Source organism: Myotis myotis, unplaced genomic scaffold (assembly GCF_014108235.1).
Source record: "Myotis myotis isolate mMyoMyo1 unplaced genomic scaffold, mMyoMyo1.p scaffold_m19_p_14, whole genome shotgun sequence".
Classification (NCBI taxonomy): Eukaryota; Metazoa; Chordata; class Mammalia; order Chiroptera; family Vespertilionidae; genus Myotis; species Myotis myotis.
Genome location: NW_023416318.1, coordinates 40,692,894 through 40,811,133, shown reverse-complemented (window position 1 = coordinate 40,811,133; position 118,240 = coordinate 40,692,894). Strand labels below are relative to the sequence as shown.

Sequence of the window (118,240 nt, the reverse complement as noted above, 5' to 3'; positions counted from 1 at the left end):
ACCTGTGCTCAGCACTTTACAGGCATCAGCCCATGGGGCCCTCATCACTCCACAAGGGAGTGTGCATTAGTGCCCCCATTTTTCAGACGAGGAGTCTGAGACTCAGAGTTTAAGGGACCTTCCAAAGTCCCAGAGGTCACACATGATGGAGAAGGATTCAGAGCCAGGGCCTCGCTCTTCCTTCTGCCTCAAAGATCTCAGCATTGCTAGCCCACGACCAGCCACAGAGAGCGAGCTCAGCTTGCAGGCCCCTCCGCTTCCCAGAGCCGGCTGGAGAGCGGGAAGGGCCAGCAGCCCTTGGTGGGCCATCAGTCTGGCCATCTGTCACATCACAGAAGCAAACCGTGCCTTCTGGCTCTGTGCCCCATGTTCCTAAAATTGCCGCAGTCCCACAGCGTCAGCAGGAGAGTGGGCCTGCCTGCTGGATGCTGCTGCCGCCTGTCCCTGCTCCACCTCCCACCAGAGCTGAGTCACTGACTCTGTGATGTGGGACCTCATGCTGACTCTCAGAAGGACAGCTCAGAGGTCTGAGGTGTCCCTGGCAGGACCGCCAGCAACTGCAGTGTCCTCGACACATCCCCACCATTCTCCATGCCCTGCTCCCGCCTCCATGGTCTCTCCCCTGATTTGCTTCACGGCCACTGAACCAGTCACTTTGTATGCTATGCTCCTACTGTGATGGAAAACAAAAGCAAGTATAACTTATTTTATATCTATGTTCAGACTATAGAGAGAATATTCTATGTATCTATGATGTGCCCACTACTGTAGTGCGTTTGTCATTAGTGTTCATGTTAATACAGCACATGTATATCCTTTGGTACCCAATTGGCCACAGAGCATCATTCCATGGAGGGCCAGGGGGAGGGGCTGGGTTCTTTCCTGAGATCCCTGGTAGTACCTTTGGCAGGGGATTGGGCTGCCATGGCAGCATCCACACACATCGTTCCACTGGCCTGATGACTGCCCAGTGGTTACCTAGGCTGCCCTTGTGAAACCACCTCTCCCTGCCACTCTGCAGTGGAGTTGGCCCCCAAACCTCTGGGCTTCCTTCTGCATTCACACATTCCTCTGTCTCATGAAGTGAAGGGCAAAGGAAAGTGAAGGCTAAGAGGTCTAGCCTCCTCTCGCAGAGACCATTGGTCAGCTCTGTGCCTCTCTTTGAGCTGAAGGAAAATGGGAAGGAGACAGCAGAGGGGGGTGAAGTTTCTGTCTTTTTATTTTAGAAGGAAGGGGGTGTCAGTCCCCTCGCCCCACAGCCACTTGGACATTTGCACCACCTTCTTGCCCTGCCTCTCTTCCCTCCCTTCTCCAAGACTCCACCCGGGAGAGATCTAGGAGGCCTGAGATTTCTGTGTTGGCACTTTTCCCATCTCCCGAGAAAAAGGAAATGGTGCTTGAGGCTCCTCTCAACAGCTGAGGGGCAGCTGAGGGTCACTTTCTCTGGGGCTGTCCCTCTGGCTCTTGCTGCCTTGACTTTCTGACCTCTTGCTGGCTCCGGGGGCCTGGGGAGAGCATGTGCCTCAGCTGGGAAACATTTAATAGCAAGCAGATGCATGCCATAGCGGTCTCACAGGCAAGAATCCCTACAGACCCCGCTGTGCTGTGGCTCCGTCCCCATGCACCACTCAGCCGGGGTCATAGAAGTCGTCAGATATGAGGAGCACACCCTGCACCATTGCCCCAGAAAAGCCTGCTCCTGGCACCGAGGGCTACCTCCTGACCTGACCAGAGTCTAGTTGTGTTCAGGGACACTGCTGGTCATGGCAGGGCCTGGGCCTCAGAGTGCAGAGGGGCAAGAGATTGCCCTAAGACATCCCCACTTCCATCTGTCCCCTCATTCCAAGAGCTTGTGTTTGTGTGTTAGCTCATCAGAATTGGCAGAGCTTTCTGGGGAGAATAGGCTTGTTTCCTTTCCCCAGGAGACATTAACTGGTCTCTGTACATATTTATTTCTTTACTCTTTAATTTTCTCATCCATAAATCCGTCTATCCATCCATCCATTCTTTCACTCGGAAGACCCTGAGAGCCTCGCCCAGAAGAGGCCCTAAGGTCAAGATAGAGATTCCTTCTCAGAGCCATTGAAAAATAATAAATGCCATCTGTGCAGTAGGGACAATTCCAGATGGGTCAGACCAAGTTCTTGCTCTCAAAGAGCTCACAGCCTTCCAGTTAGGGAAATATTTCTACAAACATTGATAATACAAGGAGGGACAAGGACAGAACCTGGGGTGGGGATACAGGAAAAGGGGATGGGGGGCACATGAGAGTCAGAAATGGCTTCAAACTTACTTAGGAGGAGATGGTCAGAGAAAGCCTGGGGTAAGGGCGGGGCACATGAGAGGAACCTAAGAAACCTGGGGTCTCCCTCTGGTGCCTACTGGCTTCCTTCTCTAACCAAGGAAGATAGGATTTTATACAAAAGTAAACACACAGTGTTCCCAGCCCACCAAATCCTGCCAGACTCAGCACCACTGATGTGCTTGAGGAAAAGCAGGATTCGAATTTTGTCTCTGGAGACTGCTGGTGTTTCACAGGCTGTTTTCAAGTAAAAATGTTATCAGTGTCTTTAAAGTTGAAATTTTCAGTGCCCGGAGGAAAAGAAAAATGGTGATGGGGGAATGTCAGCTATTCCCGCTGGAGCATGAGGGGGAAGGGAGGATAGAAGGGGCACCACTCTCCCCTCGACCTCCCACTGGGGTAATCAGTGCTGCTCCTATGTGGGTTCTCGGGTCCTCCTGACAACGGGAAGACTCCACTTTCTACCCCTTGAGGTGAGGGAGGCTGTGCGACTTGCTTTGGCCAGTGGAATATGGGTGGAGCAACATGCCCCTTCTTTGCAGAAATGAGTATGCAGTTTGCCTGGGCCAGCTCAAGTCCCTGAGTCACTCTGAAATCCCTGACCAGCCTGCACTGAACGGATGGCACAAATAAGATGGAAACCCTAGTCATTTTGATGTTAAGCCACTGATAGCCATAGGCTGTTTATCACCCAGCATCACCTAGACTATCATGACAAAGAGACCAGGCCAATTCTTCCAATAGCAAGTGTAGAGGAGAGAAAGTCTAGGAGACTGAGTTCCTGCCTTCCTAAAGACTGAGGCCACCGAAGCTGAAGTCACAGGTGATTCACACAAAGTCCTTTTGCATCTGAGCCACATTCTGCAATGTCCCAGACCTGGCCCCTCAACATCACTGCATAGCTTTGCACTGCTGGAATCAAACACTGCTGGGCCTTGTCTTCTTCTGGCAGTGATATAGATTGGGCATTTGTCTATCTAGACCTGAAATAGAGATGTGTACAGGTCAGAAAGAGAAAAACTACAATTCCCAAACTCCCTTGCAGCCAGGTTCAGGATGTGATTCCGGGCCCTGCCAATCACATGCACAGAGGAAGAAGAGATGGAAGAGGGGATGTGGAGGGCCTGGCAGAGCAGTTTTTACACTGCCTGAACACCTGAAAGGGGAGAGGGAGGCCTGGAGACCACCTGTGGGTCCCTGCAGGCCCTAGCCCACCGTGGCCCCTGCCACCTGTGTGAATGCACAGCCCTGAGTCCCCGACTGGCCTCCAAGCCATCCTCATCTGGTGCTGACAGTGGGCTATGAATACTCAAAGTGCACTCATCACAGTGGGTTTGGGGGCGGGGGGAGAGTGGTGACATGGTTGCCTGGCTCCGATGCAGACCACCTAAGAAGTTCACAGGTAATAGCAGACCCTCCAATATATTGAATGCACAACCCAAATGGCAAATGTTTCTCTTCATTCACGCAGTTTCAGAATATGACACTGTTGTGTAAGGTGAAGTCTCCTTTTCTGCTAGCCAGCGTCTTTTCATAGCATTTTTAAATCCTTGTTTTAAGACAAGGAGCTAAGGAAGCAGCAAATGCCAGCTCAGTGTAGAGAGGAAATAAGCCTCAATGCATCTCAGTCTCATCTTGGGAAGGAGCTAGGGTTTGGTTCACTTCTGAGAGGATCCCCCACTGGTTGGCATAATGATGACAATGGTGAAATCTGACTTCAGTCCGGGTTCACTATTTTCACAGGCCACTTCCTCTCCCATCCCTCTTTCTCCTGTCTTCTCCCTACCTCCATCCCAGGATGCAGAGGGTCACCCCTCCCCTGACTGGGCATTCTGTCCTCTCCAGGCCAGCAATCCAGCAATGTGCGCACACACAGGAGCGCGCGCATGTGTGAACACACACACACACACACACACACACACACACACACCAATCCCATCATCCAAGTCTGCTCCATCCCATGGCGCTGGGTCTTGCTATGGGGCCATTGGCTGATCTGAAGAACCAAGAGTCTGCATGTCTGACCATGGGGTCAGAGGCCGTTGCCATGGCTCTGGTCACAGGTCTGAGACTAGCAGGAGCCCAGTGAGAGAGATTCCTATCAGCCCAGTAGAGAAAAAGGTGAGAGGTTCAGGGGCAGGCAGGTGTAGGGACACGCCACCATGCGGGCACTGCTCATACACAGGCTTCCCCACTGGTTCTGACCTGCTGTCTTCACACCTTCCTTGGCAGTACAGGGCTATTTGCCTCATTCCAGAAACTTCTGTTCCTCAGGAGCATGCCATGGAATGAAAAGACAAGGCTCCCTGCAGGGACGTCAGCTAGTGCTTCTTGCCCCGAGCAGAGTAACGGTCCGGGCCCGAGCACATGCAGCCTGTCCCTTTGATACCCTGGCATGTCCAGCGGCCACAGGAAGTGAGGCCTGAGATTAGCGGTAGCCCTGACTTTTCAGTGACATTTCCTGGAACTTCTTGAGATGAAGATAAAACAAGCAAACCACGCGGAGCTGCAGGGCATGGCCAGATGTCACTCCTTAGCCCCGGGAGTGACTGAACGTCTAGGTTGGCATCCAGGTCTACCGGTCCCTGTAAAACACGCCCCATTTTGTGCCTACATATTTCAGTTGGGCTACCTTGACTGGTAATGACAAAAATCCTCAAGCCAGGATTTTCCAAGACCCAGTTCAAATGCTCCCCCTAAGCCAATATGACACCTCCCCCACCACCACCCCCTCCATCTGCACATGCCCAGAGTTTTGGCTCTCCATCTGCCTGCTGCCACTGTCATTCACATGCTTGTTTAACTTCACCATCCAGATAACAAGCTCCTTAAAGGCATAGAATGAGCTTAACACGGTGTGAGAAAGGCCTTGCTGTGCCACCCAGATGGTCCTTGAGTGCTTATAACCCAGCTACAGGCGGTGCTATCACTGTCCCCAGAAATTGCCCTCCACTGCAAAGATCTGCCTGGCCTATTGCCACACCTTCTTCCCAGGGCAGCTGCACCCAGTGAGTAGTCAGTGAAGGAATAGAAGGCTTGTCCCCCACTGCCTGAGCCTGAAATAGTCCTGGAGGGTCGTTCCAGCTTCAGAACTCGCCACTGGGTCAGCGGAGCCCTGTGCCTGCACTGCAGCCCACTGCTCCCTCTGCCCACTCCTGCCTCCTTCCCTTCCCCTTTCCAGTGTTCAACCCAAGAGCACTCACTAATAAACTTCCTGCAGCTAAACTCCGTCTCAGAGTCTGCTTCCCAGGGACCCAGCCTGCAGAGAGGGTCTGGCAAAGAGGAGTTGCTCAGTAAATGCTGGTTGGCACAACTGAGCAGCCAATGGCTCAGCGATGGGTCCAATCACCGGACGGCTGCATGGGGAAGAGTTAGTTGACCACGCAAATAGGAGCAGTAGCCTTGCCAGAAAGTGAGTGCCACGTGGCACCAGTCCCTACTTGGCAGCCACTTTGAATCATCGGGAGAAGCTGGAGCCATGGAACAACACAAAATGGGAAAAGCCAAAAATGGTCTCATAGTTATACCTCAGACAGCTGCAGTCAGGCTGTTCGTTAGTGAATAAGGAGAAGGGCCATAGGACTCTTATTCTGTGCAAAACGAGGCCATTATTAAAACCACAAGTTCTTCCTTTGTTACTAAGAACAAACCCTTCCCATTCTGGGACTGGCACCCCTCCAGGAGAGACAGAGATCAATAGATGCGGGAGAAAGTATCCTTCCCTGGGTTGCAGCTCCAGCCACAGCTTTTCAAAAGGTAAATACTAGCCCGGCGTGTGGCTCAGTGGTTGAGCATCAACCTGGGAACCAGGAGGTCACGGTTCCATTCCTGGTCAGGGCACATGCCTGGGTTTCGAGCTTGATTTCTGGTGGGGGGCGTGCAGGAGGCAGCTGATCAATGATTATCTCTCACTCAGCTGATGAATGATTATCTCTCACTCTTGATGTTTCTATCTCCCTCTCCCTTCCCCTCTGAAATCAATTTTTAAAAAATCAAAAGGTAAATGGTAGAGGGAAGGACACTTCCTCAGGAATGAAACTGGGCAGAAGGTGATGACAAAGGTGCTGTCCTTAAAGCAGCAGCCCAGAGCCACTGCACAAGCGACGGAGACGTTCCTGCCTTTGATAGAAAGCCCTGGGGATCAGGACGAGATTTGTTTTTCGTTGCAGACATGTAGGATATAAAAGATCAGTGGGTGATAAACAAATGGGGAACCAAAAGCAGATTGATGGGGTTCAGGGTACTCCCCTCTGCTTTCCACATCCCAGTGGCCTGACAGGTGGCACCTGCCCAGAACACGGATGAGAGGAGTCTGAGACCCCGTGTGGACTCCTGACCAGTCAGCAATGGCTCTGCTGGCCCAGAAATGGGGAACCGTGGCACACTCATCCCAGACTCAAATGTCACCAGCTCCTCAGTAAAGAGGAATCAAATCAGCACCACAGTCATATTGTATGTTACAGATAGTTTGTTATATCAATAATGGTATACATAGTTAATAGTTCAATAACAAACCATGCAGACCTTATACCATATTTTCAATCTTTTTATCATCTTTGAAAAGTCGGGGGTGGAGGGACATATTCAACAAATATGGACACAGTGAATCCCGAGATCATGTGTAAGGATCCTGTTGGCAGAGTGGGTAGAATGGGCCACCCTAATGGCGATGCCTTCACAAGGCCTGTCCTGATTGTGTCTGGCCCAGGTTACACAACCACAGGCCGTGGAGACGAATGGGACCTTGGAAACCATCATGTCCACCCGGACTCAGACACCCACCAATGGAATTCTGTCTCCTTATGACTGTCCCTGGCCACCCACATGTCTGGGCCGGTTTCTTCAGGACGCGGTATCTTCCGGCAGTCACTATCTAGCTACTACAACACTGTGCCTCATAAACATGCGCACGGAACTGCATCTGAAAAGAAAGTAGGATCCATGGGTATTTGTCAGAACCCATAGAACATCCCCCCACCAAGAGTGAACCCTAAGGAAATTATGGGCTTTGGGTGATAACGACATGTCGATGTGGGCTCACTGATTGAGACAAATGTGCCACTCTGGGGCGAGATGGGGATAGTGGGGGAGTCTATGCATGTGTGGGAGCAGGGGGCGTATGGGAATTCTCCATACTTTCCACCCAGTTTTGCTATGCACCTAAAAGTGCTCTAAAAATGAAGCTTATTAAATACAAACAAATAAATAAATCGGGGCCCTCTCTGCGGAGCTCAGTATCTGTGCAGCAGGAGGGGAAATGCTGTCGGGCATGAGCTCTGGGGTGAACAGGCATGAGTCCTTCCCCATCTCACTTAGACAAATTAAACCAATGACTGCTGTGCACCCTGAGGAGGTGACTGAGCTTTAGGCTGGGGGAATTTGGGTCTAGAAAAGAAAGAAGATTTTAAAAGATCCCCATTTAATTAATTGCCAGCAATGTCCTGGTCTTTGCAACCTCACCTTATCTTGAGGACACTTGGTTTCCCTTGTCCCTGTTCCCCGCTTCTAGGCACCCCACTCAGCTCTCTTCGTGAGGGCCTGCCTCCACCACGGCCCTGCTTCCAGATCATCGTGTCCCATCACTTCCCTTTGTTACTGGTCTCCTTTGATTCATGCATGGAAAATAATAACCCAAGATGACTTATTGTTGAAAGAAAAGGAGATAAGTCACGAGAAGGGAAATACTTTTTTTACTTTGCTATTCAGGAAATGCAACTCTCTAGATAAGTTTGAGGGGAAAATGGACTCTTTAAGTTTCTTCCAATGCAACAATAAAAATTTCCCTCAAAACCAAATGTGTCGTTCATGTGTCCCGAACCACAGTCATTGTTTTTTAAAATAAAACAGGCAGATTTGAGGCGGGGGGAGGGGTAAGAGATAAATTTCAGCCCACCCCCTTTCTCTGTGAGCATTAATTAAACAAGGATGAAAAGTAAAATAATCCTTCAATGACCTTCCCCTGACTCTTCCCACTGCCACAGAGGTTTCACACAAAGTATTCCAGCTATTATAGCTTCTGGCCCCAATCCAGCATTTTTGGGAAAGCATGTATTAGGACACTGCAGTGTCTCCAGGCTTCAGCATGTGTGTGCACACGCTTGTGTGTGTTAGTTACTTGTATGTGTGTGCTTGTGTTTGTGTTATAATTGTTTTTGTCCCATTCCTCTAGTAGTACAATGGTTTTAGAGAGTTCCTGAGAACCACTTTGTACACCTTCCAGAACCTTCCCATCCTGCTTCCATTCAGCAAATCCAGCTCTGGAAAAGGAACCAAAAGTGCCTCCAGCTGAGCCATTTGAAGATTCAGGACAATGTTTATGTAGCATTGAAGAGCCAGCTCTCAAGGCCACCGCGTCCATTACCAGCGCCTCACCGGGGCAGGTAACGGAACCTTCTTTGAACCCCATCTGTCACACACAGGTAATGAAGCCCCTGTCCCAGGGTTCCCATGGGAATGAAAGAAGACATGTCTGTAAGGGACCGAGCACAGCAGAGGAGTACAGTCAGCAACAACTGCCTTCCTCTCACTCACCCCTCCGTGGCGCTCAGGCAAGGGCCTGGCTCTGCACCCCGTCCTCCTGGTGTTGCCTGCCAATGTGCAGCTAGGAAATGACCCCACTCTGATGTTCACCACTCCCCCCGTTTCAGCCTTGGTCATAAGTCCACAGTGACCTCTTCCTTTCCCGCCCTGATTGCATCACGAAGTCAGCACCTAGCAACACAAGACTGAGTGGCTTCTTAAGGGTTTCAGGTGTCATTATTTTGTCGCTAACCAGACTGTAAGCTACCAAAGGGCAGGCTCGAGTTTCCTATTCCTGCTGTTTCCTCTCACACTGCCTAGAGCAGTGGTTGGCAAACTGCGGCTCGCGAGCCACATGCGGCTCTTTGGCCCCTTGAGTGTGGCTCTTCCTAAACCTTAGGAGGACCCTAATTAAGTTAATAACAATGTGCCTACCTATATAGTTTAAGTTTAAAAAATTTGGCTCTCAATAGAAATTTCAATCATTGTACTGTTGATATTTGGCTCTGTTGACTAATGAGTTTGCCGACCACTGGCCTAGAGCAACCTCAGCGACCTATTGGCATATGGTGGTGAACAAATTGGCACAGGGAATAGAGTCCCGTGAGGGCCTCAGCCAGAGGAGCTGCACTGCAGCCTTGCACGGACGTGTGTCACACACCAGCAGCGGGGAACCCAGGTCCAGTCTGGCCATCAGAGCCTTTAAAAACACCCCCCAAAAAAATGAAGGATTTTTTTTTTAATTATAGAGCACAAACCCTTTAGGAAAATAAAAAGAATTAGAATATAAGAAATTTTAGATTATTTGCATACAGCCCCACTAGAGACCTGAGGAATAGACAACTTATTCTTCAAAGTTCTTTCTAGACTTATAACACTAGGTACTAAAAATAGCTTAAATATTCAAGCTGTTGACCTTGTTCATGTCGGTAATTTCTTGTGGCCTGTCTGTTCATTGGTGGCTGACCATCTTGTTGTCACTATGTTGCCACACTCTGCCTGTTAATTTCAATGGAAAGATGAAATGAGCCAGTGATGAGTGGAAAGACTTTTATCAGCTGGGAGAATCTTTCCACACTAATAACGTTCCCAGGTCTTGACTAGCGGGTTCTCACTCGTCCCCTTCAAGGTCCTGACTGCCCTGTGAGAGCCTGGTGATCAGGGACGTGTTGATTACCTGTGTGGGAAGAGAGAGGGTAGAATGTCAGGTGAGGGGAGCCAAGAACTCCCCTCTCAAGTCAAGGATGGAATATTTCCAAAAACTCTGAGAAATGAATTCTTTAGGTGAAAATATTCCATTTCCAGGTTGGATCATGTGACCTACTATAAATTTACTTCATGGAACAGCTGGGCTCCAAAAGTGCACACAAACCAAGGTACCCAACTCTTTTGAAAACCTGCCGAAGTAAAAAAAAAAAAAAAAAAAAAAAAAAAAACCGCTCTAGATGGAGCACATACACTCTGGTTCTCGCCGTCCTGATTAAGTCTGCCTGTCCTGTTGTATTGCCTGTCTCACTCTTGTCGGCATTTGTGCAGATGGGTGAGGGCACAGGACCTAGCCCTGAGCTTTGAGGGGTGTCAAATGGGCACAGAGAGCAGAGGGAGCACTCACTTCCTAGATCTGAGACAGAGAAGCTGCAGCTCAGAGCTGGAAAGAGAAAATGCGATCCCAGAATCCAGTGGCTATCAAGAAGTAGGGCTGGTGAAGCTTGAAAGGGGACGGTCCAGGAGTCACCTGGAAGGTGAGGGGACTTAGTAAGATGATGGACTACATGCCGAAGAAGTGTAGCCGTCCACGGATGAAAAAGATGGACTGGGAGCTCAAGGGGAAGCAGAGCTGAGTAACAAGGAAGAATCACAAAATTTCCTCAGGTTGGGAAGGACTCGGTGGAGAGAAAGATCTTTAAGGGGGCCTGCCGTCCTGGTTTGCCCTCAATGAAGAGATTTACTGGCATGTGGAACTTTGGAGCTAAAACTGATCAAGTCCCAGGCAAAACCGGAGTTGGTCATCCTACAAAATGAGAAGATAACACTGTAGGGATGGAGTGAGGTGATAATGACCCTAGAGGAGGTGGAGAGGCTCACTTGGAAAGGGGGACGGATGCATTCTAGACACCGTTGTATTGGTGCATTGTATTCCCCTGTCTTGGTTCGCAAAGAACATTTCGGTTTATGAATGAAAGAAACACACTCTCGGTTGCCCAGTGGGCTTGGCACAGGGCTAATGTCTTGGTGTCTCCTTCATTTCATGCTCCTAGTTAGCTCACTCCAGGTACCAAGAGCCTTCTGGTCACTGACCTTCCAGCTCTCAGCTCTCCAACTCCAGGTCCAGCTTTCACTCTCTTAGTCCTCAGCCTCTGACAAATAAAGCCCCATAACCAAGGCCCCAGACCTGGTCTCCGTTTTGGATCAAAACATTCTCCCAAATGCTGCCTGGGAAGGAAATGCTCAGTATGTGCTTGTGTTTGCTAGAATGTCCCCCAACCTTTTCCCGCTCCCATCTGGCCACATCCTCAAATCCCTCTGACACTTCACCTTACCCAGCCTCCCCCATCCTGGGTCCACTTCTTTTAACAGTGGTTTCACAGGACCACGGTGCAGACACATAATTCCTTTTTAGTGCATCTTAGAATTTAGGAAATTCTCCAAAGCTGACGAACCTCTCCCCTTAGAAGCAAACAGGGTGTCTTGAAAAGACAGAACCATTCTCTCATCTGTAAAATGGGTATATGATGGCTACCTCCCTGTGTCACCCTACTTAAATTAGAAGGATAAAGAAAAACAGTTTGTAAATTTTTAGATACACTATAAATAAGCTAGCAGCACCAGAAGGAACAAGTTAAAAGGACATCCTGGAGCCCCACCAGTGTGGCTCAGTGGTTGAGCATGGACCTATGAACCAGGAGGTCACAGTTCAATTCCCAGTCAGGGTCGGCGTTGGTGGTATAGTGGTGAGCATAGCTGCCTTCCAATTCCCAGTCAGGGCACATGCCCAGGTTGGGGGTTTGAGCCCCGGTAGGGGGCATGCAGGAGGCAACCAATCAATGATGTTTCATCATTGATGTTTCTATCTCTCTCTCTCTCCTTCCCTTCCTCTCTGAAATCAATAAAAATATATATTTTTTAAAAGATGTACTGGAAAGCCAGCAATATTTATTAGATGAATGAATAAATGAGTGGGTGAATATGGAAATGCTAAGGTCAGTGAGAACTGTGGAGACCCAAAAACCCAGTCAATGCCAACCTCGGCATAAAAACAAGGGTGAGCAGTTCCAAGTTCATGGAGGTGGAAGTTTGAAGTGAGTTGGAGGTGTGAGTGGGAGCTGGCAGGACACCAGGTGCAAACCCAGCCGCAAACCACCAGCCGCAAAGGAAGCCTCACAGAGGAGGAGAAGGCCCTGGCTGGGAGAAGCGTCATAAACACAAGGCCAAGCGCAGGGCACGCAGCAGGCTGAACTGTGTTGGAATCACACGCACAGAGGCTGCTGGAGCCGGGACAGGTTCAGACCTGAATGTGAACAAGCGAAGCAGGCAGGTGTAAGACAATAGGTGAGCTGGCTGCTGCTGATGTGAGAACACATGTCCTTTGAAATGGCAGCATTTAAAAGTCAGTTAAAAACAAAACCTTTGCCAGCTAAACAAACACAGATGAAGAAACGTCTCAGAGAGTGGGAGAGCCTGCCAATTTATGACAGCCCTGTTACTGCAACCACATCTGGCCAAAGCGGATTACCTCTTCTTATAAGGACACCAGTTATATTGAACAAGGTTCACCCTGAGGACCTCCTGCGAGCAATACCTCGTCAGGACTTTAGGGGAGAGAAGAGAGTCTGTTCGAACACAGATCTTCTGCTCATGGTCCTCAGCTCCAGGTGAGCTCCACACCATAGCAGTGGCCTTGTCCCGATGCAGATTCAGAGGTGAAAGCGCCGTAAGGGAAGTGCGAGGAGCCACATGAGGATGTGATGCTCAGTAGGGAATGAGCCACAGAGAGGCCAGCAGTTTAATTTGCTGGGGTGGTCATAGTAAAGTACCATGGACTGGGCAGCCCACGCAACTGAAATGTATACCCTCACAGTCCTGGAGGTTAGAAGTCCAAGAACAAGGGGACAGCAGGGTTCGTTTCTCCCAGGGCATCTTTCTCTGGCTCAGCCTCTCCATGCATCCTCACATGGTCTTCCCTCCCTCTGTCTCGTTACCTACTGCATGTGTCTGTGTCCTTACTGCCTCTTCTTTTTTTTAATTTTTTTATTAATCTTCACCCACGGATATTTTTTCTATTGAATATTTTTTCCATTGATTTTTAGAGAGAGAGAGAGAGTGGAAGGGAGGGAGGAGAAAGAGAGAGAAACATCAACTTAAAAGAGACACATCAAATGGTTGCCTCCCACATGTACCCAGGCTGGGGCAGGGGATCGAACCTGCAACCCAGGTATATGCCCTTGGCCAGGAATCGTACCCCCAGTCTTTTGGTCCACAGGCCAACACTCTAATCACTGAGCCAAACTGGCCAAGGCCGATTACCTCTTCTTATAAGGACACCAGTCATATGAATAAGGCTCACCCTAATGGCCTCCCTCTTTAAAATGGTATCTCCAATATTCTGAAGTACCAGGGGTTAGATAAGACATCAAAATAACAATCTTGGGGTCAGGACACCATTAAGCCCATAACACGAGCTCTTGGTAAAAATTAACAATCCTTCAACGTCTTCCTGAGATTTATCCTCTTTGGCCCTGTGTGTACTAGAAATAATCGAAAAACCCTTATTGGAACAGAACAAGGGGCCTAGTCATGTGAGGTGGCAGCAAATCTCACATGATCAGTCTCCCCATCCCCCACACACCTTAATTCTTTTACTCAAGAACTGGTTTGGGGTTGAAGTTAATATATTTCAGGCACTCTGCCCCGTGCTGGGGACACAGTGGTGAGCAAAGCGGACCTGGCCTGGGCTCTCAGGTAACGCAGAGACTATTGAAAACATTATTTCTTCTGGTTCCAGCCTTTATTCTCTATGAGGTTGCTTCCCTCAGTGAGCCTCAGTTTTCGCATCCATGAGATGAAGAAAGTGATACCCCTCATGAGAGAAGTTAACATGGCACATAAAGGGTGTCTCAGAATTTATGGAACGCATGCATCCTCAGTCAACATAAATCTTTTCCCTAAGTCTTACTACCTAAGATTCCACATAAAATAATACATGGTAAAAAAAATAAAATAAAATAAGCTTTTCAAATTTAAAATGGAGCATCTTTATTTTGCTTAAATATGCTACTTCCTATTCCAGGGAAGACAAAAACAGTGCCATAACTTATTAGTGGAGACAATGAATATGTTATCAACAGAAATGCACATTCCAAGATAGCACAGGTCCTGCTTCCCAGGGCTCAGGGCATCCCACCCTCTCTGACGCGGTGGGTTAAGGAAGGACTGGCGCCATCTTGGATCATAAATCATTTCCAGACAGTTCCTGGAGGGCACAGACCCCAGAGCGGTACCTTCCACACGGCTCAAGAATTTCCTGACCAAACGGATAAGAATTTCCTGTTTTGCTTTTCATTATTACTTTAAATAATCATATTCAGAGGCTTGGAGGATCGTAAGCAGCAGGGCTGGGAGGGTGCGTCCACATCTTCTCTAGATTAGCTCAAAATGATTGCAGACGCTTTAAAAATGCAAGTTCAGCCTGGCCGGCATGGCTCAGTGGTTGAGTGTCAACCTATGAACCAGGAGGTCACAGTTCAATTCCCGGTCAGGGCACATGTCCAGGTTGTGGGCTCGATCCCCAATGTGGGGCATGCAGGAGGCAGCTGATCAATGATTCTCTTTCATCATTGATGCTTCTATCTCTCTCCCTCTCCCTTCTTCTCTAAAGTAAAATTAAAAAAATATTTTTTTTAAAATGCTATTTCAGATCTGGACAAAATGACCCGTCGGGAATGAGAACAAGGACAGCTGACACATGGGGACCCCTGTTATTTGGCATTGAATGTTACCTGCACCTTGGACCATGACCTCAGACTAGGCAGGAGTGTCCTCCCTGTCACTGGGCCTGATGCTCACCTTGGAGTTCGGGAGGGAGCACCACAAGCCCTCCTGGTTACCAGCTTTCTCTCCCAAGAAGGTCCCAGGTGTCCTTCAAAGCATGGACCTCAGGGGCATCTCCAGCAACTGCCAACCAAATCGCCCCTGCCCCTCGGGCACCTGCACATGCTCAGAGAACACAGGCGGGACAGCTCGATGGTCTTCTCTGGGAGTCCTGGGTCACTGACTTGAAATCTCACACAGGAGGACTGCTTCCCCGAACTGCACATCCACAACCATTCTCCCCTCCCTAGATGCTCCCTCGCCCTTATCTCTAGAACTGAGCGCACCTCACACCTCCCTCATTCCAAACTAACGATGCATCCTGACTCCCTCTTTCTGTAGATGCCACACTGTCCAGGCATCTGAACTCAAAACTTCCTGCTTATCTTTATTTCTCCCTCTTCCTCCTTATACATCACCAACCGTCACCAAATGTAAGCCACTTGGGTAGGGTGCCAAGGCCTGTGCTAGCTTCTTTCACATGTAGTCTCCCTTGCATTTGTCCTATTTCTTCTGCTGTTCCCACCCTGAATTCAGCCTCAGGGCATTAAGGCCTCGTCACCTCCAGCCCCAAGGAGAGCAGAGGCCTCCACCTCATGTCCCCCACTCCCATGCTATTCTAATCACCCCTTCTCTAGAGCTGCATCCACACACGGCTTCATGGGTTCCCAAACCTGCTCAGAAAGGCCAGGGCCCAGCAAATAAGGCACAGGCCCCCCTCTCCTGGCACTCACAGCCCTGCATGGTCTGCTCTCAGACTTCTCTCCTTATTCCTCCCCTCGTGCACCCACACTTTAGTCAAATAGGCAGTTCTCCACTTAGCACTTCTCGTCCTTTGCCGTTCCCCTGGTTCTGCTCCTGCCAGGCCTTTCCAGACACAGTGTTTTCTACTCTCTGCCTCTGAGTGCAGCCTTCTCCATGAAGTCTTCCCATCAAGTCCACTCAGGGCGGGTGCTCCCAGCCACCACCTCCCCCTCCCCGCGCCCCACACAGCTCTGTACTGTTTTGTCACCATGTGACACCATATGGGTGGAAAGACTGTTGTCAAATATTTTGAGTCTCTCCTTCTGGCCATATGGTGGATGACCTTGTCACTTGCTTTGGGCAGTAAAATGTAAGTGAAAGTGACATGTGCCATTGTGTGCCAGAAGCTTTAAAAGCCAGAATATGCTTTGCCACATTTTCTTCCCCATGAAACGTGGGTTGAGGTGGAGCCTCCATCAGCCAGAATCCCTGCTATGATCACATGGTGTGAGTGAGAAACAAGTCTTTGCTTCTTCAGTCATTGAGATGTGGGGGTTATTTGTTAACACGGCCACGTCTAGCTTATCCTGACTACTTGAATAAGAGACCTCAGAGACCATGTAGTCACCCCCTTTATGGATGAGGAAACTAAGGCTTAGGGAAGTGAAATGACTTGTCCAAGGTCATATCATTAGTAGTGACTCAAGTAGAACCAGGTCCCCTAAGGTCTGGTCCAATATTTCTTCCATGACACCCTCTTCAGGATCCTTGAGACAAAGACGTAACATCAGGAGTCTGAGGTCTTCGCCCTGCCTTTCACTACTTAGCTATGTAATCCTGGATCATCGCTCCAACTCACAGGCCTCAGTTTCCTGTCTTCAAGAATGAGACTATGGAATAAACAAAAACCCCCTCTGTCCTGTCTTTCTACGTTCCCCTCCATGTGCATTATCTTCCTCACAGTGCTCACTACATGCCTTTCGAGTGGGGATTCAGGTACTGAGGCTCGCCTAGCAGTCCCATGGGCATATCCCATCTTCCCTGCAGGAATAAGCCACACTGCCTTCTCCAGGCGGCAAAGGCCAGACTAAGTGCACTGACCCACCCTTGGTTCACCCTTCACATCTCCCAGTTCCCAATACAATTGCCCAACAGGTGCAAGTTTATGCTTGACTCTTATCTACTTCGTTCCGCCTTTAACTGTTAGTCACTGAATTAACATTCACAGTCCTTAACTGACTCCACGCAAGTACCTGGCTTTTGGCAATAGAGTACACCCCTACAAAGAGAGGTGTAGTGTGTGTTTGTTTGTTTTGTTGTATCTTATCATACCCCAATCCTTGAGTATTCTAAAAGCTGTCAGCCCTTTTACCAGGTCACTGGGTTTCTGTCCAGGACACGCTTTAATTCCCTTTCCTTTGACTTTTTATTTCCTTTCCTTAGGCTACCTGTGTGAAAAGAACAAATTCTTTGGAATTTAGGATATGTATCAAGGTTTTAAAATGCACCAGACCATCTCTTACTCCCGGACATAGTGTCAAAAGTTGAAGCTGCCCCTCAGCCATTAGCCACAGGCTTGGCTTTCATGAGGGGGCATCAGCTGCAGAGAAAGAAGGATCTCGGAGTCTGGGTGACCTCTTCCTCACACTGTGGCAGAGAGGACAGGCCATGACCTGGCGCAGCTCCTCCCAGAGCACGCACATCGCCACATTCACTGGGTCACAAGGTCACTGACAGCTATGGACTTCCCCTCCCGCTTTGGGACAGCTCTGTGAGGGACATTGGAGAAAATGGATGAGGAGTAGCCAGAGGCGAGGGTCCCTGCAGCCACCAAATGAGTCTTCCCTGGACAAGTGAACTGGCCAGACCTAAAACGAGAGGGACCCAGAATGACTAGGCCAACCTGTCCATGGGAAACAATACAAATCACATATATGTTTAAATGTTCTAATAACCGCCTTAGTATAAAGAAATAGGCAGGTAAATGTAAATTTACTAATTTATCTTATTTAACCCAATATATCCAAAATATTATCATTTCAGCATAGAAGCAACATAATTATTATTGATGAGAAGGTTTCATTCTGTTTTCTGATCCGTCTTTGAAACCCAGTGCATATGTTACACTTACAGCACATCCCAATGTGGGCCAGTCTCTTACAAGTGCTCAACAGCCACCTGTGACCAGCAGCCTCTGCACTGAAAACACAGGTCTAGTTAAGCCCCTTGATGCTATAGATGAGGAGACTGAGGCCCTGGGATGAGGAGCAAATTACATCGAGATCCCACGTTCAGAGGCAGGGGGAGAGACCAAGTATTTTTTATTGTACCACTAAAAAAAAAAAAAAAAAAAAAAACAAAAATACCACCCAGCAAGTAAATCAGGTATTCATTTATACTATCGATTTTCAACTGGTGTGTCCCAAGGATTTTTAAAACACGCCGTACCTGACTATTTAGTCAGGGCACTGGCCTCTTTTCCTTTAGATCGTCAACTTAAAAAACAACAAGAGCCAACACAACAATAGCCGCCCAGTGTAAATGAATCAAAACTATACCTATTTTTGTCAGATCAGCAAGAAACACATTTTTTGGTGTGCCGCAAATTTTAGTAATTAATTTATGTGTGCCGTGAGATGGAAAAGGTTGAAAATCGCTGGTTTATATGAATCCCAGAAAAAAAGCTAAGGGTGCATTCACAGGGTTACGAGAAGGAGTCGTGTGACCTTCAAGGTCAGGCCAGCCGGGCACTGCAGGAAAGGCTTATGGCCCTCTGAGGGAAGTGGGTACTTGTGCTACAGTTAACGCCGGGCAAAGGCAGCTGCCCTGCTAAACAGACATGTTCCTTCCCAGAGAAAAGCTGCCACTCACCCATCTGGCAGCGCCCACACAAGTGGCCACTGGATCCATTTGCTTGGCTTATGACCTGCAGCAAAATGTTGAACAAAACAGTGAAGGAAAAAAGACAAGAGCATGGGTTCGGAATTAGGTTGACTCTGATTCCATTCCCTAACAGCCTCTCTGAGCCCCTGCTCTCTCCTCTGTGAAATGGGGCGGCTGCTGATGGAGCCGACACTCCCGCTGGTGGCAGTGGACAGATCCAGGCCCTGCTGGTAAGCACTGGCACCAGGCAAGCCTCAGTAAACCCTGACTTTCCTTCCCTGATGCTCCTGAGCCTGCTTTCTCACAGCACATCAATGCCATTCTCCTACCTGCTTTGGGAAAAGGGGGTCCTCTGGCTTAAGGGTCACTCTTGGCCAGGGCCACTTGGTTAACGGGAGGGGATGTTCGCTGTAATGAACATCCCTGGAGCAGCTTTCCAGACCCACCAGCACATGCATGGGACATTGTCCTCATCCAGCCATCAGTCTCCGAAATCCAGTGTGTACGTTACACTTACAGCACATCCCAATGTGGACGAGTCTCATGGCAAGTGCTCAACAGCCACCTGTGACCAGCGGCCTCTGCACTGAAAACACAGGTCCAGTTAAGTCTCTTGTTACTGGAGATGAGGAAACTGAGGCTCTGTGATCCTCCTGGCAAAGTTGCTGCCCGAGTGAGAAAGAAAACCCACGTGGGGATGCACAGCGCTCTGTCACCGTGCCATCAGGGCCAGTCTCCGAGGGAGCAAGCCCTGAGCGCAGCCGTTTTGGAAGAGAGCGCCTCAGTGGGGGATAAATTTAGTGCCCGGCGTGAACATGGAAGTTCCTCTCTGGTATTTTTAATTCTAACATCAAGTAAAAATAGAATTTCCTGTTGATCTGATAAGAAATTCCTGTTTTTCCAAGGAGCGTGGCAGCCTATATTGGGGGTACGGACAGCAGGGGTTGCCAACCACTTCCGAGATGGATGATTAAAGAAAGGAGGGGCCCAGTGGGCCTCGGTGCACATTCATTTCTTTTTAAAGTGTGGAGACAGCTCATGCCCAGAAGAATGGCAATGAACAATTTCCCATGTACACAGAGGACCTGGCTGGCTTTGGGAAAGCCCCGTCGCTGGTCCCCTGGAACCTGGATGTTTTCTGTTGCCAGTTGGCTCCAGACTTCTCGCTGGGCTGTTGCACCTGACCCAAGTAGCATGGCATTTAAGGGCACACCCTGCAGGGGCTGTGCAGGTGACAGGTCCCAACATTTACCCCAAATCCCTAGTCACCCCAAACTGTGCTCTGCTGCGAGGGTAGCCCCACAGCCCATGGCTCAGCAGGGCCTGCTGGGCTTGCTTCTGCATAATCAGGTCAAGGAGTTTGGCTCTAGTTGACATTTGAGGCTTTGGGGCCTCCCAGCCTCCACTTCTTCCTTCTGTTAACAAGTCCTCCATTTCCATCTGGGGAATCACCTCTCCCCCTGCCTCCCACCAGAGTACAGGCCTGGTGGAACTGTCAATCAAGGATTCTTGTCTGCCCCTAGGGCCTCATCAATCAGACCCTCTCTTGGAATTTGGAACCCTGCTCCAGGGTCCCCCAGGCCTTGTCTGGCCCCTGCCCTTTTGAGCCTGATTATTCATTTATCTGATTCTGTGGGCTACCCAGTAGCCTTCTAAAGATCTCTATGTTTGAATACTTGCAAATAAATAATAATAAATAATGCAGTGACGAACACAAACCCATACTGATGGTGAGTCAGAATTGTCACCTTGCATGTCTTCTACTTGAGAAATAATTATCATGGCACAAATGTGTGATCCATGATGACTTGAGAAGCACCCCACCTGGGACAGCTCCGTCATCCTTCCAACAGCTCTGTGAGAAAGGTGAGCAGCAATCATGGCGCCTTTTGAGAAATGGGAGCCCGAGGCTCCAAGACCTACCCAGCTCCTCCGCTGCCTGGAAGCAGCAGAGCCATTACTTCAACAGGGATCGGTCTTCTGACTCAACCCAGGATGGTCTCTTCCAGCCTCCTGAGCGGGACTGGCGCTGTTTCTCCAGGATGGGGGCTACCAGGTGCTGGCTCCCCAGGGACTGAAATTGGGAGCCTCACCTTGGAAATACATTTCATGAAGTCCTGCCACAGCATCAAAGCAGAGGACACATGAAGACACAGCTTCAAAGTCATCCTTAAAATGGCATCAGGACTGTGTGTGCATGTTTCTATTGACTGCTCACAACAGCCCAGTGCTCATGAATGAATGAATGGATGGATTAAAAATGTTGGTTATATCCATACACTGGAATATTATTCAGCCATCAGAATGAATAAAGTACTAATGGTGCATGAAGTACTACAATGTGGATGAATCTCAAAAACCTGCTCAGTGAAATTAGCCAGACAAAAAGGGTCACCTGTATAATCCTATTTGTGTGCAGTATCCAGAAGGGATAAACCCACAGAGTCAGAAGAGAGCTTGGTGGTCACCAGGGGCTGGAGGGAGAGGGAATGGGAGAAACTGACTAATAGGTCCAGGATTTACTTTGGAGCAGTAGAAATATTTTTGGTAACTAGATACAGGTGGTGGTTGCACAACATTTTGAATGTACTAAATGTCACTGGATCACTCACTTCAAAATGGTTAAATTGATGTTGGGTATAGTTCATCTCAATAAATTATAAAAAACCTTAAGTTGATAAATAATAATTAAACTAATTTGAACAAAATAAAACAAAAATGTCATCGTGACCTATCCTTTTTGTTACTGTTGTTCATATTAGTCTCCCTGACTCATTTTCCCTTCTCCAGCGAAGCATTCAGACCCACCTGTCACCCCTGGGCTCCCTTCACACCACTTTTAATCGCGATGCTTGCTCTCTCAACAATGATCAATGACAGCCCAGGGACTGCAGGTGACGGCTCAGTCTCTACATCTAAACTGCCACGCATCCCTCTGCTTGACCTGTGCGCCTCCTGACCCATCTCTCCTAACCTCACAGGAGAAAAGATCTCCATGAACCTTCATCTTTTCTAAAGATGGGTGATGATGCCCCCTAGCCCAGTGGTCGGCAAACTGCGGCTTGGCAAACTGCGGCTCGCGAGCCACATGCGGCTCTTTGGCTCCTTGAGTGTGGCTCTTCCACAAAATATCGACTTCTGCACCTGGGCCACAAAGTTTCAATCGTACTGTATGTGCGCACCCGCATGTGGTATTTTGTGGAAGAGCCACACTCAAGGGGCCAAAGAGCCGCATGTGGCTTTGCGAGCCGGTTTGCTGACCACAGCCCTAGCCGGTTTGGCTCAGTGGATGGAGCATCAGCCTGCGGACTGAAGGGTCCCCAGGTCGATTCTGGTCAAGGACACATGCCTGGGTTGCAGGCTCAATCCCGGGGGGGGGTGGGGGGGGGGAGGGCAAGAGGCAGCCGTTCAATGTTTCTTTCTCGCCATTGATGTTTCTCTCTCTCCCTCTCCCTTCCTCTCTGAGATCAATAAAAATATATTTAATAAATAAATAAATAAAGGTGGGTGATGATGATGATGTTGGTGGTGGTGGCAATGGTGGCTATGGTGTTAGTAAAGCACGGCTGCTGCTAATAAAGCTTCCATTTGTTCAAAACTGTGTATGCCCAGCTCTCCCAGCTGTTTCATAGCAGGAGGGGATGCTTCCCGGAAGAACAGAGACAGTGTTCGGAACTAGCGTCCTGCTCGCGGCGGGCTCTGCTATTAATGGTATTAACTCTGCTCCAGTGACTACTTCACCCCCTTCCCTTCTGCACTGGACAGGGTGCAGCCTTCTCCGACCCCGCATTTCTACCGTGATAACCTCTACTCTCTTTTGTTTCCCATTTCCCCTTACCCTCTCCCCTAGTGGATATGTAGGATTTATGTGGTTGGGTATTTGTGTGACCTACTGAGGCTGGACAATGGCACTGGAGCCAAGAGATCAGGACAGTCGCCTCTGTCAGGAACCTTCCTGTGAGGTGCGTGCAAACAGGCCACGAGGTCCAGAGAAGAAGATTAAGTGAGGTCTCCTGAGAACAAACATCTGACTTGAGGGCAAAGGACCCCCGGGTGGGCTGGCCTCCCCTGTCCACTGCTGGGTGGAGAATGGGGCTTAATTAGAGAGGAGCTTAATCAATGTTGGTTGAGTGAATACATGAAAAGGACAAGCACCTTGGGGACATGGCAGTGTCGCTGCCCCGTGCCACCCCATCCGGGCTGCAGGCTCCTGCTGGCAGCACCGAGCTTGTCTGAGCACAACGCCCAGGCCTAGGGCAACACTGAGCCGGCGGAGTCGCAGGAGTCGCCCCAACTGGCTGGCCTGGCATTACTGCTCGTATTAGCGGTGGCCTGTCAACCCTCTACTTAAGGCGCACATGTTTGCTCTTGTACCACAGACAGACCTGCCATTAGGAACTCTCTAGACCCAACCCCGGCCGCTCTGAAAAGCAGTAATTAAATCAGCAGACCGAGATGTCTGCTTTCTGTTCTTTTCACACCTGTCTGCCAACGGCAAGATGACTGTGTAAAAGATCTTGGCTGTGCCCAGACAGGTGAGCACCCTGTGAAAATATCCAGGAGGGCTGGGGCCAGCTAGGGGGGAGGTGGTGGTCAGTCACGTGCAGACCAGTGTCTAAGACCCACACCGCAACCCCGCAACCCGTGGACATTACTTTGGGGGCTGCCTTGAGGCCTGGGGGAGCTGGAGGTGGGGCTGGAATGACCGTTCACACTCAGAGCCTGCAATAGGCTGTTGACCTCAGCCTGATACCTGTGCACTTCATGAGCAGTTATTGGGGCTCCCATGTGCCAGGGCTGTGTGGCACCCCTGCCTCTTGGTACACTTCTTGCACTGCCAGAGGTTAGCCATTGCCCAGGGTGCAGACAGCACAGTGTGCCCACAGAGACATTCTGGAAAGACCTGCAGGCTGGGCAGGGGTAGGGGTGGGTGACAGCTGAGACAGGAAGCCAGGGCTGCAACAGGCTTGGCTGCTGAGTTCCCTCCCCTCCTTGCACAGCTCAGGGACCTCCCTGGACAATGTCCTGAGTTTGAGGCAACGGGCTCTGAGGATGGAGAGGAGCTGCCTCCAGGCTCCCAGGGGCCCCTGAGAATGCAGGTCGTCATGTCACTTTCCTCTCCCAGGACCCCCCATGGCTTCCATAAACACACACAGCCTGGAATTCCTGACAATCCCAGCTGACTGTACAGGAAAAAGAAGAAAACAATCACGGAGCCCTGCCCCCTTCCAGGTTCCACAAAGACTCAATGTTTAAAAATACATAAAGCCCTTAAAGGGACGCCTTACTCACCAGAGCCCGAGGATGGGGTCACAGGCCCTGGGCAGCAGGCGCAGCCCCTCGCAGAGACCGCCGAGCTGTGTGCCTCTGTGCTGGGGGTTTGGCTCAAGAAAGCGGAAGAGGAAGTATCCTCGACCCCGGAGGGCCTAGAGAAAAAGTCTGCGAGAGGCCTGCTGGTTCTCAGAGAACCAACTGAGGCCTGTGTGTTTTTCTTGCTGCTGAAAGGAATAATGCAATCAACTGCAAGACACTCTGTCGTGATCACCAAGTGGGAAAAGCTGCTGCACTTTCTTCTCCGATGGCCCCTGCATGACTCTAGCTTCCAGGCCGTCCCTGCCTCCTCGGCCCCAGAGGAAAGACCTGGGGGTGTGCGCTAGGTGGCGATGCCCTCGAGGGGACTGAGGTTCAGAGGAAGGTTTCTACCTGAGGGAGCAGCCTGAGCTCCAAGTCTGCCCCCCACGTCTGCCCCCCACTGCTGGTGTGTGTGTGTGTGTGTGTGTGTGTGTGTGTGTGTGTGTGTGTGTTGTGTAGAATGTGTATATGTGTAAGTATGTTTTGTTTTGTTTTGTGAAGGTCAATGAGAATATGTATGTGGTAGCATTTGGGAATGGATAGAGGCCAAGAGACTTATAAAGTTTTAACCTCTTGTAACTGGAGAACTTGGATTGAATCCAGGACCATGACTCCAAAGCTCAGCCTCTTTCCACACTGAGTCAAGCCAGTAGTATCTAGGAGTAAGAATAACCACAGTGATGCTGATTACAGCGATCACCCATGGCCTTCAAACTAGCTCAGGTCGCTCTAGCTGGTTGGCTCAGTTGGTTGGAGCATCATCCCATACACCAAAAGGTTGCAGGTTCTATTCCTGGTTAGGTCACATACCCAGGTTATGGGTTTGATTCCTGGTCAGAGCATGTATGAAAGGCAACAGATCAATGTTTCTCTCTCACATTGATCTTTCTCTCTCTCTCTCTCTCTCTCTCTCTCTCTCTCTCTCTCTCTTTCTCTCTCTCTCTCTCTCAAATCAATAACATATCCTTGGGTGAGGATTTTTAAAAAGTAACTCATGCCACGTGGCACTTCTGTGCTCATTAGAGATGTCCCTTTGCATAAGGGGACACAGCTTGGTGAGAAGAACAAGGTCTCTATTTCAGACCCCACTCACTCCTCTGCCAGGCTCCCTTGGGCAGTGCCCGACCTGCCCAACTCCACATTGTCAGCCCCCATGGTTATCACCTTCAGTTTATAGTTGTTTCTCTGTAGCAGGGTGCTGTGTGGTCAACCTTTTACCAACTCCCAGGTTGGTTCCTCACAGAACAGCGAAAGCAGTGAGCCAGAGTGTAGACTTTGGCCAAGAAAGAGAAGTGCCAATCTAACAGACAGACAGACAGACAGACAGACAGGGAGGGGCAGCACCCTCCATTTCCTCCTTTCCTAGAGACTAGGGAAGAAAGTATGGCCTAAAAGCAAAGGGAAGAAAGGGTATTGGAAGGAGAGGGGAGACAAGCATGTGAGCAGGATTTCGGTCAGGCAAGTTCTCAGCTCAGAGGGGAGAGGGCGGCATTGTCACACTTGCCTTTAGAGAAAGGACACAGACTGAAGGGAGTGTTGAATGTTCCCAGTATTCCCAGAGGGTCTCCTCCATTGCTGATGCAAGCTTTCCCTCCACAACTGGGAGGCCTGGCCACCCAGGTAGCAGCCCAGACTCCCATGGCCTTAGCGAGGAGAAGAGCTGAGCCTTCTTGGGTTGGACTTGCATCTCAATTCCCCAGCACACTAGCCCAGTTTCTTCCCTGGCCCCTTCTCTCTCCATGAATCTCTCCACACTCATTAATTCTGGGTATGGACCAACGGCAAAGCTTGTTTTCATGCATCTTGCCTTGGTGGAGACATGACCCACATCCTTGGGTACACAGGACTCCATCCACTGCTAGCAGCTGATGGACTAACTCAACATCTAGTGGAAGTCACATAGCAGCTGGTAGGTGAAGGCAGTCAGCTGGACAATACTCTGTGTGTGTTTCTGGGTCAGATGCATTTCTGCATCAGAGAAGTCAGTGGGTTACCTGATAAAAGCACAGTTTCAAGTCAACTGACCTAGATTCAAGTTCTGACTCAGTTACTCACCCACCCAGTTCATGGCCTGAGTGAGTTAGCTAACCTTTCTGAACCGATTTCCTTATCAGAAAATAGAATTAATGCCCAGGTCATGTTATCACTATGAATTAAAGCCATACATTTTTTTAAGGTATGTGACTGATGAAAGACTACAGTGAGGTGTGAAATAAAGGACACACCTCACTGGAATTAAGAAGCCCTGCATTTGGGTTCCAGTTCCACTGTTTACTGTGCTGGGACCTTGGACAGGTACTGAAACTTTAAAAAAAAAAACATGAACTTTATCTTTTACATCAGTCCTCATTTCACAACAACATTGGGCAGAAATTATAGAAACTTCCATATACTCCACCTCCCCACCTCCACAGCCTTCCCTACCAATGACACCTTGCCCAAGAGTTACATTTGTTATAACCGATAAACCTACATTGTCACCCCAAATCTCTATCGCCCAAAATCTATAGTTGACATTAGGGTTCACTCTTGGTGTTGTACATTCTGTGTGTTGTGACAAATGTATAATGACCTGTATCCGTCATAGCATCAGACAGAGCTGTTTCATTGCCCTAAAAATCCTCTGTGCTCCACTTATTCACCCATCCCCCCACCCCCACACACCACCACCACCACCAACCCTGGCAACCACTGAACTTTTTACTATCTTCATAATTTTGTCCTTTCCAGAATGTCATACAGTTGGAATCAGACAGTATGTATCCTTTTCAGATTGGCTTCTTTCACTTCATATAAGCATTTAAGGTTCCTCCATGTCTCCTAATGGTTTGAATAACTCATTTCTTTTTAGCACTGAGTAATATTCCATTGTATGGATGTATATAGGAGTTTATTTACCCATTACCTTACTAAAGGGCATCTTGGTTGCTTCCAAGTTTGGGCAGTTATAAATAAATCTGCTATAAACATCCATACTCAGGTTTCTGTATGGACATAAGTTTTCAATTCATTTGAGGAAATACCAAAGAGCACGATTCTGAATCACCTGGTTACTATTGTTTTTCTGAGCCTCAGCTTCTTCATTGGTAAACTGGAGACACATAATCCTATAGGGGTTGTGATGTTTAATTGGGCTAATGCACATGAAGCTCTCAGCACAAGGTCCAGTGCACAGGCAGAGGTAGCTCTGCTTGTCACCTCCTCAAACATTAGTGACAACACTAATGTGAAGGATGTGAGTCCCAACATAGACTGAGGAAGGTGACAAATGAGTCTGTCGTGGTCATGGATCATCTGTCCATGAAGGTGCAAGGCAACAAGAAAGTCTGGAAGGCTATCAGAGTACCACTGCCTGCATGGAAGAGGAATGTGGTGGTCTACCCAGCATCCTGAGCTGAGCGAGGGCAGCTGGAGATGAACCCATAGTCCCATAGTAGAGTTTGTCCCAGGTTCAGCAAGTCAGGGCCTTGGGAGGATCATGTGCCCTTAGGCATTTGTTGTCCTCTCCTTCCCAAGCCAGCTCCTTAGGCAGCTTCCCCAGTCCCCTTCCCCACCTGACTCATCTGAAGCTAAGCCGCACCCATAACCAGAAGCTCGGAGGTGACAAAAACAAGGCTTTTTTCTGTTTTCACCTACTTCCTGTGAACTCACTTCATTGTTCCCAGAATTACTAGGTCACCAGGAAGCATGGCTAGCTCAGGGTTTTCTTTTGTTTATTTGTTTTCCTTTCTACTTCTCTGGAATCAGGGCCTACTTGGGATCTGGATATGTGTGTAACGTGTGAGCCCGCGGTGTTTCTTCAGAACCCACTTCCTCTGTGTGTCTTTGGAGGGGCTGATGAGGGCATGTGACTGAGTGACAAAATGAGGCCCCCTGCGTGGGGGTTGTTTTCAGAAGGCAGTGTGTTCTTTCCTGCAGAAGCGACTGAAGACCCGTACTCTGAGCCTCCAGCGCTGGGCCATGTTAGCTGCAAACAATGGTGGTTGTTTTTGTTTATACCCCACCCTTCCTTCTCTGGGCTGCAGTGGAATTATGGAGTGGTCTGAGTCAGAATCGGGCCACCTCTTCCCGGAGCCTTTGCTTACTCAGTCACTGCCAGTAGCTCCTTAGTTTAGCCTTCTGTTAAATGGGGTCATCACACCTTCCATGTGGCCTTCACCTCTCCCATCCCGCTCCCTCATGGACAAAAGCTTGGGGAGAAGCAAGAACAGCTCTACCCTTTCCTTCTGGAAGCAAAGCCCTAGGAAAGCTGGTGTTTCTGCCAATGACGCTTACAAAGTGTGTCCAGGCTGCCGGCAGAGAACCTGGCATAGGTCCCACTCCCGGGACATCACTTGAGCATCCTCCAGCACGTCACCTCTAAAGTGAGGGTGTTGGACTTGAGAGCTCTTTGATCTCTTCTATACCCATTTTACAATACCTTTCCAAGAGATCTTAGGACTAGCCAGTAGAAGTTTCTGTGATGAGGAAAATATTCACTAAAGCTAGGCTACCAAAAACTGGCAGCCACTAGCCCATGTGGCCATTGAGCACTTGAATGTGCCCATTGTGGACAAACATTTTCTAATTCATTTCCATTTAAATAGCCACAAGAGGCTAGTGGCTACCATATTAGACAACAGGTCTAGGGAGCAGAATCCCATCTTTAAAAACATATGTTCTCTCGCCGAGGCCGGTTTGGCTCAGTGGATAGAGCGTCGTCCTGCGGACTCAAGGGTCCCGGGTTCGATTCCGGTCAAGGGCATGTGCCTGGGTTGTGGGCACATCCCCAGTGGGGGATGTGCAGGAGGCAGCTGATTGATGTTTCTAGCTCTCTATCTCTCTCCCTTCCTCTCTGTAGAAAATCAATAAAATATATTTTTAAAAAAATAAATAAATAAATAAAAACATATGTTCTCTCGATTCTACCTGAAAATGCTGTCACAAGTCTGTCCCCTTCTCATTGCCATGGTGAGAGCCACCACCATCTCTTCTCTCCTGGTTTCTCTTCTCACACCTTCACCCCTATGGTCCTTTTCCCACAGCACAGAGTGATCTTCTTAAAGCATAAAATTAACCAAGCTGCTCCTCTTCCCAAAACCCTTCCCACAGGACCAAGCCCTCCTGTGGACTTCCAGGGGCGTGTCCACAAGCATCACTGAAAGTCCTCACAGACATGCAGAAGGACTCACTGTCATCAGAGCATCACCATTGTTATCTTGGGTTGGTCATGATTTTATTTTACTTTTCTTTCTTTCTTTCTTTCTTTCTTTCTTTCTTTCTTTCTTTCTCTCTTTCTTTCTTCCTTTCTTTCTTCATGATTTTAAGTGGCTGACCTTTATGGTCCTGAATGAAAACTTGTAGTTGGTTCATCATTGTCTATTTAGGTTATTACAGGTAGTACCCTTATAGTATATATGGATGCAGACTGGCATTTACACAAGTGGGACCTATACATTCCTAATACTTGCTATTCAAATATGAATAATCTTAAAGCTAAAGCATATACATATACATCCTCCAAAATTTGCTTTAGAATGATATTTTATTGTAATCAAGTTCATTTTCTACATGATGGAATGGGCTACAGGCAGAGTCATTTAACCAGCCCTGCTATTGTTACTCTTCTGTTTTAATGGGAAGGAAAAAACCAATCTTTGCACCAAGGCCCACCTTCCTCAGTCAGAACTGCCATGTCTTCAGGCACTGCCTCGCCATCTTGCAGAGTTTTTCTCCACTTACCGCTTTCCCCAGGCCCATCCTGGCAAGGCACACTGCCAGCCCTGGGTTGGGTTTCTCTGGCCTTCAGAAGTAGCAGCTAGAAGCACCCCCGGCCCCTATCTTCTTTTCCCTCTTCCCAGGGCTCCTTGATGCTTCAGCACCTCACACGGAAAATCACAGAGCCCAGCAGCAGCCCAGAGCCGGCTGCAGATCACCCTGGGAACGGTCCCCTGGGTGCAGGAATGTGTCAGACACGATGCTGGGCTGTTACATACAAGACCTTTACCCTTTACCATGGCACACATTTGCAAGGTCAGGTTAATGTCTGTCTGTTTTGTGCAGATGAGAGAACTGGGGTGGGAGCTGAGCCTCCCACTGAGGACCCCTCCTTCACGACCCCTCACGGGAGGTCAGCAGCTGGACAGCCCTTCCTATGCTTTACCCCATTGATGTTAGCTTCAAAAGCAGCAAGATTCTGCTGATTTGCAATGTAGAATACAGACTTTTTTAAATATTGAGGATCATTTATCTATAAGTGGGTTTTGATAGATGCTTCACCCACACCCCATTCAACAAACAGAATGCTTCCACCTTCCAGAAAGGCTCTCCTGTCCTTTCCCAGTCAGTCCCCACCCTCCAGAGGAAACCACCGAGGGACATGTTTAGTTTTAAGATCTTCCAGTTTGTTAAAGCAACGGGAAGCAGCGGAGGGAGCACCGGGGAGAGAGCAGAGAAGCAGCCCAAATGTTGTCACCGTTCTGGCCGCAGCCTGTAGCAGTAGTGCCCATTCTCCCTTCCTCCCGTGGAAGCAGCATGTCCTTAACTGTTTCCTCCGCTTTCCTTCCAAAGGAAAAGCTTCCAAGAGTGGGTCCCAGGAAGCTCATGCTTGTTCCCCGGTGGCTGCGCCCTGGTAGGACTAGGAGCCTACACAGCCCCCACCCTGAGGCTGAGCCTCAGCTGAGCCCCCACGGTCCTCCCTGGCTCTCAGCCACTGCTCCTCTGCCCCCTGCCATGCTGCAGCTCCAGGGTCCCAACTGGGGCGCAGCAAGATCAAGTTAGCAACAGAGCAATCCACAGGGGTACAGCCGAGGGGCCCGGATGAAGAAACTGCGCAAGGGGCCAGTCCCCCTAACAGCTGTGACTGCACCCGGGCCCCCCTCTGCATTCCTGCTGCGACTTGGATGACATCCTGTTCAACATGTCTGTAAAAACAACCCTTGTTATGTTCATCTCGGCACTGTTTACGGTAGTAAAACAGCTTGGGAACAGGCCAGATGTCAACACGGGCAGATGCGTTCAAGAAAACATGGTGCCATCCATACAATAGAGAAGTACGTATCCATTAAAAATAACACTGAGGAAGAGCATTAATAGACACGGAAAGCTGGGTGGCTATATTGGTAGGTTTTAAAGGCATCTCACAAAACAACAAAGCCTTCACCGCTGCTCTGTGTCAGGGTTATGGGTGATCATTACATTCCTCTGATTTGCCAGCGCTTTGTGCAATGAATATGCACTGTTACATAAAAGTTATTTGTTGAAGGTTCTCAGAATGACACTGTTAAATCCAGAGGAAGACAGCATGCAAGGAAGCGCAGAAATGTTAGCCATTTCACTTGCAGAACTGAGGCAAGTGGCACCTCACTTCCCCCGCCCCTCATGTCTGGAGCCTGTGGCTGCCTCACTCCTATCCAAAGGATGTCCTCTACCCAAGAGTTTGCACACACATCTCATCATTCAGAAGAAACTTGTCCGGTCACACCCTGAGAAAAGCTGGCTGTTCTCACTGCTCCTTGCATGAGGTGTCCTGCCTCTGGTTTGTCCTTCCCATTCTCTCTTCCTGAAGAGCTCTGGCCTGGCTCAGTATATGTAAATGCTCCCCATCGGTGGTAGGCATGGTACTGGCTCTCCCAAGATGTTCACGTCCTCATCCCTGGATCCTGTCCATTTGTTAGCGTGCATGGCAAAAGGGACTTTGCAGATGTAATTTACGTTATAGACATGGAAATAAGGAGGTGAGCCTGGATTATCGGCGGGAGAGAGGGGGCGGGGGGATGCGCAGTCTAATCACATGAGCCCTTAAAAAGCAGAGAACTTTCTCCAGCTGGGGTCAGAGAGGTGGCAGGAGGACAAGTCAGAGAGACTCAAAGAAGAGGGGCTCCACCCCTACTGCTGCAGGGGCAACATGGAAAGCACGAGGAGGAATGTGGGTGGCCTCTCAGAACAAAGACTGGCCCCAGCTGAGAGCCGCACAGAACAGGGCCTCAGTCCTGCCACCGCAAGGAACCGAGTCCAGCTAACAGCCTGACTAAGCGCAGAAGCAGATCCATCGCCAGAGCCTCCGGAAGGAACGCCGCTCTGCCTTGATTTTGACCTTGTGGAACTAAACCAAAGACCCAGCAGAGCCACACTGACTGGCAGCACCGAGGGACAGTAACTCTCTTAACCATTTTCAAGTACGCAAAAACAGTATCACTAACTGTAGGTACCCGGGTGTCCATTACAAAGTGTTATTTCAATGCACTAACCTGTGGTGCTTTGTTAAGGCAACAACAGGAAACTAACACACCACCCTTGAGCACCAGAACAGAATGCCCGTTCCGTGAAGCCTTCTCTAGCTCCTCCATCTGTAGTTGCGTGTCCCCTCCGAATTCCCAAAGCTTTCTGCCCCTGGGTCTCTTCAGCCATTACACCTGGCATTAGGGTTATTACTATACCCATCATATCACTCCTTTTAGACTCTGTGCTACTCAAGGACGTATCAGAGGCTCAACAAAGAACTGTTAAGTAAACAGGCTTTTCTAAACTAAGTGTGCACGTTAGAAATTTAAAGATTGCCTCTAAAAGAGCAGAAATAGAAAATAAAACTTCCAAACTAGTGGAGAGAACAGGGTGGGGCAGGAAAGAAAAAGCTTGATTAAATCATTGGAAGACAATGAGAATAAGAGAAATAAAGAATATCGTCTGTAGAAAAATACCCAATTAGATGACATAAGTCAAAATATCTTGTTAGTCACAATGGCTGTAAACATATTATTTTGCCAGTTAAAAGAAAAACGTCCCCAAATTGCACTTAAACACATGCATAGACACACATACTATGTATAAGAGACCCAACTAACACATGACATGGACAGTTGAAAAGAAAGGAGCAGAAAAGACATGCCCAGAAATGCCAGTTTAGGGTCTGAGCCTTAGGCAAAAATTCTCAGACATTGCAGAAGCAGGGGTGCTTGAGGATATGATAATAATAATGAAAGATTGGAAACAGCATAAACATCCATTAGTATGGGGATGAAAAAATAAAGTTTGGCCTATACATATAATAAAATGATATAATAGTTGTGGCTGGTGTGGCTTAGTTAGTTGAGCATCATCCTATGCTCTGAAAGGTTGCTGGTTCAATTCCCGGTCAGGGCACATGCCTGGTTGCAGTTCAATCCCTGGTAGGGGTATTCCGGAGGCAGTTGGTCAATGTTTTGCTCTCATGCCAATGTTTCTCTCTCGCGCTCCCTCTCCCTTCCTCTCTCTCTTAAAAAAATCAGTGAAAAAGTATTAAAAACAATAACAAAAACCAACAATGATATAACAGATAAATGAACTAGATCAAATGAGCTAAGGTAGATACATATTAAAAGCATACTGTTGGATGGAAAAACAACTTGTAGAAGGATATCATCACATGATATCATGGATGTAGGTTTTTTGCAAAGGAAACTTTCTATTGCAGAATAATGTAAACACATAAAAACATACAAATCATAAACACCAGCTCAATAAATTGTCACAAAGTGACGTGTCCTTGAAACCAGCACCCTGATAACGAGATCAAACCTTACCAAGCATCCCAGAAGGCCTCTTTAATCTCTTTACTACATCCCTCCAGAGGTAACAATTATTGTAACCTCTAACCCTATAGATTGGTTCTACCTATTGTTGAAATGTACGTACATGGGATAAAAGTGTGTCCTCATTTATTGTCTGTCTTCTTTGGTTTCTTGTTATGCTTTTGATATGTGTAATGTTCCTATTGAAGCATGTAGCTGTGTTTGTCCATTCCCTTTGCTCTGCTGGGTCCCATTGTATGAATCTGCCATGACTCATTTATGCACTCTATGGGTCATCTGCATTTGGGATTTTTTTTAGTTCAGGGCTATTACAAGCAGTGCTGCTATGATCCATTTTGAACTTTTCTTTTGGTGCATCTGTGCATGCATTTCCCTTGGGTATACTCTCTAGTAGTCGCTGGGTCAGAAGTATGCATACTCTCAGTAGAGACTCCCAACTAGTTCTCCAAATTGGTTTTACCAATTTGCTTCCCTAGAAGTGTCTGAGAACTCCAGTTACCCTGTGTCTTATTAACACTTGTTTTTTCAGTCTTTCTAATTTCAGTCATTCTCATGGTTGATGGGAGTGAATTTTAAAACACACTCACACACAAGTAGCATATATCCTGTGGTTATATACATAGTAAAGATATGAAAACATGAATGGAGAGGATATAAACCAACCTTGGATTACTGATTACCTCAAGGCCTAGTGGGGAACTTCAGGGTGGAAGGATAAAATGGAAGGCTTCAACTATACTTTTAACATTCATTTTTAAACTAGGGAAACAAATATGGCCAAACAAATGTTTTTAGAACTGGGTGGAGAGCACATATGTGTTTTTTCTTTTTCTCCAAATTACTTATGTTTCATACATAGTGTAATTAATACGTTTTAGCTAAGGAAAAGTTCTTAAGGGAAAATATATACCCTCCACAGGGAAGCAAAGAAAATTATAATGCATCTGATTATAAACAATATTCAAAACATGACTCATAGAACAGACATCCCACTTCTGGGTATAATCTCAATACATAGGAATGTTTTAAGAAACTGTACTACAAAATAAATAATTATGTGGGTCTGATAAAGGATTCAAAGTAAATGTCAAAGTTGAGTATCACCACTGATAATTTTTCTGCAGGGGGGCTAATTTACTATGCAGGGGTGGCTATGAGCATCCATTTAGAAATAAGAAATGTTAGATATATACCTAATCTAGGAGAGATTTCTATTTTACAGAGAGATGGTTATTATACACTTGCTGCGTAGGACTGATACCATGATGACATAGTGAGACAGCAAGATTAGGAGAAAGAACCAGACAGGTTTTAATTCTGCCCCAGCCACCCTCAGAGTCCTCCGTCGCTTCCCTGACGTCAGGATGGTAGGAGAGACCAGGGTTTCTCAACCTCAGCACTGTTGACGTTGGGCTGACTAATTCTTTGCTTCATAGGCCCTTTCATTTCACATTACAACATGACTTTCTTCTTTTTATAAATGAGGAAACCGGGGTTCATAAGGCAGGTAATTTGCCCGAAGGAAGAGAGCTCATACCTGTCTGAGAGAGCAGAGCATTCACTTACAGTCCATGCTCTTTCCAGTACATCCCTGAGCAGAGTCTGGTGCCTGCCCTTCAGGAGCACATGGCATGTGAACTTGAGGAAGGAGAGAGCCTGACTGTGGGACTTAGGGACCTTAGGGCTGAGCCACTTGAGAGCCAGGGTCCTCATCAGCTGAGGTTCACAAATGACCAGCAACTGTGCACAGCCACCTCTGGCCTCGGGGACAAAGTAGAGGTCTGGGATGGGAAAGGGAGGCTGTTGTCAGGTTAGGATAGCTCATAGGAAAGCCTAGGCCCACCCCAGAGCACCAGCTACCATGGGGCCAGTGCCACCAATCCCAAAGGGTCTGTGAAGTACACAGGGTTCTTGCAAGAAGCCCTGAGCCCATGCCTAAGAGCACAGAGATCACTTCCATGTGACTTTTCCTGAGACCCCTGGGTGTCCAGGAGGAAGAAGAAATGGAGCAAGACCCCATACATATGCTCTGTCATACAAACAACCTAACTGGGCCTCCCTCCTAAGATTAAGGGCCCCCAGTGGATGTGGAGGAAGTGACCACAGGGCAATTATCACTGGTGCTTTCCTCTCTCCCCACTGAGGCCACTCAACATGCCTCTGGCCCTGAAGGGGCTCTTCTGGGTTTGGAAAGAGAGGAACAGGTATCTTCCTTCTGGCAACAAGCCAGGCCCCCTCTTGGCCTTGGATTCATAGCTGGTATAGAGGACAGTAAGAAGAGGGGTGTGTGTGTGTGTGTGCATTTTCTGATGCTTGCCATTCTCCCCACAACTCGATGGAAGAACCATCATTATCCGCATTTCACACTTGAGAAAGTAGAAGTACAAAGATTTAAGTAATTTGCCCAACAGCTAAGTGAGAGACCCAAGACTGGAACTCATGACTTGGTTTCACAGTTAGTGCTCTTGATTCACCATCATCTTCTGTCCCAGAGCCTCTGTTTGCTCATTCATAAAATGGGTGTGATTGCAAAACATACCTCATAGGTTTATTGCAAGTTATGTGAAACAATGCAAAGTAAAGTGCCTTGTGTGAGACTGTCAGTTGCTGTCATTCCCAGACAAGATTAAACGTCGCGGGTAACAAAAGGGAGGGGCCATCTCCTTCCAGGCTTTTTGATAAAGGCCAGGAAGACAGCTGGGTGAGATTGGGTTCTGTTCCCCAATCTCACTTAGTCAGCCACGGGGAGCTGAGAGCCAGCCCTCCTCCCTACCCAGAGTGCTGGGAAAATCACATTTGTGTGAGAAAGCTGAAACATGCTAATCCATCACTTTTGTCATTTGTGCTAAAATATAATAAGATGAGCTGGTCTTACCTGGTTTAAGACCACAGCTCTGTGTGTGCTGCCAGTTGGCTCATTCTTGCATCTTCCTTCACGCCTGTGTTTTGATCAAAGACCTGGAAATGACAGCGGTGCACTCTTCGAAGTGCTTTTAAACCTCTCTCTCTCTCTCTCTCTCTCTCTCCCTCCCTCCCTCTCCTCACAGCAGGTGGGTATGATTATCCAGGCCTATTTTACAGATGAAAAGACTGAGGTTCAGAGAAGCTAAGCGACTTGCCCAAGAGAGAAGAGAAAAGAGGAGCAGAGGGCTTGGCCAGCCCCTCCCTGGCACACTGAGTGCCTGAATAACTAGGCATGGGCTGGGTGGGTTGCCTGCCACTGCCCCCGGGCAGGAACTCAGGCCAGCCTTGGTGGGAAGCAGGGAAAGCCTTCCTCCTGGGTTGGGGGAAGGGTGGGCAGGGAGGCTGGAACAGAGGACGCAGGGCAAGGATGTGTGAGTGCTTCTCATGGGCCACACCGAGAAAGCTGACCTAAGGCTATTTTGATCCCTGGGCACAAGATGGCCCTCTCTCTGTCGGGGTTACATGACCACCCGCCCCGCTCCAGGCAGTCCTCCTGGGTGGCTTCCTCTAGTATAGCCACACTGGTATCCTTGCCCTGACACTGTCCTTCCCTGTCCTGCTACCTCAGGCTGAACCAACCACAGCTTCTCAAGCTGCTCTCATGGTTTGGGCTTCTGAGCGGCCCACTCGAAGCTCTCTCTCTTTACCCCCTCCCCCACCCTTTTGGTAAGGAGGATGTACAGCTTGCTATTTTCAAAGAAATCCTCTCTCCAATCTCCCAACCTCTATATTTCAATCCCTTATTCCCTGAGGTAGGGGATGAGCTAAAGGTGGCAAAAGCATTTCCAGCCAACCCCTCCACAAGCCTTGCATAGCTGACTTAGCACCTCAATCTGGAAAGAGGGGATGTTTTGCACTTACGGTTTCATGCCCACCTGTGGGGCTTAAGAAAGAATCCCACTTGAGCTTCCTGTCCTAGGAGCTTAGGCAGCTGTAAGGCCTCTGGCGCTCCTGCCATGGTGTTCATCTTGGGCCCCAAGCTCTCCATGTCTTCTTCCCGGCCAGTGTAACTCGATTTCTATGCTGTCCCCCGGCCATCCAACCCAAATGCATAAGAGAAGGTTCGAGTTGATATATTGATCTAGTTTTTTAAAGAGTCTGGACCAGCAGTCAGACAGCCTTGCTGTAGTCCTGTCTCTCTCACTAAAGGGCTGTGCAACCCTAAACAAGTCCGTTACCCTCTCTGGGCTTACATTTTGCAGCTCTAAAACAAAGAGGTTGAACTTGATGGTCCCTGAGGTCCTTCCAACACTGGGATGCTGAGTGGTCTGGGGAATGTACAAGGCCAGGGCCAGGCCAGTTCAAGGGCAGAGATGACGCCAAAACCCTTCTGGCAGTGCCTGACATTTCCATTCCTGTCAGCGGGCTACTTTGTTTCAGGTGACAAGGTTGTCACGGGATCTGTCTCCTGCCTTAGGGAACAAGTAGGCCCCCAGTTCAGGATAGAGACACAACAAAAGGGCAGGCCCCTGAGCCTGGGGGGCCCTGGGTGATGTCAACCTCAGCAGGTTCAGGAAGCGGCATGCCCCAAATAGCCTTATCCCAGCATCTAAAATAGGCAGCAAATGGAATGGTTTCCAGGCTCTCCTTCAGCAAAAGATAAAAATATAATGGGCTCAGGGATGTCCCGTCATAAATCAATCAGCTGGGACTATTTCTGTCCTTATCCCTTGTTGGGGTCCCTCCTATGACCTCCATCCATTCTGTCCTCTCGTTCTGGTCTCCCAGCCACCTTAGCTCTGAAGTAGGAGGCCGCTCACCCTCTGCCTTGGGATGGAGGTGCAGCAGCCTGGGCTGCCAGTGTGAGGATGCTACCCCTGCCTACAGGTGCACAGATAGGCATTCAGGTGCCTCCACCAGCCTCTGTGAGCTGCCCCGCATGAGTCCACCCCGACAGGCCGATCAAGTCCCATACACGCCAGTATTTGGGCCGCATGGCCGTCTGTGGGCTGGGGTGGTTTCCCAGGAGTAAACACCCCCGAGGAAGCCCTCTGCCTGGCTGTGGGTCGGGATTCTCCTCCATGTCATTACAGAGGTGAAAGGCCCACCTCTTAAGGGCACTGGGAGGAATAAAGGAGACTCCGTGAGTAAAGCACTATACTCAGCACCTGGCAAGTTGCCTACCCAGAAAATAAGACTGGCCCCGCATCTCCCATTGTCAGAAGCCCAGACTTTCAGGACTGACCCATGTCCTCAGAGAGGTCCTTTGAGGACATTTTTGCCCATCTGAAACCCTAAGTCAGCTGCAAATCCGGCTCTTGGGGAGACTTTTGAAGGCACGTGGTCTGTTCTGAGAGACAAGTCAGTTCCCTAGTAACTAACCATGCAAGCAATGCTGTGGGGCCTGCACACTACATTCTCATATGCTGTCCTCCACCGACCTCTGCAGGTTCGTGTGCGAAACTGCAGGCACCGTTGGCTGCATCCTGGAGGCCAAGGATCCTCACTTTGTAGACAGACTTGAGGCAGTTTACTGACCAAGACAGCAGGGCAAGGCCAGGTGTCTCGGGAAGACAGCACCTCAAGTCACAAAACACTTGCTCGTTTGGTTTTCATGACCCCTCTGCCTTGCCTCTGTTCCGAAGCTCCGAAGGGAATTCACAGTCATTGTTCAGCCCTTCCGGCCGCACTAATAGCAGCGGACACATCAAAGTCTGGGGTATGCCCTAGAGTATTCCGGGAAATCATTTGAAACAGACAAATACTGGTTGCATTTCTAAAGCTCTTTAGTTTGAATCACACTGTCTAGAATACTCTGAGGAAGGGAAGTGTGTAGGAAAAGTGTGTGTGTGAGAGAGAAAGAGAGAGAGAGAGAGAGAGCATTCTCCAGAAACGAAGGCTGGCTAAGATATGGCAGACACTAGCAGTTGGTGCGGTTATGACGATTACTAAGCATTTCTCATATGCCAGTCAGCTAACAGTCTCGTTTATTAGTGACATCAAGCTCAAGACTCAACTGCATGGTTCCACTATCTTTCCATGGCCAGAAACTTGAACCCTGTCTGGCAGAAAGTGGGTATTTTATACAATGAAGGCACGTGACAATGTCACATCGTCCACCTAGTGCCACAGGGTGATGAACTCACCAGTGAGAGAAACCACAGGGATGCCTGCCTTTCTCTTGTTCTCTTTACCAGCCTTAGGTAGGGTCTTAGCAGAGTTCATTGCACCCATAGAAAGGGACCCAAGTCGTTGGCACCTGCAGGTTCCTTATATCAGTGAAGTTTCCAGGGCACATATTTTGAGACGGTTAAAGCTGGAGAAGACCTTGGAGATTATTCCAGTCCAGTCCTTAAATGAAGTGCAGAAAATGGAAGTGACATTCCAAGGTAAAGACAGAGACACAGCTGGGATGAGAACCCCAGCTCCTTGACTGCTTTTCTTCTGACTGATCTTGACTTTTTTATATCATTTCTGGATGGAAAGTACTCTGGCTTCATGGGAAGATTTTTATAACTGATCTTTTTAATACACAAAGGGGAAGAGAAGAAATTCACCACATAGGAGGCACTCAGTAATTGGGCTTGTTGGTTTGGGTGTTATGGAGTAATCTTACTTTATGCAACTTAACAAAATTAGACCAAATTAACCTTGAATTTGTTTCATTCTTTATTCTCTCCGATGGCCCAAAGGTGGTTAGAGGCTTGAATCTCACCACATTGTCCCATTAAAATTTTTTAGGTATGGATCTGAGGTGATAATATGATGTTCATTGGCTCGAAGGAAAGGCTGCCTGAGGAAGGCACGTGGATTTAAAGTAGCTTTCGTTCAAGCTTCTGGAGGTTTGTGGGATTCCAGAAAGACAGACACTATCGGCACCTGAGGTTATATAGTCTGTCCAATGAGTTGGGACATAGCACACACACTTCCTGAATCTATTTAATCATATACATGATTAAAACAGACCTGAAAGGACCCTTCATTGCCTAATAACCACTTGGGCCTTGAGCCTAATAGGTCTGAATTTGCTTATCATTATGTTTACAAATCACATTTTTATCAGAATCTTCCCATGCATTCAGTGTTCTGTGTTGTCATCCTGCAGTTTTCATAGATTCGTGTTCTTCAGGGCATGTTCCATGCTTCACATGAGAAGAGTCCCCTGGGGGCTTTCTCTTCAGACCCTCCGAGACCAGGGTTTACAGTTTCCTGGTACATCAGTGACACTCTAGAAAGGAACGACAGAGAACTCACTGCCAGGGTCTTCCCATAGCGCATGCCCCCCTCACCCTCTGTACATGCCACCTCCCATCACTGCCAGCCACCATGCTAAGCCCAAACACCACTCTGCAGTCCCAGCTGTTGGCGATGCCCCCCAGCAGGACCCCTTAACTTCCTAGTCATTCATTTATTTCTACTGAGCACTTTTCATGTGGCAGGCACTCTAGGAGGCTCTGGAAGTACAGGGATGACCAAATTCAGAAGTAGTCCCTTCTAGGAAACATTCTCAGTTCTTCAAAAGCATAGAACCAGCTGCTCGGTCAAGTCCCCTGCAGGGACTTTAAATCACTGGTGTGTTTTAACACAGCAAAGGGGCTCATTAAGTCATGGAGTTGTGCATCAGATTGCTTACAAGGAGCTAACTTAGCAACCTGTGCAGTTTATAGAGAGCCATGCAGCACTTCCCCTCTTGGGGAATGGGGTTTGGAGACCTGTCAGCACTGGGCCATGGTGGAAGGTACTGGGCTGTGCGAAGGTTGCTGCACAGCTGTGGGCATCCTCCCTGCCTGGTAGCTCCCGCCCCACAGCTAACGCTATTGGCAGACCTGAAGGATGACCGGACTAGAGACGCATCCGCCTCCCTTCCTCTCAGTGCTGAGATCTGGGATGGCAGAGGTGCCTGCCCGAGGGGCTCTCCAGTCCCCTCCCCATCCCTGGAACACTTTGGCTCCATAAGTACCTACTTCACCTCTAAACCCAAAGGGCCTATCAAATTTCCCACCAAATAGCCCAGGAATACAACTTGGGGATTGGGAAGAACCTGGTTCTGCTACCTCAACAGAGGCTGCCATTGCAAACTCAGAGCCCAGGCTGCTTCGGAGGGTCTAACAGTAGAAGACACTATCCTAGCTTAGCCTCCTGTTACCAGGCCCTGTCCACTATGATTACCACATAGGGCCTTCCCCAAATGATCCCAACGTCCACGGAATTCCTGTTCTATTCTGCTACAAACATCTCCAAGGTGGAAACCCACATAATGAGATCACGTGGCTTCCTGAAAAGCTGCAAAGTCTTCAAGGGCACCCGTGTGTCCCCAGTATCTGCATGGCACATGGTAATCACAGAACAACTGTGGGTCATCTGATTATTTAACTCGTTCTTCTTTTTCTCTCCATCTCCTTTGTACCTCACACAGTGTTTTTAACAAAGAAGGGTCTCAAAAAACATGCTAGTGGTGGACACTAACAATTAGGCTCTTCCGGAGCTTTAGCTATCACCCTCACCTTCATGGAAAATAATGAAATCCATGGGTGTATAGACTGCCCTCCTTTTTCTAAGGAGGCCCCACTACAAGCTGCAGCTTTAATGGGAGTTACTGTTCTTTTCTTGCAAGTTCAAGGGCGTGCCTCAACCAGAGAGTGGAGGGTGGCCTTAACCGGTGTGCGGTTGTGTGGTTGAAAGAGAGCCTAATACCTCTGTCCCCTGGCAGAACTCGCCCCTGCAGTTCACGGGCCTGTGCCCTGGCCTCCCCCAGACTGAGTGGGTGCTCCAGAGCCATCATACCAGGGTGGTGAACTTGTCCACGCAGGCATTGCGGATCTTCTCCGGGGTGGCAGGGCTGTCTAGCTGGAAGAGCGCCTTTGTATTATTGTCTGCATGCTGAGCTCGGGCTGCACGGATGGCATCCTTGATGGCAAAGAAGATGGAGGCGGCCAAGAAGAGAGGCGGCTCCCCGACAGCCTAGGGGGGGACAGCGTGGGGGACAGGAACTCAGGTCAAGAAGCCCCAGCCTCCACAGCAGGAGGGCCAGTGATGCTGGAACACCAGCTGCCAGCACTGACAGGCCTCAATCAATCAGGGGCCCAGAACAATGACTCTAGTAAATGACTCAACCTTGTCAGCGTATTTCTTTGAATTCTTACTGTGTGATTCCTGATGACACCATGCAAATATAATGTACCATGAAATGTAATATTAAATAGTCACAGTGTATAAACAAACAAAATCTGGCATGAGTTTTTAACCCTTTCCTTGCGGTGATGAGCCTAGCGAAATAATCTACCTGCAACTCCGACCCCAACATGTACTGGCATCATAATTATACGCACAGCATCTACAGGAATATAGGCCCCATGACAAACATGAATTAAAACACTTTCTAGCAGAGGTGGTTTTGTCCCCCAAAGCACAGATCAGAGACTGTGCATCAGAATTACTAGGGACACTTATTAAAAATGCATGTTCCAGGGCCTGAGCCCAGATCGACAGAATCAAAATTTCTAGGGGTGGGCCACCCAGAACTGCTTTTTAAAAATATTTTTTATTGATTTCAGAGAGGAAGAAAGAGGGAGAGAGAAATAGAAATATGAATGATGAGATACATTGATCATCTGCCTCCTGCACACCCCACAATGGGGATCAAGCCCACAACCCCAGGCATGTGCCCTGACCAGGAATCATACTGTGACCTCCTGGCTCATAGGTCAGTGCTCAGCCACTGAGCCACACCAGCTAGGCCAGAACTGCATTTTTATCATGAGCCAGTGGCAGGGGTTGCAAAGTGTCTCAGATGCTCCCATGATGATGTAGCCATGAGATGAGCAAATGGGTGGGTTTCATTGCTTTCAAATGATCAACTGTCTTCCTTAGACCTAGGATTAGATCAATCAGCTTGATCTATTTTCAACCATTTTTCCATACGTATTGGGGACAGGGAAGAAACAGAGGATGGTTATCATCCTTCAGGCATGCTGATCAAGTCTTAAGGTCAGGGGGCAGCCCCTGAAGGAGGTGATGGGGTGCACAGAGGCACTGCCCCATCTTCAGTGAATGTGCTGGTTCTTATAGGAGACAGTGGTACTGGATCTGTGAGATCATGTCTAGGACCGAACCTCAAGGATGGACACCTGAGATGGGGGTGTAGGTCAGGGTTTGGCCTATAGGATTGAGTTAAGGAACTCCTTGCTACACGGAGGAGCTGTCATGTTCAATCCAGTTCCCTGGTTCTCAGGCAGGACTGCCCGCCCCTCCACCACCAAAGCCGGTGTCAAGCCCTCTTCTCAGATGAGCCACCTGCAGACCCACATGGGGGTGGAGGGGTCTGTCACCACCCGGGGCCTCCCACAGTGCAGACAGGAAAGCAGCCCACAGGGCGCCAGTACCTTGGATGCGTAGATGGCCTTCTTGTTGGGAGAGTCACGGAGCAGGGACACCCTGAACTCAGTGGGGATGTTGCCAAACGCCGGGATCTTGTAGGTGCTGGGGCCGCGGGTGAGCAGGTTGCCCTCGGGCGAGTAGTGCAGCTCCTCCAGTGTGAAGAGGCCCAGACCCTGGACAAATGCGCCTTCCACCTGCAGGGCAGACAGACACATGGACACACTGCCTCCCCATTCCCCAGGGACAGGTACTGCTTCCACCATGGGCACCAGGCCACCCAGAGCGGGGCCTGGAATGAAGCTGGAAACAGCTCTGCCCTGCTTACCTGGCCCCTCACCACCGGGGACAACCTCTCCAGGCCTTCGCCAGGCATTGGCACTGAAGTTCTGTTTTAGAACTCGTCAGCGATTCCGGAGGCCCATGCGGTGGTAGCATAATTTCCCATTAAAACCTGCCGCAGGGCAGTGCACATGTTCCTCCCGTGTCACCACTGGGGAGACAGTCACTCCGCACTGAGGCAAGAGCTCACAGGCTAATGGGTGCTGAGTGTCCCCAGGGGCCCGCGCTCCTTCTGTGGGACCCTGCACTTCTGAGCAGCCCCAGGAGAGAGAAGAAGCTTTTTGATAGTAGATTGCAGGCTTTCTGAACCCCCAGCCCTGCCTGCCCTCTGGGAAAAGGAGTGCCTCTGAACTAGCTTATAGGTCTGTTTGGGGGCACCTGCCTCGCTCTCATAATCGGATAGGTGGTGCCATGTAGCCAAACAAGAGTGTTTAGGGGAGACGAGGTGCTAATCATCTTTGTGTCTGCAGTGCCCAGCTCAGCGCCTGCGCACGGTTGTTCAATGAATGAAAGAACTGATTGGATGGACTAGTGATAACGTTTCTGTATACTCAGTAATTGTCCATTCTAGAGAGATATTCATCACATTTTCTACCAGGTGCTCAGTACTTCCGGTCCTGATTCCGCCTTCAGTCTCCTCCTGTTCCACCTGCTCTGTCCAATACTCTCATATTTTCTGAAAGTGCTTTTCTTTGGCCAGCCCTTTACCCCTCTTGCTCGAACCCAGGCTTCGGCACATTGTTGTCCTGGGTGGGAGAGAAAGAAGGAGGGGAAAGCTCGCTGACCTCAGACCTCACTGCCTGCACGTTGATTCCAAACTCCATCTCTATCCAACTGTGCTCCCTCTCAAACTGTGCGTGTGTGTGTGTGTGTGACTGTGTGTGCATGTGTGTGCGGGCCTGTGTGTGTGCATGCATCTGCATGCCCAGTGTTTTCCCCATTCATCTTGTTCTCCGAGGCGTGAGAGCCCTTTCTAGATCAATCCACTAATTTGCCTTCTGCCTCAAAAGTTGGTTGGTCTCTCATCCATCTAAGCATCACTCTGCAGAAGACCCTCTTGGTAACATGTTCAGACCCACATAAAAACAACATTGGACAAGATGCTGCGGCTGGTGGCCCTGGGAAGGGGATGGGGCACATCAGTAGCCGAGTCCATCACCACCCAGGTTCCCTGTGAGCCTTACCTGCCCAATGTCGATAGCAGGGTTCAGACTGGAGCCAACATCCATGACGATGTCTGTGCGAAGGTTCTACGGTGGACAGGGAAGTAAAAACAGCTTGAGAAGGGGAAGTGTGGAATGATAGGTGGGTCTCGGTAAACCTAGACCAGTAATAGCGAACCTATGACACGCGTGTCAGAGGTGACACGCGAACTCATTTTTTTGGTTGATTTTTCTTTGTTAAATGGCATTTAAATATATAAAATAAATATAAAAAATATAAGCCTTTGTTTTACTATGGTTGCAAATATCAAAAAATTTCCATATGTGACACAGCACCAGAGTTAAGTTAGGGTTTTTCAAAATGCTGACACGCCGAGCTCAAAAGGTTCGCCATCACTGCCCTAGTCTATATGAAGTGCCAGCCCGGATGGTACTTCCGCAAGCGGAGTGCTCTGGGCATGCTCAGGCAGTCCCCAGTCTCCACTGCCACCGTCACTGCTGAGGTTTGAGTTCTTAGAGCAGCTGGGGAAGGGGTGGGAGTGACCAGGGTCTCAGTAATCCAAAATAGCTACACACACCCCCACGTGTGAGTGCGAGGGACAGGCTTGCAGTCCCTGGGGCTTTGAACCTGAGTCTGGGAAGCTCATGTAAGGAAGGAGTCAACACACTACGTTCCATGGGCTGAATCCAGCCGGTGCCCTGTCTTTGTACAGCCTGTGAGCTACTAATGGCTTTTACATCATTAAATAACACACAGAAATAAGAAGAGTATGTGGTGGCGTGAGCACTGCGTGAAATCCACAGTGCGTCAGTAGCGCTTTAGGGGCGCACCGCCACGCTCATTTGTTTCCATAGGTCTTGGCTGTTTCGTGCTGCGAAGATAGCGTTGAGGCAGTGTCTTCGTGGCCCCAAAAGCCTAAAGTTTTTACTCTCTGGTCCTTTAAAGGAAGTTTCCCAAGCCGTGATATAAGGCATTATTTTCCCAACCAGAGTTTGTCTTTGGTTTGCATTATAATTGAGTTGTTTCTCTCCTTTTTCCCCGCTTAGCACTGAAGTTTTGCAAACATCTTACCTTATGGTCCCCTGTTAAGCAGTCAATTTCCACTTCCGAGCAAGCCACCCCGTAGGTGAAGTAGTGGAAGGGTTTCCCTGAGTGGGTCTCAAAGCTGTAGCCAACGTTGGGTGTTCTGGGGGAGAAAAGAGAAGATACTGCATGTGTATTAAAATGAATATGCCCCCCCCAAAAAAAAAAACACACACACACACACAAATGGCTTGTCCCACAAACTCTTAAGACCCAAAGGCTTTATTTTTTTCATTCAGCTGTTCTTCCCAGTAGCCCATGTGCTTTGGACATTTTAACCTGTGAATGAAACCCAGGAATTCCAGAGCACTGATTTGTTTTGCCAATGACCCTCGGGTGAATCATTCCGTACAGCTGAGCGGTGTTTAGAGTCAGCGTGCTGGCCTCTACGTGGTGGAAACTGACAGAGTCCTCCCAGCTCACGAAGGACGTGAAAGTCACACCCCAGAGGGTCTATGAGCTAGAATTCAAGATCTCAGAACCGAAGGCTCCTGCGCTGGCTCCTGGGCTGTTCCCACAGGCTCACCTGCCCTTCCTCCTCAAGGTGGAAATTAACAAGATCAGTGTCTCAGGCCAGCCTGGGTGCCCTTTTAAGTAGCCTCTTGCCTGTGTTACTCTTCTTCTATTGGTCCCTTCTAAATTTCAACAAATGATTTGAGGAAAGTGTTATTAATAAAAGCAGATGGCCTCTTACATTTTTTCTTCTTCAATCCTATCTTCTATAATTCTAATTTTGCGTGAGTCCCATATGTGTGTGTGTGTGTGTGTGTGTGTACATGTGTGTGTATATTCTCACACTAGAGTTTATAGTAGTATCTATGGTATTCTATACATTACACAGAAATTATGTGAGCTAATGTGACCAGAATCTGCATGAGAAGAACACCAGTGCAGGGTTGAGGGAGAAGGCTTCTCCCAGGGGAAACCACCACTGTCTTTGACCTCTGGCTTCCCCACCTTCATCTGGGTGTTTCTGTATATAACCCCAGTTTATCAACTCCAAAACTGGAATGTGAATTTGTGAGAAAACCTGTACTAGCTTATGTTTGTGTACGCCAAATGTTATATAGCCCAGGGAGCACTGACAAACCATTACTTTGCCTACAAAATAAAAATATATATTTACAAAAAAGACCTTTTGAAGTAAACATTGAACTGTTTGCCAAATCTATTGCTCTATGAAAGAAAAGGTCCTCGTTAAACTTCCCAGAGAAAGCTAAAACGTTGTGGCTGACAAGGCGATATGATCCTGTCTTTTTACAGCTTCTAAGTCAGATGGGCCGGGTCTCTAATTCTTCATGCAGCTACTGAATTTTAAAGTTACACAAGGTACGTGCTCTTTTCTAAATCTCACTTTAAGTTCTGTTGAATTCCACATCTTGTAACAAGACCGTATGCTCTAAATCTTCCCCTCATTCTCTTTTTTATGTTTTTGATGATTTTTTAGAGAGAGAGGGAGGGAGAGAAATAGAGAGATGGAAACATTGATGAGAAACATCAATCTGCTGCCTCCTGCATGCCTCCTACTGGGTATTTAGTCCGCAACCTGGGCATGTTTCTTAACCAGGAATCAAACTGGTGACTTCTTGATTCATGGGTTGATGCTCAACCATTGAACCATGCCAGCTAGGCTTCCTCTCATTCTTTTGAAGTAAAATCTCCAGAAAAAAAGTCCAATGCATGATAAAAGGAAGAAAGGAAGAAAGAAAGAAAGAAAGAAAGAAAGAAAGAAAGAAAGAAAGAAAGAAAGATTAAAGAAAATGGAAGAAAAGAAAAGAAAGAAAAGAAAAGAAAAGAAAAGAAAAGAAAAGAAAAGAAAAGAAAAGAAAAGGAAAGGAAAGAAAAGAAAAATGCATAGTACAAAGTAGCATGCGTAGGTAACTCAGAACATAGGACGCCCTGGTTGTCACAGGGGAGTGCTGACAGAGGAGTGGTTGGTAACTGTCCCATTCCGTCATAAATGAGGTTACAGGTTCAGAGGGAATCACTGATTTCCCCAAGGGCAATAGTCCACTAAGACCAGAACTAGAATGGGGGTCTCTGAGATGGCAGCTCATGCTTTTGCCTCCTGGGCACGTAGCTTGGTAACCCCACGTATTTTAGAGCATCTTTACGTTGAAATGAGTGGAAGTACGCTGAAGAGGTCAGAGTTTTGATGGAACTGTTCTCTCCTGACCACAGGCTGATAGAATTCAGGATTAGGAAGGACCTGAGAGGCCAGAATGACAGCACGTTGTGAGATGGGTGAGATCACCACCGTACGTACTTGTAAAACCCAGTAGCAGACAAGCTCACTGCATCCTGGTAGGCAGCCGTGACCTGAGGAAAAGAAATGGCCATTAGGAAGGGGTAAGCATGGTTTCCAGTAACCATGACCCAGCACTAAGCCTTTGTATGCTCATCCTTCTCATCTGGAAGTTGATCAACCCTTGACTGGTGCTCTCACCTCACACCCTCACCACCACCCCCTGCATCAGGTCCTTGACATCAAAGCCTGGAGCACTACAATGGTCTCCTAACTGGTCTTCTTGCCTCAAGTTGCCTCCCCCAACTGCTGTGTAACCCAACCCAGCCGAGTGATCATCTTAACATACTGCACTGCCCATGTCACTCTCCTACTCTAGAGCTTTCAATGACTCCCCATTGCCTACAGAGCAAATACCTGATGTTAAGGACTCCAGTCTTCTCTGGTGTAACACACACACCATTGCCACTCTTCCATTGCCTCGGTCTTTATAACAGCAACTCTCAACATTGTTTATTTGATGCCTGTGTTCTTATTGGTACTTTCCTATTAATAAAGCTATCCATCTACCTATTCATCCACCCTCTCTCCTAAACTACATACATTCTCTAGGGCAGTGGTTCTCAACCTTCCTAATGCCGTGACCCTTTAATACAGTTCCTCATGTTGTGGTGACCCCCAATTTCATTGTTAAAAATTGAACATAATTAAAGCATAGTGATTAATCACAAAAACAATATGTAATTACAAATGTGTTTTCCGATGGTCTTAGGCGACCCCTGTGAAAGGGTCGCAACCCACAGGTTGAGAACCGCTGCTCTAGGGTATCCCTAGCACTGGCACAGCACTAAGATTTAATTTATTGTTGCTATAGTTTGCATCATGATTATTGTCAATAATAAAGCTCTTTACTATGTACCAGATGCTATTGAATAATTTGCACACATCATTTGACTTAATATGCAGCACAACCCTGTAAAATCAGTATTCTTATTATCTTCATTTTATAGATGAGAAAACAGAGGTTTAGAAAAGTTTCTTTAAGATCCTTACCATATGTATATGGAATCAAATATATGCCTATATAGTGGTAGCGGTAGTAATGGCTTATTTTCAATACATTGCAGACTCAGTAGGAGATTTGGTGCCTATCATTCCTGATCATGTCTTTTTGATCGTGGCCTTTTTTGAGGTTATCTGCTTATAAAGAACACTGGACATACAGCTCAGGATTGAGGACAAAGCTCAGGTCAACAGATTGTAAAGGCTATTGTTGAAAACGTTAACATCACCTTCCAAATCTACACTAAAACCTAAACTACCCAAATCAACCTCCCTCCGTGAGGTATTTATGTGTGTGGTGTTATGAGTATGGGAAGGGAAGGAGAGGTTATGGGAGGCTGAGAAGGTGAGAAACATCCATCAGCTGCCTCCTGCATGCCCCCAAAAGAGTTCATTTTTTTGAACCTATTGTACTATCTGAGCTGGTTCATATGCAGTCACATATTATGTGTCACTGTTGTGCCCAGTTCTCTCATTCTGATACAGGGGATGGTGAAGCAGGGCCACCATTAATAGTTCTGCATCTTGGAGAAGCTAAAGTCTCCCACCTGAGAGCCTTCCTGCAGCTTCCCTCCCAGGGTTTCTCACATGCAGGCCTCCCAACCAGAAATCAGAGAATCGGGTTCATTCTTATTAGGAGTGCTTGTTGTGTGACTCCCTAAACCACAGGAATGATATAACCCTTGTACAATGTCTTCCTCCCGCTTCCTCACAGATGGAATCTCAGTGGACCTGGACTCAAAAGCTGGGTAAGGGGAGAGGCTGGTAGGGGCAGACCTCTGAGAAAAGGAGTTTGAAGAAAACCCAGCTGATCAAGCCTGTAGACAAATGAGGTGTGGGACTAGGCCGAGGGAAGAATTCACAGTGAGGTGTGCTTGCTGAGCTTGTCTTCTGGGGCTCAGAGTAGCCAAACCCCTAATTCCCACAGAGCTATCAAAATCCTGGATCAAACATTTTTCTCAGTGACTTCCCTCAACTGTGAACACCACTGAGAAATGGGGTCCAGCAAGAGTGAGCATCTACTTGTCCTGTGAAAGCATGCAGACTCCCTCAACTTCTCCCCGCTGTGTGACTAGATCAACACCTCCTATTCCTGATCTTCATTTCACTCTCATCTGCAAAAACGACTTGGAGAAGCTCAGACTTACCCAGTCTTCCCAGGAGCCACTGGGGTTCTTCCTCTTGAAGGGCTCCAGCCTCTTCAGGATGGTCTGACAAGCTTCCTAAAGAACACATCCACCACACACCAGACCCGTCATCCCCTGCATACCCCAGCACAGGGAAAACCTGAGAGCCTCCACCGACCACCTCCCAGGGATGCTGTGCCCAGGGCGCCATTCAAACAGTCTTGTCACCCTCTAAGACAGCGGTCACCAACCGGTGGTTCGTGGACCACTGGTGGCCCATGAGGTCCGAAAGGTTGGCGACCGCTGGTTTAAGGAAACCTTTGGAGCAGCAGTCGCCAAACAGTGGTCTGTGAGGTCCAAAAGGTTGGTGACCGCTGCTCTAAGACATCACCGAGGCTAGGGTGGAAACCACTAGACCCTTCCCAAGGGATCACCACTGTCCTGTGCTTGGAGAGCACTTCCTAAGCCAGTTCTCACACTGACAACAGGTAAAATGCTTGAGGCTCTCTAAGGAGGTACTATCTCACATTTGTTTGGTGATATCCTCCACCTGGGAGAGAAAGCAGGTAGGTCTGACCTGGCCCACCCCATTTCAATTTCAGCCCATTGTCCAGTGGCCAGTTCTCACAACAAGAGTATGTCTCCCCAGAAGCCCCTATAGTTCTCCAACTCTCCTCCCCCTCCTCCCCTCATCCTTCCTGACTCTGATGGACGTGATGGTGGTTCTCTCTTTTAGCTCAGCATTTGGAGGAGCAGGGCTCTGCTCAGTAAGAGAGCCCAAGGCATGGTCACAGCCAAGAGCCTGCAAGGACCACTCCAGCTCTCATCCCAGGGACTCTCTGGGCCCAAAGCCCTGGTCTGGCCCTCAGCTCCGCTGGTTCCTGAGGCTCCTTACATAGACGGCCTGTCCATTGATGTCAGTGCTGACAGAGGCGGCCGTGGGAGAGGTGTTGGGCACTGTACTAGTGCTCGTCTCGCTGATGTAAATCTTAGAGGTGGGGATTTTCAGAGCTTTGCCGGCCACCTGCGAAGAAAGACGACATACGTATGATAGAGAAGATTCTTTAAGAATGTTCCTTTAGGGAAGGGGAGAGCATGGGACTTGGCTGCCTTTCCCCCAAGACAGGATTCAGGTTCACAGGTACAGGCAAGGAGACAGTTTTGTAAACTATAATTCTACTGAGACTGGAATGTTCCCATGTCTGCTTGAACTTGAAGCAGCACTTTATGGAATGGTTTGGGTGGAGAAAAAATTTTTAAACCTCATGGTGATTAAAGTGCCCTTTAACAAAGTGGTAGTTACAATATAGTCCCGGGGATGTAAATTACAGCATAGGCTATATAGCCAATAATATTGTAATAACTGTGTATGGTGCCAAGTGGGTACTAGAAAAATCAGAGGGAACACGTTGTAAAGTATATGATTGTCTAACCACTGTGCTGTACACCTGAAACTATTACAAAATAACATTGAATGTAAAGTGCAATAGAAAAATGAAATTTTTGTAAAGTGCCATTTAAAGCTAACTCTTATTTTAAAAAATCCCATTTGGCCAGGCCCCAGGAGCCAAGCAGGTGTGCTCACTCTCATCCAGCTCCACCATCCAACTCCACTGTGAGGCGGCTCACTTGTGCGGGACTAGCTACCTTTATATACACAACACCCACCTTACACATAGTCGCAGAATCCTAGAGTGTTGGTGACAGAAGTGACCTCAGACAACACAAGGCCAACCCCTTGGCACAAATGAGGAAACCCTTGCTCAAGGTCACATTTAAGTGGGCAGCAGAGCCAGGGCCAGAGTCTAGGCCTGATTCTGCTCCTGGGATATCCCATCCCTCAGTTTCTCCGAGCATCTCCCCTCCACAGATACCACAGTCCGCAGGCCGCTCACCTGTACCATCTTGGTGTGGAGACCCTGGCCCATCTCAGTGCCCCCGTGGGTCAGCAGCACGGAGCCATCTGTGTACACATGAATCAGGGCTCCTGCCTGAGGGGAGAGAAGAATGCCGGCCACAAAGGTAGTCAATTCTAGTTCAGCTTAAGACTTGAGACAAAAGGTGCTGCAGCCCAGGGAAAAGAGAACCAGCAGCAACATTTTGGATATAAACTCCCGACAAAAATTAAAGCAGTATAAATCTCATGGTTTAATTAGGCAACCCTTCAGCACTTTGCAAAAATTCTTTAGCTCTCTCTTGCTCTCTCTGCCTCCCATCCTCAGAGGGAGGGAGGTTAAATATCTTTGTCCTCCCTCTATAAATGAAGAAATAGGATCAGAAGCCGAGTCACTGTCCATGGTCCTGCAATCAGGAAGGGTGAGAACTAGAATTTGACCCCAGGTCTCTGAGTCTCAGGCTGTCCTGTGGCATACTGTACAAATAAAGGATATGCAAATTCATTTACACAGAAAAGAGCTCCTTAGTCAGCTCTGTTAACAGGGGCAGTTGGCTTTCCCTTGCAAAGAGGGGGAAATGGGGCCCCAGTCTCCTGGAAATGGACAGAATTATATAAAGAAATTACCTGATTCAGAAAAGGAGTAAGGAAGGATATTCCAAACTTGGTAGGAATTATGCACAATCCTCTCTTTTTCCAACAATTCTCCCTGGAGAAAAAGGAACATTCTCATAGTATCTTCTCTATCCTATTTTCATCTGGTTGAACAAGTTTTCTGGCAATAATTTAAAATTGATATTAGGCATCCTCAGAGCTGCCCAAGGAGTCAGTGTGGTTTCTGCATTGTGTGGACAGAATGGGAAAGGCAGGGATTTGGGTTCTGGGTCCTTCAGTGCAACTGGTGCAGGGCCCGCCCCTGAGCATCTGACTTGAAAGAATCATCACTCTTCTTCCCCAAGTGGAATTCAGATTGGGTCAGACTGTCCTGGTGACCTTGGACTGTGCTCATCCCAGGGAAGGACTGGGGCTCACTGATGATAATGATAGCACCTCCTCTGTGCTTTATATTTGGTTTTCCCAATAATTTAGCGAAGAAGACAGAGCCAGCAGAATTACCCCCTTTGTATATGATGAAACTGAGGCCCAAGGAGGTGGGGTGACTGCCACGGTGACATTTATAGATTAGTGTTATAGGCAGGTGCATAACTGTGGCATTCTCAGTCCTGGGTTGGTGTCTATAGAATGTGGTTTGACCAGAAGGCAGACAAAGATGAAAAAATACCACACTGAGGGGTTATGACATCGAATGCAGGCTGAGCCCACCTGCCCCGGGCTTTCAGATCATTTCACAATCTGAAAGGGATGCCTATGAATGAGTTGGCAAATACAGCAACCTCATGAGTTATTCATTAAACTATTAGCTTTGTATTCTGAGTTCAGCAAAAAGGCTGTAGAATGGAAAACGCCTCCCCACCCAGTGCTTACTTGTTGAACTTGTCAACCTCATTCTTCCGAGCGTGATACTGAGAGCTTGCCAGACACTCATCCCAGCACCTGGGCACGGTGAACCCCTCAAGCTTCTGGTCAAAGTATGTCAGGTCCCCTTCTTTGTACATGTTCTTCCTCCGCACCTTCCCAAGGAGAGAGACACTGAGGCCTTGTTGGCGTGAGATGAGGGCAAATCCTACAGTTAAGCTTCCAGCCCCTCTCACCAGCCCCTGCCTGTCCTCTGTCCCCAGGGGAGATACCCAAAACACAAAGTAGGCTAGCCCACTTTGACCTGTGCCACCAAATTCCCAGCTTACTTCCTCAGCAGGCAGCCCACAGGTCACCGCAACTTCACTCATCCAGTGCTCGGCAATGAGCATCCCCTGGGGGCCCCCGAAACCCCGGAAGGCCGTGTTGGAGGACAGGTTGGTCTTGCATAGCCGCCCAGTGCCCCGGATGTTGGGGATTCTGTAGCAGTTGTCCATATGGAGTAGAGCTCGCTCCATTACCTAAAGCAGAGGGAGCCAAAATGGGAGAGAGCAACTTTTTTAGTTTTTATATTTGCATGGCAAAACGTTTTATTGGACAGCATTGTTACAGACAAATAAAAATGAGCAATCTGGGTCTGCATGTTTCAAAATATACAATCTCAAAAATGTAAGGTTGATAGGAAAAAGGAAGCAAGTTGCAGGAGGACAACTAGAGTATCCTCCCATTTAAATAGGTTGAAAGGATTGGATTATAGTTGCCTTCAGGAAGGGAAGTGTGTGGTGAGAGATGAAGTGGCTGGGGGGCTTCTCATATATGTCCTTTGCATCTTTTAAATTTTAAACCATGCAATTGTATCATCTAGTTAAATATAGTAAGAGAAGTCTCCTGGCCCCCAACCAATTCAAGAAAAAGGCCTGATGTATGTACAGTCTGTTTGGACTTTGGCAAAACCATATTTATTAGTTATTTATTGAAATCTTCCCATTAGGTTATCTAAAAAAAAGTAATCCTATGTTTCTTCTCCGTGATATTCTTTATCAGCTATTTAATTAACATCCATATTTCTAACCACTTATATTGCCACCCCTAACTTTTCCAGTTGTAGACTTCTGAGGATTTAATTTCCACCAAACCCCCTTTCCCTGAATGCACACCTACTTCTTGGCCCCTGTCCTTCCCATGTAGTTATATTTCTATCTGATCAACAGTCAGTTTAATGCTATGATTACTTCTCTTGCTTGATAACATTTCCCCCTGGAGTTTATAATTTTTGTCTTTATTTTTCCACTTGCTTAATTCTCTGGGCATTTATTACTAAGTCAACTTAAAAATGTATACTCATCAGTTTGGGGAAACTGCTTGAATTACTTCTTGAGAGTTCCCTTCTCTCTTTTTTCCATTCTTCCCTTTTGAATTTCTACTATATAGATCTTCTGGACTGGCTCTCAAATTTTTTTGTATTTTTCTCTCCTTTTATTTCCACATTATTTTCTCTTTGGGGGGCAGAGCTCCTCCATGTTCTTTCAAAACTTCTGCTTCCACAGTTATGATTCACAGGAGTTCATTTTTATTCTCTGGCTGGTCCATTTTTATAGCACACTGTTCTTTCCTTAAGGTGTAATAACTCATCTCTCTGAAGCCATAAATGTTAGCTTTTATTTGTTTCATTTGGGTGTGGGTTTTATTAGTTTGAAATATATATATATTTCAGAGAGGCAGGAAGAGGGAGAGATCAATAATGAGAGAGAATCACTGATCAGCTGCCTCCTGCACGCCCACACTGGGGATCAAGCCCTGACCTGGAATCGAACAATAACCTCCTGGCTCATAGGCAGACGTTCAACCATTGAGCCACGCCAGCTGGGCTGTTTCATTTGGGTTTTAGCTTACTTCCTCACACAGTTTCTCTTTCCCACAGGTTGCTTTTTGTGTCTAATTATTTCAGTCCCAGTCATCCTAAACAATTTTTGTATGTCTCAATTCCCTCTTTGCTTTTTCTTTGCATGCTATCAACTTACACGTTTATTTTCTCTTGTCTGTTATTATCTGTCTCCCTCACCATGCCAGAACTTCCTGAGGGCAGAAACAATGCTATATGCTTTTTCATGTTGCCACCCTAGGCACTTGATAAATATTTGCTGGATTGAATTTAAAAGCTTGTAAAATCTTTGGGGACAAGTACAACATCTTTTTCAATCTGATTTTTCTACAACACCAAGAAGCCAGTGTTATGAACTGTAAGAACACTAAAAATATTTCCTTTTTTGAACAATTTTTACAGCAGAGCTGAAGTGTGAAGTTTCCTAATTGAGCCGATTAGAGAGCTCCTAGCAGGGAGGGGTTGGGGAGGCGGATAGTGAAAAACTTCTGCTTTTCCTGAAATGTTTGACTTTTTCTTTTTTTACAATATATTTTTATTGATTTCAGAGAGGATGGGTGAGAGAGATAGAAACATCTATGCTGAGAGAGAATCATTGATTGACTGCCTCCTGCACACCCCCTACTGGGGATCGAGCCCAAACCCAGGCATGTGCCCTTGACCTGAATCGAACCCGGGACCCTTCAGTCTACAGGCCAATGCTCAATCCATTGAGCCAAACCAGCTAGAGATGACTTTTTCTTTACAACAAGAATCTATGCACATGTAACTAGTACGGTTATAAAATTAAGGTTTTTTTAAAAAAAAAAACTTTAAAAGGAGTACCACCAAGATAACTTAATTTTCAAGGTTGACAAAAATATGTCTATACAAGACTCTTAGGAGAATGTTCAAAGCAGCATTAGCCACAAAAGCTAAAAACTGTAAATAACCAAATGTTCAACAAGTAGCTAATAGAAAACCAAATATGGTCTATATCAAGAAATATTATTTATCAATAAAAATGAATGGAGGAACGACGCATGCTATAACATGGATGAACTCAAAAACATTATTCTGAGAGAAAAAAGCCAGATACAAAAGGCTACATAGTGCATGATTCCAGTTATTTGAAAAGGAAAATCTACAAAGACTGAAAGTGGATTAGTGGACGTCTGGTCCTGGGCATGGGAACAAGAGTAACTGCAAATGGGCACAAGAGGTCATTTGGAGGTGATTGAAATGTTCAGAACCTGGATGGTGATGATGGTGCATGACTTTAAAATCATGAAATTATATCATTCAAATGGGTGAACTTTATGGCATATAAACTATATTTCAATAAATTGTTTTTTAAAAAGTAACTCAACTCCTTATTTAAAATTCAAATATCATAGAAATGTGCAGTGTAGAAAATGACAGTGTCTGTCCCCCTCCGCCCCCTTAACCCATCCAATCACTGTTTGGTGTATCTCCTTCAGACTTTTCCATGCGTATTGCTAGACATACGTGCACACACACACACAATGTCACCATATTATATATGAAGTTTTGTAACTAACTTTGCTTGCTTGTTAAAATATCTTGCACAAGAAGGATGAGTTTCCAATCAGAGAAGAAAGATGCTCATCTTTGTGCTTTAGAGATTAACCAAAAATGGGGAATCTTTGAAGGCAGGGACCAGTTGGGAAGCTATTGCAACATAACAGGCAAGAATGGAGGAGGTGTGTACCTGGCTGTATGAATAGGTTGGCGGGGGGCACGCACTTAAGCTCCCAGTCACCCCGACGTGCAGGAACAGGCCCTACTTACACCCTTAGAGAGATCCAGGGAGTTCCCGGCATTGCTGTAGTGCTCCACCTCCAGGGCGACAATCCTCCCCGTCTTCATGAAGCCAACCTGATGAGAAAGAGAGTGGTTGCCCAACAGTCCCCTTGCTCTGTCTATCTCTACCTCTCCCCTCCCACCTACGCTGCCTGGGGGAAACAGAAAGAGCAAGACACCACCCCATGAAAAAAGGTGAACATAAGGCATCATCAGAACCAGAAGAAAGGAACTAACATCTCCCCAGGGACGTACCCTGGGCTCAACCCTGGAACACCTTCTCCCCACACTCCTCCTCCTTTCTACCTACTCCTGCCTTCTGGTTCTACCCCTGTCTATCTCCACCTCTCCCCTCCCACTTTTGCTACCTAGAAAAATATAGAAAATATGGTGTTGGTAATGACAGGGCAGGCAGGAAGGACTTGGAAAAGAAACTGGGAAAGTGGCATCTCTCCTCATAGCTTTTGACCAGAAAACAATAAAAGCTACACTTTACAAGAGCTTCAGCGTGCTCTGACTCCCCTCACCTTACGTAATCATTGAAACAAACTCTTAAGGGTCACTTGATAAGTGAAGAAACTGGGACCCCCAAAAACCAAGTTACTTTCTTTAAGCCCACAAGAATTAAGAGAAATATAATCCCTTTGGGGAAGTTCAATCATGAAACAATGAGAAGAGTTCAAAGTGCGGGTGTTCAAAGCCAGCTCGTGGAGAGAGAGGATGCCCAAGTTCACAGAGGCTAGACTGGAACCTGAAAGGTGGTACTGGTGTGCAAGGGGACAGGATTAAGGGTCAGAACAGGAACTGGTCACCCACAGGAGCCCAGAAAAGGCCTGTCTTACAGGGAAATTGGCCAATGCCCAGCCACACGTGATCTGGCAAAGCAGGTGCCCACCCTACCAACGTGTGCCTCTAACAACTTGTGCCTGTCCAGGCCCTGGGAAGTTTTGTTTCTCATTGTAAAATACTAAGTAGTCATTCTGGTTTTCACAACCAGCTGTGAACACGTTAACATTAGACCATCCCGCAGGAAGGATTTTCCCAGGTCTGCTGACCAATTATGTTTCTGAACCTGAATGGACAAAAACTTTCATAAAAGTTGGGACCGGGACCACCACCCTGTGACACTAGGAGGCCTGCCAGCGTCCACAGCATCACCCTTCTATGTTGGCCAATATGAATGTCTCCAGTGGTTATTTCTTCTTGCAACTTTTACAGATAGTCCTAAGAAAAATGAGAGTCCATCCTAAGGAGGTGGCACTGCCTGCCCTGGCACAACCCCCAACATCTGGAACCTTGTATCTGCCCAGGAAGGGATGTCTGCCACCAGTGATCAGCATGTCCTCATCACGATCCAGCATGCAGCGTACAGGGCAGCCAGTCCTGAGGGAAACACCCGAAGGTAAGAAAACTGGGGTCCCCCCAACAGCCCAGCCCTGTGACTCTCGGGGGTGAAAACAGCAGGGAAGTCTTCTTTGTCCACCTGGTACACTCAGCACCCCGGCTTTGCTGTCTAGGCCCTGGGCCCGACAAGGTGGGGTATGCAGGATGTGAGCAGTGCCCTTGCCCTCAGGGCCCTCACAGCCAGGTTGGGAGATAAGGACATAGGCATCAGAACACTAAGAACCACGTGATGTTATCTTCATCCCTATGCCCAAAAGTTCTAAAAACTGAAGGCTGTGAAAACGAAAAGCAAAGAGAATCTACTTCCCAAAGAGGGAAATCCAGGAAACCTTCCTGGCAGAGGCAGCCTTCTTCTTCCCAGAGCCCATGGGGAGGACTCACTTGTATGCAGCCAGGGCCACTGCTGTGGATACCAGGGTGCTCCGGGTCTCCTTCCCTCCAAAGCCTCCTCCCATTCTCTTCACTCGGACCACAATCCGGTTTGCTGGAACCCCCAGCATGTTTGCAACAAAGCTCTGTGGGCAAAAGAAAACATACTTGCTCTGAACACATCATCTAGACTTACTTCAGCTTTCACCCAAAGCCTGCCTGATAAGAACAGGCCCAATTACTGCTGTGAATCTGAAATTCCCAGATTCGAGAGTCCCCCTTCCTCCCCGTGCTGACCCTTGGGTAGTGATGCTGGGATCCAACACTAATCAGTCACTGAAGACTAAATTCAGGCACTTGCTTTTAACCAGAGGGGCAAGCAGCTAGTCACAGCTACTTTCAGAGCAAAACGCATTCCATTGAGCCAGGAACTAGTTGGTCATGAGTGTAGAACCGGCTGCCAAAAAACGCTGGCATCCACTGTCACATAATAGGCAGTGTAGAAGTGAGGGCTATTTAAGCTGCTGCATATAATTTAGTGGTTCCTGTAGTTATCACCCAACCGCTTCATTCTACAGACGAGGAAGCTTAGGCCAGATACAATGTGACCAAGGCCATATAGCACTGGAATCACAATAGCGAACACTAGGCTCTATCCAAGTATTAAGACCCATCTATTCATTACACCAACCCTACCAGACCCTATTTTATAGAAGAGAATGATTTTATAACAAGCTCAGTGACACCAGCTTGTTGGTGACAGGGGTCTGGTCCAGGACCACTACTCTCTAATTCCCTTCTGGAACCAACCCAGGTCTCCCTCTTCCCATTTCCCACAATGCCAGGAGCTCCCTTGCCAGGCCCCTGAGCTGACCCAAAGGACACCCACCTGGGTCTTATTGGTGTTCTGTGTGGACACAAAGAGCTCCATCTCCCCTGCCTCGCCTTTTGGGACAGCGATGGTGCACTGAGTCTCCAGGTAGAAGTGATCTTGGCCACCAATATACAACTCACCTGGGGAAGCAACAAGACCTGCACAGTGAGCCTGCTGCTGCAGAGGGGACATGTTTGCTTAAGAAGAGTGTGTACTTGCCAAGTGCCCAAGGCAAGAATCAAGTGCTCACAGGTAACCTCTAGGTTCCCCAACTGGTGTGAAAAGGTGTCTCAGTCTTAGCAATCTGGGAGCTGAATCCCCCACCTCAACAAAGAAACCAGAATGACACTGAAATGCATCAGGCATGAAGCTCTCTTCATGTTGCAGCCAGTGGGAAATCAAAGAGACTCAAACTATTACTGTAAAACTTTGGAAAAGATAAAGAAAGAATTAATAGAGGTGATTGGAAAGCTAAAAATACCTTCCAGAATGGAAGCTATCAGGCCAGTTAGAGAGTTAACTTACTAGTGACTTAGCAATGCACAATAGAAACAGAAAATTCCAAAAGGGGCCTATCTACTCACAACTTTGCCCTGGGGTTAGAGCTATGCACCTGATTTCACAGTGTGGATGGTGGAGGAGAAGGAGGGGGGCAGGGAGAGTGCTAGCTGAAGATGGGTGAGAACGGCCTTTGTAGGGGCAGGGGGAGGGCCAGGAGTCCACGTGGTTAAAGACCGGGCAGATCCGAGGCTGACCAGGCATCTGCGGCTGTTACCTTCCCCAGACAGTCTTCCAAATCCACGACACTAATCTCTCTCTAGATCATTTAGGTGTCTCCAGCCTACAGTCAGGAGAGTGGAGAATGACAGAAGTTCTTTCCCAGCCAGCTGTCTACTATTTTGTTACAAACACCAGAGGAACTCTTCTGTTCGGAAATGATAGGAAATCCCTTCCCTGCCCCAAGACTCAAGGTACAGCTCTTGAATTTCATTCACAAGCCAGGGTCAGCCCAACCCCACTGTTGCACATGCAGCTGTACCTGAAACAATGTTATCTGCTTCCGAAAACCCCTTCTTGAGGTCTCCTTTCTCGATCCTCAGCTCTGGCCCCCAAAAGGAGTTGTTTTTTATCGCATCCTGAGGATCAAAAAGAAGCTTCAGCGACTTGACTTTCAGAGGGAGGAAGGTGGTTTCTGAGTGCGGAAGAGAAGCTCCCAGAATGGTGGCTCCTCTTTTTTCACACAGGCATCTCTGCAATCTTCTCCTACAGATTTAAAGTAAGCTCACGTGGAGCCCAGAAAGTCAACCCTTTCCTTAGACCAGGGGTTCTCAACCTGTGGGTCGCAACCCCTTTGGCGGTCGAACGACCCTTTCACAGGGATTGCCTAAGACCATCCTGCATATCACTTATTTACATTACGATTCATAACAGTAGCAACATTACAGTTATGAAGTAGCAACAAAAATAATTTTATGGTTCCTCACCATAACATGAGGAACTGTATTTAAAGGGCCAGAAGGTTGAGAACCACTGCCTTAGACAGAGGTAGATGACCTTAGATCTTGAGGAAAAGCAAAGAATCCCTCAAGGGCCCAAATGGAGCTGAACTTGGGTAGGAGGGACTCAGTGTGGCTGTTAGGCACTAACAGTTAGTGGACCGAGTCTAGGTTTCACAGGACCACTCAATCCCAGGGCCGGAAGAGATTAAAAAACCTATCTCGTCAAATCCCACCCGGTGCTAGAATCTCCACTAGAGGATCCTAAACAGTGTGCTTCCAGAGACAGGGGGCTCACCCCTCTCCACAGGCAGCCATTCTCATTACCTCAATGGAGATAATGGCTGGAAGTTCTTCATAGGTGATTTTCACTCCTTGAGCTGCTCTCTGTGCGTGCTCTGGGGTGTCGGTGACCACGGCGCCAATGATATGCCCAACGCAAGTCACCTAGGAGTAGAGCCAGACTATTGAAGAACACCACAAAACTCCTCAAAAAGCCAATTATTTTGAATTGTTCAAAAGGGCAAAAAGGAAGTCCCCCATCTCCACAATTTCCTATTAAGACACATCTTAGGAATGCTCTGGGGCCTTTTTTGCGTCCTTATTCTATTATGTGGGTTGTGTGCTCCTTTATAAGTGTTTAGAATCTGTGGGAGTAGAAAGGAACTTGGAGATGACTGGTATTGGGATGGCAAACTCACTTCATCTCAAGGGCCAATTCTGATGATTTAGTACTGACAGCCTGTTGAGAAGCTGCCCAGGATAGAATGTGGTGATTGATTAGTGATGTCTGCCTTGAGACACAGAATGGGAGATATGGCAGCATGACCTGTATCTGTCAACTCAGATCTACTACAGCCCCCTTGTTCTTCATACAAAGAGATGGTGACCCAGACAGCAAGATCACAATTGGCTTGTTCCCAGTCCATGATTAGATCTTGGGCCCTGACTCCCAGTTTTATTTTCCTTCTACCACCCACTCTCTTTCATCTTCTGTTTGCCAGATTTATACCAACAGCTCCTCAAAGGTAGCCATCATGTCATATTTACGTAGGTGCCCAGAAGCAGTAGTTTCCAAATGCTAGTTCTTAGACTTGATGACTCATATTTTTTTGTTAGATTTGTAGAATAATTATTCTTTTTAATTAATAGTTCAGTTCCTATAAAAGATTAATTCTCTTCTTCAGAGAGAATTTTCTTTCAACATGCCCCCCAAAATAAGCAACAAACAAAAAATTTGTCTAACTCATCTCTTTGGAAAATGAGGTTTCTGACAATAGGAACCAATACTTAGTATGCCTGTCTCTGATCATTTTTTCTTGAGGGCCCTGTTAAGTTATTGACTTAATTGGTTAGTGCAATGGTTGTTGAACCTGAATGACTCTCACTAACCATAATGCTAGCCATGCTCCTAGGGCTCTTGGAGTTTGTAAAGCAATTGGTTTTTCTATCAAAAGCTCTCCCTCTGGAGTCCTTGTGCCTTGGGTCTACAGTTTTTCTTTTGCTTCTTCACTTTTACAGCAATAATAAGGTGAATTTGCCCTTCAGCAGACTGATCCACTTCTAATTGCAACATTTGGAATTATTAAGTGACTGCTTGAGAACTACTCTGTAAGTATATGGATTTTTGTAGCAGCTGTCTTGAATGTTTGGAAACTTGTTTTTTGGCAGGACTCCATATATAGTTGAAATCAATATATGGACTTTCATATAAGTGAATTATCAGTACACATATAATGGTGGTATTGTGATTTCTATCTGGTTAGTTTATTTAATGTATTTTTATTTTCTTTTAGTAAAGGAACTCAATATCGTACCCTTAAGAATCTGTTGTTAGTCCAAATACAATCACCAGCCTTTTTTTAATGCCACTTTAGCATGGAGTCATTCTACTATGTACAAACAGCAGCCATCAACTGAATAAACAGATAAACATTAAATGAAAATAAAAAGTGCTACCAAGCATATTCTCTCCCTTTTCGGATTGTTCTGAATATTGGCCAATTGGATGATGCCAACACGTGCAAATGTATAGTCCTTTCAACATGAGGGATTTGGAAAAATGTGCACAAATTAAAACTTAAATACTCATTCCACTAACTTCATATTTTAAAAATGCAAGCCATACCTTATCCTTCGCAAAGATTGTTTCATCATCACCAAGTCCAGTTGTGTTACTCCCAGGAATATCATCAGCAGAGACAAAGCAAACAAACCCCGGCACCTTCTGAGCTTCTGAAATATCTATGGACCTGCAAGACAGAGCAGCATGAGGGGTCAGCAGCAAAACCAAAGTGGGAGACCCACCATCCAACTGTCCGCATTTTGATGGGTTTTCCTCCACCCTAACTTCTCCCTTCTCTACATTCTATTCTATTCTATTCTATCCTATTTTATTAGGCAAGTGTTGATTAAATGCTTACTATGTGAAGGCTGCTATGCTGAATCCTGCTGGGAAGATAAGATGAAAAGGACAGTCCTGCCCTAATGGACTTATTACTATACCCTGTTCCGATGGCCAAGTACAAGGGAACCAAATATAGTGAACAGCAATCTAAATGCTGGCTAAAGCCCACCTCACAGCTAATACCCATCCACAATGAGCATGTTAGGGCCCTGCTGTACTCATCCAATGGACCTGAGCATCGTCACCCAGACAAATTTCTCTCCCCACATGCACAGAGCTATCCCAGAATGGTAGGGCACCCCAGTTATAATTAGACAATTCAGGCCTCCAAGGGCAAATGCATGGAGAGTCCATCAGCTATAACAGTCTGAACTGTGTCCCGCTCACTCTGGCCCATGACCCCATGGGGACATAGAGCAGAGGCACCTCAGAGAAAGGTATGGGAACTGCTCTGTACCAACCAACTTTCAAATAGGTAATCCTCGCCAGAGCCCCAGAAGTCACTGTCATTGTCCCCACTTTACATTTGGGGAAACTCAATCAAGCTCAGGAAAGTTAAAGAGCCTGTCCAAAGTCACCCAGCCAGAGAGCAGCGTAGCGAGATTGGGACTGGGGTTGAGTTGTGAAGAGCGCCAACGTCAGGTCCACTTATGCCCTACCACACTCCCTTCCAGGTGCCAGCAGTCGGGAGAGCCCCATCACTGCAGTTACCACCGAGTCCCCCACCTCGCCCTCCCACATCCATCTCGACATTGCTGGGACGGAGCAAAGTTGTTTGAGTGGAGACGGTGCTGGTCATGGGACTCTCAGTATGCGCTCAAGACAAGGACAAAGGCAAATGAATTTACCCCATAGCTGGCAACTGTATCATCTTAAACAAACTTTTTTTTTCAGAGACCTGGAAGAGTTTCCCATTCCTGGGATCTTTTTCCAGTCTAGGAGTGTCAGCAGAGGAAAGACCAATGACAAGGGGACCCGATCCCACATCCATGCCGTGGTCAGACCCAAGGGGGGTCACTTGTCACTGGTCTACTCAGTGGGATGTGTCTCTAGGGCTCACCAGGAAATGAAGTCCCCTTCTCCATCCTGAACACCCAAAGGCAGCACAGCCCAGTTGCTAATGCTGCCTGGCTTCAAACTCTGGCTCTGCCACTTACCAACCGTATGACCTGGGCAAGTCAGTTACCCTGCCTGTGCCTCGGTTTCCTCATCGGAGCATGTGGAGAATAATAGGACCTGCCTATGGGATTATTGTGAGGAATAAATAAGCCAATATATGTAAAATGCTTTACACCAAAATGTGGTGATTAAGTTCCATATAAATGTTAAGGGGTTTGTTATAATCATTACTATTAATAACAATAATAATAATAACAACAACAACAACAACATAGAGGTGGCATTCTTGCTGTTCAGGCTCTCAAAGTTCCACAAGCAGCTACAAGAGACTGTTTTCTGCTAGGTCCTTTGTGGACACTACCACTAACCCTCACAAACGCATCCTATTACATACTAGTACATATGGGGGAACTCAGAGCTTAGGCACACACAAGGTCATGGTTGCTAAGCACCAGAGCAGGCATCTAATCCCAGGTCCCTCACTCTAAGGCCATGCTCTTCCCTTTAGTGCTGACTCAAGTTCTTCTGAAATGTCACATGGAAGTTTAGCCCAATACCCAAAGTGCAGATCTAACCTGGTCCTGTTAAGGGCCTTTCCACAGCTCCTCATTGCTTTTTGGCTCAAGTGTAATCTCTCTGTCCAGCAAATCCAAGGCTTTGCTGATCTGGCCCCTGCTTACCTCTGCAAGTCCACCCTTCACCCTCCTGGCATCCCCAAGCCCCTAACCTCTCCGGCTCCTCTACAAGCTGTAGTTTTAAGATGATCCCCATCTTCCCCTCTGGACTGACAAGGGTACATCTCCAGTGCCTGGCAGGGTGCTCCCAGCCCCCTCCTCTCCAAGTGTATTCATTATACTCACTTGATCTTGGCGTGTGCCAGGGTGCTGGTGACCAGCCGGAGGGACAGCTCATTCTCATAGCGAGGGATGTCGTCACAGTACACGGCCTCTCCGGAGGCCTGCATGGCCGAGGCCAGGTGGGGCAGGGGCCGGCCCACCGTGTCCTCCTCAGACTGACCCTTGGGCACCTCCTGGAATGACATGGCCACCAGTCAGGCTGAGCTGAGCGGGGGAGCGGGGGGGGTGGAAAGGGTTGGGGGCGGGGGGGGGGGGGGGCATTGTTCTCCTACAGGCCCAAGGAAACCATGGGGAGTCTCAGGCCAGGCAGCAAAGCAACCCTAAGGAGTGAGACTGGAGGGGCAGGAGGGGAGCCGGCGAAGGAAACAGGACAGCATGTGCTAAGACGTCAGGAAGGTGGTCACAGGCTCACCAAGTACAGGACCGGAAAAAACACAAGAGAGGAACCTAAGTGTCCATTCACTGGGGATTGGGTAAATAATGTTACTCTCCTATAAAGAATAGTATGCAAATGTGAAAACATACTTTTGAAGAATTTTAATGAGAAGGAAGGGAGCTCATGTTAAGTGTAACAGGACATAAAGCATTGTGTATGTGTGTATCTAAAAATGATTTGAATTTCATAGTAAAAAAAAGCACGTGTTATCAATATAGCATATACATGTCCATATATTCATAAAAATGGAAAGTAAACAAAAATATAATAATGATTTTTCTCTTAGAGGTAAGATTTGGGGTGATTTTTATTTTCTTCTTTAGTCTTTTCTGTATTTTTCAAAGTGTTCTAACATGTGTTCATTTCATAATAAAATTCTGTTTTATGTTTTAAGTAAAACTGGTAATGGCCAATATTTATTGAATGTTTACTATGTGCCAGGAACTACCTAAGCTATTTACTTTTACTGACACATTCAGTCCTCAAAACTATCCCATGAAAGAGGTACCACCATTGTCCACATTGTGGGGGTAATTAGCTTGCCCAAAGACACAGAGGAATTGAGGATCTTGTCTAAGCTTCCACGGTTATGTTGGATTCCAGTCCTGGCGGTCGGACCCCAGAGTTCACGCACTAAGCCACGGCATTCTAGTGCAGGGGCTGATGAACTGTGGCCTGTGGGCCAAATCTGACCCACTGCCTGTTTTTATAATTAAAGTTTTATTGGAACACTACACCTTCATCTATGTATTGCCTCTGGCTATGCCACAATGACAGAGCTGAGGAGTTGCAACACAGATTATATGGCCCACAGAATCCAAGACGTTTCTAGGAAAATTGACCTTTTACCTAGTACCTCTCAAAAAGCTTCTGCTGATAGAATGTTGTTTTCGTTGTTGTTCTGTTTTGTTTGCTTACATGACTCTGCATATTAGTCCCACAGAGGGGCCAGAAAAGATAAAATGGGAGGGAAATTTCTCTTTAAGGAGCAGGTGAAGATGAAAGTAATCCCAGGAGAAAAATTTAGGTGAGTAAGGAGGGAAATAGCTTCCCTGACATTAACATAATTCCCATTTTCTTCCCTGGAAGTTATGCACAACAGTACGGAGCTTTAAGCACCTACATGCAATTCGAGTAAGTCATTTGCCCATAGTCAGTGTCATCTGATGAACTCTGCAAAGACCCCTGATGTTAGCACACACTGTCTCCACTCACCTGGAAGAGCTGGACGTTGGCCGGAGGGTCTTTCTGAAAGAGGAAGGTGGCACTGGCAAAGGTGGGGTCCAGTTTGCCACACTTCTGTGGAAGCAAGATAACAGAGGTGACCTTGACTATTTCCATCATTGACCCCAACCTTGGTGGTCCCCCAACTGGCAAAAGTAACAACTGTTCCCCTCATCTCCTCATTTGACACTCCTTCTAATACTGGCTGCATCTGTCTCAATACTGACCATGGGCTCTGAGAGCTCAGTATTCACCCACAGCCTCTGCCTCTCTACCCCCACCACGCCTCCTGCTAATGAGTGGCACGTACTTCTGCCCACACACCTAATGGCTTCCCTCCTCCCTGCATTTATGCATGCTGCTCTCTTTTGGGCTATTCTCCTCCCAGCCTTCCTGGAAAAGTCTTTGTTTTCCTTCTCAATTCCGTGGGAAATATTTAACGATATGGGAAATGTTCACAATATCATTTCAATGGACTCAAGGGGGAAATAAAACTGCATGCAGCATGACCTCAAATTTATTTAGAAAGTGATATATCCAGATAAAAAAGGATTTTAAGATGATAGATATATTGATGGATAGAAGGGAGGAGAGAGAGAGAAAGAGAAAGAGAGAAAGAGAGAGAGAGAGGAGATGGAGTAGAAAAACAGAATGAGACAGATGGACAGATAAATGTAGAGGAACGTTCAGAGGAAGAAGCAAAAATATTAGCAGTGTTTTTCTCTGGGATCTGAGAGTAATTTTTTTTACCATTCTGTATTTTTTAAAGTTTTCTACAATAAGTCTTTATTACGTATATAATCTGAAAACATTGCCTCGTGAGGATTTTTAAAAGAGGAATTTTGCTCTGCTGTCCCCACACCTGTGAAGCCTTCCCTCCTTTTGCTCCTCAGGCTCCACCTTGGCAGTTATCACACTAGATTGGCCTTCACTGACCATGCTCTCGCCACACCCGGCTGCCCCCTAGTGCCCAGTGCAGTCTTACTGTCTAAAAGGTGAAAAATAAGTGCTTGTTGGTGAACCAGTCTGGGGAGCTGGGCCCATATCAGCCAGCACCCTCTCCTGACTGCATACCCTTGCAGTGGCTGGAGAAGCCCCTCTTTGCATTCCCCTTCCACGCTCCACATTCTCATCATTCTCTAGGATCCCATTCCAACTACAAAACCACGGCTGTATCAGCTGTATGGCTGAAGGATCATCTGGTCTACCCGCCCCCTTTTGCAGATTTTATAACTGAGAATTGGAGTTATGACCCATGTAAGTTCCCACTTGAGATAATGACACAGATGGAACAAGAACCCAGGTCCCTGACTCCCAGCCCAGTGCTCTGCCTCTCAGCCACCCAGTTGGATCCCATCTCCTTGTGGCTCCCTGGGCTATGTTCCTGGTCCTTGCTCCTCTGCCTTTTCATGTCCACAGGAAAGAAGCAAGTTCACCACCTGGTCCACAGCACTGTCTCATCCACACCAGCTACCCAAATTCCCAAACAAAAGTGCTGCAGAAAGTCCGTGCTTTGCCCAGGCCCTACACTCACATCTTCCGGATGCTCTTTGCCCAGCTTATGAAGCACCGTCAGGTAGAACTTGAAGAAGAAGCTGAGGGTGAGTGTGCGCCGGAAGTCCACCATGCCGCCCGGGGCATCAGGGGGCAGATACAGCTCCTCCGCCAGGCCTGCACACACCTCATGCAGCAGCTTCTCGTTCCAGAAACTGCCAGAGAGCAGGTGTGGGAGAGCGCTCCCATCCCGCCGCCAGAATCATTGTGCAGGCGGTGAGCACAGGGCCTCCGAGCCATGTGAACCTCGGTTCGAAATCCGGCTCAGAGACTCATGGTTGTGTGACTTTAGGCAAGTTACTTAGCCTCCTAGCGTCTCAGTTCTCTCATCTTTAAAAACAGATTCAATTATAAAAGACCACAAAAATAATAGTCAAGTCTAGTAAGTCCTTACCATGTCCTAAGTGCTTTTTATGAAACATCATTTTTAATTTAAATTAAAATGTATAGTAGGAAAAATTTTATACTCATTTTACCAGTGAGAAAACTGAAGCATAGTTGACTTATTCTATACCCATGTGGAGCCAAGAATTGGAACCAAACTCCAACATTAAGATTTATCTATCCATACAGGTATGGTAAGGATTACATAGAATAGTGCCAGTGAAGTGCTTGGTTCCATTGCTCCCATATAGTACCTATAGTTATAGTAGTAGCCATAGTAATAGCATAGCACTAGTAATAGCATTAATAGCAATCCTGGTAGTAGTAATACTAGCATTGGCACATGTAGTGCTAGTAGTAGTACTGGTGGGAGCAATAGTAATAGTAGTAGAAATAGAAGTAATATAGTAGTAGTAGAAGAAGCAGTAGTAGTAACAGTAATAGCAAAAACACTAGTAGTAATAGTAGTAGTAGAAGTAGTAGCTGCAACAGCAGTGATACCAGCACTAGAAGCAACAATAGTAATAATAGTTGTAGCTGTGTAGTACTAGTAATAGCAGTAGCAATAGTAGCAGCAGGAGCAGCAATGGTAATAGTACAGCAGCAGCAATACTATTGGTCATAATGCTACTAGTAATAGCAGTCATCACAGTAGTAGCAGCCATAGTAATACTGCTAGCAGCACAGGAGGAGTAGCAGCAGCATAGGGCAGTAGCAGGATTGTTTTGCTGTGAGCTCTTACTTTGACAGCTGCTTCCGCGTGGTCTTGAAGGCTGAGATGGTTCTGTCGGCCATTCCGCCAAAGCAAAGGGCCAGCTCCTTCACCTGTGTGGTTCCTGGCTGGAACAGGACTCTCATGCCGCAGGTCACCTTGGCTATGTCATCGTCTCTCCGGGAGGCCTGCTTAAAGGCTGAGAAAAACTCTCCCTGAAAGAGAAGAGGACAGTACCAGTTTCCCACCCTGCTTTGCAAAGACTGCAGATGGTGAGCCTGAAACACAGGGATATGAGGTGAGGTGAGGTGAGGTGACAACACCATCGCACATCAGCAAGGAGCTGGTGACAGGGATCAATGATGGAGGCCTAACCATCACATTTTCAGAAGTTCCAGATAGCATTCCCCAAGTCTGGGAGGGTCAGGGTCTCTCCCTATTAGTCAGGAAACAAAGTCAGGGACAAAGAAGAACGGGGTGCTGTCAACCCAACAGCTGAGAGAGGAAGGGTGTTTTCATAAAGTCTTCCCTGAGACCCCTCAGGCCCAAGAACCTTCCCCATCCTGGTGCCCAGTATCAGAGCACACGGCCTCTCGGGGGCTGTGTCAAAACCTCTGTTGGCCGGACTGCCTCTCAAGTAAATACAGAGAAACGCCTGAGAGTGTTTGAAACAGCCTGCAGCTTGCAGCCCCCTTGCTGGCTCCCTAACTGGCTCTCCCACCACCTATGGGCTGTGCTTAGAAATCTGGCTTCCTGGCCGAAAGAACCAACCGCACTATGAGGCAGTGGCTACCTTTGTCCTTTGATCACCCATTTCCTGAGTCTAAGCCAGCTCTGTCTTTGAGGTCAGGAGGAAAGTGTGAGTTGCTCTCCTGGTAAGGACCATGTGCTATCCAGCCCGCTCTGTGTCAGGTTCTGCTTGATGTTTGCACTCACCCTGGCGGCACAAACTCTGATTCACCTCACAGAGGGGAGGTGTAAGGGAAGGGTTGTTGGAGAAAGCAGGAGACCCACTGCTGAGGTCTGAAATGACCACAGGCTTTTGTTTGAAGAAGGCATAGAGGCCCCTCCTGATACTAAAGCTGGTTCCGCTTCCTGGTGTCAGACAGGCCCTGGGGCCATGAGCTCAGACCTTGAACTTGGTTCTGGGACAGAGGTTCCAGCTGCTCACGTCCAGGGCTGTGCCAGTCCCCTGTGACGTTTTCCCTGGGCTGCCAGGAAAGGTCAGTGTCGGCTCAATTGTTCTTTCCTGAGAAATCCTTCCTGATTCTGGGTATTAACATCTCCTTTCTTTAAGAAGAGATATTTTACGTCCCTTGCCTGGCAAAATAAAAACCGGGCAGTTCTATGCCTGTTCTTGCCTCCTTTCCCAACCTCATAATTTAACATTCTTTTACTGATCTGTGAAATACAAAACTCTGGGAATCACTGCTCAAAATGGTCTATAAGGACAAGCGAGAGCACCATTAAGAAACCACCTAAGGGATGTAATTGCTCTAATTTAATTAGCATTTTCATTAAGGAGGTTAAAATTAGCCAGGGCGGAACATGCCTTGTAACACTCAAGCACTAGCTGTGGAAAACCCTTCATACGCTCCTTTATCGCTGGTTCCCAGCCTCTCACAGATCACTTTCTACAAGGCCCATCATGGAATGACGTGCTGCTGAGAGAGGCGTGAGTCACGCCAGATGAAGCCGCCACAGGCCCCAAGGAGCAAGAGCAAGGTGGTCAGAGGCGCCCTGACCTGCTGAACCAGCTGGAATCTTCATCCACCCAGAGCAAGGTCAGTGAGTAAACACCTTGTCAAGTGCAAAGTCAGCATGTGAGAGTCTGACTTACAGGCAGCCTCTTCCCTTAACACATGAGCCCCACACTTCACCTGATGAAATCGAGTCTCCTCTGACCTGAGGAGAAATACTCGCCAGCAGGATGCATCCTTGAAACTATGTTGCTAGTTACCAGTAGTATCCTCCTTCTGTAATGTGTGGTCTCCACCGGCTCCCAGGCATCTGCCAGGAACCTTCAGAATTATTTTCAGTCCTTACAATCACCTTCCCACTAGGTAACATTGTGCCCATTGTACAGGTGAGAAAACTGGGGCTCAGAAAGGTAAGTTGACTCACTTAGGATGGCACATCTAGCTTTTCTCCATGCTCTATGCTCCCTACCCTAAAACTTCTCATTGTCCAGAGAGGAATAGGGCTGGTCAAAGGCAAAGTTCAGAGACAAGAGCATCAGTGTTACAGTTGAGAGATGCTAAGGTTGGTCCCAAAGCCAACTCTGCTCTCCTTGTCCGGAGCCTGGCGGGTGTGGGAGTGATTCGAGCACAGCACCTTACCTCCCTGCTGTAGGGGATCTCGATGGAAAGCAGTATCTCTTCTGGACCTAGCAGCGTCTTTCTGTAGCCAGGGAAGAAGGTATGGTCCATCGGAACCGTTCTCCTGGTGCCTGTACAGAGGCAAGATGAAGAGGGACCGATGTGAGAAAGCACAGGGCAACCCGCCAGTGGGCTTCTGCATCCTGGTCTCTGATGCCCGCAGTCAAGGGGAGTGGATGGCACAACTGGGGTCGAGGCCCTCCATCTGAAATCCGTAAGCAATGGTGCGCTGGTGAACGGTTAGCAATCAGCTGTTGGGGGTGTAGCCTTGAGTTGCCTGTGTCTATGGTATAAATACTCCCACCATAACCAATTTCAAGCTATCAGAATGACATTACTGATGTGGAGTTAGAAAAAGGCCTGCTGTCCTCTGAAAGGCCTGTTTACAAGGTGGGCCCTTGGCTGTCCTCTGGGAACCTGGGTCTCCAGAGGGTTCCTAGCATTCCCTGATAAGAATGGCTCACGGTTTGTAAAAACAACATGGTTTATGCTGAACACCTGCTTTCCTTCTGGCCTCTGGACTTTGGTATGTGCCGGGCAGACCTGTGTGACCAGCCCCCCAGTTAGATCTCTGGGTGCTGAGCCCCTAACAAGTTTCCTGGTCGCCTGCACTTCCCATGGGGAACTTGCTGCTGGGGGAGTCAAGGGCGTCCTGTGTGATCTGCTGGGAGGCCCTGGGAGGCCCTGGGAGCTTGTATCAGATTTCCACTGGACTTTGTTCCATGTGCCTATCCCTTTGCTGATTTTGCCTTGTAGCCTCCTTCTGTAATGATCCGTAGCCATGAGTATGACTATATGCTGAGCCTGTGAGTCCTCCTGGCAAGTCATCAAACCAGGGGAGGTGCTGGGGACCCTCTGACAAGGAAGGATGCACAGTAGCACACTACTATATAGAACTCCACTGCAGATAGATAGAGGGAAGGAGCCTCAAGAGCACAGATAACAGTAAAACAAAGTAAAATAATTAGCAAGTGGTGAATTTTGAGTACTCATTACCTTTGTCATTAATATAATCTATCATATTTCATGCTTATATAACATAATTTTTAGTAACGGCCATGTTTCACAAATGCTGTTGACCCAGCGATCTGCTGTGGTGAGCTGGTGCATCCTGGCTCCAGCATCCCACTAGGTAAGGCCTCCGGACCGAGCTGGCTGTGAATTCTTAATAAAGAAGTGGCCCAGCTCTCCTGGCCCCCAACACGAGTGATCCCTTGTAGCTTCCAGGAGTCCAAACCATAGGACAGCGGGGTCATTGGACCTTGGACTCTGTCCCTCCAGGAAGTAACCCATCTTGCGAGGCTTTTCTCCTGCAGGACCCTCTGCACGAGGCAGCTCACCTCTGGACACGATGGTCAGCTTGGCCCCGCTGGCCATGAACACCGGGTTGAGGTCGGAGATGGGGCTGGCGGTAATGATGTTCCCTCCGATGGACTAGGACAAGCAGAGAGTGTGCGTGAGAGCCCAGCCCGGAAACCCATGCTCACCCAGCTGGCTCCCAAACGCAGGGTGGGAGGATGACAGGCATCATCTGTGAAGGGAGGCCCGACCTCCAGCCCCTGGAGACACAGCCCGGCGCAGTGAGAGCTCCGCAATCAGAACATCGAACATCGTGCAACACTTGTGATCTGACCACTTGGGATTGGGGCCCAGCTCTGAAATTCAGCAGCCAGTGCACCTCACTCAGCCCCTTGAAATTCATATGTTGAATGTCACCCAACCTTTTTCTGAAAGCGTTTAGGTGGCTTATCACAGAGCCATAGAGAGTCAGTACCGGAGATAAAGATCAAAGACAAAGAGGAGGAAGATTTAAGGATGAATGATTTGTTCTAACTGGATCTGAGCTTCCCGGCAACTTGGCAAGGAATGTTGGGAGAACCAGACCCAGGGTCCTCACTCCTGGAAACCAGGGAGGAAGCCAGCTGCACGATGAAAACAAACCCTCCCTGAGAGTAGATGCCAGCTGAGCTGGGGACTCTGGAGAGACTGCTTGTTTATATCTCCTCATCTACACCCAGAAGCGGCCAGGGCTTGGGATAAGGTGTGGAGAAAGGAGTGGGCTGCTTTGCTTTATTTTTTGTTTGTTTTAATTTAAAAAACCATTTTTTAAAAATAGAATAGAAGGGTAAGCTTTCCTCCCAACACCAGCAACAATTATGAGCCTCAACTGGACCTGTGTGCGAATGCCACTTGCAAACTGGGAATCTGGGGTTTGGTCTGAAGGCTGGCTGTGACAGCCCTCCCTCCTCTCAGGGGTCTACCTCTGGTTCTACCCCCAACGCGGAAAGGCCGTGCCGCTCCCTGGTTTGGCCTTTCTCTACCTTATCTCTCATCCGCCTGCTGAGAGCCTGGGCCAATCAGAGGCGGGGGACAGAAGGCCCCATCTCTCCAACATCAGGGAGAAGACTGAGTCCAATGAATGTCACCTGGAGTGGCCCACAGACCACCTGCACCAGCAGCACCTGCAGGCTCACCCCAGCCCTTCCAGGCCAGCATCTCGGAGGCAGGGCCCAGGAATCTGCATCTTTAACAAACACTCAGGCAGTTCTACCCATTCAAGTGTGAGGCTCCTGGTGTGGTGAAAGGCCCTGTCCCCTGGGCCTCGAGGCCCCCGGGCAGGGACTCACCGCCACAGACTTGACCTGCTTCCCCGCAAACCAGCGCATCTGCTCCAGGACGCCTCTGAACACCTCTGTCTGGTGGGCAGGAAGCTTGGCCACGGCATCTTTCAGGGTCTTTTCCACAGAGTCCAGAGTGCAAGCGGCTCCGAAGGAGATCCCTGGGAACACACACTCAGAATAGCAGCGATCCCCTTCCCAGCGCAGAAAACACTTTCACACACAGAGTCTCTGAAGCTTCACCGCAACCTGAGTGCGGCTGCACCAGGACTCGCATCCTTATACAGATGAAGGAAAGTTGGCCCAGGGAGGTTAAGTGACTTGACCACCACCACGCAGCTAATGAAAGATACAAGGCTCAACCCCAGCACTCAACTCCTACAACCAGAGTGCTCTTTCACTAAACCAGCGGTTCTCCACTCAATAAAATCAGGTTTCTGAGGGTAAAGTCCAGGCATATTTTTTTAAAGCACCCACGCATGCCTGCCCACACCAGGCTCCTGACCCCATGAGTGATTCTAAGGTGTGGCCAGGGTTGAGAAGGACTATTGGAGATCTCACAGCCCTTGCCCACTGATGCCTACCATGATGGAGAAAGGCGGTGAAGGTTGCCCCGCCCCCTGTGCGGGGAGGCTCCAGGACAAGCAGGTGGCAGCCAGAGCCAAAGGGGGGGTTGTCCTAGAACCCACCCCCCCCCCAAGGGGACCCTTCCCCAGCATCCCAGCCCCTCCGGAGCCTAGGTGAACCTCCCTTACCCTCTGGGCCGTGCTCCACTAAATTCAGCTCGGGGATCCAGGCTGGGCTGACGATCACAGGAAACAGCATGTTCTTAAACTTCATCTCAATGCCTCAAGGGAAACGGGAAGCCGGAAGTTAGAGGTGTGTGTGTGTGTGTGTGTGTGTGTGTGTGTGTGTGTGTGTGTGTGTTTAGGAGCAGTATTAGAAAACATGGGACATTAAAATATGTCAGTAACTCTCCGAAGCACTACGTATTTTAACTCATTTAATCATCGCAACAACCCTGGGAGATACTGTGATTTTCTCTTTATAGATGAAGAAACTGAGGTATAGGGAGGTTAAGTTTCTTGCCCATGTTACACAGCTAAGCATGGGCAGATTTCAGAATTTGAGCTATTATTAGAGTTGGGATATAACTAATAATAACACGAAAGTTTAACATTCAGAGAAAAAGGAAAATTGAGAGAAAAACTTCAAATCTGCTAATCAAGGTAGAAACTCTATGGACAGACTCGCCCCGTTCCTCAGACTCAATTACCCAGCACCTCTCCCAGCCTCGCTCATGGGCCAGTAGAGGGAAAAGGTAAAAAGGAAATGACTGTGCATCGTCCCACGTCCTCCCTCTCATGTGCTGTTTGGGATTTCTGAAGGACACATAGGCTGTGGGGAGTCTGACCCGTCTGAATACCAGCTCCCAGAACAAAGAACATAGATGGAGACAGAAAGTCTGACGTTTCTCTCTACACCCAGCTTCCCCAACACCTGCCCCAGCTGTGAGTGGTTTCTCTATTGGGTCTGTATAAGGAAGGAAGAGGTGGAGCCAATGAGTGATCTTAAAAAATTATTTCTAACTTGAAGCTTATAAAATCTCTGGGAATTCCTTTCTCTAAGAATCTAACTTGGCTCAGGATGTTTATGGCTCATGGCAAGGAATCTGCCACATGTCAAAGATATTGAAGATTCTTCCATCCAGTCATTCTCCACTTTAACTCATGCTACCCGGGACCATGGCTATATGGGCCATAGGATCGCATCACCTGAGGCAGATCTCACCCTGCCATCCAGGTGTCACAAAACTGGCTGGGGACTCTGTACCACACACATGCTCACAGGGCATGGCCAGCTCTGTGCTCCATCAGCACAGAACCGAGCCAAGCTCTCTGTAGCTGCAGAACCAACCAGATCCCAAGGTCCTTCCAGAACCAGAGCCACGAGTCTCCCACAGGTTGGACTTGGCTGCTTAAAAGTATGTCAAGTTTCCCCCAAACCAGAGGTCCTCTGTGACAGACCTCGGCTGTGCCACAGTCTTCCCCTTCCAGCCTTTCTGGGACTGGGAACCAGCAAAGTGGAGATGGGCCAAGCCCGGTTTAGAAATGGATGGAGATGAGCACGGCCTTGGGCAGCTCTGCTCCAGTCCCTTCACGCACCAGGAGAACTCCACAGCTCGAGTCTCCCTGACCTGTTGGCATATTGTGGGCCTCATGTCCCAGGTGGAGGCACCACCAAGACAGATAGCCATGGACATGGGCAACACAAATGATCACCCTTGGATATCTCCTCTCCTTTGCCTTACCACAGCACCCCCAGAAAAGGGTGGAGAAGAGAGTGACATGTATGGAACCCCTAGCATCCATCAGGCACCAGCCTGGACAGTCTACCTACATCGCTCCCTCCTGCCTCCGACTGGGAAGGCATGAGAGGGAAGGGACTGTGTCCAGTACATCCTGGCACCCAGTCCCTCCCAGGGTCCCTTGCACAGAGCTGGCACTTTATAAATGTCTATGGAAAACAGTCAACAAGGATCTCAGTTAATACTCAGGACAACTCTTGAAGGAGGCATTATTAATCCCACACGTGAAATGGGAAAATGAGAGCAAGGGAGGAGACGTCATTTTTCTGAAGACCCAGGGGTTGAAACAGGTCTCCAAAGCCAAGAGTTTTACATAAGTTCAAGGGCTCAGGGTTCCTCAGTGGGTCCCTGGCCCCCAGTCAGGCCCCTCAGGCTCTTACCGATCTCCGTGTTCCCCACGACCAGCTTGGCCTCAGGGTGCTGCGCCTTGAGGTCCAGTAGCTCCTTCAGGGTGGAGGCCTGGATCCAGGTCACACGCTCCCCTTCAAAACGTAGCTGCTTCCGGGGCGTGTCTTTCAGCCTCTGGAAAATGCCGTTTTCCAATGAGCTGTCTCCTTCTCCCCACTCCATTTCCACCGCTATTCCCATGGCCCTGCTTCAGGTCCACAATGGGACCAACTCTTCTATGGACTTGTTTACTGCTGAATTCAGAATGAAAATACTTGCCAAAGAGAAGGGAGAAAAACTGCATGGATGGAGGCAGGAACTAGGTTGCAGCTCTTACATACATTAGCTCACTGAGCCATCAGAAGGCTCGGTGAAGGAGGCATTGTGAGCCACATCGTGTATCGGTAAGGAAGTTATGTGACCTGCCAAAGGTCACTAGTCACAAGGCAACCTGGACTGTCCCCACTGTCTCCAGGAGGAGCAGTGCACAAGGTGTGAGCGGAGATGGGGCAGCAAAGGAAGGGGTGTCAAAGGGAATGCAATGTAGAGCTGGTCCCAGTGCATAAGGGGTGATGCTGGGGAAGAAAACCCCAAAATCACACTGACGGTTTCAAGGTTGCCCAATCTAGAGGAGGATATGCTGGCGGCCTGCTGCACAGCCCTTCTCTCTGGCCCTTGAACTCAGGGAGTCCTCGTGTGCTCAACAGCCCCTGAGAGATCTGCACTTGAGAAGCTCTGAGGGTGGCTTGATTCTTTCCTCGCCACAGATGTTGGCGTGAAGGAACCAAATCGTCAAGGGAAGAAAGGGGGTGTGAGAGGTGTCCTTAAAGCAGAGCTGCAGGCCTTGGGTGCATCCTTTGAATACAGCTTTGCTTGTTTGTTTATTAAATGGACTATTTGCTTGGGGGGCTTTTGCATTAGATTTAGCCAGGAGGCCAGCAGATACTTCTGGGGTCCCTGTTATTATACACAGGGCACCAGAGAGATCCACTTCCTGTCCTCAGAGAGACCGTGTGAGAAGGAGAGAAATGTAGGTCCCTATAGGAGCACATGAAAGTGGGACTTGACCCCTGGGTGTCAGAGAAAGGAAGGCAAATTCAGGCTGAGACCTGAAGGACAAGGAGAATACAAAGTTCCCAGGAGGTATGAAATAAAGCAGGTCTCCAGGGGGCTCATGGCACAGAGTCTCAAGGGGCCTTTCCTTGGGGCATCACCTACCAGCAACTCTGGTGGGAAGATGGGCTCCTGGGTAGGATCCAAGGGCATGAACTCCTCTGGGTTGAATAAACATGGAGACTGAGTGACCTGCTGGGAAAGGGAACAGATGTGTGGTACAGTATCTCCCTGTTAAAATGCCCATAGGACCAATGCAGCCTCCTGTCCAAGCAAGCTCACTCGCAGCCCCCGGCAAACTGGTGGAGGGGCAGGCAGCTCCTGGATGCAGGACCAAGGTCTTGCCAGAGGACCCAGGGCTAATGTGCACAGTCTCCACTCTCTCAGTCTGGGTTTAACTGTTTCCTCTTCCAGCCACCCTTGCCAAGAGTACGGAGAGAGACCACTGGCTCCTTTGAACTGCGACTGGCCCCCAGATTTCCAGGGAGAGAAGGGCCCACTTACTGTGTCGTCTTTCTTCTGGTTCATGCAGCAGTTTTGGTTGTCCGCATTCCCTCCACAGCACCCACCATCCTACAGAGATGACCAACATTCACACAAAAATATTTGCAAAGAGTTTCACGGAAGCGGAAGAACCCACATTATTAATTTCCAGTGAAATCCAGCTCTGACACCCACTCCAGCATCAATAGTATTAGTAGATACCCTGTCCCATCCATTTGCCTTTGCATAGAGGTAAGGCCTCTGCTTTAACTTTCTCTTGCTTGGTTAATGTAGATTAAATAACTTGTGAATAAACAAATAAGATCTCTCCTGGAAACAGCAGGGAAAGTTAAAGTTAAAAACATCCTATATAATAAAAGGGTAATATGCAAATAGATTGAAACACAGAACAACCAACCAATCAAAGCATGCTAATAATATGCTAAACATGCTCAACTGCTCGCTATGACATGCACTGACCACCAGGGGGCAGACAGCCAACTGGTCAAACAGTCGCTATGACGTGCACTGACCACCAGGGGGCAGATGCTCCAACTGGTAGGTTAGCTTGCTGCTGGGGTCCAGCCGATTGGAACTGAGATGGGTTGGACACACCCTGGAGCCCTCCCGTGGTCCTTCCCTGGCCCAATCGTGCACCAGTGGGGTCCTTCAGCCTGGCCTGCACCCTCTTGCAATCTGGAATCCCTCAGGAGATGTCGGAGAGCCCTTTTCAGCCTGATCCCACAGGCCACTCCCCTTGGGAGGGCACCAGAGGCAGGGCTCATGGCTGGCGAGTGCTGCTGCAGCAGCGCGAGCCTCTCGCAATCGGGACTGATTGGGTGTGAGCCCGTGGCAGGCACAGTGGGGCTGGGATGAGCAGGAGCGACAGGTAGGAGCTGCAGGTGGCATTGGACTGCGGGTTCCAGCCCGATCCCTGCAGGCCATCCAGAGGGACCCAACCCATGCACGAATTTGGGCACCGGGCCTCTAGTTTCTCCATAAAGATAGGTCATCCTATTTTATCAAAACGTTTCTTTATGCCCATTTCCCTCTTCAGTGCTGCTCCCTTAGGAAGAGGGACAGAAATTCCCTTGGTTCTCTCAGCAGTCAAGAGCCCCCTCTTTTAGATCCACCAAGTTCTTGTCTGGGCACCTCTCAGGTAGGAGTCTTTGTGGGGCTCCTAACGAGAATGTCCAAGACTGCTTTCTGGGTCCAGAGCTGTGTCTAGCAAGTGTGCCTGGGCCTCACCATGGCTGATTAGACACTTCTTGCTAGAAAGATAAGCGCTCTTTATTCCTCATTATGGGCCTGTTCCAGGGGAAGTGCACAAGTCTGATGACCCATTACCTCTGGGGAAAGGACTTGCCCAGGACCTCTCAGGGTGCCAATAGCAGAACACAGAGGAGAGCCCACCTGACTGATGTGTCCCAGAGAAAGCAGGACTCTGAGCTCAGGACCCCACGGGACACTCCAGAATCATGGAATTGTGCTGAGAGGCCAAGTGAGGGGAACTTCCAGGCACAGCCCGGGCACATTTCCAGGGCAGCCAATTCCTGGAGGAGCGGACCGGGGCAGCCCCTCTGCACATGAATCACGGGAGGCACCCTTCTATCCTGACATTTCCCAAAGGATGAGTCACAAACTATTTTTTTTTCCAAGAAAGCTCTCAGAGGGCCAGGGTGTGGCCTTTGAGAAAAGGAAGGCCCTTGCAGACTTGGCATTGGGAGAGAAAGCCTCTTTTGCCTTGGCCCTCTGCAACGCTGCCCCAAGTACAGGCCCCTCTGGCATTCACAGCTTTGCCGTCAGATCTCAGAGGTGCCCTGGTTTGGACCTCTCCACCCCCACCTTGCCCTTGCCCTTGCCCTTGCCCTTCCTATTTAGACAGGAAAGGAGGAAGGAAGGAAGGAAGGGAGGAAGGTTGGTTCCTATAATGCCTCTTGTCATCTTTCTTCTCAGAGAAGGAGTGATGCAGGGAGTACCAGGTCCCGAGTGAAGTGAGGGGCACCCAGTGCTGGTGGGAAGGATGTATTTCACAGACGCACATTTTTCCCGGGCATTGAATGCCAACACATTCTTTCTTAAATCTTTGTTCTTGATAATTCATTGGCGTTCTTATGACATAAACAATTGCGATGCACAATGTGTCACTGCCCTCAAGGTCTACTGAGGCCGGATAAGACTGCTTTCCCCCCTGCAAGGATTTCCACTTTTCTCAGGAGGCTGAGACACTGAGCTCAGGGTGGTTCTTATGGTTCCTTCCCTTCCTTGCTTGCTGCTGGATGGACACTGTCATTTCTCACTGGGAACAGTGTGCCTCCCTCTAGAAGATGCTCCTTACCCTTTTCTAGTATGTGCCATGGGCGTGAAGACAAGATAGCCAGGTCTGTTAGAACTGTGTGTAAAACAGGAATAAAAAGGCTCTGTCTGGCAGGTTTTCTCAGTGGTTAGAGCGTGGGACCCACAGACCAAAGGGTCACAGGTTCGAGTCTGGTCAAGGGCACACACTTCGGTTGCAGGTTCAATCCCCAGCCCTGGACAGGGTGCTAGCAAGAGGCAACCAATTGATATGTCTCTCTCATGTCAAAGTTTCTCTTCCTCTCTCTCTCTCTCTCTCTCTCCCCCCCCCCCTTTTCCCCTTCCCTTCCACTCACTCTAAATATCAATGGAAAAAATATCCCCCTTTCTCAGGTGAGGATATTTTTTTAAAAAGAGTGAAAAGGCTCTGAATAAAGGCTGGGGGTCTCTAAGGAGTGATGCACATGAGGACACTGTGTGCAGGCCATGTTGGCTGCTCGGAGAACTCAGCTCAGCTCAGCTCAGCTCCACACTGGACAGGGGGATGCACCGCCAAACACTGGAATCAGGACCCAGTTCGACCCTCCAAAGGAGCATAATTATCAGCTACACTCAAAAGCCCTTCTCTTTTGAGAATCTAGGAGGGCTGGCTAAATTGTTCCTCTTTGAGCAGCCGCCTATGAAATACATTCATGGGCAAGATTAACAATTCCTGGTTCTCAAAGAAGCCTGCACCATTTGTAAAGATCAAGTATTAAGTCATGGAAGAAATGGACCAGCATCGTGATTTATAGCTGCCACTTGCTGAATACTTAAGGTCTGCCCAGGCTTGTTCTGGGGACTTTGCCAGAGGTACTTTCAACATTCATGACAAGGTAGGTATTATTATAATCCACATTCTAGAAACAAGGCCATTTCCCCAATGCCATGAACCAGTTAAGTAATGAAATGGAATTTGAACCCAGGTCTGCAAACTCTAGGTCTGAGCTTTCAATCATTTTTCTCAGAACCCACACCTCCTAATTTCTCTCAGGGTGTGGTGTCTTCCATCCTTATGAGCCCCACTTCCATCTCCACCCCTGTGAGTTACTTGCATGAAACTCTCCTTTTTGTAATGCACTTACCCAACAGGTCAGCCAAAAGCTGCCTCTACCATCAACCCTAAATCACACTGAGAGGAGGTGTGTGACTGGAGTCAGGATCAACCTGGCCCAGTTGGAGAATCAGGTAAAATCTGAGGAGATGGCCGAAACCGGTTTGGCTCAGTGGATAGAGCGTCGGCCTGCAGACTGAAAGGTCCCAGGTTCGATTCCGGTCGGGGGCATGTACCTGGGTTGCGGGCACATCCCCAGTGGTAGATGTGCAGGAGGCAGCTGATTGATGTTTCTCTCTCATCGATGTTTCTAACTCTCTATCTCTCTCCCTTCCTCTCTGTAAAAAATCAATAAAATATTTAAAAAAAAAAATCTGAGGAGATTAAGGCAAGAAAGGAGAGGCCAGCTGTGCATCCTCCTTGCCAGGTGGCAGCTGTGTGCCTGTGTTTATGTAAGCGATGCCACACATCTGGCTGTGGCTTCTCACTCAGCATTCTGTGAACACTGCAGGCCTTTGCAAACTAGCGATTTGATTAGCAGTTTCATCAGCCCAGCAGAGTGCCAACTACAGAAGGCAGCCAGGAGAGGAAAGGTCGAGGCACCTGGGTGTGCAGTCATTCAGCACCTGTACTGTGGTCTGAGCAGGCCAGTCTCCAAGGAAGGCTGCCAAGCCTAAACGCCCTGTAGAAAATTAGTTCTTGGGCAACATGCCTCTTCCAGGAACCAATTCCCCAGGTAGCCACAGTGGGAGGACCTGCCACCTGGCCATCTTATCTCTCTTCTCTGTAATGAGAGGCCCTTGGCATCGCTCCCAACTGTGATTCCAGGGTGTTGCTGCTTCAGGAACAGGGCCACCTATGTCCTGGGGGCCCCCACTTACCCTGGCAAAGGTGCGGAAGCCCTGGAGAATGGGTCTGTAGCCTGTGCAGCGGCACAGGTTTCCTGTGAGACAAGGGAACAGATGCGATGTCAGTGCAGGCTCCAGGGCAAGTGAGGGGCTCTGGCTGAGCTCGAGGCTCAGATGCCTGTGCACATTCTGTTTTCTCTTCCTAGAATGCCCCTCCTCCTCCCTTGTGCTTCTTCCAGGAAGATTTCCTGGAATGCCCTAAGTGCTTCTATGGTGCCTAGTCATCGTTTTATGAGTGAAACTCTCTCTCCCTCAGAGTATGAACTCCCTGGAGTAGGGATGGTGTCTTTTATCCCATGACCCTTGTTCCCTGTATAGTGCCTGGCTCATGATAGGACTCAATATAACTGGTTGAATAAATGATGAACTGAAATGGTGAATGGAAGGGGGAGTCTTCTCTATTCAGTTCAGAGAAACAGACACCTGGCCCAGGCTCCTAGGCCCCTGTACCGAGGGAACGTGGGAAGCCATCCCTGCCCGAGCTCAGAATCCTGGCTGCCTTCTCGGATGGGCCTTTGCCCTACAGAGTCCTGTCCTGGTAAAAGCTGAGATGGAAGGAAGTGATATCACTAGGCCCTGTGGAGTTTCCAAATGGTCTCCCCACTGCCACCCACCCCAGTGCAGAGGGAGGGCAGGAAGACACCTTGGGAAGATGAACACTCAGGCAAGCTGTCTCCAACCCACCTGTGTGCTCCTCAAACTAAGAGAGGCCAGCCCTCCAGCAGATCTTAGCCAACACGTGCGGGTAGGCTGAGCTTCTTCTCCTAAGGGCAGTGCCTCCGACTACTGGTCCATTCCCGGCTTCCACTCGGGCCCTGCACTGACCCTCTCAGAGCCCCATCTGCCACCCTACCTCCTGGGCCCGTACCTTGGAAGGAATTCTCGATCTCCTCCACAGTGGGCTCAGGCTGGTTCCGGAGCAGCGTGTACATGCTCATGACCATGCCGGGGGTGCAGAACCCACACTGGGAACCGTGACTTTTGGCAATTCTCTCCTAAAAGGGAGAGATGACATGAACACCCGTGTTGGCAGAACCCCTCTCAGACTTGCTACGTGACTCAACTGAAGCCAGGCCACATCGACAGGCAGAGTGGGCAGCAGGCACTGCACAGAGTCAAATCCTAGTGCCACCACTTGCCAACTGTGGCCTTGGGCACATCACCGAGCCTCTCTGAGCTGCAGGTCCCTCGTCCTGGTACTTACCTCTAGACCTGTGGTGAGGACTCAACGATAATTCACAAAAACTCTTACCATTATACCTGGCATACAGTGGGAATTCAAGCAGTGTTCGCTATTAGTAGGAAAGGCCCTTCAGAGAAGAGTGACTATTAGAGCCAGAAGCATCTTCTCACCCTCCGTTCCCTTCACTGACCAGAGGAGGAAGCAGGTCCAGAGATTAAGAGATTTACCCTGAGACACACACAGTGAATGGAAGAGCTGTGTCACCTTCTGTTACCTATACTACTCTGCAATCCACCTCAACCAGCCTTTGTTCAGAACCAACTGAATGCATCTTATTCCAAACTAGAATACCACTGTCTAGTGGTAATCCTTGACATCCAGTGGGGACCTAAGAGTTGAGAAATGGATCATATAGAACGTGTCATATGCATTGACTAACACAAAATTTTCATTCAAACCTACAAGATTTTCATTACAAGGAGATTTTCCATATTATTATTATTATTATTATTATTATTATTATTATTATTATTACTATGTCTCTTAAGAGTCTCTCTTGGCACTTACATTAGGTAAAATTATTAGAATTTTGTATCCCCAATGCCTAGCATATCTATTCACTCATTTTATGAATAATTACTGAGAAACTATTATGTGCCAGGCGTGGTAGGGGACCAGACAGTGAAGAAGAGAGATAAGGTCTCTGGTCTCATGAAGCTCATGTCCGAGTAGGAAAAATATTGACACACACACAAAACCTAAATTCCAGGAGGAGATCAGCACTATGTAAGAATTAGTTCAGGATGGCAGGACCCTGAGTGAGTAAGGCTCCTCGAAGTGGTCAGAAGTGGTGGCTCTGAAAAGGTGACTTTTAAGTTGAATTTAATAACAATTTAGATCAGGGAAGAGTGTATTCCAGTCAGAAGGAACAGCATGTGCAAAGCCTGGTGTGCTAGAGTGACTAAAGGGTCAGTGTGGATGGAACCCGCTGGGACAAGAGAAATTCTGGCAGAGATCACGCAGCTCCTCATAAGCCATGGTCAGGAACCAGATTTTTATTCTGGGTGCGATGGGAAGCCATAATGGGATAAGATCTAATTTATGTTTTTAAAGAATCTTCTGGCAGTTGGGTGGGGAGTGGGCTGTAGGGGGCAACAATAGAAACAGAGGATCAGGCAAGAGGGGATGGCAGCTCAGACCAAGCAGTAATAGGGAAACAGAGAAAATGGAGGTGTCACTCTAGGATTGGGAAGTAAACACTACTTCTGGATGGAGTGGGGGTGGCATAAAAGAGAAGGCATCAAGGTGACTGCTAGGTGTTTGTGCTGAGCAAGTGGATGGATGCTTTTGCCATTGCCTCCGATGGAGACAGACTGGGGAGGAAAGGAGTAGGGAAAGAATGGGCTTTTGTTACATTTGAGACTAGACACCATGTAGTGATGCCAAGTGGGCAGCTGGAAATCTGAACCTAACCTCTGAGGAGAGGTCAAAGCTGAAGATATAAATATGTGTACTGTTCACATGGAGACGGTATTAAACTCACATGGGAAGGGTGTGAAGATGGAGAAGAGAAGAGCCCGGGCAGGAGCCCTGGGGATCGGCAGCCACAGGGACTGGGCAGAAAGGAGCAGTGAGTGCATGGAGATGGGAGGAGAATGAGGGGAGGGGAGTGTCATAGAAATCAAGATAAAAAACTGGGTAGACAAGGAAAAGTGGAATCTAGCTCTGCAGCTTATCTGGGAGCCAAAATAGGAGCATGGGGAATAAGGACTTGTGTCACTGGAAAGGCAGGGTTTTAGCCTAATTATACAGATAAAATCTCAGGATTAAAACTGTTCATGTTTTCTTTCATCTATTTGTCTCAAAGGTGATTATAAGCCCTAATGAACCTTCTCACATCTCCTTCAGGTTAGACAAGTTTAGCAATTTTCCGTTTTCCTGCCTAAGCTAAGAATGAAGTCACAGAGGTGGAGCAATACCACCCCCACCCTGCACTGGCCTCACCTGTCTGGTCCCAGAGGCTCCTCCCAAGGAGTATAACCAGCTTGCTCAACCAGAGGCCCTGGCTCCCACATTCACGTCGGTGCCCAAGGACGGCATGCTCTGGACAACTCGTCTCCCCGAATGGTCAGGGCAGGACAAAGACCTGTGTGTGGCTCTGGCACCCTCTGTGATTGTCATCTCCCAAAGACCTCCCTGCCTCAGTTTCCCCAAACAAAAAGCACCAGGAATAATGGCCTTTCCTTCCCGCAGTGCTCTGCTCCCACGCGTGCTCCGTTCCACTTCACCTGAGAGCATTCTGCTTCTATCCACAAAACCTCCCAGACTACTGCCCACTCTACCCAAAAGCGTTCTCAGTTTCAATCTGTTCCCGGGGGGTCTGGTAGCATCATGAAGAAAGCCTTGGTCAGACCCTCGAATGTCTCTGTTCTCTAATTCAGGCCTTGTTGACCTGCGTTTAATGAGGATGGAGGCCTAGCAGCCCACATTTGTATTATCTGCGGGTGGCAGGTGAGAGGTGCAATGGAATTGCCACTCGAGGGGGCAGGGAGTAGGTGGGCTTTTGATCAAGGGACACGGAGCACTTGGAATCTTGAATCTGGGAAGGCAGGGGGTTTCCCAAGCATATTCAAGCTCAAGGTGAGGAAGTTCCCCCACCTCTCCTCCCTCCAGTTCTGGTGCAGCTGGACTGTCCAGCCATCAGATCCAGTTGACCTCTTGGTCCCCTTGGAGTCATGCAGTGTTACGTTCGCCCCGCCACAGGAGAGAGCCGCAGCATGACGCCTCCTCCTTTTCCTGTCTCACAGCCCAGTCCCCACCCCCCACCCCTAAGGAGATGGGGAAGTGGCCCGACCATAATGCTTCCTTTGCCCAGGGGTGACAGCCCAACAACCCAAAGCAAGTCTGTAGCTTTGTCATGAGCTCCCTTTGCTCTGGTTACCTGCACGGGATGCAGCCTGGACTTGGTGCTTCCTATCCCTTCCACAGTCGTCACGGCAACATGGTGCAAGGAACAGATGGGGGCCAGGCAGGCATTGGCAGAAAAGTGGCTGCAACCCCAGATTAAGGTCATTCCATTGTCCGTTCAGGCCATCAGGACGGACCTGACTGAGTGCGGGGCCTGGGAGACTTGGTGATGCTGTGTCATTTCTTTCACTCTACATTATGTCCTTTTCTCTTCTACAGGTGTTCTTGCCTCTCCACCCAAGACCCTGACCAAGGGACAAAGGACACTTTCCCCCCACTCCCCCCTGGTGAGGCCTGAACCCTCCAGCATTTGGGGGTCAGGCAGCAGGGCACCCAATGCTCTCCCAGGTGGAGCAAGGGAGCCAGGGGCACTTTCAGGTGCCTCTTACTCAGCCCAACCTTGGAGGCTGAGTTAAGGGGAAGTTCCTGGCAGGTGCCAGGCCCAACATGTGCTCCTCTCTCTGTAGGGCCCTTCCTTCACCTCTTTAATTTCAGTACCTCCAGGCACTTTTGCTTTCCTGTTTTCACCCACCTCTACCTCCCCCATTTCTCAGGGGACATGAGATACAACCCCTTAGAGCTTGCTTACATCCATTCCTTTATCCATCATTCATTCACATGATCAGTTATTGATTGCCAGCCATATACCAGGCTCTCTACTGAGGGCTGATAAGTAAAGGTGAATAAGATGAAATCTCTGTTCTTTAATTATTTGCAGTCAACCAGGAAAATATAAGCCAGTGTGAAGGTGAAATTTAAATATCTTATGATCAGTGCTCAGGAGGGCGGTGCACAGAGCACTATGGGACTAGCTCAGACAAAGGGCACCTAACACAGTTTAGGAGATCAAGAAAGGCCTCCTGGAGGAGGTGGTATTTTTCCGAGTCCTAAAGACAGCAGTGCATCTTTGGCCTCCCAGAAGGAGCCATGTACAGAAGTCCTGGAAGAAAGTATATTCAAAAAGACTTGGAAAATAGCTTATGCAAAGACTAAGAAATTAGTGGGAATGGAATGTTAGTTGTTTGCAATTGTCTCTGCATGAGGGACTAGGATGCACTGATGAATGGAGTGCTGGGTCCATGGAGAGAAAGAAAACTGGAGAGGAAAGATGGGGTATATTGTGAAGGGCTTCATGTGCTGAGCAAAGAGATTGCACTTTATCCTGGGGGTGATGGAGACCTATTGAAGTATTTCATGGGATGTGAAATGAGACTGGATTTTAGAAAGGTCACATGTGCGTGCACACGCACGCGCACACGCGCACACACACACACACACACACACTCACTCACTCACAAGCTGACTGCTGCTTCATAGTCCTCACATGGGCAATCAACCAACAGGCAAAGGATACATGATCTTGTTCTGGAGACGATCATACTTGGAAAGCATCACGGTGCAAGCTCCACAGCCCCCTTCTCCACAGCCCAGCTTGGTCCCGCTCAGCCCCACTGAGTGGTCAAGGGTTAAGAAACATGAACTCAGAGAAAAGAAGCTTTGCTGGGCGGCTGGGAAGTCCTGGGCAGAGCTTCGAGTGTAGAGCCATCCACTGTCACACACAGGCCCCTCCACCAGGGAGGCAGCAGATCCACACGGCCTCCTCCTCATCAGAGAGGCTGCACTGACCCCAGGAGGCAGGGATCAGGCCATGCACTTGACCAGGACTTGAATACTAGAAACTTTTCTTGGTGTCAGGGTCTTCCAGGCATGGCCTGATAGCCCCCCAGGCCTGTGATCTTCCTAGGCAAGAGATTTGAGCACCTCAAAATCTGAGCATATGGGCAGCTGTCACATCCGCCCAGCAGGGCTGCCATGAAGTCACTCGGACCCAGAGAGAGACATTGATCTGTCCTGTGATTTGCTGAGTCCCAACTTTTTATCCTGAACCTTTGAGACTGATGAAATCGAGGCACCCAAATTAGGGCTGGGCCTGGCCTTTTAAATATCCAGTCCATAGGACATGTGAAGGGAAATTAAAATGAAGATATTTTTGAGGTCAGGGACCAATGTCTTATACATACTTGCAGAAATAAATAATCTGATACTTTGCAGGCTCACTTCTGTGGGTGTGGAAACAATCCTTTGTTGTCCCCAAATATCTCACTGAGATCAGCCACTGGATATTCCTGCCTCTGGGAACAAGAGGGGTCTGTTGTCAAAGGTCAGGATGAGCATTGTCCTGACAACAGACCCCTGGAGAGTTTCCAGTACAGGTAGCAAGTGAAGAGCATGGCTCTAAGCTTTAGTCTAGTCCAGCCGTGGCAAACTACAGCCCGCGGGCCGTATCCGGCCCGTTTGAAATGAATAAAAGTAAAAAAATAAAAAAGACCGTACCCTTTTAGGTAATGATGTTTACTTTGAATTTATATTAGTTCACACAAACACTCCATCCATGCTTTTGTTCCGGCCCTCCGGTCCAGTTTAAGAACCCATTGTGGCCCTCGAGTCAAAAAGTTTGCCCACCCCTGGTAGGCTGTGCCAATGTTTGCCCAGAATGCATGAGTGAGAAGGTCCCTCAACATGTGCAGACCTCACTTCCTCCTCTGCCAGAGGCATTGCTATGGGGACCAGTGAGATAACCCACGGAAATCACCTTGAACTCCACCTGGACATAGTAAGTGTTCATTAAATGTCAGCTCCTGTTATATTTTTGTTATTGTTTTTGTTCCAGGGTCTCAGAATATTTTCCTACCCTGAAAGAACAAACGTTACAAGGGATCATTACAAAATATGGGGATGTAAAGTACAGCATAGGAAATACAGTCAATAATATTGCAATAACTATGAATGGTGCCAGATAGGCACTGGAAATATTAGGGGCGGGGGGAGACGAACACTTTATACTATGCTGCTGTAAAAAAGAAGGAATTCTTACCATTTGCATGGATGAAACTGGAGAGCATTATGCTAAGTGAAATAAGCCAGTCAATGAAAGAAAATACCACATGTTCTCACTCATTTATGGATAATTAAGACCATTATAACCTGATGAGAAAAAAATAGATACAGAGGCAGAGCAACATCGAACAGACTGTCAAACTACAGCAGGAAGGCTGGGGAGGGTTGGGGGGGGGGGGGCGGGTGGTAAGAGATCAACCAAAGGACTTGTATGCATGCATATGAGCATAACCAATGGACACAAGACACTGGGGGATATGGGAGGCTACGGGAGGGTCAAGGGGAGGAAAAAAAGGAGACCTATGTAATACTCTTTGTAATACTTTTTGCAATAAAACAATTTTAAAAAAATGCCAAGGGCAAAAGACCAAGAGAGAATATTAAAATCAGCAAGAGAAAAATAGTTAGTTACCTACAAGGGAGTTACCATAAAACTGTCAGCTGATTTCTCAACAGAAACTATGCAGGCCAGAAGGGAGTGGCAAGAAATATTCAAAGTGATGAATAGCAAGAACCTACAACCAAGATTACTCTACCCATCAAAGCTATCATTTAGAATTGAAGGTCAGATAAAGAGATTCAAAGACAAGAAAAAGCTAAAGGAGTTCATCACTACCAAACCAGTATTATATGAAATGCTGAAGGGTTTTCTTTAAGAAGAGGAAGAAGAAGAAAAAGGTAAAGATAAAAAATTACAAAGTGACAACAAATATATATCTATCAACAAGTGAATCTAAAAATCAAATGAATAAAAAATCTGGTGAACAGAATAAACTGGTAAATGTAACAGAATCAGGGCATGAAAATGGGAGCAGACTGACAATTCTCAGGGTGGGGGGGAAAGGGGGTGTGAGGGGTGCAGGAAGAGATTGGAGAAAAATCTTATACCAATGGACAAGGATAGTGGGGTCGGGGGAGAAGGCCTGGGGTGGGGTGGGAACCAGGTGGAGGGGAGCTATGGGGGGAAAAAGAGGAACATCTGTAATAATCTAAACAATAAAGGTTTTGAAAAAATGATCTTCCTATTCAATAGCTGAGAATTGCAGACCCAGAGCTCAAATGAGTTGCCAGGGCCACACTGCTGCTGAGGGCAGCTAGAATGCAGGTGCCCAGAGCCCCAATCCAGTGCTCCTTCCTCCACATGCCACAGCCTCCCCAGCAGTCACTAGAAAATGACATGCAACCCAGAGAATGAGTCCCAGCGGCCCTCTCCCGCACCCCACTCCAAAGTCAGGATACGCTTTCTTCTCAGGTAGGCCAAAAGGGTTGTTTCTGGATCTGCATTTTTCTCCACCACCTACAAAATAACAGAGAAATATATCATAGGTGTACTTAGCCATTTTCTTACTGAAAAATTGGTAAAGTTAATGGGGATGTGTTAAATATCTTGCGAAACTAAAGGGTTTTTTCTTGAAAATTCCATAAGAATGGCCATATTAACTACAAGCCCAACTATGTATGTGCTGACATCTTCAATCCTAAGGTTCTACAGTAGGACCCACCACGAGCACTTAGGTGTCGCACCTGCCATGCTGGGATGACTGAGGCAAAGCTTTCTTTAAATCAAACATTTCACCTCATTTCCAGCGGCCGATCACACCTGTGAATGCCAGGGACAGCTGAGGTGGCAGCATGCAGACCTCTGGGTTTGCCTCCTGGGTGTCCACACTCGGAGAGCAGAGGGCCAATCTGTGGACCTGTGCTCACAGCGGAGTATTGTACGCATTGGGCTATCACAGTCAACAACATTAACACATGTCAGAAAAGGAGGAGCACTCTCCAACCAAAGGGCCACAAATGGAATTCCCGATAAAATGGAGGAGGTTGTCTACAGAGTGAAGTGCTAGTTCCCAAAGCAAATTTTTAGAGGAAATCTATGGACAACCGTTTCACGCCTCCTCACACATTACCAAGGGTGAAAGGGTTTGGGTGATTTGGGTGCTTAAAGGTAGAGAATTTGTGATGAGGGTTTCTGTAGAGAGCCCTGTGGTATGACTCCGCATCTTCCAAAAGTCAGGAGAGAAGTATCTGCCCGCTCCTCATACATCATTAGCGGGCTTTCATAGCACCGCACCACACGTGAAGCTAGTGTGTGGCCTTTGCAGTGCTGGAGAAGCGGTGGTCTGGCCTATCTAAACAGCCAGAGGTAGGCCCACTAGACAGCTGAAGAAGCAGTGTCAGTGCTGGGATTGGGGTGCACTCCCAGAGTTCAGGAGAGCAAAGCACATTAAGTGTTGACCATGGACCTAATGGAGGCAATGCATATGAGAAAGAGACAAAGAGAGAGAAAGAGAGGGAGAGAGGGCATGCGGAAAGTAGAGAGGGAGAGAGAAAAAGAGAGGGAGATAGATAGAGAGAGAGAGAGAGAGAGAGAGAGAGAGAGAGAGAGAGAGAACTATTAGAGAGAGAGAGAGAACTATTTAAATCATTCTCAAAAAAAAAACAAAAAACAATTACAGGTGATGGGACCTCCAACAGAGTCTGTGCGGAGGGGACCTCCCAAACTGGAGGCTGGGAGAGAGCAGCGGCCTGGGACGAGCACAGACCCCATGTCAGAGCTCCCACTGAATGTGCCCCCTGGTGGGAAGCCACCTTATCCCAACACCAATCAAATGAAAACCTTCTTGCTGCCCTCACCTCTGTCCTGAACTGAGACTGTGTTCAGCAACTCAGAAATGACCATAGGGTTTCTTGTTAACCAAAAGTAGTCAAGAGGTAACAAAACTGCCAGAATTCACCTCTTAATCAAGTCTGGGGGAAGGGAAAGATAGGATGAATTTCCCCTTTTCATTACACCCCACAGCTTATTCAAGGTCCTGATTACAAAGTTTACACAGAAACTATGTCTTTCCTCTTGGAGAAGAAATCATAAATGTACAAACTAAAGATCCCCAGCGCCTGTTCTGTAGACGGACGTGAGCGCCTTACCTACTGTCTTCTCCCCAAGTGGGTCCGTCCTCCTGCCCGCCAGCTCTGCTTCTGTCACATCACATCGGTTCCCTGCTCTGCCCTCAGTGACCTGCAAGGTCTCCCAGGTTCCTTAGGCTATCTGTCAAGGCCCTTTTCAATATGTCCCCCATCTTCATTTTCAGCCTTTCCCCTGCCTACTTTCCCTGCCAGGCTGGTTTTCGTACTCCAGTGAAAACACACCATCTACCTTCTAGCTCATAAGTCTTCAACCATGTCTTTCCTCTGCCATCTGTGTTTTGACTTATCAGAAGACCCTGGACACCTCCCTAGTAAGGCTTTTCCTATCACCCCAGCCACAAGCCCACCTCCCTGAATTCCAACAGAGAATGGCTGTGCCACTCTCAGGGCCTGGCTGCAGAGTTTGCCCCCAGAAAACCCATGGAACCCTCTCTCAATAGGACACCAGTGGGAATCCCACAGGAAAAACACTTTGTGGGGAAGGGAGCTTAGGAGACACTGGGTTAGGCAGATTGTTTTAGAAAACCTCAATCACCAAAACAAATAATGGCCAAAATGGGTTTATAATCCATTAAGTAAAGTTAAAACCCATGAGTCAGAAGTCATAATTAATAAATAAAGAAACAAATGGGAGAAAAGGGAAAGTTTTCTTGGCAGAAGAAAACCAATTAATAAACATGATCGGCCATCTTTTCACCTGCCCCGTTACTGATCCAGCCGAGAATGATTAACATTAAGAGACAATAAAACGAGTAGGTAGATGTTTGATAATGGAGATATTTACAGCCTCAAAGTACCTTCTCACAGATCATTTATTAATTATAAAGGAAGCAAGAATAACCTGACAGCGGAGAAACCTGAGCACCACCTCACCAAAGGAGCAAAGTTCACGCTCAGTAACGCGGGTGCTGACACGATGTCCTCCCGAGAAGGTTGCACTACTTCCCTGCAATTCCCACCCACAGTGCAGACTCTGGATTGAATTATTAGGAAGCATGGCACAAACTCAAAATGAGGGACATTTTTTAAAAAACTGACTTGTTCTCTTCATAAACATCACCGTCCCAAAACACAAGGAAAGCTAAGAAGCTGTTCCAGATTAAAGGACACTAAAGAGACTTGACAATTAACTGCAAGATGCAACCCTGGGCTGGGGTGGGATCGGGGGAGTCATGAAGGACGTCACTGGGAAAATGGAAATAATGTTGCATAAAATCTATAGATTTTAGATCATAGTATTATGTCAACACTAAACCTCCTGATTTTTAAAATCTGTGCTTCTGTTATAATATCTTTATTTTTAATTTAAGGGGTAAGAGGGTATGATGTCTGAAATTTACCCTCAGATGATTCGGAAATAAAATCTTATGCTTTATATATTTAGTTCTATTATTTGCATACATAAGTAAATATATATTTGTGTACTTATAATACATACACCTATATATCTATGTAGGTACCTATAAATACATACATATATATGTAAAGAGAGAGATAAATAAAATACAAATGTGGCAAAATGTTAACACGTAGGAAAAGTCTATTTAATATTTCTTTGCATTCTTCCTGTAACTTTACTGCAAACTTAAAGTACAAAGTTTAAAAAATAAATTTCTTTGCCGGAGGAATTTTTAGGACTTTTACTATTCATCTATCCATTCCACTCACATGAACTGGGCACCTACGTTGTGCCAGCGCTGGCTCAGTGGTTTAAGAATATCTGAGAAGTGTATCTCGTGGGAATAGTTTCCTGTGAAATACATTTTGGAATATATCACTTTGCCTAACCATAATCCACCTCTGCAACTAGTTCATAAACTCCTGAATGGCAATGCCTCCAGCCCATGTGTATCCACAAGCCCAGGTCTGGGAGGAACTTGCAAAATGTCAATGATGTGAGGGAGGGAGAGAGAGAAGCTCAACTCCCTGACACTGACTTCTTGTGGGGGGATCACTATTGGACACCTTCAGCTGCACCTTACATGCTAAACCTCCCTAGCTTCCTCCAGATGCCACAGCCTCCACTAAACAGAGAGTGATTGCTCCGAAAAGCAAGGATCTTAACCTCCCAAAGGACTATCACTACAAAACAAAATCCTGGGCAGCTCTTTCCCTTCCACTCTTTGATCAGAAGAAGACGTGAAAACAACAACAGCCAATAAGGCCCATCATCACCACAGAAGGCCCCCTGGGTACTTGATGGCTGGTATCTTATATAGGATGTCCCAAAATTCACGCAAGATTTGAATTTTGCGTGAGCATAAACAACAACAACAAAATAAAATAAAAGCCTAATTTTACTTGGTTTATTGAATCAAATTCTAATATCTGTTGCCCTTTGATTTCAATCCCTTCAATTTGATAAGCATTACCAAGTACCAATTATGGCCTAGGAGCAGAGACAATGAAGACCAATGAAGACCACGGCTTTGCTGGCATATACGCAAAGCCGTGGAGGCTATTTACCTGATGTGCTATTCCATACATAACCCTATACTGTATACTTTATGAATCAATAAAACATTTACAATTTTTAATTATAAACCTGTGTTTTCTATCAAAATTACTTCTTGCATGAATTTTGGGACACCCTATATCTTCCCCAGGACCCCAGCTAGTGAAGGACAGGGAGAGTTGAAGGCTCACATTCAAGAGTGAGTCACCAAGTTCTGGCCTCTTGTTTCATAACTTCTGTGTATAATGTCCTGTAACAAAAGGTCTAGAACATTTGGGACTCGACATGGGAACACGCTTACTCACACATGCCTTAATTTGTTTGGGGATTCCTTGGCTGGGTCTTGCTTTTATATTACTGCTTTTCCCTCATCACTCCTTGCACTGCCTGTCCTCTTGCCAGCGGTTTCTCAAACATGGATATTCATCACAAAAACTGGCCCGAGTAGATGGTAGGGTTTGATGTGATAATTCCATCTACAAATTCCAAATTGCTTTCCTCAAGTGAAAATAAAACTCATGAGAAAGCAATTTTTGCCAAGCCGGATTTCCCTGCAAATGCTCCAGTGCATCGGGGCAAACAATTTGTAAAGAAGAACAGAAGCTTGTACTGACACACAGGAATTGATGGCTCAATAAAAAATATCAACCTTAGAGGCGGGTGTGGCCTTGGAAGTCATTACCCGGTAAATCCAGCTGCTCAAGCAATGTAAAAATTGCTTAGAACAATTCCACAGAAGACACACTTCTAGAAAGCCAATTCAACAACTATTTCTTAAATCTCTGCAGTGTAATTGCTGAATGCAACAAAATTGTTGGAAATCTTGGGTGCCAACGTGGAAGCTTCGCCCTACCTCTTGGTTTGCTGCCAGATACCAATCCTAGAAAGAACCTGGCACGGAGAGACAACTTTGAACACAGGAGGGCATGGCTGACCCCACTTCCCAGTGCCTCCCGGTGACACCACTCACACTGAGTCTACAGCCTTTGGAACACTGATGTTACGGTAGCTCGTGGAATTTTCTTGCTAGTCTCTCAAATACACCCTAATACTTAAGCACTTAAGCACTAGATGTCCTATGAAGCACATTTTAGTTCTTGAAAATTACCGTGAAAGTCACCCTGTTTTTCATCTCAAAACTGCCAATACAACAAAACAAATGAAATTGCCTTTTTTTTGAGGGGGGGGCGCCCACTGGGCACATTATTCACTCACATGGTCCCCATGGCTATTTACAATGCGCAACAATCCCTCTTACTGTCCCATTCATTCCCAACTGGGCAACTAAAGCAGATGCAAGCAGTTCAGCAGCAGTGTAGGGAGGGCAAGTGGAAGATGGAGACAATGTAATATGCTTGCACCCCCTCTCTCTGCACCTACATTAGAATTTGCAAAGGTCCTCATCCTTCCAGTGCTGCAAGGACATGGTCCCCATGTCATAAGTCTCCCTCTGCCCCATCTTATCCTCACCTTCCCTAGGTCCCTGGGCACCCCTGAAGTTAATCCAAATGGTCCATTTTTATCAAAGGGATTTGCATTATTAACATGTAGAACTAAGGGCAGGGGCAAGCATGCCCTTAATGAAAATAAATGTATCTGCCACAAGATGTCAGTATACGTACTCCCACAAGTTAGCTGCTATATTTCCATACATGAAATATCAGAAGCAAAGGCTGCATACATCTTATATCCTGATATTAGCAAGAAAACACGTTCCCGTTCCTTCCCTTGGTAAAGAGATCAACCGAAGCCTTAGGCCATATTTGATTAAATACAGAAATAGAAGTGTGGTGGGTGACCTCCAGTCTCACCTAGAACCCTGTCCTCCCTTCTCAGCTTCGTGCCGGTGTCTCTCCTGCTGCGGGTGGTGGGGTGGGAGAAGCTCCCAGACACTTCTCTCCTCACTTCCCTCCCCCTCACTCTTTTGCCCCGTGAGTATCTATCTTGACTCTGGTCTAGCCTGGAGAAGGTTTTCTTTCCCCAAGGTCACCCCAAAGGCAGCCACGCCTTTAAAGGAAGAGAGAGAAAGGAGAACACAAAAAGAGAGAGAACAGCCTCTTCCACTGGACACATAGCCCTTTCCAGGGAGCAGGGAAGCCAAAGCAAAGGTCAGCTCCTGCTTACCTTTTTGCCATTCACAAAGAAAACCAACTCGTCCGCTGCCATTGTCAACAGGCGGGTCCCCTGAACTCCAAGTACCTCACTCCCAAGAGGCAAGGGCAGTTATCACTCCTCTGCCACTTGAAAAACACACCTCCCCAAAATAATGAGAGCAAGTAGGCCAATAGGAGGGAAGGAGTGTAGAGCCTCAGGGGGTTGAGAGTTCCTGGCAAAAAGCCATCGGTTTGCATAATCGAGGAAAATGAAAGCAATCATTCACAAGCAAATCACACCCCCAACACCTGTGTCAAAGAGCACAGAGGAAGGCACGAATCAGCAAGATTATCAGCCTTGGTACTGTGCCACCATGGGTCTTAGGCACTGCCCCGTGGAACCTGCTTCATCCTCCCACTGGCTGACTACAGAGAAGGGGGAAGGGCCATTGTCAGAGTCAGGGCAGTAGGGCTGACTCACATCCTCCTTGTCTGCACTTGATGGTTCACCATATATAGTTACAGCAATGCAGACTCAGCACTTACATGCAGGGCTCATCCTTCTGGAGGAACATGGAGGTCACAGATGTGGTGCCCAGTGATCCAGATGCAAAACCTGGCATTGGACCTCAGCCAGTTACTTATCTCCTTCAGAATTCTGTGCTCACCCTCTAAATGGGCACACCAATGACACCAAAAGCAGAAGGCTGAGGGACATATGATATATTTTGGAAGCACTTTGTCAATTTGCAAAGAACTAAAATATTGATTACTACTGCTGATGTATACTCAACAACACAACAAAAATAATGCTAACAATAAATCATTTTTGAGGCTTTTATTTATGTCTCTCAGGAATATGCCCTTAATACATCATCAGAGTAACTCATAAAAATATTTCATAATACCAAATAAATTAAAATGTGCACACTACCTAGTCATAGGCCAAGTTAGCTCGGAGCTGAAAACCTGCCCTCGTCCAGTATTCATTAACTCCTAATGCAAACACACATGCGCATTGCCCACACGGGCAACACCAATGAGCTCTCTGCAGCCTGGCACCCAAATGCCCCTCCCAGTCCACACACACACACACACACACACACACGCACGCACGCACACGCACACACGCGCGCACATCAGCTTTCCCTCTGGTCTCCTTTCACCCTAAAAGGACCCGCACAGTTACTCAAACAGCCCTTGAAAACAGGTAACTTTCCCCACACTCCTGGCAGGCTGCATAGAGTGGGGTGGAGAGACAGGAGTATTAAGCAGAAGTGCCTGGCACCGCAGCAGCTTAGAGAAACTGAAGACTACAGGACAACCATGTTATCCTCACAGGCGTCTCTCCCAACCACAGCCTTCCTATAAGCACAAGATGAAATTCCATTTGTAGGGTGCCAATCATCCCAGTTTGCCCCCACCTATCCTGGTTTTAGCGCTGAATCCCTTCAGTCCAGGGCAAACTGTGTTGGTTGGTCACCAGAAAACAATGATTTTTAACTGGGGTGGGTGAGGATTCCCAACCTCAGAAGCCATTCAGCAATGTCTGGGGTTGAGTTTTATTGTTATGACCAGGAAGAGTTGCTACTGGTATCTAGTAGATAGAGGCCAAGGATGCTACAAGACACTCTATAATGCACAGGACAGCCCCAGCAACAAACAACTATCTGGTCTTACATGTCAATAGAGCCAAGGTTGAGAAACCCTGCCCTAAAAGAAAGAAGGAAAGAGGGGCTGAGCCTGGGGTGGTGCTTGGTAATGGGTGACTTCTCCCTGACCTTTCACCTCTGTGATGGAGAGTCTTTTCCTCTATTCACTGACCCACCCCAGCTATCCAAGCCCTTTACTTCCTAGCCAGTCTCTAGCCAAAGTCCCAAGAAACTTTCAAGGTAAAGAGGGAAGGCTGAGGCAGGAAGGACCTTAGGTTTGATGTAGATAGACTGGCTTGAATATTAGCTCCATCACTTCTGTGTGACCTTTGGCAAAAATCACTCTCTTGGCCTCAGTAGACTTATTTATGGAATGGGGGCAATTATACCTACTTGGTAAGAATCCACTGTGGTGAGAATTAAGTGGGACTTAGGTTAGGAGTGTGACCCACAGAAATGCTCAGTACATACACAGTGATTTACCTGTCCCCTGTCCGCCAGTCTTCAGCCTCCCAGAGGTGAAGTTCCTCTCTGTTACTGTGGAGCACTGAAAAAAGTGAGAGCAAAATACATTTTCAAGAAGGGCTCATGCTGTCACTCATATTTTATTTCTATAATAATTATAATAACTAATTCATTTCTATAATACTGAGATTTGACCAAAAACACTTTAAATTAGTATTACTTTTTATTCAGCAAAATATTTGTGACCATTTCTTTCTCTGTGGTTTTTCTAGATGTTATAAATTAGGGGAAATAGTCTAAAATAAGTTTTTTGTTTTTTTTTCAAAGCTGATGACCACCTATAAATGCTTTTAATGTTGAATGAATTCCCAACTTTGGGTCGAATTAATGGGATTTTGTGGTCTGGGAATGGGCCAACTATAACATACATTACATTAACTTACCGCACTTTTCAAAAGAACATCTTGCTTTGTAATTTGCACGGCGTTGGTAGACGTCCCGAAGTCCATGGAGAAGTCAGGTAAGCCCTGAGGCCCCCTAGATACAAACAAGTCTTCCTCTTGGAACAACACTTCCAGGAAATCACAAGAGATAAGAAGAGTAAAAACGCTGCCAAGAGCCAAGTCCTAACTCCTAGAATAGTGAGCTCTTTGGGCCAAGCATGCCCTGGAAGGAGTGATTCAGGAAAGCGCTCGAAGGTTCTCTGAATGCCTGGCCAGGCCTAGTGCTCCGGCAGCTGCTGCCCTGGCAGGTCCCACTTCTCGCGGGTCTCAGGGCCAGCCCTGCCTGTGCCTGCCTCTGCGGCAGCATCTCTGGGCTGCCCACTCCCTCTCTCTGCACCCAGATGTGCGCCTCTGCCTGTACCCTACAGGTGTCCCCTGTTCACTTTCTTCACTTACAACAAACTTTACTTGAGCCCAGCTGGCGTGGCTCAGTGGTTGAGCATCAACCTATGGACCAGGAGGTCATGGTTTGATTCCTGGTCAGGGCACATGCCAGGGTTGTGGGCTCGATCCCCAGTGTGGGGCACGCAGAAGGCAGCTGATCAATGATTCTCTCGTCATTGATATTTCTATCTCTCTCTCCCTCTTCCTTCCTCTCTGAAATCAATAAAAATATATATTTAGTTAAAAAAAATTTACTTGAGAAAAAGAAAAATCACATTCCATGGTTCAGACTTTTCTTAATTTTCTTGCCAAAGACCTGATTTTCCTCCTAAATAGGCCCATTCTGGACGAAAGATTTTGCCACATTCTCAGAGCCTCACTACCCACCACCCAAGTCCCCCCTTGTCCTCCGAACATCCTGATTATTAACCAGTCCTAACGATAGCTTCTGACACCCGAAGAGCACTTCTTTGCGCATAATGTGATTTCATTTGATCCTTATAAAAGCCCCGTGGGATGGGCCGGGAAGTTTTTATTATCTTTCCTCTCCAGACAAAGAAAATGAGAGGCAGCAAGTTTGACTTGCTGTCTCACGGCGAGTGAGTGTCAGTTTCTACATCTGTCACCCACTTCCCAGCAGAGAAGTCATCTCCCTGGTGGCTCTTCACTAACTATGGAGCATGAATCCCAGGATAGTGAGCATGGCACTCACAGCCCTTCTCAGCCCGGCTGAAATCCAGGCTTCTGGTTAGGGAAGCCCCTGAGACCAGGAGCAGAACCGTGTTTCCGACTATATTGCTGGTGCCAGCAGAGGGCCAAGTCTATAAAAAGGATCAAAAATGCTTATGAGCTCAGCTGGTGTGGCTCAGTGGTTGAGGGTCAACCTATGAACCAGGAGGTCACAGTTTGATTCCCATTCAGGGTACATGCGCAGGGTTGCAGTCTTGATCCCCAATAGGGGGCATGCAGGAGGCAGATAATCAATGATTCTTATCATTGATGTTTCTATCTCTCCTTTTCCCTTCTCTGAAGTCAATAAAAAATATATTTTTTAAAAAATCAAATTTTAAAAATGCTTATGAGTTGAGCCCACAATACAAGGAACAAATGGATTTCAGAAATGTCTAAGCCTCTGCCTTCTACCAAATGTGAAATTTTCTTCCATCATTCTGTATCTCAACACCACTGAACTTCCCTCACCAGCAACTTTCCTTCTATCATTGATATGAGGTAACCAACTGGTATTCCTCAACATAAAGGTCCCCATTCTTACCAGGGAGGAAATCAGCCCCTGGTTTTCTACATGCATCTGGGCAGTGGGTTCCTTTAGAATCAGGAAGGGGTTACTCAGAAATGGACACAGAGTCAAAACTAAAAGGATGAGAACTTCAGCCTGAGTTCGTGCCACAGACATGTAAAAGCTGGAGGAGCCAAACCGGTGTGGCTCAGTGGATAGAGCCTGTAGACTGAAAGGTCCCAGGTTCGATTCCGGTCAAGGGCATGTACCTTGGTTGCGGGCACATCCCCAGTAAGAGGTGTGCAGGAGGCAGCTGGTCGATGTTTCTCTCTCATCAATATTTCTAACTCTCTATCCCTCCCGCTTCCTCTCTGTAAAAAAAAAATCAATAAAATATATTTTTAAAAATAAAATAAAAATAAATAAAAAGCTAGAGGAACAGAAAAGACCTAGAAGCAAATCAACCCCACGTTACTAGTCTTCATCTGTTGTGTTTTTTGATAATGTCTTTGGCATTCAATAAGCTCTGGAACTCCAAGGTCATTTGTGGTGATGACCACATGGGTTTGTCTGCACACAAAGTAAGGTCTCTCTTTCCCATCTGAGCTGTTCTAGCACAACTGAGGAAGAAGAGCTTTGACTTCTTCACCCAGAGGTCAAGTCACATATGCTCTGTAGACAATATGGCCCAATGAGTAACCCCTGAGAAAATTCTTTTCACAACTGTTTGCAAGCCCTATCCTCCTCCTCTGACTTTTTTCTTATTAATCATCTGAAATACTATACCAGTGATGGCGAACCTTTTGAGCTCGGCATGTCAGCATTTTGGAAAACCCTAACTTAACTCTGGTGCTGTGTCACATATAGAAATTTTTTGATATTTGCAACCATAGTAAAACAAAAACTTATATTGTTGATATTTATTTTATATATTTAAATGCCATTTAACAAAGAAAAATCAACCAAAAAATGAGTTCGCATGTCACTTCTGACACGCATGTCATAGGTTCGCCATCACTGTACTATACCATGACCTCAGTTACGTATTTATGGTCTCTCCCCCTGCACCCATGAGGATGTAAGTGTGCAAGCTGTCTCTGCCTGCCCTACAAATATCCATACCTTTCTTCTCTATTGAAGCGTTTCTGCTGGGAAGTCACTGCCCAGCCAGGAATGACATTTCTCAGCCCTTCTACGTGTAGAAAGCCGTATAATTGAGTTCTGATGAATGCAATATGAGAAAGTGCTGTTCACAATGTCACAGCTCCCATTCTCTCTCTCCCATAGTTGGATGGCTAATGTCAATGCCCAAGCGGACCTTGGAAGCCACACAATGAAGACAGCAGAGCTTCCAGTCAGCCAAAGTCCTTAAATAAACACAGTAACCTGAGCACTTCCATCCCCCAGTCTTGTCATGTATTGGATTTTATAGGAGCAAGAAATAAGCTTGCATTGTGTTTTCTCACCGAGATTTCTGGATTTGCCTGTTACAGTGTCTACTGTTATATTCACTAATACATTAAGTTCCCCAAGGGCAGAGATGTTTATCTGTTTTCTTCAGTGCAAAACACAGTGTAGATATGGTAGACAGAATACTTATTCAAAAAATAAGAATGAATGAATGAACGAATGAATGACAGCAGTGACAGAACCTGGTTTTGGTTAAAGGCAGTGGGGAGCATGGCTCAGGTGTATGGCTTGACCCACATGCAAAGCTGCATTGAGGATCCTGGGCTCCTAAGCAGAAGACAACTTTGGTCTCATCCCTCAGTCCTTGGCCTTAAGTGTCTCCATCTCCACACCCTGCATGAAGGATGAGCTTCACAGCAACTTCTACACTAGGTAATAGTCACACATCATTCAGTCACCAACCTTATGAGACTAAGCACGTCTCGGGCACTGTGCTGGGCACTGATTAACTATAGGGTGGGTGAGAGGCTTAAAGAGCACCCTCATTATGCCTTATAGATAATTCATGATCCCTGAGCCAACACTGTGGAAACTGACCCAGGTGCATCACCTTCCCTCCTAAATATCACCGCTCCCCTGAGGAAAGATGCAGATGCCAGGCTTATATATTGATATCTTTAAAACAGTTATCATATGAAAACTTGAGAGCTTCTTTCACACCTCCCATTGCTGCCTCCATAGTTTTATGACAGTGGCCTCTACAAACTCAATTCAGAATGCAGAAGTTTAAGGAAGATCACCTGCTATTCCTGTTCTAATTTTGTGCTTGTACTAGAACACTCTCCACAGGAACTTGGTGTTATTAATACTGTTATTTGCTTTATTTTTCTTTTAAAAAGGAAGAAACCCCTTACCTCCCGGGGGGTGGGGGGGGTGGGAGGACATCCATTAAACCACTGTTCACAATCTGAGGCATTCAGCCCAAAAAGGAATATAGTCCCCAAAGCGACCAGGGACAGAGAGCAAGCTGGGCACCTCAGACCTGTTCTCCAGCGTCTGTGCAGTTTTCCCAACACTCAAGGAGAGGAGAGGAAAATGGAGTAACCTTCTGCATAGAGTCTCCCTGCTGCGTAAACCCTTCGCTGGTGGACTTGTCCAGTCTGGCCACTGCTGTCCTCCTTTGAAGGGACCTTCCCTTCCATCCTTGGTTGCACTTTTGGAAGAGGTGTACCCCTCTCTCCAAAACCTTGAAGGCCAGTTGATCTGTGGCACATGTGGACAAATGTTTGAGATTTTAGCTACTCATGAGTTACCCCAAAGTTTCATGACATGATGTTTGCTATTTTTCTGAAGCACGAATTTTAGTCTCATGAGCCACAGTACTGCACCCATGTCACAGCATGCTGAGCAATTCTTGTTGAGCGACTTAAGGTGATTACACTGTTAGCTTTATTTGAGTGCCTTTTGTGATGACTGGGTACATTTAGACAATCACATTTTCTTACTGATCTAGCAAGTAATTTTGAGCTCTCTTAAGAGAGTATATAGTTCTATAAATGCTGCAATGAGAGGCCTCCACTCCTGAGGCTAGTCTATGGGTCAAGGTTAAATCACCTCCATAGTGGAGACATTTGGAAAAGGACCTAGATTTATAAAGCTGCTAATATGTGCCAGTTTCTCAGCCTGAGCATTCTATATGGATCTCCTTCCTTTCAACAATATCCCTATGAGATAGGAAACATTTATTGTTTTATAGATGTGGAAGCGGCCGGGCTCTGAGTGGTTAAGTAACTCACACATCTGAGAAGGGGGAATCGATATTTGAACCCAAGTCCCTCTGATTCTAGAATCTTCTGACAGCAATCTTCTGGCAAGTGTGGTGCTCCTACAAAGTCAGCCCAGTAACCCTAAAAGAGATAGGCTTTCCCTAGCTAGGTACCCCTCCCCCACCCCGAATGGGCAGAGGAGAGACACTTTATTGGCAAAGGTTTCACTTAATGCTGAAGAGGTATCAGCAGTGAGGAAGTCTGGCCTTGAGAGAAACAGAGGAAGGAGAGTAGAGCGAAACAGAAAGGAGGCTGGTGTGCAGCATGGCGGAAGCTGGTCTGGGGGCCCCCAGCTTGTCTTCTGAAAAATACATCAGCAATGATTTATGTCTCTGTTTTCACTCTGAAAAGTGCTTTGAGGACAGAGATCATCCAGTGAGCAGAAATGGGGTGTCTGACTACAAGAATCTTGGGAAATACTATGATCTCAAATGAAATACAGAGTGTAAAACATTATAGGGAGAGAGAAGAACCAGACGGTGGGAAGTCAATACAATCCTAGCTGTCACCCATCAGACAATTTGGAAATTTGGGGATCTAGGAAATGGCCCAGGTCCCGGCCTCACTCTGCCAGGAAAAGCAAATGAAATGGAAGTTGTGACTCCTGCCACCTCTCCAACACAACCACACCCCACTCACAGATGTGCAGAGAAGAGGCAAGGCAAGATTTATTCTTACAGGCTGCTCAGCACTTGAACTTGGACCTTTTTCTCTCAGGTGAATCAGGAGGCTTCAGGACAACAGTTCCGCTTGGTAGCTCCCTGGAACACTGAGGGACCATGAACCTGAATGGGGAGGGCATTAAAGTTGCATAATGACCCCTGTGGACCTGAGCAGAGATACTGATAGACTTAGACAAAAGCAAGCAAGAATGGAGGCAGAAGACCCAAAGGAAGGAACAGTAGGAGTGGACCCTAAGGATAATGAACATAGACTGGTAAACACAGTTACCTCGGGGACCATGCCATGGCCTCTCAGTGAAGTCCCCACTCACTATCATTCTTGGCTGTCTTCTAGCTCCGGGTCAGTAGCCAGACCAGAAGTGTGAACAGTCCTCAGTGACCTGGCAACTATAATGTTTTAGTCTTGATCACTATCAGTGTTTCCACTGTATTAAATGTCCTCTATTCATCCTCTCTATCTTATTATCACCATTATTCCGAGAATTTCATATGGAAGTAGGAACGAGGGTACCAAGAATTGTGTAAATGAATCACACAGCCCCAATAGCCATGTCTGGGTGCCAATGAAGTAGTAGCTAGAAGCTCCTGGCAAAGGCATGAAGTACCTTGCCTGCAGCTAAATGGAAGTGCTTCAATGGTCAGTCTGTGAGCAGAGCTTGTGAATTTGTTTTTAATGCACACACACACACACACACACACACACACACACACACAAAACAAAAAAACAAAAAAAACTTCTTCCTAGGCAAAATCCCACCAGCTCTGCCTTTGTTAAGAGCTGGCCTGGTCTAGAGAATTTTGGCAACAAAACATTAGGTTGAGATGAAGCCATGCAAAGAGTTCCAGTCTAGGAGATAAGAGACTCAGGTGACAGCCAAGGGTCAGCTCCTCCTCTAACTCTTTCAGTAAGACCCCTTCCCATCTGTAAAACACCACGGACCCCTCCATATCTGACATCCTAGGGTATTCTGGTGTGGAAAAATACTTGGAATTTTTTTCCATCCTTTCCAAAGGCAAAGCCTATCCCAAGTGTGTGATGGCCCTTTTATTCATATCCTCTGAGCCTCACCCATCTCTGAACAGGTTGTGCCTTGTCACAGGACAGGCCCACTTCTAATCCATCATCAGTGTAGCTGGAGTGTTAAGAAAAAGAAAACAATATCAGATGACGGAAGTGCTCTCGTTGATTTTATGCTTCTCATTTTCACGTATGTGCTTAGACCAGTAATTTCTAATATAAGCACCCTGAGTAAACTTCTCCTTAGTAAGCCTCCGAAATGTTCATAATGTTTAGTGGCATTACAAAACACGTTGTGTGCCTGAGACTCCTGTCTACCCTGCGCATAGAATGGACTCACTTAAAAGATCCACTGGGGAGTGGGCAAGACGAGAAGTCTTCCTCCTGGGAAGTGTGGTGCTCCTACAAAGTCAGCCCAGTAACCCTGAAAGTGAGGCCCACCACGGATACGAGATGGCTAATCACAGCCCCACCTTGAGGCCCGCACAAGAGGTGGCCCTGCCCTGGGCCAGCCCTTTATAGGTTATGGAATAAGCTCATTGCCAGTCATGGGACTAGATAAGGAGCCAGGCACTCCCCCGGCTGAGGCTCCTTTGTTTTAGATCCTGGTTGATTTCAATAACTGACCATTTGAACTACTTGGCTTGTTGTTGTTTTTTCTCTCCCCATGCTTTCAATTTTGGCTCTTGTGTTTTAAATTCACCAATAAAGAATGAGCCTGCAAAACACTAGACCTCCCCACCTTTGACCAAAATAAAAGCAGAACCCCAGGTTCACGGGTTCGTGCCCCTCCCCGCCCCCCCAACCCTGCGACCTCATTGTGTGGGCCCCGGTGTGTCATGTAATATCTAGGTCCTGTAAGTAATAGCCTTTTTTAAAGTTTCCTCGTGGTTTTTGCTGAGGGATATTTTGCAATCACAATAAAAACCACGGCGGGGAGCGGGGGCAGGTGCCGTCAGAGAAATGGCAGCGCAAGGGTGCAACTTTTCCACTCCCATGGAAATTTCAACAAGTTAACCATCTATAATTCAACAAGGAAATCACAGCATAAACAGGGATAATCTGTGACAACAAAAACATACAAGGGGAAGAGGGAGAGGTCTCAACTGGCAAAGAAAGATGAAGATCAGCTTCACTCAAAAGAGCAAAAGATACAGTAATATGCAACTTCATTCTTTATAAACCTAATGGTAACCACATACAAAAATCCCCAAACCAGGACATATAGCTTAAAAAAAGAGGAAAGATGTGTGAAATTCCCCCAAACAAAAATAACATACAGAAACATAAAGGAAAAGAACCAATGGAGGCAAAGAGCTACCAGAAAACAACAGATAAAATGGCTATAGGACAGTCTTCTACATCAATAATTACCCTAAATGTAAATGGTCTGAATTTACCAATAAAGAGGCACAGAATAGCAGAGTAAATCAAAAAAACCAAACCCAACCATATGCTGCCTACAACAGACACATCTAAGCTGCAAAGACAAAGGTAGATTCAAAGTAAAAGGGTGGAAAATGATTGTCTATGCAAATAAAATCCACAAAAAAGCAGGTATAGACATACATATATCTGACAAAATAGATTTCAAGATAACAAGAGACAAAGATGGACATCAAGAAACATAACACTGCCCGGCCAGCATGGTGCTCAGTGGTTGAGCTTAGACCTATGAACCAGGAGGTCACTGTTCGATTCAGTTTAGGGCTCTATCCCCAGTGTGGGGTGTGCAGGAGGCAGCCAATCAATGGTTCTCTCTCATCATTGATGTTTCAATCTCTCTCTCCCTCTCCCTTCCTCTCTGAAATCAATAAAAAATCTATTTTTAAAAAGAAAACATAACAGTTTTTAATATATATGCACCCAACCAGGGAGCATCAAAATATATAAAACAACTATCCACAGAACTAAAGGGAGAAACAGATAAAAACACAATCATAGTTTGAAGCCTTAATACTTCATTGATAGCTCTAGACAGATCAACCAAAGAGAAAATCAATAAAGAAATATTGGCCTTAAATGAAAACTAGACCAAATGGACATAATTGACATTTACAAAACATTTTATCCCAGAACATCAGATGATACATTCTTCTCCAGCACACATGGAAAATTCTCAAGGATAGACTATATGTTGGGTCACAAAATTCAAGCATCAACAAATTCAAGATGACTGAAATTATACCAGCATATCCTCTGATTACAATGCCTTGAAATTAGAAATCAACTACAAAAGGGAAGTAAAGAACCCAACAAATACGTGGAAATTAAACAGCATACTTCTAAAAAATGACTGGGTCAAAGAAGAAATAAAAGATGAGATTAAAAGATAGAGAGAGACAAGTTTATATCATTACAAGCCTATCTCAAGAAACAAGAGCAATCCCAAGTAAACAACCTAACATCGCATCTTAAAGTACTAGAAAAAGAAAAACAAAAGCAACCCAAAGTCAGCAGAAGAAAGGAATTAATAAAAATTAGAGCAGAATTAGATGAAATAAAGAACAAAAAGACTATACAAAAAAATTGGTAAAACAAAGAGCTGGTTCTTTGAAAAGATTAATAAAATTGACAAACCCCTGGCTATACTCACTTAGGAAAAAAGGAGAAAGGCCCACGTAAACAAAATCAGAAATGAGAGAGAAGTCACCACAGACATCACAGATATACAAAGGACCATGCTAGAATATTATGAAAGACTATACGCCACCAAATTTGACTCTGGGCGGTGGGCACACGGTGCAATATACAGATCTTGTAACATAGAAACCCACACCTGAAACCTATATGTTCATATTGACCAATGTCAATCAATTTAATAAATAAAAACCACAGGCAGGGCTAGTCCAATGACAAGATTGGTTATTGATGGGCTGAGACCCAGACACAATATATTTCCAGGAAAATTTATTGCTCCCTGTCTATTTCCATTGTATTTTATGCCTACCTCTATTATGGCATATAACACAGAAGCCAGATCTTACTTATTTTTGTACACCCAGGAATACACACTAGATAAATATTTGCTCAATGACATCTGCTTAGCTGTAGAGCACTGAAGGAAAGGTACCAACAGGATTTGCCTAAGTCTGCTTCCCTCCCAGCCAGAAGTGAGCGTCATCTTACTCTCGTGCTTATTCTTATCATTTCTCTTCTTCTTTCTTCCTCTTCACCATCATTGTCATGGTGCACTATGCTTTGTACAATATTATGATTCATTTGTATATATCAATTCATAATATCTTCATAAATATATGATACCATAAGCCCCGTCTTAACCTGAAAAAATAAGTTCTGAGAGTGAGTGAGGAGCAGAGTTTGAACTTGAACCCCAGGTTTTAATTCCGGAGTCAATGCTCCTTCACTAAACTGGATCCCCAAGATTTTTTCTTAAGCACACTCATTGTCTCAGAGCTGGGAAGATTGTATAGGCTCTGGAAACTCACCAGGTCAGAGATCTAATCAACCCTGGATGACAAATAAGGAAGCAGGGAGGAAACCTTCAACATTTATAAAACAAGACAGCCAAAACCAACAATGCAAATCCAGGGGTCAAGAAGTGAGTTCACTTGAATAAACCCCAGTTACCAGAATGCTGGTTAAAGTAGAACTTTCCAGAAAACAGAAGATCTTATGGGAGTTTCTCATGGTTTGGAACTCAGTCATGAGCAATGATTGCAGGGTGCTCTCACGAGGAACACTTCAGAAGGGAGTTGAAAAGAATGTTTACTGAGGAGCCGGAATTGGTCCATAAATGGGCAAGTGAAGACGATAAGGAAGAGAAAACGGGACAGGCGGAAAAACCAGTCTGGGCAGAGGATGAGGAAGAAAGCCAAGAAATAGCTCAAAGAAAAGCAACCCCAGGCAGAGGGAGGGTGCGCCAGGCACATCTGCTCACCTCTGTGGCCACACAGTTTCTATGGCATGATGCCAGCTTAACTACACTGCGTCAGGTGAGTCAGGTCTGACAAGGAGGCGCTCAGATCATGGCGTTATCTGTACCTCCTCGATGAAAAGTCCTGAAGAGCTAAGATAATCTCTTCTCACCTCCCTTCTGGTAAGTAGCAGCTGGGCTGCCAGAGCAACTGTCCTTTCCCTCCAGAAGGTCCCACAGGTTTCCCTCAGAAAGCCAAAGTCCCCACACTCAAGTTCCTCTCTGCTTAGACCTAGGGTAGGGCAGCTGTTGTTCACTTTTACATTGTGTGGGAAGCAGCATGGTGCTGGCTGGCCTTTGTAGAGTGAGATAAGAAATAAATCAGCACCCAGCGCCTGTTAGTAAAGACCAGTTGTCCAGAATAAGGATATGGTATGAGAAGCTGACATCAATTCCAAGAAGCAGTAATTGGCATGTCCTGATTATAGAGCCCAAATATGCTCCCATTTTCACATGCCTAGCACCTGCCTACTGCCTCAGTAAGGGCCCAGAAATCCAGCCCTTTTTTACCAGCTTGCACCGAAAAGAAGGGAAATGTGAGAGAAGAAGGAAGAAAGATGCTGTTTTTCTATAAAACTTAACATAACTCAGTCATGTCATTCAAATTCCCACCAACAACTGTCTAAGGTGCAAATGACTGTAGGCCCTAAAGTGCCTGACAGGGCTACCACCTAACAATTAGTCACATTCAAGAGCTGGTAGATCAGCTTGGAGACAGACGTAGCAGCTGCAGGCAGGAACAACGGGTGGTGGCACTGCCCGAGATGTGGGTGCCGTGGCTGCCCCAGCATGTTCCCCTAATTATGGTGTGCTCTCTTACTTCTGGGAAGTCACCTGGGGAGAGGGATCCTGCAGCTGGCCATCTGTCTGGAACAGCGGTCGCCAACCAGTGGTCCGCGGACCACTGGTGGTCCCTAAAGTCCGAAAGGTTGGCAACCGCTGGTCTGGAACATTCACTGCATTCAGATGGACACTAGGTGGTGCCTTGGATGTCTGAAGCATCCCTGGGAGGACTGCCCCAGGCCAGCGGCTCTCACTGGAAGCTCTAGGAATCCTGGCCTAGCACAGCTGTACTCGAATAACTGACAGGAGTCGGGAAAGAAGGTTTGACCATTTTGGTTCTCAAAGTTTGCCCCTCTGGGCTCTTTCATCTTATTTTTAAGAACTAGCTTTTGTTACAAAGGTACTGTTTCCAGGAAATTGAAAAATATCCTTTAATGTCAGGCCAGAAAGAACTTCCAAGGAAAAGGTCATAGGGATGAGTTTTAGAGAAGGAAATTAATAGTGTTATGTGCAATGTCGCTGAGGGGGGGAGGGGGTGTCGGGGAGAAGGAGGAGAAAAGAGGAGGATGAGGACAAAGAGAAGGAGAGGGAAGGGGAGATTTCAAATATTTGTGCTCAAAGTCCAGGTTTTCCACTCAACAACTCTGTACCCATGAACAAGATCCCTATGATCTCTGCCCAGCTGGCGTAGCTCAGTGGTTGAACATCAACTTATGAACCTGCAGGTCTTGGTTCAATTCCAGGTCAGGGCACATGCCCTGGTAGCGGGCTTGATCCCCAGTGGGGGTGGGGGTGGGTGGCATGCAGGAGGCAGCTAACCAATGATTCTCTCTTATCATTGATGTTTCTATTTCTCTCTCTTTTCCTCTCTGAAATCAATAAAAATATATTTTTTTAAATGGGGGGGGGAGATCCCTATGATCTCTGAACCGATGTCCCCATCTGTCTAATACAGATATAATTTTCCTTACCTGGTGGTTGCAAGGACATGATGTTTGTTAACTGCTAGGAATGGAACAGGTATACAGGGAATGTTGCTTGTAGCAGAGGTTGAAGCTTGGTGCTCTTCCATATTGTATTTTAGCCACTCTCTCAAAAACCTCCTCACCATGTGCATCTGTCAGTAAGCCAATGATACCAATTAGGCACTTTATAGGGGAAAGATTTTGAATTCCAGCAGGCAGGGAGGGAGCAGGGACTTCTCCTGGGAGCTTGCCTGAGCCATACAGCTGCAGTATGTACACAACATTCCTTCACTTCGCTGGTGGAGAGCCAAGGAGACAGGGGACTGAGTGATCTCTGATATCCGGGACTTCAGGACCCTTACAGGTCGGCTCCTACCCAAGAAAATGCTGAGTAGCCCAAAGCCAGCAGTAATGATGTGGATGAGAGAGTCAAGGCCCATCTTTATTAGGTGAAAGGGCCTTCTTCCAATCAATCTCATTCTCTCTCTCTTGACCAAGTCATAAATACCTAATCTTCTCTACATTTTGTTCCTGATTTGTTATTGCTCCACTGCATTTGGACCCAGAGGCTTCTGAGGCCTAGAGAGATATGACCAACCTAAACCCACCTAGAAGTGACCCATGTGACTTGTGCTCACATTTTGTTGGCCGAACCAATCACATTGGCCACATCCAACTTCAAGGAAGTGAGTTTGTTAGTCAGATTAGGTTGGGTTACACTGTGACAACGGTTTATTCCTCACTCATGTGTCATGCTTCTAAGGACCTGGGGTCCAGGCTGAAGGAGCAGCCCCTATATGGGGCATTGTCATTCTCGTGATAAATGGGAATGAGAGTTTGCGGATTAATGCAATGGCTCTAATGTTTCTGCTCAGAAGTGGTACACCTCACTTCCACTCTTAAGCCAAAGTGAGTCACCTGGCCTATATATGACATCAGAGAAATAGAATTCTCCTACAGGAGGAAGTAGCCCAGGTCACATGGGCATGCCTGATGACAAAGGGTCAGGAGGTATAATGATCTTATCACATGGAGGGGTAGCAGACATTGGAAACAATAATCCAACACAGTAGGAAAATGGGATATTAATGAGTATTGGTAATGTTTAACATTAGTAGTCTTGTAAACATAAATTCAGAGGACTATAAAATAGAATTTTGTAGGAGGAGATGATAGATCCTGCCTGTGGGATTAGGGAATTTGGGACAGTTACACAGAATAATTAATTGATGTCAATCAGGGTTCGGAGAATCTATTGTCACCTACAATATACTCAACAATAAATTCATTCAACCAATATTTATTATTGGGCCAGGAACTGTAATCACTGTTATACAGTGGCAAACAAAATAGGCCTGGTCTGTACCCTCATGGAGATTAAATTTCTTTAGAGAAAACTGACATTAAATCAATACACACACACAAATAAATACATATATTTACAAAGTGGGCTGTTACAATGGAAAATACTGGGCTGTCAAGAGAGAGAGGAACAGAGAATAGACCATAATGAGGAAATTATGTTGGAACTGAGTGCTGACTTAGTCGGGCAAAGAATGTTCTAGGCAGAGTGAACAGGTTGTACAAACTTCCTGAGATGGAAAAGAGTTTGGTATACGTGAGGTACTGATGGGAGGAGGGAAATCAGTGTCATGATTGAGTGGAAAAGGAGTTCAAGGGTAAGTTGGTGAGAGAGGTTACATCATGCAGGGCCTTCAGACCATGTACAGGGGTTGTTTTGTTGTTGTTGTTGTTTGTTAATCCTCCCCTGAGGATATTTTTCCATTGAGGAGGGTGGAAGAGAGAGGGAAAGACAGAGAGAAACATCCATGTGAGAGAAATATATCGATTGGTTACCTCCTGCATGAGCCCAGACCAGGGCCCAGGCCAGGGAAAAGCCTGCAACCAAGGTACATGCCCTTGAGCAGAATCAAACCCAGGACCTTTTGCCCCACAGGTCAATGCTCTATCCACTAAGCCAAACCGGCTAGGCACCATGAAAAGGGTTTTAGATTGTGTTTTAAGTGAAATAAGCCATTGATAATTTTCAGTAATGAGGGGACTGTTTATTTGTGACTGTGGGACGTTATCCTCTACCAGTGATGGCGAACCTATGACACACGTGTCAGAGGTGACACACGAACTCATTTTTGTGGTTGATTTTTCTTTGTTAAATGGCATTTAAATATACAAAATAAATATCAAAAATATAAATCTTTGTTTTACTATGGTTGCAAATGTCAAAAAATTTCTATATGTGACACGGCACCAGAGTTAAGTTAGGGTTTTTCAAAATGCTGACACGCCGAGCTCAAAAGGTTCGCCATCACTGTCCTATACTCATGTATTCAATCATTCTGGCTGCTATATGAAGAGTGGATTGAAGTAGGACAAGTGCTGAAACAGAAAGACCAATTTGGAGGTTAGGCAGGAGTCAGATTAAGAGATGATGGTGGCTTGGTTAGATCTGTGGAGATAGATAGGAACATGTCTGCAATAATTTCAAGACATATTTTAGAGATAGAATCAGTAGCAATTTGTGATGAATTAGACTATGGTTTTTTTTTGGGGGGGGGAGGCAGGAAATGGAAGAAGGTAGCAGAAAAGATGGAGCTGGTGCTGCCTGAGTGCAGTTCTCCCAAGAGAGGAAGAATGAAGGAGAATGGGGGATCAAATGTTTATTTTGAGACAATGAAATTTTGAGATTTCTGTGAGCCATCCAGTTAGAAATATTGAAAAAGTCATTGTGCCTGGCCAGCGTGGTTCAGTGGTTGAGTATCGACCTATATACCAGGAGGTCACGGTTTGATTCCCAGTCAAGGGTACATGCCCAGCTTGCTTGATCCCCAGTGCGGGTAAGGGGGGGTGCATGAGGCAGCCAATCAATGATTCTTTCTCATCGTTGAGGTTTTTATCTCCCTCTCCCTTCCTCTCTGAAATCAATATATATATTAAGCCATTGACTAAAAGAGTCTGGGGACCAGAAGAAAGTCTAGGTTATAGGTATTCATTCAAGGGTCATAGTATATAAGTAACATCACAAATCATGAGAATGGATGTGATGAGGATTTAAAGGGAGAAGAGGAGAGGGCTGTGAACTGCTTTCTGAGGAACTCAAATATTAGATTTCAGCAGAGGGGCTTGGATGTGGGGGAGGAAGGAAGTGTTGGGAGGTGCTGGCAAAGGAGTGTGAGAAGACCAAGGAGTTGGGAGAAGCCAGGAGAAGCAGCATAATATTCCAAGAAGTGGTTAAAAGCCGAGAATGCCTCTAAAGGTCCAGTAGAAGGAGGACAGAGAAATCAATGTTGGCTTTGGCAGCATGAAGTGACCTAGCAAGATTGTTTTTTATGGAGCAGGTGGGGGCAGAAGCCAAAATGGAGAACACTGAAGAATGAGTAAGAGGTGAGAGTGTGCCGCAGACAGCTCTTCTAAGAAGTGCAGCTAAGTAAGGAAGCAAAAAAAAAGGGGGGGGGGGGGTGAATAGCTGGAGGTGATTAGAATAACATTAAAGAGTGGTATGCAAATATTTGAATATTTATTGGATGGATCCAATAGAGAGCTAAGGGTTAAAGAGAGTGAAAGCCAAAACCCTAACATAAGGTAAAAGGGGGTGGGGCCCAGAGCACAAATGGGAAGCCTGGCTTTGCAAAGGAGAAGGGACACCTCTTCTCAGACAAAGTAAAGGAGGAAGATTGGGTGGTAATGCCACCAGATGTTTGGATTTGGTAGTGGGGGAAATTGATAGGGTTTCTACATTATTTACTGTTTGGTTGTTGTTTTTTAATTTAATAGGAAGAAAGGTGAAAAGAACATAGAATGGGAGATATATGACTAGAAAACTAGAGAATGAACAATTATTTGAAAAGAGTAAAAGAATGATCTTATCTCAATGGTGAGACTGGACATCATGAGGTTAGAAGTAAAATTGGTCATCACAGGACTGAAAAGTCATATCAATCTACCCAATTGTGGGATTTTCTTTCTCTGAAACACTTAGATGCAGGTAGTGGCTTGGTTTATACAAGGTTGAGTTGCAATAGGCAAATAGAATAGAAAGAATAGAGGCGAAAAAAGTTAAGATATCTACAAGAAATTGTTACCAGACTAAAGGGGTCTGTTTTCCTGTGCACATCAAAGCCCAATTAAATGCAAACAGGAGTTTGCAGCCAAGAAAATAAGGGTTTATTTGAGGAGATAGGGCCAAACCTAGAGTCATGGGTAAGAGTAGTGTCAAAGAACTGGCTCCCAATGGCTTGTAAGGGATGGGTTTTATAGGGGACTAGGGTTCATGATCTCTACGGATTGGTTGGTGCTAGGGTAGTTGATCAGTGCATCTTGTCCTGATGTCAGCCATGGTATCACTTCATCTGGTTTTGAAAAGGTGTGGTTGGTGGGGTCATTCCACTTTTCTGGATCTGGAACTAAAATACAACTGAGGCCTAGATGTTGTCTGTAGTTCTATTGAAACTCTGTCTCTGTGATCAACAAAACCTGAGGTTTTGTTCCTAAGATTGTATTAAACAATGAGGTAATCAGAGCCTCATTGTTCTGAGGGCTTAATGATTAAGGGAGTGGACATGCAT

The 118,240-nt window shown here is 47.2% G+C and overlaps 1 protein-coding gene across 5 annotated transcripts; it reads right to left on the bottom strand.

Annotated features, from left to right (window-relative positions):
- Window positions 1-39,309: 39,309 nt before the first annotated feature.
- XDH (xanthine dehydrogenase) lies at window positions 39,310-98,999 on the bottom strand. Of its 5 annotated transcripts, none has more exons than XM_036334956.1 (36): window positions 98,826-98,972; window positions 92,558-92,615; window positions 89,775-89,871; window positions 88,395-88,503; window positions 85,139-85,265; window positions 84,244-84,305; window positions 79,996-80,064; window positions 79,597-79,686; window positions 78,372-78,513; window positions 76,379-76,471; window positions 75,633-75,784; window positions 74,346-74,439; window positions 72,967-73,076; window positions 70,658-70,842; window positions 69,512-69,686; window positions 67,969-68,052; window positions 66,321-66,490; window positions 64,063-64,186; window positions 62,262-62,381; window positions 61,478-61,574; window positions 60,454-60,578; window positions 59,577-59,710; window positions 59,087-59,174; window positions 57,780-57,866; window positions 54,436-54,627; window positions 54,116-54,261; window positions 53,258-53,339; window positions 52,632-52,727; window positions 51,632-51,760; window positions 50,758-50,832; window positions 48,569-48,621; window positions 46,291-46,405; window positions 45,240-45,305; window positions 43,722-43,910; window positions 42,124-42,300; window positions 39,310-40,567 (listed from the first exon to the last, which is right to left on the bottom strand). In XM_036334956.1, the coding sequence occupies exons 1-36, from the start codon at window positions 98,865-98,867 to the stop codon at window positions 40,517-40,519; spliced, it is 4,005 nt and encodes a 1,334-aa protein (XP_036190849.1). In that variant the 5' UTR covers window positions 98,868-98,972; the 3' UTR covers window positions 39,310-40,516. The 5 variants fall into 5 exon arrangements, 4 of the variants coding, with proteins under 4 accessions (XP_036190849.1, XP_036190850.1, XP_036190851.1 ...); XM_036334957.1 differs by having other exon boundaries at window positions 79,597-79,683; XM_036334958.1 differs by lacking the exons at window positions 39,310-40,567; window positions 42,124-42,300 and adding an exon at window positions 42,307-42,860 and having other exon boundaries at window positions 98,826-98,980.
- Window positions 99,000-118,240: the final 19,241 nt, after the last annotated feature.

What these genes read in the sequence shown, in the direction of transcription:
- XDH (XM_036334956.1), bottom strand. Translation starts at nt 98,867, where the DNA reads ATGGCAGCGGACGAGTTGGTTTTCTTTGTGAATGGCAAAAAG. An exon ending in AGCAGGTCAAGTCTGTGGCG is followed by an intron (nt 74,440 to 75,632) that starts GTGAGTCCCTGC and finishes TGCTTGTCCTAG; the next exon opens with TCCATCGGAGGGAACATCAT. An exon ending in GTGGGCTGCCTGCTGAGGAA is followed by an intron (nt 54,262 to 54,435) that starts GTAAGCTGGGAA and finishes CTCCTTGGGAAG; the next exon opens with GTGCGGAGGAAGAACATGTA.